General features: G+C 39.5%; 2 protein-coding genes across 3 annotated transcripts; both read left to right on the top strand.

The window, feature by feature from the left end:
* The first annotated feature begins 68,199 nt into the window (after window positions 1–68,199).
* ttc29 (tetratricopeptide repeat domain 29) lies at window positions 68,200–87,001 on the top strand. The gene is made up of 9 exons (XM_081387936.1): window positions 68,200–68,277; window positions 73,607–73,782; window positions 74,375–74,560; window positions 75,222–75,434; window positions 75,667–75,752; window positions 75,836–75,927; window positions 84,922–85,045; window positions 85,258–85,486; window positions 86,910–87,001. Coding segments are annotated over exons 1-9 (1,176 nt in total). The 5' UTR covers window positions 68,200–68,209; the 3' UTR covers window positions 86,912–87,001.
* A 4,828-nt stretch (window positions 87,002–91,829) lies between these two features.
* On the top strand, window positions 91,830–118,812 carry cyp4t8 (cytochrome P450, family 4, subfamily T, polypeptide 8). 2 transcript variants are annotated; one of them, XM_081388556.1, is made up of 12 exons: window positions 91,830–92,061; window positions 94,201–94,345; window positions 94,444–94,488; window positions 97,371–97,498; window positions 98,366–98,490; window positions 98,569–98,723; window positions 100,950–101,056; window positions 101,196–101,386; window positions 108,745–108,878; window positions 112,099–112,163; window positions 113,583–113,665; window positions 117,539–118,812. In XM_081388556.1, exons 1-12 carry the CDS (start codon window positions 91,876–91,878, stop codon window positions 117,714–117,716), a joined length of 1,542 nt encoding a protein of 513 aa, XP_081244682.1. In that variant the 5' UTR covers window positions 91,830–91,875; the 3' UTR covers window positions 117,717–118,812. The 2 variants fall into 2 exon arrangements, with proteins under 2 accessions (XP_081244682.1, XP_081244683.1); XM_081388557.1 differs by lacking the exon at window positions 117,539–118,812 and adding an exon at window positions 113,881–113,931.
* The last annotated feature ends 25,367 nt before the right edge of the window (window positions 118,813–144,179 follow it).

The following is a 144,179-nucleotide window of genomic DNA, read 5'->3' as shown; positions in this document are numbered from 1 at the left end:
AAATGATCTCCCTCAAATATGCTCAGACTGTCAGATTCATCTAAACGCAGATGACACAGTTATGTATACATCTAATCACAATATATCTAAGATTCAAACCTCACTTCAATTTGATTTCAATCTTATTCAAACATGGTTCTCTTCTAATTTGCTTTTATTGAAATGTGTCTTATAGCATGCTTTTTGCAACCAGATCTGCACTCCAAAAGCAAAATAATTTTCTTGAGGTTAAATTTCTGGATGGTACACCTCTAAGTAATGTTGAGGAGTTTAAATATCTTGGCCTTTGGCTTGACTCACGACTTACCTTCAAACCTCATATCGATTCTATTGTAAAAAACAAACCGTAGCTTAAGAATGTTATACCGCTCAATTAATTGTTTTACAAAACAGATTAGATAAAAAAATATTACTCAACTATTATTACCTATAATTGATGATGCTGATGTTGTTTATCAAAACACTGCCATAACCAATCTTAAACCTTTGAATGTTATTTATAATAGTATCTGCAGATTTGTTTTGAGGTGTCCATTTAGAACTCATTACTGTCAAATGTATCAGTCACTGAATCTTCCTTCACTAAATTCTAGACGACAGTATCATTGGTTGCAGTTTGTTCACAAATGTATTTTTTCAAACTTCCCATCCTATCTGAAACAATACTTGATTCCATATCAAACCTCTTACAACCTAAGAGACAACGTCCATCTTTTTTTTTTTGTACCAAATATATCCAAAGAAAGTGGGAGGAAAGCCTTTAAATTTAAAGCCCCTTCTGATTGGAATGGTTTACCTAGGTCTTTTAGATCAATCTCCTCTTTTCACCAGTTTAAAATGTCTCTTCTTAATTATTTGCATACAAGCTGCAACTGTTTTCCTCATGCTTGATATAATTGTCTATATGAATGACCTTAACTGTTTATTGACTAATATCTAGTGGTTTTGGTGTGATGGAGAGCATTTGTCTTTGTTTTGTTAGTATGCATGTATGAACAGTATGTGAAGTATGTTTTCCTGAAGTCCCCTCGAAAACGAGATGTCACATCTCAAGGGGTTTTTTCCTCTTAACAATAAATTCAATATAAGTGTTATATATAATTCAAAACTGTTAAATTACTTTTATTTGTGTACACTCATAATAAAAATAAAATGTTGTGATTTTTGTAAAATAAAGAAAATAAACATGATGCACGTTCTGCCATCTCTCTCAGTGTTTTTAAAAGAAGTAATCAAATCAAAAATAAATATTCTCTGTTTAAGTAATCCGTACGAAACCAATGAGAGGTACAGTTTCTCAAACCTCTGCTCATTATATCTAATGTGACCACGCCCACGTGCGCACAAGCAATTCACATACTAATCATCAACGTAAAGGAACACAAACCTGTAAACGCCCTCATCACCTCAAAACAAAGCATTAAACTTAATCATTCTACTGCTTTTCATCGTGTTTGGAGGACATGCTGTGAGTTTACCAAGGATTTACCTCAGAAGAAGAAGAACACAATTTAAATCCTAACAATCAAAAATCCATTCTTTTCATCTCTCCAGATTCTTTGTTCTAGTTCCCTCACAGTCCCACCTGATAGGGCCATTAGGGGAGGGTCTTTGTCTTCCCAGGTGCTGTTCACATATTGTTGTAGCAGAGTTTGTGCTAAATACAGTGTAATCAGACTTTAGCCATGAAAACGTTACAAGTAACAGAAATAAGCACAAATGTCAGGGCATGTCAGAACACCTCCAGGGCCCAGAAAACACCTCAGACCCCAGAGGGTTAAAAGTGCCTACTATGTCCTACACCTTGGACAGCTATCAAGGAGGCTCACAGAGATCCTAACTACTTGACATCGCTATCTGGGCAGAGCTCTGAGGAGCGGATGCCTCTAAAAAAGCAACGCTCTAAGCGAGAGGAGGCCTGGCGAAGCTCCATAAAAGAGGCAGTAGCCAAGGAGGCTCAGAGGGAGCTTGCTGCTGCCTGATCAAGCTCTGAGGACGAAGGCCTCAGCATAACGGCTCTCTGAAGTGAGAGCAGGCCTAACTACGTTCCTACACCCAGGATAGCTACCAAGGAGATTCACAGAGAGCCTAACGTCTTGGTTGCGTATAGTAACCCTTGTTCCCTGAAGTAGGGAACGGAGACGTACTTCGTGACCGACAATAGGAATCTCGCTAGAGAGCCCAATCTACTTTGAGTGAAACTAAATGAGCCAATGCACAATCATTTGCATCAGCTGTTCAGCCACGCAGCGCGGGTATATAATGAGCCGTAGGTGCGATTGCACTTCAGTTTTTTGCTGAGGAGCCGAGCTGATGAGCTGGCTGCCCCGGTGGGTCGCAGCAGATGTGGCGACGGGACGTACGCCTCCGTTCCCTCCTTCAGGGAATAAGGGTTACCATACGTAACCGAGACGTTCCCTATCAGTCGGTCACTCTCGACGTATGCCGTGACCGACAATAGGAATCCCTACCAAAGTGCCACAGCTACTGCACCCCAGCCAGCGCCCTGTGCAAGCCTCTACCCCTTCTTGCCTGGAAGGACGATAGGAGAGGGCTTAAACAGAGTGTATCTGTCACTGTTGTTCCATGATAACCCATACAGTGAGATTATTGGATAACACTGTGAACCATGCCCTTTCTATGGGAAGGGGAATGCTGCGGAAGCCACATTCTTCAGAGGAGTTATGTGGAAAATACATATGGACTAGCTCGAAGGTTGTACTGCATATGAATACTGGGTGACTTAGCCCAAGGGAAAGACACAGGCTTTGATTAGGAGCAGCCGTGGAAGAATACACATATGGGATCCCCGTAGGGTCACACATATGGATCCCAGCCTAAACCCGGTTCTCAAGAATTCAACGGACAAAGGCCTGGTACCGGATGCTCCGCCATGTCCGGGGCCGAGGGCGTTGGAGGACTCAAAGGTTTTTCACTCTGGAGAAATAAGGAGCACAGTAGGGTGCAGCAAGCTGGCAGAGCTGGGCCTCTCAGTGCTTCTACCTGTTTAGGGTGAGAACACATGAGGAGACCGGCTCTATGCGTAGACTATAAAATCTAGCGAACGTGTTAGGTGTCGCCCAGCCCGCAGCTCTACAGATATCTGTTAGCGAGGAGCCACGTGCCAGCGCCCGCTCTTGGAGTGAGGATGCAACCTGAGCGGGAAGGGCACGCCTTGTGCTTGGTAAGCCAAGGTGATGGCATCCACAATCCAGTGGGCCATCCTCTGCTTGGAGACAGCCTTTCCCTTCTGCTGGCCTCCGTAACAGACAAAGAGCTGGTCTGAGGTCCTGAGACTTTGAGTTCTGTCCACGTACAGATGCAGGGCACAAACGGGACAGAGCAAAGCCAGGACTGGGTCTGCCTCCTCCAGGGGCAGCGCTTACAGGTTCACTACCTGGTCTCTGAAGGGAGTGATAGGAACCTTGGGCACATAGCCAGGCCAGGGTCTCAGTACAACATGGTTCTCATCCGGCCCGAACTCTAGGCACGATTTGTCGACCAAAAATGCTTGCAGGTCCCCTACCCTCTTGATAGAGGCCAGTGCAATCAGCAGCAAAGTCTTCAAAGAGAGACTGCAAAGGCTCAAAGGGAGCATCCTGAAGTGCTCGAAGCACCAGGGAAAGGTCCCAAGAGGGTATGGAGGGGGGTCGAGGAGGGTTTAACCATCTCGTCCCCCTAAGGAACCTGACGACCAGGTCGTTCTTTCCAACAAATTTGCCATCTATGTGGTCGTGATATGCTGAAATAGCAGCAGTATATACTTTGAGGGTGGAGGGAGACAGCCTTCGCTCCAAACCTTGCTGCAAGAAGGAAAGCACGGACCCTATCGAATATCTTCGGGGGTCCTCTCAGCGAGAAGAACACCACTCGACGAACAGGTTCCACTTCAAGGCGTACGTTCGTCTCTTAGACGGAGCTTGTGCAGAAGTGATGGTGTTAAGTACCTCTGGCTGCGTGAGGGCGCCCACTTCTCGCGTTTCCACGGCAGATCTAACCTATCCGCGGCGCACGACATAATTTCAAACAACTGGAGGGCAGGCGGGCTGAGAGCACTCAGAAACAGTTGTTTAACATGCATCGCCACAGATATGGCCCACTGCAGATGAGTAGCTGAGTAATAAATAATAAATAAAATGCCACTCATATCTGTTGCTTAGTTGACATGAACTCCTTTGAATTTGCATATAGTGCGGGACTTGAAGATCGGATTTATATTAATTTTGCAGAGACACATTTATGTGGTCAAGTGTAACTGGATTACCGATTACACGTGAAGTGACCAGGTGTAAACTGGCCCATAGTTGCTGGATAGAGCACAACATAATGGAACATGGTGCAGGGGTCTCAAGCGGCATTTTGAAAGCATTTTTAAAACTTTTAGCATGCAGTGGTTTAAACCGAGCCACTCATGCCAGAAAACCCTGAAAAAAGATGACAACAGTCAAATGTCAGACGTCTGTCTGATGGATTATCATCATCAATGACAACATCCTGCAAAAAGAATACAAGAAATATGGAGGTATTGAAGTATTCATGTATTTTATATATAAAAGCAGCAGTTGGTGTACAGGCACAAGGGGACTAGCTGTAATAAGCATTCTCCATCTTTTGTTGTGCAACTGCTGGATTGCAACAGTACACAATGGTCAAAAAAAGGGAAAAGCTTAGATAAACTAAGACTTGCTTCTGTTTATTGTTTCATCATCCTGTTCCTTTCCTTTTGCAGTCATCCATGCACTTTCTTTTTGTTTCTTTAATGTTCACCCAATGACATTCTACACAAGCACAAACAGTTACTTTCAGGCCAATTCACAAACACAGGGCTAAAAACTCCTGTCACACTTCTGCATTTTGCAGAGTAGAATAGTACATACTCTGTCTTTCATTATAATCAATCAAGTTGATTGGCTTTAGTATAAAGTTTATTCACTGCTTTCAGTCTCTGCGTTTCTTGGCCAAAGTGTGTATTTACATTGGGGAGGAAAAAATATACAAAATAACTAGCCAAATTTGGCCTGAAATGTGATTTATTCAAAAATGTTCATTGAAAAAGCCATTGTAAAGCAATTTTGTTTCGCACTGTAAAAAAAAAAAAATGGCCCAAAGGATTTTCTGTATATTTTTACACAGGTATTTCCCCTGTATTTTGAATTTTGAAACATAGCGTTGTGTTTTAGGGTTAAGGGAAATTAGCAGCATTGGTTGCCAAAATGACAAAAATGGGGTTGTTTTCAACTCAGCATTTTTAAGAGTATATTACAATTGTTCATTATGATTCTAGCAATTCATAATAAACCTCAGGTTAGATGAATTCAAATCAAAATAAGGGCAAACAAAAGACCAACATGTTTGAATATGCAGGGTATGTTACAGTATAACTGCTTTCTCAACAATTTATTGCAGTGATGTAAAAGAGAGCGATAGTTGCATAGATTTGTATACAGGTCAAATTAGGGTTTCAGACCTCCACAATTATTTACTAGGCAGCAGAGGTGTCAAATTCAATCAGGGCTGCAATCAAGCATCAGGTCTCCCTGTCCCGCTTAAACCATTCATTAGTTTGACAATGACGAATATTGATTGTGAAAACCTCCTCAATGTGACAGTTAAGCCGTTCTGTCCCAGCTGGGTCACATCAGCTTTGTCTCTGCCATCAGTCCAAATCAAATCTCACCTCACAGAGCATGTCATTATGGCTGTCTCTCAAATGTGCTTGCCTACAATGCCCTGGATAAAGTCATTACAGTGGAGAAGTGAAAGCATTTTTGTTCTTTTGTCTGTCCACAATGCTGGTATGATATAGAAAACATCTAATTTCATGATGTGCATTGTGCATCTTGATCGTTTGAGGATTCTGTTTGTGTGCTGATGTGTCTGTGTCAGTGGTGGGGGAGGATACATACTAAGATACATCTGGAGAACAGGTGAAAATCATTTTGAAGACAAACCCTTTCCAGAGTAATTGGAGGGAACTGCATCAAAGAACTTGACCTTTATAAAATGCTGGGAATAACTAATAAAGAACCATGAAGAGAATTTGCCAGATGGCATCTATGTGTATATCAGGTCAATTGTAACTCGGTTCAGAGCTAAGGGCATTTTAGGCAATCTAGGCCTAAACCATAAATCATGCAAGACACTATTTGTCTATCTCAAAACCTAGTGTAGTTGTCTTGCTGTCTACTTCCTACATAGGCTGCATCACATTACAACACATTGCATTAGCATGATAATGCAAGGCCATGTTGCAAGGATCTGTACACAATTCCTGGAAGCTGAAAACATCCCAGTTCTTGCATGGCCAGCAAACTCACCGGACATGTCACCCATTGAGCATTGATGCTCTGGTTCGGTGTATACGACAGCGTGTTCCAGGTCCTGCCAATATCCAGCAACTTCGCACAGCCATTGAAGAGGAGTGGACCAACATTCCACAGGCCACAATCAACAACCTTTTTTTTTTTTTTTTTTTGGGGGGGGGTTCCCCCCAATACAGTAAAACTGCACATTTTAGAGTGGCCTTTTATTGTGGCCAGCCTAAGGCACACCTGTGCAATAATCATGCTGTCTAATCAGCATCTTGATATGCCACACCTGTGAGGTGGATGGATTATCTCGGCAAAGGAGAAGTGCTCACTAACACTAGGCGCGTTTCCATTACAGATTTGAGCAAAACTTTATAGATTTTTTCTAAATGTCGACAAAAAACTATTGCGAAATGACGGCGTTTCCATTAACTGATGTTATGCGACCAAAACTACATTTTTCCTCTCGCGATAAGTAAAATCATTCCAAAAACCATGGTTACAGACGTTGGTAGGTTTATGTACTATATCCCAGCCACTGCACTAGCCATTATTATTAATCGAAGGAGATGTGTTTTCCAAGCATTAATGGTAAGGAACGACCCCTTATTATATTTGTGAGTGGCACATATGAGGTGTTTCTGGGTGTTTCTCCCTCATATCTGCTTCAAGTTCTTGATTGTGGCATTTATTTGAGGTTTAGAATCCATTATTCCTGTAATTCTTTTGTCTTATATGAATTTAATAAAGAGCTCTGTCTCGTTATTCTGTCCAAACATACCGCGTCATCTACGTCAGGTGACCTGTTTCCATTGCAGTTTTGCGAAATATTTCTTTTCTGAACTGCCTGAAAACCCACCTCATGTGAGCGTAAAAACGTTTTTGCGATAAATGGGAGTTTTTGCGAAATTGACGTGTTTCCATTGGCTGTATCTTCAATTCGCAATTTCAATTTGCGCAATTTGAAGGGTAATGGAAACGCAGCTACAGATTTAAACAGATTTATGAACAATACTTGAGAGAAATAGGCCTTTTGTGTACATAGAAAAAGTCTTAGATCTTTGAGGTCAGCTCATGAAAAATGGGGGCAAAAACAAAAATGTTGCGTTTATAATTTTGTTCAGTGTAATTCCAATTCTGTCATTTATGACACAAAGCTTCTCCGCCACTGATGAGTTTTCCTGGCAATCTCTGTTTTCACTCTTATACGGTTATATTATATCACTGTTATATAAAAGATCATCTGCATAAACCAGAAGAAGTGCATAGAAGATTGCTAACACACAAGTTAGCTAATGTGATCATCAAACATTCAACAGCATATAAATCAAAACTGCCTTGTGTTACCGAATGAAATGTTGAACCCACAAAAAGGTAATGACTGTGAAGCTTTGAGGATAAAAAGCAAAAATGGGATGTGCTTACCTGTCCTGGAGGACCCCCAACACTGCACGTTTTCTTTGTCTCCCTAATCAAACACACCTGATTCAACTCATCAGCTCATTATTACATGGGTTAATGAGCTGATGAGTTGAATCAGGTGTGTTTGATTAGGGAGGCAAAGAAAATGTGCAGTGTTGGGGGTCCTCCAGGACAGGTTTGAGAACCACTGATATAGAGGGTATGCATTGGCGTCATTTTCCCGCCGGAACACGCCCCCTCAGCTGGACTGAGTGGCAAAAGAGCCTGATGCATGACTGGATTTAAATGGGGAAACTGCGAAAACGTGAGTAAAACAAACGATTATCAGCTTAAACCAAAGGTTGGTCTTGATAGTGTTCCTTACAACTTACCAAAGATCCAGTGATCCATGGATTTTGACATGCAGCCAGGAATCGTGTTTCCTGACATTTATATGTGCCTGATTTTGACGCCAGGGAAATGCATAAAGCAAAATTTCCTGTGAACGCTTTATATAAATACAATATAGGTAGGTCTAAACCCAGGTGATCACTTATATCAATGTTATATATCGTTCAGCCCTGAAATTTGTAGGGCTGTAATCTCCCAGTCGATTTGTCGATTATTTGGTCGATACGTTCTTGCTCGACCAAAATTCTGATTGGTCGATTTTTTGCCGCGTTCATTTCATTAGTTTTGTCGCGTTCATTTAGTTTTGCCGCGTTCATTTCATCAGGTGGAAAGCACTAATTACTAATGGGTGGTGTTTTCAGGTAACACAGGTAACAGTCTGTCTTCAGAACACCCCCCTTGTTTTCACTTCTTTTGGATTAGCCCAACCCACTGGAGAAGAGAGACAGACAGATTGAAGAAAGTAGTCTACTAGAAGGTTTGCTGAATATTATTACTTGATCTGGTTTGTTTAATAAACATATTTTTTTTATTATAGTGGACATGCCTTTTGTGTTTAAGAGTAAAAGCTTTAAGTTAATAGTCTATTCGTGTCTCAGCCGCGAAGCTGAGCTCCTATGTTCAGCCTCGCTCTGTTCGAGCTGCAATGAAATGATAGTGTCTGTCAGTTATTATAATACATATGACAAAAACAAATTATGTTGCATATTCCTCAAAAGTTCTTGTGACGATGATATCACTAGTTGACAACATAGTACTATTTTCGGAAATCATAGGCTATGATATTGCGCGCAGATGCACGTGATGCAACGCTGCAGAGCCGACAGACTCGTGTGCCAGACTCATTTCAGTGCAAGATAATTAGGTCAAAAACGATTTAATATACTGCAAATAGCCTACTAGTTTTTATGTTTATTTATAATTAATTTAGGCGGACAACAAGGCTACCAAGTACTGCGCACAGTGCGCAGCTAATCAATTTAAAGGTTTTTTTTTCCCTAACGTAATTTTTAGTCGATTTTTAGTCGAAAATTTCACGACTTTAGTCGACCAAGATTTTCTTTGGTTGATTACAGCCCTAGAAATTTGTATAGTTTTTGTCACTGTTTATTTAACAACATCCAATGATGCAGAATATACGATGGTAAATATTTAATTGATGAGTTGGCAATACAATATATAGGGTAGGATTTTACCCCAAAATTCAATATATTGACACAAAATGATAACTGCAAATCCACGTTTCGCTGCCTGGAGTCCAGTTGTTTCTATAAATTGCAGTGATCCATTTGCTTCTCTTTTCTATAGCTTTTGACCTATAGCTTTTGTCTGTAAAAATATACCTTAGATTTCTTGTAAAATGTATTTGTACAATCAATCTGAAAGGCATTTACACTGAAAACCAATGCTGTCACTCTTTTTGCCATGCAGTGGGAGTAACTACAGTCAATCTGGTCGACAGTGCTGTCACATGCATACCCTCTATTAAAGAAAGTATGGTGATGGGGAGGGGACATGTTCGATTCACTTAGTTTTGTCGTGGCCACGAGATGTTAATTCGTGGGAACATGATAATACTGTATGTGGTGGCCACAAGATAATTTTGTCAAGGTAATGACATCCTTATGCCGTGGCCATGCGATGTGAAGACCTGGAGTTTATTGCGTAAACAAACCTGCGTGACCATTCACATTCCATGGCCAGAACAAAAGGATGTCTCTACCTCGATCATAGGCGGAGGGTGAACCAACTCCAGGGTAAGGCTAAGGAGATGTGCTTCCCCTTTAACACAGTCATTCATTTCCTTGTAATAGTTTTAATTTGCATGTCGTTACACAACCTACACAGCCCAGCAGATAAGCTCCTCATTCATTTGTTATTAAAGCGTCTATGTTCACCAACCACTTTTAATTTGAACAGAAAATCAAGCATACTGTCTGCAGGATTTGGCATGGCAGAAAGCGCACAAAGTGCTCCCTCTATAATCACTAAAAAGCTGTCACCATCGCAATCTCACAAAGTTCTGTTATAATAAATGAAGATGTCTGCACAATGAATCTAGTTCACATAATGTCTACACTTTTTTGTTTGTTATTATGAGAAGATTTGAGAGAGTGCAGAGCTCAGAATATACTCACCACGCAAAACTAGTAGATTAAACTAAACTTGTCAATAAATTAGTCGATTTGTTTTTTTTTACTTTGAGCTTCGGTTGCACACCTACTGTAAATGGTAAAATACACACAAAAATATGTCAACATACCGGGCTTGGTGAGTATTCACGTAAACTCAATTGGGGTCTTAAGTGAACAATGCTCGCATTAGCTCTTAAAGTGACAGCAGCCTAATATACCTGCTGTTTCCTGTTAATTAAACAACAAAAAGGTAAATCACTCACTGCTCTTAACTGAATGACTTTTGTAGCTTTAATAAAAATCAATGAAAGTTTAATTCTTGCAGTGAAGACTATGCTGCATTTCATTTTACATTTGATTATTCAATTTCTGTAGTAGGCTGTTACCTGAATACTTGTGGACTTGCTTGAAAAACATAAAGCACTGTTTGTTTCACTTGTATCTTTTTTCTATTGTATTTGTCTTATTTCTATTACCAACTATTCACTTATTTTCAATACATTTTTACAATTATTTAGCCTAGTATTCTGCTGTGATATTGAAACTGAAATCAAGAATTGTGAAATTTCACTGGTAAATAAAATTTAGATATCACCACAACTTTATTTCCAACAAATATATACTTGATACTGTATATCGCTATCACTATACTCATATATGGTTTTGGTCATATGGCCCACACGTAATTGTGTTAAATAATCGTGATTACAATATTGACCAAAATAAAAGAGGAGCCTTAGAAGATGCATTTGAAAAGAATATATGCTCTGTTCTCCTCCAAAACCTACTTTGCTGCCCATGTAGCTGAACGATTATCGAATGCCTGCTACAGACTGTGCAATTTCGATCACTACAAATCACACTGTACAACATGGATCTAATAAACTTTGGGTACGACATTTATGTAGACCAGGGGTCGGCAATAGGCGGCCCGCGGGCCAAAACTGGCCAGCCAGCAATATTTTCTGGCCCGAAGATTATTTTTTTACAATAACAGTTTACAAATAGGCCCCGTGTATCATTCGTTCAATCGTTTTTCCATTATTTATTTCCTGAACTAAAATGAAACTTGAGAAAAGCCATTGCCGCACGGCGATTTCACCGCCGCATACTGTGCGAAACGCCCATAAGGAATCATGCAGCGCGGGATTAAAGTATAAAGACGGTAGCGGTCGGAACTCTGGTGTACCTATACTTTGGACGGAGCGGGCGGTCTGACTGACAATAGCCCACTCCCGACTTCATTCTGACCACCTGTACACCTAGCTCTGAGGAGCTGTTTGGTATTGAAACCATTGTCAGTCAACTCAACAACATTATTTTTTTGCAAGGATGTTTGAAATAGTTTGGCAGAAAATAGCCTACTTCATTTGTCAGTAGGGCAATATGGTTTTGGTTTATGTTGCTTAGAAATTTGAGTGATAGGCTTTGTCCTATTTAATTTATGTTATTTATATTTCATTATTTTTTTCTGTGACATTTTTTTCTCTGCTAACAGTATGTTAGACAGTAAGTACTCTGAAAGGAGAGTATAAAAATCGAGTGTCTGTAGACCTCTCACGACTGTTGTAAACACAGCTAATTATTTCCATTCACTCCACCCCCTCCCTTCTGGGCTCCTTCCAAAGCCACGCCCCCAAAACACATAAACGCGCGACGCCAAACGCTCAGGCTCAGCTGGAAGTCGCATTTATTTACCTGAGACGAGTGGACAGGAAGGAGCGCAGTGCATGCAGTGACATCATGTCAGAAACACATGTAATAAAATACCTAACTTTATCACTATAAATATAAACAAATAAGATTTCTTTTAGTACTCACTATCAAGCTAGCATATCGATCAGAGGTGTAAAGTCCAGGTTCAGAAAGTAAAAGTCCTTCTCAGTATTTTGTTCCAATCACCTGGATTTGCTAATTCAGCCAGGAGATAGAACTAATTAGTGAAATCAGCTGGCTGAGTTCATGGGTGGAATAAACATATGGCAGGACTTCTACTTTCTGACCCCTGGACTATACACCTCTGATATCGATACTGGTAAAGTTTAAAATATACTTTGTTTGATTCGGTAACAAGCTATATTTATAGGTAACGAGCTATATTTATAAGGCAAAGCTAAAAACATGTTGCATTGATACACGTTTTTCCATTACCATCAGTTAAACTGTGATGAAGGTGAATTTCGTGTAAGATTCATAACATATACGGTGTTTTGCGAGTTTCCATGATGAAAACATTGTTGACTCTAATGAGGACTAACGTTACACTCCAGAGACAAGTACCGCTTCGTAGGTTCAAGGACAGGTCCGGGGTCGAGGGCGAAGCAGAGGAGGTCGTTCAAGAGTGCGGGCAACCAGGGTCCGAGGAAGTAGTTTTTGCCTTGTTTGCCTTCGCTGACTGAATATGCAGGTGCTTTGAATTTTGAATGCTCTTTCTCTGCCATAATTTTACTCTTCGTAGGTTCCGCGCCTCTCTTGCACTCCTCAAATCAAACGGATGCGCGCGCATATGGGCAGATCTAGCAACAGGGGTGGTAGCCATGGTTGCGAGAGTGAGTGACAGTCGCCCAAACCAATCAATTGTTTCGTACCGAATGGAAATAATGAGCTGTGTTTATTGCAGATTAAAACGTCTACAGTCACTCGATTTTTATACTCCCTTTTTCAGAGCACTTACATTTTAATTATGTATTGGTATATAAAGACAGTTGATATTGTTGAATGTTCGCCGGTTCCCGCCTCCTTCTTCCCGTAACATCTAAACCCCGTTACATTGGTGCCGAAAACCGGGAAGAAGGAGGGACACGCTGTCGGAGAGCCCTCGCTGCTGGGAGGAATCGCGGTGCTGAGGAGGTCGGGCAGCACGAGGGAGCGTCGGCCGCCGATTGCTGCCCGAGGCGATGGTGCTGGATCGAAAGAAGATCAGGTGGGACGGAGAGCTCGCTGCCGTCCTCCTGGGTCGAGGAGGGATGGCTGCCATCCGCGAGGGAGCGGAGGAGTCGCTCCCGTTCGCCGTGGGCCGGAGCCTGTTGCCGTCGGCCATGATGGGGGCGGAGCAGGGGACGGGAGGCTCGCTGCCGGCTGCCCTCGACAGGAGGAGCCATCGCCGTCCGCCAGGAGGCGGAGGAGCGTCGAGCCGCCCCCCAACGGATGTCCAGTACCATCGCATGGCACCGCGAGTGACTCTCAGCTGGTTGAGGACCGAGCGGCAGTGTGTCCGGGAACCGGATCAAGATTTTTTTTTTTTTTTTTTGTTGTTGTTGTTGTTTTTTTTCCTCTCTCCCCTCTCTCGCCTCTGTCGCTCCTCATGCTTCCGTCTCCTGTACTCTCGCCTCGTCTGTCCATATGACGCAGCCGCCATGATCGGTCCCCCCCGGGGAGGGGGGGGGGGGAGTAGGCGCAGCCTCGGTGGTACCCCCCGGCCTGCGAGGGGCGATGGGGGTATGTGGCGAGCAGGACGAGGTCGAGGGCCGTGGGAGGACGGCGCGAGGCCGGTGGCGTGATTATGATGAGACACACCTGTGAGACGCACCGGTCTCGCATCTCTCACGGAGGAGCGGAGGCATAAAGGAGGAGCGACGACAGTGAAGAGCGAGAGAGGACAGGCCTGATTTTTAGTTCATGTTTTGTTTCTGTTTGTGTCGCCAGCAGTCGTCCGTGAGGGGCTGCTGGCTTTTACTTTTATTATTGTATTTGTGTATTTTATTTATTAAATATTGTTGAATGTTCGCCGGTTCCCGCCTCCTTCTTCCCGTAACATCTAAACCCCGTTACAGTATCCATAGGCCTACTCCATGTAGCTGGCCCGCCATCTACTGGCTAAAAAAAATATTGGCCCGTGGCCAAAGTCACTTGCCAACCCCTGATGTAGACTGTATGATGATGACACCTTCTAAATCATAGGCTACGACGCAAGGTAGTATAGAAGAATAAAATGTCATCAGGATGCGCTAGTGGTAAAAAAATAAAGCAAGATGAATCGGCCTTTGGCAATTGTGGTTTTTATGTGCGCAGAAAAAAAGTGGAGGAAGTGAAAGAGGAGAATATGGATGTCACATGGTCATGGCTTGGGAAAAGAGGCCAATCAGCGCCATGTCCCGTCGATCAATACACCATTTCATGTTGCGTTTTTATTGGCTAGCCAGTGGAAGTACTGTAGTTCATAGTTGCAAACACTATGAGATATGCATGCTAGAGTTCTGACACTGTCAGAAAATGATCACTGGCTATCTTTGGTCGCAAGACCGTCTTTGAACCTCTCTCACTGTACAACGTAGGACCAGCGTTTAGGAGCCTCGACCACAGAAATCGCCACAATTTGTAATCTTTCATCTGGGACAGCCCAAAATCATACAATGTGTACCGGGCATAAGAGATAGCATCACATGTATCTAAATGTGACAAGCTCAGTATAAAAAAATAATTTAAAAACTAAATCCAATATGGCCAATGAAATGAGAAATTGATTATAAATAAACTTGTATTCCATTTGGCTCTGAAATGTATAAATTATACTGTTTTATTTTTCTCTTTATTTAAAACTTTTTTTCATTTTAGATGAAAAATACTTAGAGTATTGTGTGGTTCATGGGAATACTTCCTTTTTCCATAATTTTTATGATGCGTTGGACCTGTTCTTAATAACATTTACTCAATAATTGATTTAAAGTGCTTATAAGTGAAATAACTTTTAACTCTAAAGTCAGGCTAATTGTGTTTTTGTTCTCTTCTTGTCAAACCTAATTCCTGCAGATATGAGTTTTCCCAAGGCAAAATTACATCAGTGCAGTTTCGCTACAGTTGTTAACACTGTTGATGGCCTTAACTCGAAGTTGTGGCAAAATGTTCTGGATTGTATTACCACGCTACACTGCCTATCACTCTTCATTTAAAGTGTACAGAGTTCTAGTTTACAGTTCATACTCGACAGAGCATATACAGCAGTTCGAACACCCTAGCGTTGTGTGTTTTACACTTTTCAGAGCTTATTACCACACACATACATTTGGAGCCTTTAGAGAGTATTCATAAGGGAGCATTCCGAGAATACGCTGTTTTACGGCACTGGCTCTTAAAAAAAAACAGAAGTAGAATGATTTAGCAAAATAAATAAGATTTAATAAGATTTAACTTGGATGACTGCATGACATGAGTAATGTTGGAGTCTTTATAATGCACGTTTAATGATCATTATTGTAATTGAGTGGCTATGACGCAAGAGACCGTTGGGCTTTCAGGGCTTATATGCATTAGATTATTTATAAGCTCCCTGACAATACTCACTCACAAAGCAAGTTGTTTTGTCTCTGCCGCTGTGTCAACTAATGGAGGAAGTCCTCTTATAAATGACACTAATCTATAAAAACAAACCAAACCAAAACATGACATTAAGATCCACTTCCCTCTAGGGGTTAAACAAGGAAACTGTATCTTAGACAATAAGACATGTACGCTGTTATTTATTCTAAGCAGTTATTAACTTGACTGCTTAGAATAAAACTTTCTTGACTGCTTTAGAATAAAACTAATTAAACTTTCAGCACAGCTGCAGGATCAGTGGCCCAATGAATTCAAATTATTTTCATTTTCAAATAGCAGTATCTCTCCAGTTTATGGGCTCAAATTTTGCAACTTACCAGTCCAGAGCCTTAAAGGGGGGGTGAATTACTGTTTCATGCATACTGAGTTTTTTACACTGTTAAAGAGTTGGATTCCCATGCTAAACATGGTCAAAGTTTCAAAAGTTAAGTTGTACGTTTGAAGGAGTATTTTTGTTCCAAAAATTGTCCTTCCGGTTTGTCACAAGTTTCGGAAAGTTTTTTTCGAGCATGGCTCTGTCTTACGTAAGAGAGGGCGGAATTTCCTTATATGGGTCCTAAGGGCACTTCTCCGGTAAGATCGCGGGCGCGCGCGCACTCGTAAAACAGAGCAAGAGAGTGAAAGCAGTTCGCCATCAAAGCGCCCTGCCCGGCTTTTGGGAAGTCAATGTCACCAAAGAAGTGTGTTTTTGGTTGCCAGGGCAAGACAACCCTGCACAGATTCCCAAAGAACCCGGCGTTAAGGCACCCGTGGATGGAGTTTGTTTTCCTGAGCATAAACGGAGTTGTGTAAGGCTGTTGTTCCCTGCATTTCGACGATGATTGTTTTATAAACAAAGCCCAGATCGTCTAATGCTTAAGGATCGAGCAGTCACAATGATAAAGGTTTGCGGTCGTGCGTTGGAACGGTGAGTAAAACTGTTGAACAAATGTCTCTGTGTGTTGTTAGCTCGGCGCGTTAGCACAGCTAAGCTTCGCCCACACGGCCCGCCCCCAGCCGCTCGTTTTTTTCCGGAAAGACTCGGTACAGCCAATCTTTCAATTAAAAATATAATAAAACAAAAGACTTTTTGGAGATATGAAGGATGCAATATTACTCTATAGGTACTCAAGATTAACAGGAGATTGAGTGAAAATGAGCATTTCACCCCCCCTTTAACCACTGGGTTAGTATCTGCCAAAATGTAACACTCCCACAGTGCATACTTAAAGTGAAATCGGAGGACGAACTGGTGTAACGTTATTTCGAACAAAATCAGACCAAAGCAAAGTTTGTTTGTATCTGGAGTTTTCTGAAAAGTTTGCTCTGTCTGGTAAGCACCTTTGAACTTCCATTGGTTCGTGGCGATTAAGTAATAGGTAGTTGTGGCTCTGAGGCTCTCCTTTCTTTGATGTGGAAATCTTCTCCGGTTCATTTCTTTTGTTCAGTCTGTCGAGATCAGATGAGAGTAAAAACATGAACACACTGGAGAGCTGCTTTTTAGTAGAAATTTAAGTTGTAATTTTAATTGAAAGCGACATTGACACCATTTTACATGTTTAATACTGTAAAGCCTCTTGCTTTAATCCATTGTATAAAGTGCTATTTAAATAAACCTGACATTACTTTACTGGGGGGCTGAATTCCAGAGCCGGTGCAAACATATCCACATTACTATGATCAGATGCTTTCTTAACTGCTGTTTTCTCACCGCTGTCATTTTTGTTGTGTTTATGGTGTTATTGAGAGGAAAGCGAGCATATTTTTACATATCTAAACAGCACACATAGTGTGAACAGCGCCAGGATGCTTGCTAACAGTATACTGCTGAAAAGGTATTTCAATACATCAGGGCTATAAGAAATGCATCTGATAGTGGTCTGGTCGTTCAGACAACCTTGCTGTCAATTTTGAAACTATGTACCTTGTGTACACTAATGTGTACACTATGTACACATTCCTAGTTTGCCAACACATGACATCAAAAACACTCGTTTTTTACTACCATTAAATAGCTCTAACCAGGGCTGCATTCCCACACAATGATGTAACTCGCTGCTTAACCACCATAGTACAATGCATCAATGGAAAAATAAACTAGCTAGTCATGACTTTTTCCCAAAACTTTTTCATTATCCATCTATGCATATGCACGTTCTTCAAAAATGCAGCTGATTGTTAATGCTCCAAAAATACATATAAATTTTTTACTGTCAGAAGAACATTGTTCTGGTTGTATTTCGGCGCTGCATGACTGTGTGGATGATGGTTATTTTACTGCTCAAAAAACATTCACTGCTAGGCTTAAGAGATATAACCAGTTTAGATGAGAAGGATCTCAAGCTGACTAGCTGAAGACATTTCTGTAGCTTTATCCATTCACGTGTACACCTTCACCAATTGTTATTGTATTATATGTTTGGGGAAGAAATGGAATCAATTTTAGCTGTGGTTGGAAGTAAAAGAAAGGCAAGCAAACAGCCTGTTATTGCTTTTTACCCAAGCCAAATGGAATCTTTGCATATTATCTGTGTAAAATCTGCTGAATTAATTTAAGCATGGTGAAATGAAATTGTTTCATAAATTAGCCAATATATTTAATCAATGAAGATGCAAGAGGGCGAAGTTTGTGTGGAACTTTGTAAGTTCTGCGAGCGTTGATTCTGTGTGGCACAGCTTGATAAACACTAACAAGCGGGTTACAGCATAAGTAATCCAGATTTTTTTTTTTTTATATGTATTTTAAATAAAGCATTTTTAAACTTTATAAAACATAAAACTTTCTGAAGGCCTCTTGGGAAAATCACTAGAGCATATCGCTCCACTACAAGGCTTTAGTGTCTCCAGCACTGGTAAGATGCATCAAGCTGATTTCCAAAGTGCCTGCATGTTTTCCAAGGTTTGTTTTATCTTTCCAAATGTATCAGCATTTTTCCACTAAATAGAGCTTAATTTTGTTTTCATTTTCTTTGTTCACATTGCTTAAACAAATCATTAGTGCAACCGCAGGAGGGAGATGTCTTTTCTTGCAAACCCACCCAATGGGTCATGGTTCACATAGTAACTTGATGTGTGTTAATTCTACCAACAAACACCAGCACGTCCCACAGTTTTTTTTTTTTGTTGTTGTTTATTTATACATCAATGAACCTATGGCCGGGCAAGATGACAGCATATAACGTGTGATGCTAGAAATGTGTCACCTGGTAAATTGTTCAACCCTAGATCTGTACATTACATTTACATTTAATCATTTAGCAGATTATCCAAAGCGACTTACAAATGAGGAGAGCAATAGAAGCAGTTATATACATAAATGTAATCATTTTTCACATCACAACACTCAATTTCTGTATGGTATAGGTGTTTCCATGTAGTGTTTAATGCAGTGTGATATTTAATTAATGTACTTTAATCTAAAACTGTTCTAATGTAAAGTCACAAGTGTATGTATGCCAGACATTATACAGCGGCATTGTAACCTAGCTCATACATGATGCATAATGAAATATTTGGTTTTAGCTTTCACGTAATATGAAGCTATTGTTTTTGCACCAATGCCAAACTTTGTATTTGATAGGATTGACCTCATCTCTTGGTTTACATCCATCAATAAATAAAAGTACAAACAATTGAGTGAGATGATAATTTCAACTTTTCAAATTTCTCTCAGTAAGCAGAGGGCTGTGCAAAATCCAGAATTGAATACTTGTCTCTCTTTCAATTAAATTGACATTTGAAATTAATTGGCCACAACACAAAAGTGGTGGTATTTAAATTTAAATTGGTATAGTATGACAGAAAAAGGAATTTACTAAATTATAATTCACAGAAATTCAGCACAGGTAATGCATGTGTGTTAAATTAAGTGTTCTTCCACTCAGGTACACTAAAGGTAATTAAATATGATAAAAAAAATTAAAATCCAAATTTCTTAAGGTGGGATTTTAAACATCTGTCCCTAAGATCTAAATCTTCAAACTTCAAGGCTTCTTAAGCAGTCTTCAAAATGTTCAAACAACATTGTCATTCCAACATTCAGTCTAGACAAATTTTGCTTTTCTAGTTAAAATTGTAATCATATAAATTTCTTATTTTTAATTCTAATTCAACTTCCTTACATTTGAATTGCAATTCTGTTTAAAAGCCATTTTAGATTCAATACTAAATGGTGCACAACTCTGGTAAGCAGGAAGTCTCTCAACATCCTTATGGACGGCTGTTTGCCCTCTCTACAGAAGCAGCGTGTCTGACTGTGTTTCCTCTGGAGAGCATGGAGAGAGGTTGCGGGCTGTTTTTCCTCTGAGCAGTCTGCTTTTTGATAGCAGGGCTTTGAACCTTATCTTCCCTGCATGAGTGATGCGGGCCGAGTCTTCACCAAACAGTATACTTCTTGCATCACACTTGGCTTGCATAACTTGTCTCTTTGCCCATCTCTGTAGCCTCTTCACCGAGATCAGCCTTACTTTCAGACTCTGCAACATTCTCTGCACTTCTAGCTGTCACAACTTGTTGAGCAAAGTCCCTTGAAAGCTGCTGGAGCTGAGCTCTGAGATCTTGGCCTCTTGAGACTTCTTTTCAATGTTGGGTTTTGCGTACATTTAAAAACATTTTTTAAATATGTCATTTATTCTTGGGATGTCAAATCTGAATTTTCAGCATCATTACTCCAGTCTTCAGTGTCACATGATCCTTCAGAAATCATTCTAATATGCTGATTTGCTGCTCAAGAAACTTTTCTTATTATCAATTTTGAAAACTGCTTCATGTTTTTGCAGCGTATTGTTGAGAAAACGTCTTGGTTACTGTTGTTAGCTTCGTTCACTGGTGGAGGAAACGAGACATTGTGTTGATGTAATGACAATAGGGGTCACACTTGGGAGGCCCAAACACCTCTTATACTTCAGAAAAGGCCATGTGGAATTTGCATGCCATTCCACTGGACATATGGGTATAAAAGGAGGCAGCTTGCTCTACTCATTCAGTGCTGAGGAGCCGAGACAGTGTCCCGGCCATTGTAGTGGGTAGTTCCATTAGGGAATGGAGGTTACATTAGTAACTAAGATTTCCTATCTGCCACTCACTTCGACGCTGTGTCGATGTAGTGACACTAGTGGTCTCTATGGAAAACACCACAACCCGCTGAACCGTGTTACGAGGTTTGGCGCTTCAGATGTTGGCAAGCTGCTGCGTACCTTTTTTCAAATAAAGGATGAAAACTTACAGCTGTGCAGACCAGGAGTTTGTGCTGGGGAAACTTACCTTCTTTCCTATGCAGAAAAAAGGATTCTACGGCGACACACATCCTCCCTGAAGGGAGGTTAGCATGTGGACAATACATCACATGGACTTACCGAATGGGAAGTATCACACATGGAAAGAAATCTCTGTGGTGGATTCTGCCTGAGAAGGGAGAAACTCTACACCAACAGTGACTGGAAAGACACAGGGACACAGTTACCAACATGCAAACTGAACCAAAGCCGAACATATACATCATGTGTTTACCATCAGAGAATCAGCACATATGGAGCACTTAGCCCAAGTACAAGGCCTCACCTGAAAACAGGCATAGCATGAGTAACGGGCCTGGCAGCAAATTCTTCTGCAGAAAAATGCACATCATCACCTCAAGGAGGGGAAAGGCGCAGTATGCAAACGCTACTCCAGGCCAGTTTGTCAAAAATGTACTTGTTCGTACCTGATAACTCTCGGGACAAAACTAGCTAAACCCAGAGATTGTAAAATCTCGCAAAGGTATTGGGTGTAGCCAGCCTGCCTCTCTACAGATGTCTGTTAGAGAGGCACCATTCATTGATGTCCAGGAGGATGCGACACCCCTAAACACCCCTGAAACAGACAGAAAGCTGCTCCTGAGAATCAGTCCAAATAAATGTGCCAGGTGCGTGATGGACACACCAAGGATAAGGCTGGGTCTGCCTCTACATGAGTGAATACATACAAGTTCACCACTTGATCCCTAAAAGGGGTAGTGGGTACTTTGGGCACATAGCTGGGCCGGGGTCTCAGGACAATGTGAGAGTATGCCAGGCTGGACTTGAGGCACGTTTCGTTACCAGCGAGCACTTGTAGGTCTCTTGCCCTATTAATGGAGGTGAGCGTAGTCAGGAGGGCCGTCTTCAAAGAGAGGGCACAAGCTTGACTAACTCCAAGGGCTCAAACAGGGCTCTCTGCAGGGCAAGTGGCACCAAGGAGAGGTCCCAAGAGGGAATTAGGCGTGGCCTCTGAGGATTTAACCTCCTTGAGCCTCTGAGGAGCCTAATGATCTACTGAAGACCTACTCTCCACTACACTGATGTGCTACTATAGCACATTCCTTCATAGTGGAGGGGGATAACCGCCTCTCCAGCCTTTCATGCAGAAAGGAAAGCACCAAGCTGTTTTTTTTTTTTTTTTAAGAAAACCAACTAGCTAAGTCACCACTTCAATCATACTGCCGCCTCGAAGGGAGGGGGGCTCTGGCTTGAGATAATCTACTTAAGTCTTTGCACCTTGGGGCCAGACGTGGATGTTCAAGAGGTCTGAGCTCACATGCCAGATTGTGCTCTGCCTCTGAGAAAGGAAGTCCTTCCTCAGGAGAATTTGACAGGGAAGGACGGTCGCAAGGAGCGAGAGCTCCGCAAACAAAGTCTGGTTGGCCAGACATTTACCCTGATTTTGCTCAGCACCTGTGCAAACAGGCTGACTGGGGGAAACGTATATTTTCGTAGGCCCCAGGCCCAACTGTACAGCTGTGTGCACAGAACCTGTGCAAACAGGCTCACTGGGGGAAACTTATATTTGCATAGGCCCCAGGGCCAGCTGTTTCCAGCTGTGTGCCAGTGCATACATGCAGAGCAGAGCCTCAGTCAGAGAGTAACATAGTAGGCAGTGTGAGGATTCCTGGGAAGCAAACATATCTCCCTGTGCTTTGCCAAATCGACTCCAAATCAGCTGAACTACTTGGGGATGGAGTCTCCACTCTCCTCAAAGCGTCACTCATCACGAGAATGCGTCTGCTACGCCTGGGATGTGAGTGGCTTGTAGTGACTTCAGTCATTGCTGACACCAAAGGAGGAGATGGCAGGCGACTTGTAACATGCAACGTGAGTGTATGCCGCCCTGGCAATTTATATATGCCATTGTCATGGCTTTGTCCATCTGGAGCAACATGTGCTTGCCCTGAAACAGGGGTCAAAACCTCTGCAGGGACAGCAGTACTGCCAACAACTCGAGGCAGTTGATGTGCCAACACGTCCGGGGCCCTGTCCAGGGTCCTGAGACTGCTTGACAGTTGCATACAGTGCCCCAGCTTGTGTTGGATGCATCTAATTTTTTTATAACACGCCTTGACACGTGTTCTAAGGGAACCTCTGCCAATAGAAATGCAAAGTTTGTCCAAAGACTGAAGTGCAGTGACAGATCGGCGTTGTGGTCATGTGATGTGCAAGGTGGTTTTTCAGCCTATAGTCAGTGGCACGTTGAATGCCTCTTTACATTCTCTGTGGAACATTGTTATGGAATTGTATTTTTTTTTTTATTCTGGAGGCGTATGATTTTTTTGTCTGCTTTGATGCCATAGGTGAGGTTGATCCTTGCTGCCACTCGATCTAAAGGCTTCATCACGGGCTTTGAGCAGTGAAAGAACTTTAACATTTAGCCAGGGCCTTTGGTCGGGCCATATAGTGGTAATTTGATCTTCACTATATGACACACATCATCTACAAACTTTACGATGTATCCAGTGACGGATGATGCGTATTCCTCTAGGTCAGTGTGACCGTTGCGTGTAGCATCCTCTTTGAACACGTTCCAGTCAGTACAAAGCAGTCTTCAATAGCTGAGCTCACACCCTCTGTCCATTTTTGATGTTCTTGCTGGATAGTTTCTCATGTTTCTTCAATGGATTGTAAGTGGGGATTAGCACCACAAAATATACTAGTGGTGGTTGAGGACAGATCTCCTGATTTGCTTGTAAAAGCGCTTTGGGTGTAGAGTAGTACATATGAAAGCGCTACATAAATGCCTCATTCATTCATTCATATATGATCTGAATGGTCGAGGTGGGGGTAGTGGATGGTTTTGTAGGCTGCCACTGTACAAACATACAATGAGTACAATTTGCCTATTACACAGAATTTTACGGATGCTCGACGAATTCCGATGCAAAATATACGTTATAAAAGCCTTATTTTTTGTATCTTTATGTTCAGTGAAAAAAATTACTGTGTGAATGCTAAGCGAACGTACTGACCCTTAATTTCCACCAACTGCGGAACGGGTGCAGATCCGCTCCGGAACGGCGGCGGAGTCAATAGGTTTCCATGTCAATAGGTTTCCAAAGTCAATGTGTGTATTTTCACTGACTGCGAAACGGCTGCATTCCCACTCCGGCGAACCGCAGACCTCCGGAGCAGATACGCAGAGCTTCTATTTTTGCCGGGTGCCGGAGAGCTCCGCAGCAAATCAGCACTTATATCGTGGGATCATACGTGAATTCGCGAGATCTCGTGGGTCCTCCAGACTTCAGCTGTTAGTCATGGCCGCAGCCGTTCCGCAACAAATCTGGACCTGGTGGGTATTGAAGGACAGCGGAGCACGGAGTAATGTACTATTTTCTTTTTTTGGTCCAGACCAAAATAACCAAGAGAACCGAACTACAAGTTTGAACACACCCTGAGTATTCGTACACCAACCTGTGTTCACATACACACACAGTCCCTCTCTTGTAATCTTCCCAGGCTCTAAGGTTCTGTCGGTGCGTAAACAAATGAGTCCAATCAGTTGAACAGCAGAGTCGGGAATGTTGTTATTAAGCCACGTCTCAGCCAAAATCAGAGAGCAGCATTTCCTGTTGGGTGTTCAGTCTGAGTCTTTAATAAAACCATTTTATTGTCAAGTGACCTCACGTTGGATAAGAATAGCAATGGGACAGCTGGTTTAGTGGGGTTAGTCTTTAGCCTTGGCTGGGTGCCTCTGTGCTTGCCGCATTTGTTTCCGTGCACACCGTTTTTGCTTTCTTCTCAAGCGGTGTGTCCACTTAGGTGAGGCCGGGGAGATAGGGCTTGCTGGTTGTTGAATGCCATGCTTGTCTGGCTCTTCTAACAGCGCCAATTCCAGATTATGGCGAAGTTCACTGTAGAAGTTCTTCTTGCCGATGTTGTATAGGGTTTTCATGCTGTATGTAGCCATTGTGATGATTGTTTAAAAAACAAAGACAGCCAAAGAAAACAGTAAACAAACAAAAGAAATGTACAGTTTTGCACCATTTTGGTGTCCTGAAGAAGCCACTGTGTCCGTAAGTGTAACTATCTTGGGGCATCAAGAAAGTGTACTTTCTCCACATCTGCACCTTCATCTCTGCAAGTTTGAACCATAGGTAGTGCTCCTGGACCACCAAGGTGTACATCGCCAGACCAAATACCTGCACTGTGACCTTTGATGCCCATAAGGCAAAAATGAGGGCTGGGTCGGGACCAGCCTTTTGCATGTCCATGGAATGCAGGGTGGAGGAAGCCTGTTCAGCAGCACTGCAAGTTCTTGCTGTCATGGACGACGTGAACTTTCATGCTTTGGATGGTGGCTACGTTTTGCAGCACAGTTGCACCGCGATTGCCCGCTCAACATCAGAGTATTGCCTGGCAGCCCAGCTATCAAGGGTACTGAGAGTGGAAGAACCTGCAAAGCATGCTCTGGCAGTAAAAGATGCCTAGCGGCAGAAGGACCAGGATGGGGAGCGACTAAGGTTATTTTCTGCTTTAAAAAGCAGTAAAGTCATGACCGCAAAACTCTCACAATGAGTGCATACACCATCCACAAAATCTGCCTCAGCATGGTTATTGGCCCAAATAACTGACGCAGCGATTGGGGCCTTCTGATGGAGACAAGTGTCAACTGCATTCAGAAATACACAGGAGAAAAGGCATCCTTAAAAAGATGTTTTCACCAGCTCTTTTAGGAAATTTTCTCTTTTACGGAGAGTAGGGTTGGGAATGGTAAGAAATTTTCCGGTTCAGGTTCCGATTCCGGTTCCGCCAAACGATTCCGGTTCCGGTTCCCATTCAATAAAAAAATATTAAAACAGCTAATAAAAAATAGTAGTAAGGGAAAAATCCACAATCCTTTTTGTGTTTATTTCTTATACTTGTCAAATGAGTTTAACAGACTGGTAATGTCAACAAATTCAACATATTGTTAAGCAATTTTTGCAAAAAAAAAAAAAAAAAGTTTTTCTGAAGGAAAATAAAAATTTCTGCATTCTCTAGAATAATTTGGGACCTCTCCTATAGCTTATTGTATAATCTCCAGCATTGGAGAATACCCTCTCAGAAGGGGTAGAATATGCTTGAACACCAATGTAAGATGTGTGTAGAACAGATTATTTTTAAAATCCTTTTGAATGATTGATTCATAAAGACTTTACTTGTTTCGTTACTGGATAAATCAGCGCTTTAGCAGTTAATAAACAGAACTGCATGCGTTTTGCGGAAGAAGCCGGATTGCATTGTTGCCGGAGCTACTTCTCTCTATTTATGTCTATGATGAGTCACGCAGGCACTGGGCTACTCCGCAGCGGCTGCGATCCGCCAGTCTAAAGTATAGTCCGAGTATAAACACTTATTGCAGGCTTTTAACGTAGTAATTCAGGATAAGTTCATGATGCACTCGCTCACTGTATATATTTTGTAAATTCTGAACACAAAAAAAGCTACGGACGTCTTTCTGAATGTTTTGAAGCATCAGATGTAATCGATACACTCGTTATTTGAAGGCAGCGACTTTCAAAAGGTGATTTACTCTATTTTGGTTGCTACCGTAGACATCAGTGTTTATACTCGAATTATAAACTTTTATCTCGGTACTTCTGTGATCATTTGAATATTTGTAACAGAAATACCGATACTGTGATTGTAAAGCTGTTTCATATTGACAACTGCTCTCTCTGGGTCAGCGACAGCGCAGACAGATTTGAATGTTCAGGGGTGAGGTTTTTGTAATTTAGGAATAAGATCGCGTGGGTGTTTGAATCGAGATATTTTAAAGATTAATCGTGGGTCTCTCTCTCTCTCTCTCTCTCTCTGCGTTGATGGACATTGGACTCTTGCACATTTCTAGAAACCAGGAATAAACATTGTGCAATGAATGAACGAACTATCCAGTGTCCACAGATCAGCAACATTCACCATGGCTTTACTGTAGTAACACTAACTGCAACCATGGAAGTTTGGCATTTTCCACTAAGGCCCAGTATGCATCCACCTCCCTGCAAAACTGACTTTCCTCTGCTGTAAACATTGCCTCGCATTTCCCACACAAGCACCTATGGAACAAAAAATGTATCAGGAATAAATATGTCTCTGTCTCTCGATGAGAAACCGCTAAGTTATATCACGTAACGTTAGTCTGGGCGGATATTAATGAGCATGACAAACGCCTGATCAAAGCTTAGTTTCTGTTATTGTAAGTTCCAATATGTTCTGTCTAACATTAATCCTGGCCTGTCCCTGCTCTCTTGGCAGCCTAGCAGGCTCATAATTGTATGGCTGTGGTCCATCAACAATTTCCTCAGCGTCCGAAATGTCATTGCGATCCATTTTTCCCTGTTGTTTGAATCGACCGCTCTCCCTCGTGCTACGTCACGCCCATTTTCAGATGCGGAAGTAAAATTTTCTCCCAAAAACGACTCCAGAAGCCGCTGTAGTGTATTTATAATTTTTTTTTAAAGAAAATCTAGTTCCTACATTATTTTTCTATACATTGACTTGTTGGGTCTTCTAACCTGCAAGATGCTCTTTAATGGTGCGTGTGGGAGAGAGAACCGCTGAAATGGCAGAAGTGAATGGAGAGAGAATCAGACACGTCTTCTCGGCTCCAAAGAACAAATCTGAATGAGTGGAGCAAAACGCCTCCTTTTATACCCGTATACAAATTCCACTCGTCAATTCTCATTGGCCTTTACTGAAGTATCAGGTGTTTGGGACTCTGACACAATGTAGAAGTGAGTAACAGATAGGGAACCATGAAACACTACCATTCAAAAAGTTTGAGGTAAACAAGATTTATTTGTTTTAAAGGGGTCATATAATGGTACATGCACTTTTACAAGTTGATTGTACTGAAATGTGTGTTGGCAGTGCCTGTACACAACCATCATAAAATGATAAAAATCCATCCAGTGTTTTTTTTTTTAATCTTCTTATATGTTTTCCCCTCTCCTGAATCAAGCCGTGCGACCTTGTGACGTCACACGGTCGGACGCCCTTCCCACGATTGTTGATTGACAGCAGAGTTTCAACACAGACCCGCCCTCGCTCGGGAGCGAGCTGTCATCATAGTCCGCGCGAATATTGTTGATACGCTGGAGCAGAATGGCGTCTAAGCGATTGTGGTGTTCTGTTCTTGGGTGTAATAACGAACACAGCAGTCATTTTGATGTTCCTAAATCCGAACCGCTGAAGACGCAGTGGCTGAGTTTTGTTTTGGAAGGGAATATTCCCCACGATCAACGTCAATGCTTTCATGTTTGCGCGAATCATTTCACCAGACTGCTTTATAAACGAGAACATCTTTAATAGCTCCTGTCTGAGTATGTGTTGTTTATGTGCCTAATGACTGTCATAGTCTCACAGACTGGTTATTTTTTAAACAGATCAGTAAAATTTTAGTGCTTCAGCCCTGACAGTTGTACCTAACACTGCATAGATAATGTTACGCATCACTGACAAGCCTACATTTACCGAAAAAAGTTTTTCATGACCATTAGCTGTAACATCAATCTGTCAATGAACTAACGTATACATCAGTAAACACATAGCGTTCGTATCTCACTACTCTACCCTGCCAGTACATACAAAGATAGATCAAAGTGACATTACGTTAACCAACCATTCAGAAACGTCCTGTTTTCCGACTCCGGTACGGTTGCACAGTGTCCTCAGAGACTCCCGCTGCCATTCTTCAAAATATACCCTCAACTGTTGTCAAGGCAACACTCCATGTGTGTTGTTGTGGCAAAACGTCCACAGAACAGAGGGGCGGGGTGAGCAAAGCTCATTATCATTTAAAGACACATGCACTTAAACGGCATGCTGAAAACAGAGCTGTTTTTGACCAGGTAAAATGAGTGTTTTCTTATACTAATGAAAATTTTAAAGTACAGTATATTACAAACGTTTAATTTAGACCCTAAAGAATCATATTAGCTTGTACAAAAATGGCATTATATGACCCCTTGAAAATGAATACTTTTATTCAGCAAGGGCACATTCAATTGATCAAAAGTGATAGAGACATTCATAATGTTACAAAAGATTTCTATTTCAAATAAATGCTGTTCTTTTGAACATCAAAGAATCCTGAAAAAAATGTATCACAAAAATATTAAGCAGTGTAGCAAATAAGCTCAAAAGGGAAATATGAATAATTAATTAGAACTCATAATTAATTATAAATATTTGAATAAGTTAATAGAATTAACTTGATGTAGCAGAATTAATATTACAATCAATTAACCTGTTTGTCTATCAAGTCTAAGAAAGCTTCTTAGCATGTGGCTGTGATTTTTTATTTTTTTCTGATTGCATTTTTTTGTGATTTTCATTTTTTTTTGTGATTGGGATTTACAGAATCAAACCTCACATGAATGTGCACAAAAGTTTAACAACATCACAGGCACAAAACTAACCAAAACAAACACATACACAGAATCACACATGGGTAAAATGGAAAGTGAAAGTGACTGAATGAAGCTGAAACGGAGACGGGAATGAAGCTGTAGAAAAAAAGTCAGATAACCATCGGAACAGAACCATCAGTTTCTTAGTTCAAAGCACCTTGTTAACAAAGGGTATACAGCTTTCTAAACCTCTGTTTAGTTATATAAATGTATTAAATAACTGAAATACTTTCGCCATTGAACATGCGTCCAGATGCAGTCTCAGAAGAAAGTCTTGATGCTTTAGTAGTTCGATGGTGTTGAAGTTGCAGTTCTCCAGGGTTGAGTGAAGATGTACTTAAGCTGTGTTAATTTGACTCAGTTGTGGTTGAGAGAGTCCTCTTTCCAGACCAGGGAAGTTATAACAGGGCTGCCGCCCCGGGCAAAGGCCAGAGATTTGCTTGGATGTCTCCAGTCCTTTTCACACAAACAGCAACCAGAAGGAAGAAAGCATGCTGTGTCTTTGAGCATGCTGTGTTGCATATGTAACTAGATTGGATGTTGTAGGAGAAACTATTAAAGATTTTTGTAATATACATATGTTGTATAGGTATCAACAAATAAAATAAACACATTTGATTTGAAAGCGCACTGTAAATGCTTAAAACTAGTCCCAGACTAAAATGCATGTTTGAGCGGTTTTAACTGAAAGCAATTAGCACTGACATGTCTTAATGTCACTGCCATTGTTTTGTCTCAAGATGCACACCAGAAGAAGAAGAAAAAAAAAACACTAGAAAAAAAAGACCAAGGTGTTTTTCTAGGGCACGTTTATAAATGTCCTTATTGAACTAAGGCCTAATCCTGGGTTAATTTAGGCCTAAGGCCTGTCTGTGAAACCAGGCCTAGATTTAAAACAATTTTTAACTACAACATAACTTATTTTTGGAGCAGATAGTGAAGGAAAAGCAACCAAACTTCAAAATATAGTAGATCTTCAATACTGTTTAAAAGCATCCCAGAATGCACCTAATTAATTTAAATGTCCAGATAAATCTAGTAATGTAGTCAAAAGGTGCTATTTTGAAGAAGCTAAAATATAACAGTTTTATTTAAAATAGTATTTGATTCATCCAAAAGTATTCATTATGGTTACATAAATATATTTAATAAAATATATATATATATATTTTTATTTTTTTAAATGAATGAATTTAGTGTAATACAAAATGTCAATTCAGGCTGGAAGTAGCACTTTCATGATTTTGCAAATCCGCAATAAACACTCACAGCTACTGTCACATTCAGCATCACAAACCACTATGTGATACTTGTGATGAGAGCAGGGACTGTCTGCACAGAACATGCTCTCACTTTCAAAAGCAGCTGGACAGACAGCAACAGAATGAAACAGAACACACATGTCTGTTTTTTTCAAAGCTGAACAACTTAACATGTGCAACTTTTCACGGTACACTGCTTCAGATGCAATTTTTGTTCTACATTTGAATTGTAAAGGTGAAAACATAACCATGACACTTTCAGAGTGCAGCCATGCACAGAGGGCAGGGACATGGGACCGAAACACTGTGAGGTGTTCCTGGCGTGCTGCCCAAGCTCATGCTGTCTCCTCCCCAGGAAAGAACATTACATCTGCTTCCAAGAAGAACAAGCTGACCCCATCTTCATGTGAGCTCTGTGCGGAGAGCGGATAGGTGCGGACACGCACTGCAGGGACTAATCAATTATACACAGTCATTCTTATCAGCTCTGTTGATGAAGGTGGGGGGAGTGGTATATTGCTGATGTCATTGATTTGTAGTGCACTGAGGTATACTTCACCATGTGAATGAAAATATACACCAGGGGTAATAAGCAGTGTTTTTGTAAACCACTTGTACAACCGCTTTGTACAATTAATCTGTATGAATAACAAATGCAGATGTTCTTCTGTGCACACATGATACACTCAAGTTTGCATTTGCTCCTTTTTGCCTGTTAATGATATAAAATGATTTTATATATAATATTAATATATATATATATATATTTTTTTTTTATATATAAAAAACTGTAGTATAGTATATATAAAAAACTCTGTCTGACACATTAGCTCTGTGCGATATGTACAGCAGTGTTTTATAACTGATGAATCTGTTTTTAAACGAAAATTTGAAGTGAATGATTCAATGACTCAAAGTCACTTGCTTTGTTCCTAAAAGAATCAGCCATTTGAACAAATCGGTTGAATCTATGTTTACATGCACCCAAATATTATCCATTTATAATTCGATTGAGCCATCAAACGGCATTTTTATAAACACCTCAATTGATCCGATTGAAATTTCGATCAGATTGAAAGGGCTGGTGTAGACAAAAGATTTCCAGGAAAAAAATAAGCATGTAACTCTTTCAAATTATTATTTTTCAATCCGATTCAAAAAAACCTTGTGCAGTGCAGTGATGCTTTACGATTACATTTTTACGTTTTACATGCTCCTGTTTATAAATGCTGTATGTCTTAACAAGCTGGGCTGCGTCTTAAAAGCATCTTAAGCCTAAGTAGATCATAGAAATGTGTAAAAAAAAAAAAACCCACATCTTTACAATATGACAAGATGTGATTACTGTACAATATGAGCCTCCAGTAACAGGCAGCTTTTTAGTATTCACATGAAAGCCGTGTTATAGCATCAAGCCCTCAGTACATCACCATAACATGAAAGCGCCTTCAAACCTTTAATTACCCCACTGTGTGCAATCATCGAGAGATCAGCCTGTTATTGTTAAAGTCTTTAAAACATCATAGTGATGACAGAGTCTTGGACTGGCCAGAGATGATGACTCAGCACTGGGTGCAGGGAGCGTCTCAGTGGAACTAAAAAGCTGTATGATGGACAGAGTTTCATGAGAACACAGCCTACTGAGCAGTTGCTCAACCTTCATTACGTGTTTATTGTTTCAGTCCAAAACCCATTGTGCAAGCAAACCCCCATCTACTTGTCAGTCACAACAGACAGTCCAATCACCAGTCTCGTGTAGATCACACCCCAGACAAACATTCACAATTTGCTCAATGAGTTATCTGTGCAACTCTGGCAAAAGTCTTGCTTTCTTTCAAAAGGGCTAGTTGATTGCTTTTATTTTATTCTTCTAGCCAGTAGGTGCGTTTCCAAAAGCCATCATTAGCCAACTATGGTCGCAAGATTACCAACATAGTTTGACAATTTGGCATTTCCCCAAAACTATAGCTCCAACGAACATTCGCAAACCGTTTTTTGAACAGTGCGCATGTGCATAAATGCTTATGGGAATTCTGGATTTAGATGTATGAGGGAACTCGGGATGAATTGAACATCAAATAAAACAAAACGACAGGGAGCAAAAACAGTGAAATAAATCTCAAATCGTTACAGCAGCATGTCATTGTGGAGAAAGCTGATGACTGAATGAATTAATTGAATGTATGCCAATTACATAGTGATTTTAAAAATGAACTGCTTTCTTTTGTTTGTGTAAACACTAAGATTTTAGCCGTCTGAGACAAATTTTGCCAATTCTAAAAGATTCCTTGGATCTTAGGCTAAAAGTCTTTCATCGTTGGTTTGAAATGTTCGCCAACAGCTGATTAATGACCACTGCGATCAAATTTTACCTCCCATGATATTCTGGCAGTGTCAGAAGATTTGATGCACAGTCCTGCAGTGCGGCCTCTCCTACGACAACAGACAAATCAAAAACCAATAGGAGCACCGAACCTGATGACACAATTAGTGAGACAACAGCAATCCACCACTTGCTCAACACATCGTCTTTGTTTTTTTCGAAGCCATGATCAAAATTACCGCTAGAGGCGGTTTTTGTTTGCTAGCCACCATTTCTATGCCCCATGTAAATGCAGCTCACGTCACTGATCGTCAGAGATTGATGATTTAAAACTCCGGATGAGTCTTCTTGCACACATCCGTTTTTAACGCGTCTTGACTGCCGTACAGTTTGACATGGCGTACCCAGCTTTAAAATAAGCCCTGTCTGTGAAACTAGACCCAAGTATATTCATATATCTGCATTTTAAGGTGTTTTTTGTGTTGCTATAACACATTTTCCCATCCCAGCATAAAATGTATAGTCAACTATAGGTCAGCTTTTTGTACATTGTAGGGCTCAAAAATAAGTTTTTTTCTTTTCTCTGCTGTTTGGTACTTAACTTTTACACGCCCTTCCACAAAATAATTATTTTTAGCAAAATACTTTTATATTTGCTAGAAATATTTCTGATTAAATTATACTATTTTTGTTTGTTTTTTCACCTTTTTTTTTCTTTAAAATAAATTATACAGCTGCAACGTAATTCAACACACTTTTGTTGGAAAAACAAATATTATGTCACAATACAAAACAATTCATAACATTTTTCTAAATGTCAAACTGTTCAAAACTGAGAGAAACCCCATTTAACAAAATCTATTGTTTTATCATTTAGACAAAAGAACAAACTTCTGTTAGCTACAACAAACTTCTTTCTGGGAAATGTTTTGCTTTGCAATTGTGGTTGTGCTACCTTCTATAAAGTGAAGGTAGACGTATATCCAAGACGTATATTCGAGTGAAACGGCTTCTGCAGATTAAGTGGATGGTTGTGATTTGCTATTGGTTAGGGGTGCAATGGATCCATGATCCATACGAACCAGGACCCACGGTTCCGAACACATGTGATTCACGGATTAATTGCATTTAACCATTAGGGAAAGTTTATTCTTTGCACGTTTGCAAATTTAAAACACTCAAGCATTTTTATACAATTCAAATGCAAGAAGAGGCAAAAGAAATATCGTTTTGCAATCGCGCGCCATTTTCTGTGCGCACACACACTCAAAGCACACACACTCACTGAGGTACCTCTCAGATGGCACGCAAACACATAATTGATCTCTGTTTCACGACTCCTTGAGCTTGAATGGACACATACACTCACAAAATTCTCTCAAAATATCCATCTCGACAAGTATTCTTGTGTACAGTCGGTTATGTCTTTAAGTGACCGTAAAGTTGAGAAAGAAATCGGATGTGTTTCATCATATTGGTTCTGTGCATTCGTGCATTGTTTCCGTGCATTTACTGACTGCAGCCTAAAAATAACTACTTCGTCATTAATTGTCAAACAACAAAACACAACTTTAACAATGATTTATCTATATTTAATTCTTACAGTGAACAATATGCATGCAGACTGCTGTTAAACCGAACTATTTAACCTAGTATTTATCTATGTTTAAAACCTATTTATCTATGTTTTAATTTGTGTTATTATTTGTGTCTGTTCATTTGTCTTTAATAATGTTTGAACTTTATTACCGGTAGTTAGGAGTTTTTGCTGTGCTATCAAAGTACTTAAAGTGTTCATCATGTAATAAAAGGGAAGCAAATTTACATTTGTCTTTTATTTTTTATTTTATTTATTTTATTCTTTTCTTTTTTTTTCTGATCTGAAAAATGATCCAATCCGTGACTCAAAAACCGTAATATGATCTTAACCCTGAGTTTTGTGATCTGTGTTACCACTACTATTGGTGGACCTCATGTGAGTGACCGGTTGCCCTGCCCTCGCACCAGTAAACACCTCATGTTGTTGAAGATGTTGCTGCAAGAAAGGGAGGGGAAGTTATTTTGATTAAAGATTATGAGGGAACCTGAATTAAAAAATAATAGTGATGATGTGCACGGATAAATTTGGTACCTACTGCAAAGACACTCACACATGATTTATATACATGGGTGGGTTAAATGTCCAGGCACTTTTTTGTGTCACTGAATAAATAAATAAAAATATTTGACTTTATCTGATCTGTTATTAGCAGCCCTGGGCTGTACTGGGAAGGGTCAGAGGAGCAGGATTGTGAAACACTAGATCATATTATTCCTTTGTCACTGTCCACAAGAGAGACAATTTCGTTATGTAAAAATATACAAATCACCAATCTAATTAGCTGCAAACCAATTCAATTTGTTTTTAAGAGTCACCTGTAAAAGCTGTTATGACATGCTGACTCAAGTAAAACAGGCTAAAGGCATATTATACAAATGGGGCACTTTGTAGTAAAATCTTACACGTGTGGAAGAGGATGATGCAAGCATTTGTGCTGTAAAATGGTACAGCTGTAGTGAATACAGCTGCCGGATGTGAAACCACAGCAATAGCTGAAAGAAACTGTAAGCTCTTTTCAGTGCTGATTTAAGAACATGACAACTCTAAGTTGTCTCTCTTGCATGTAATCAAATACAGACCTCTTTAAGGTGCAGTAAAGTTTTTGTGGGATCCACTGTAAACTACAATTATAAAACTAAATTTTTAAAATATCAATATACAGTATAAAAAGGTAAAGTATGGCTTTACAGTGTAAAGTGGTATAAAACGCATACATTTACTGTACATACAAAGTACTGTAAAAGTTAGGGTTAAAAGCTTAAAATGACTATACCATCTTTCTTACATCTAACAGGCTAACGTCTCCCCCTAATGGTTTACAACATCTATTAAGGCAATAAAGCACATCCAGTGTTCAAAGTTCTGAAAGGAAAAGTATAAATGAAATTGCATAGTTAATTCTATTTTGGTTGTTTATTTAAGTATATGCTGGAACATATCATTGGTTCATATTCTTTTTTTGTGGCACAAAGTTAGGTTAAGTGCTTGAAAAAGCTTTGAGATTAAAAGTTTAAAGTTACCACATAGTACAAGACCGGTCATTGTTAAATAAAATAATAGCAATACATGATTTAGATAACTATGATCACTGTGCACTTTAAATCTCATACATGCTATATCAAGGTGAACGTGATTTCACCAAGTATATACAACAAAATCCTGAATCAACATCTTTTTTGGTCCTGGAACAACATTCCAATCAACCAATCAGATCTGAGGGACAAGTGTACAGTTAATGTCAGGTTTAGGCTTACAACAGGGATAGGTGCTTCTACATCAATGTTATTCATCATTATAATATTTAGGGATAAGTTAAATTTAGGGATAGGACTAAATTTGTTGTTCCAGGATCAACAAAACATGTTGATCTAGGAACATGTCGTTCTTGGCAAAATCACGGTGACCACTATATATATATATATATATATATATATATATATATTTTTTTTTTTTTATTTTTTTTTTTTTTTACTTGTTCCAGTGTAGTTTAAATTTGGCAGGGATGTATCCAAACAAACTTGAGTCTGCAATTTACCAAAAGATGCATACACACACATATACACAGTTGGTACTCAACCAGAATAATACTTGTATATACAGTCTTACTACTGTTTTATTTTGCATCAAAATATTGTTTTTATGAACAATTTAGCATTAATATTTTTTTTCTGATAATCAAATTTATAAATCAAACTTCATTAAGCCTAATTTTATTTGTTGTCTTTTCTTTTTTTTAATAATCTGTAAGCGAACCCTCTGTATGTCCAGTGAACCCTCGTCCAGTGCTTGCTCTGTCCCGTCTCCTCTCCACGGCCTCATAAATCCTGCTTTGTATTAGGCCCCATGCTCATGGGTCAGCTGCCTATGGAAATCTACCCAGTCTTTTTGGCACACACTGGAACCCCTGAACAAAAAGGGCACCCAGAATCACCTGGACTCTGAAACAAAGACGAGGTCAGCCCAAAACATTGAACTAATATGCCTTTGTACATGCTGTAATACATTAGTAATGAGGCGCTGAGATTTCGCGGGAGATCAGACACAAATTCTTCACAGAGAGAACGGTTAATGAGAATACAGGGACAAAAAAATAAGGATGGCCCAGGTCAGTGTGAGAGAGTTTACAGAGAGTTGATGGTACTGCCACTCATCGGTCCTGTTACTACATATTTATTTTGTTGATCATGTTTTTATGCCTTACAAATGCTTTATAACATTGTTTTTCTGTGGTGTATCCAATATTGTTGTTGCTAATTATGCTGATTTAACTAAAATCACCAAGGTACTGTTATATAGCTGTCGAACATGATTAAGGTTGTCGATATTTTCTTGGGTGGGAAAAAAAACGTAATGTGTTTAAGAAGTTTATGTCATGGAGTTATACTATAGTTGTATAATTTCCTGCTAATATAAATTGTTTGTTGTTTTTTTGCCATAGAATGCCCTAAAATATAAATAATTTTTATAAAAAAAATTCTTGGCTTGCTCATTCCACAATTGTGCAGGATTTACTTTGAAACTGTTTTCACCCAGAAATTACTTCACAAATAAAGAAACACATTAAATTTAACGTGAACGTTTTTCTTGTAAAGGGTAATCCAATATTTTATTTACAAAAAAAAAAAAAAATTCTTTACAGTATTTACCCTTTGCCTTAAAATAAAGACCTTTCACATACATTGTAGTCAGGGATGCTCATCTCTGCAAGCATGCCTTTACATACATTTTACAACCAAAACGGAGCACATTCAGCAATGATAATCCTCTTTTCCACCACATTATTCAGCCATCAGACCACTGAATGGCTGCACAGCTCACACACTGAAAGACCTTCTAGGGTGGCATGATGGGTGGAGCTTGTGAAAGTGGTCACATAGTGGGTTCACTAATGCACAGCCAATCCACGGCTAGTCTTTATTTTCTCACCCTGGGGCATTCTCCACAGGTGACCAAAGGGGTGAAATCATAGCCCTCTTTGCCTTCAACCCACCCTCACACTCGAACACACATACCAAACTGCATAAATCACATGGTTAGGAATTAAACCTGAATGACAAAAAAGGGAAGTGATGCTTTCAGATTTCTTTTTTTTTTTCTCCCAGGGTGACAAGGGTGGAGAGCCAGCTAAGTTTAAATTATCCACTAATTAAACTAAATGTGACAATTCAGCTTGTAATATAATCCATAAAAAATAATTAGGGCGATGATAAAAACTGACTTTGACTAAACAGGGATTAAATAATCTTGTGATTGAAAAAGTTTTTTATGCTGCCTAGCTCTCAATAATTTAATCTGTGAAATTCTGTGAAGTGGCAGTGCATATATTTGCAGGGAATAATTAAGTCTCTAAGCTTAATTGGAACACTTGAAATCCACAGAATAAAGGCTATCATTGGAGCATATATATAATATTATGAGTTGAGAATTATGGTGCAACTTTATATTAGTTATCGTTTACTACTATGTACTTGCATTAAAAAAAGTCAAATAAATTGTTTTTTATTGTGTTCATGTTGAATTGCGAAAAACTTTTGCTTTTACGGAGGGATACAGTTAAGTTTAGGGACTGGTTTTGTGGTTGTCAAAGACAGTAAATATGTGTGGGAAGCTCGATAATTCCTTTAAGTCCCAAGTTTACGAGATGGGGGCGTGTCAGTAAGAAACATGGCGGAATACCACACTAGTACTTATAGGTAGGGATGTCAAAAGTACCGGTACTTCGGTACCAAGACAATACTTAAATTAGAGCTGCACGATTAATTGTTAAAAGATCACAGTCTCGATTCAAACACTCACACGATCTTGTTCCTAAATGACAATGATTCTCCTGTCTATTTAGGGTACATTTTACACGAAAACAATGTTTATTTCTTTGTACAGATGACAATGTTTTCAAAATGATCCCCATTGACACAGATCCTCGAAAACGACTTCCAGGTCAGTAGTTGGCAACATCACTTTGTAAAGAAAGACTATGCGCCTGCGCATAAATGCATTCTTTTACAGAGCGCTATGATTCAATTCGATTAACCCTCTGGGGTCGACAAACGCGCCTGCGCGTTTTGCTGGATTTTCGTCACATTGTAGCACAATAAACTTAAAATACTCCGTCATTTATGGTCATACAGAAAAAAGAAATATAAAAAAAGAATCTGTGATATTTCTACTTTTGTATGTGTCCACTTACAATCAAATCAAAACATTGTGCTTTTGTCAAATAAAGAAAATAAACAGGGTGTGCTTTCTGTCTCCCCATCGCGGTGAACTTTTTTTTCTTGAGCACGTCTATAAACTGAAACCAAACTCAGCGAATACTTGTCACACATTTATGAGCCATATACCTTTATAAACATTTAAGTGTGTACTTTTAAATGATCGGATTAAAACTGAAAACAAATATTCTCTGTTTAAGTAATTTGTATAAAACCAACAAGATGTCCAGCTTCTCAAACGCTTCCTCATTATTTTTAATTTGACCACGCCCACACGCGCAAAAGAGATTCACATGCAAATCTCCACATGGAACGCGAACGCGCTTGTTACCTCAAAATCAAAGCACGAAAAAACTTCACAAGTCTCTGCTTTTCGTCGAGTTTGAAAGACGTACCGTGAGCTTACATTGGATTTACCTCAGAAGAAAAAGAACGCGATTTGAAGACAAGAAAGATGTAAGGTAAGAAATTCTTACATATTAGTTTGTTATTGTTGCATAAATTTCACATTGCAGTTGAACTGTTGCTAGATATATGGTGAATATTTTAATATTTAGACCCGTGTTTACTGTTACTGTGTTTGTGGATATCTGCTCAAACATAGATATGTATATGGTAACCATAATGTTTTATATTTGAGCGCGGTCGCGTTTGAATGTATCATATTTGATACATTCGAAAAGCAAAACGCACCAAACGGCTTCATGTTTTTACTATTATCTCATTTCATATCATCATAACGAATGGAAACATTTGAAGTAACATATGATAATCAATATATTTTTCTCTAGCTTAGTTGTTACTGAAATCTTTTGGAAGATTTACAGGCTGCTATAGGTTATTGTTATTTTATGCAGCACTGCGCATAGCCTATGCCTATGCGCATAGCCTATGCCTATTTCTGGGTGAAAAGCCTATGTGTTCATTATATTATATATTGTTGGAAACATTTGTGTGTGTGTGTGTGTGTGTGTGTGTGTGTGTATTCTGTGAATTTAAAAAAAAGCCATTTTAACCAGAAAAATCTAAGATTTATTCCCAAAATCGTGCAGGCCTTTCTCTTGATATCAGTATGTTCACTTTTTTTTTCTTTCAGGGCCCAGATGCCACTGAGTCCTGCTGACTTCAACATTCTGTACAGAGTCTCTGTACATGAACATGGTAAAGTGAAAATCAAACACCTTGGAAATGAAAGGTATGTACAATGTTTTTAGGAATGGCACAAAGGTCTCTGTCTTTGGATCATTGTTTTCAATAAGTGCTTTTTTGGCATTTGTTGTGTATCTTTGGATTATGTTGTGTTGTAAATAAATCCAAACAATCAAAAAGCCATTCTTTTTTAAATCTCCTCATTCTTTGTGCAAGGTTGCTCAGAATGATAGGGCCTGATGGCTCCTAATAGGGTCGTTAGGGGAGGGTCTTTGTCTTTCTCAGGTGTGAAAAGCTTACATATTAATGACGTGATCACACCTCCCGCATAGAGCTTTCTCACACAAAACACGTTGCACAAATTTTAAATCAATATACTTATCTGAATGAGCAGTCAGGGTGATTTTCACATAGTTTTGGAGCAAATATTCTAGGCTACGTGATGCAATTTTCAAAAGTCTTGTGAAGAAATAATCAGTATGGGTTTCATGGCCTTATTTCAGTGAGAATTTTTTTTTGCATTTTCACAAACCACGCATAAATGTCATTATCTCAAAACTACAAACTTTTACATACATGCTGCTTATATATTATTGTAGCAGAGTTTGTGCTGAATACAGTGTAATCAGACTTTAGCCATGAAAATGTCACAAGTAACAGAAATAAGCACAAATGTCAGAGCATGTCAGAACACCTCCAGGGCCCAGAAAACAGCTCAGACCCCAGAGGGTTAATGTAGTTTACACTATATTACACTATATCGTTTCCAATAACGATATCAGTTTCAGAAACTTGCGTTTTGAAACCAGTTTTCAAAAGTTTGCATTTCCAGGCACCCAAAATGCCATTGTGATGTAAATGAACAGCCAGTTTTTTTTTTTGTTTTTTTGTTTTTTAAACAGTGTAGTGTAAATGGCCCCTTAAGGGGGTCGCACACCGGACGCGCAGCTCAGCGCCGCGCCGCGCAGCGCCAGGTCTTTTAAATTCGAACACATTATTCTCTATGAGAGTACACACACCGGCGGCGCCCTTCGGCGTCTGTCCGCGGCTCCCAGCCACGGCTCAGGACCGTGTTCAAAATCCTTCCGCGCCACAGAGCACCATTTACATAGTTTTATATTAAATTTACATTTATGTGTCTCAAATCGTAGTTAATGTATATACGGACTTCACCCTGTGCTGCAATATACATTTAGTTTTATATTTATTTACAGAAATCAAAAAATTGCTGATGCTAACGGATTTTCAGATGAGAGTTGTCCTAGACGTGGCGCGGCGCGTCCGGTGTGCGACCCACTTTAGTCTCGCGTAGCCAGACCTTCAAACTGACGGCAGAAGGTATGGACTCCATCGCAATCTCATTGTCCAAGGACCACCCAGAGGCCATCTGACTGACATGTAAAGTAACCAATCCCAGTTAATTTTGTTCTGTGTTATGTTTAGGGGCGTGAAAACGTAAAGTCGATGTCGCTATGATAACAGATCGGCATCCATCTAATAAATGATTAATTCAAGAAAGTTGTGCTAGTTTACCGCAACAATTGAGCCACATTTAACATACTTTTGAAAATCCAGTGTTTAGTTAATCCTGACAAACATTTATTGTCACAGTTGTAAACACGGCTTACATCTTCTATGGGGGAGGGGGGTTTGGTGTCACACCGATTTTGTTTCCAGGCAGAGCATTAAAGAACGCGAAAAACATATGTCTCCTGGAAATCTTGTAGAATTCAACTAATCAGATGAAGACTTCGGAACTCCTGTAATGTTTACAATTTTATCTGCGTTATGCATCAGTCCATGGGCATTAGTGATGTGCGGGTCGGCTTTTTTTCCAACACGCGGGTCCCGCTTTTATGAAATTATTTGGCCCGCCCCAGCCCGCCCCAGCCCGCCGTATCTATTTTTACAACCCGCCCCGCACCGCACCCGCGACCATTAAATAGACATACTAGGCATTGTAATGTAAATGAAAACAGCCTTTATTTCCGCCTGAAAGTGCTTGGAAACATCGCCCTGTAAACTGGCAATAACAGACGATTCTGAATATGAACCATAAATCCGGTCATATTAATAAGATAATGATTTAAACATTTTCAATATTTACAAATAGTTGGGGGCCTTAAAGGTAGGTTAGGTAGGAATTGTCTAAAAAACTTCTTTTCCAAATTTGTTTAAACTTTATTTATATATCAATACATAATTAAAATGTAAGTACTCTGAAAAAGAAAGTATAAAAATCGAGTGTCTGTAGACCTCTCACGACTGTTTTAAAGACAGCTCATTATTTCCATTCACTCCACCCCCTCCCTTCTGGGCTCCTTCCAAAGCCACGCCCCCAAAACACATGAACGCGCGACTCCGACCGCTGAGCTGGAAGACGCATTATTTACCTGAGACGAGCGGAGAGGAAGGAGCACAGTGCATGTAGTGACATCATGTCAGAATCACATGTAATAAAAAAAATTAACTTTATCATTATGAATATAAACAAATAAGATGTATTTTAGTACTCACTATCAAGCTAGCATATTGATATTGGTAAAGTTTAAAATATATATATATTTTTTTTAAATATATGTTATTCGCTAACGAGCTAGATATATCTATAAGGCAAAGCTAAAAACAGGTTGTATTGATACACGTTTTTCCATTACCATCAGTTACACTGTGATGAAGATGAATTTCGTATAAGATTCATAACATATATGGTGTTCTGCATGTAAGAGTTTCCATGATGAAAGCATTGTTGACTCTGATGAGGACTACACTCCAGAGACAAGTACCGCATCGTCAGCTCGAGGACAGGTCCGGGGTCGAGGGCGAAGCAGAGGAGGTCGTGCAAGAGGCCGTGCAACTAGGGTCCGAGGATATTGACACGCGTTTTATTTCTTTGTTTATCCAAAGACTTTTTTTTCCATTACCTTTTCCAGTACTGTCTTCCTTTTTTTTGCCTTGTTTGCCTTCGCTAACTGCATATGCCGGTAATGTGAATTTTGATTGCTCTTTCTCTGCCATTGTTTTGCTATTCCTAGGTTCCGTGCCTCTTGAATTCCTCAAATCAAACGGGTTCGCGCAAGTGGGCAGATCCTGTGGCAAAAGGGTGGTTGCCATGGTTGCGAGAGAGTGACAGTCGCCTAAGCCTATCCTTTGTTTCGTCACGAATGGAAATAATGAGCTGTGTTTAATGCAGATTAAACGGTCTAGAGTCACTCGATTTTTATACTCTTTTTTTCATAGTACTTACATTTTAATTATGTATTGATATATATAGAAAGTTTAATTCATCTAAAAGCGCCAAATTTGGCACAGATGTAGCTCAGGTCATACCGAAATGATTTAGATAGGGTGCCGGAGCCAGCGACCCTCGGGGCCAAGATGGCGGCCAAATCCAATATGGCCGCTGCCCGAAAAGGGTTCCGGCTTTAACTTTTGAACCACATGAGTTACAAATACAAACTTGATATGTTTTTCAGCTTAATTGATCATGAGAAACACATAGGAATGTTTATATTTATGACCCAGTATATCTGGACCCCTTGATCCTCCAATTCCAATATGGCTGCTGTCCAAAAAAGCAGTTTGGGCTGTAGTATAGGGCCTTACACCCCATTGTTCGCGCAAATTCATCTACAAGCACCAAATTTGGCACAGATGTAGCTGAGGGGATACTGAAATGATTTAGCCAGGGCGCCCGAGCCAATGGTCCCTGAGACCAAGATGTCAGCCAAATCCAATATGGCCGCTGCCTGAAAGGGATTCGGCTCTAGCTTTTGAGCCAGATGAGATACAAATACAAACTTGATGTCTATTTTACCTTCTTTGACCATGGGAAACCCATAGGAATACTTACATTTATGATTGGGTATATCAGGACCCCCCAAATTCCCTAAATTCAATATGGCCGCTCTCTGAAAAATGGTTAACGGGTTTGTGAGGTCACACATGAGCTATGAATCTGTCACGCGATTGGATATTGTGTTTGATACTTATCCAGAGAAGAACCTCAGAACACAAACTCACCAACGCAGAGGAACCGGATCAAGAACTAAAGTAGATGGGAGAACTCCAATTCCAAAACGTAACTGGAACAGTGACTTCCTGAAAAATGAGGACAACAAGGATGAACTATTTGGATATATCAGTGAAGAGATAACCAAGCATGGCATGTCAGGTAAACTCCTCCTTTCCACCAAGAAAGATGCTGTACTCTCCAACAGACCAGGGTATGACCTGTCTGCCCTTTAGCCTTGTAATCATCCAGAAGCAGATACAAGAATAATCCTGCATCTTGCACATGCTGAGGCCAATGGCCATAAAAAGGCATTTGTCCGGACTGTCGACAGCGATGTTGTCATCCTTGCCATCCGCTTCTTCAACACACTCGGCCTCACAGAGCTCTGGATCGGCTTTGCAGGTGGAAAAAACTATAGGGGCATTCTTGCTCATGAAATCAGCAAGGATCTTGGTCCCCAGAAGTCACTAGCCTTACCACTCTTCCACGCTTTAACAGGATGTGACACAACCTCAGCCTTCCTGGGCCATGGGAAAAAGAGTGCATGGGCATCTTGGGAGGCAACACCAGCTCTCACAGAATCCCTGGTTACCCTCACCTTGGAGCCTGAACAGATCAACAATGACGTCCATGTCCAAAGACTGGAGCGTATGGTCGTCATCATGTACAGCAAGACCTGTGGTTCCAGCCGTGTAGATGAAGCTAGACATCACCTTTTCTCAAATAGTACCAAGTCTCTCAAGAACCTGCCACCCACCCAAGCTGCACTGATTCGGCACATCAAAAGAGCTCTGCTGCAGGCCAACTTCTACTGGAATCAGGCAACCGCTGTCCAGCAAGATATCCCAGAGTTCAATGCATGGGGATGGTATCGAGACTCTACGAGCAAGACTTGAGAACCTTATGCCGAGTTCAGACTGCACGATTTTCAAAGTAGTCGGGTCACTGTTCTTTTCACACTGCATGACTATCCAGGGTAACATTCAGTTGTTGGTGTGTTCACACTGCACGATGCATCGGCGACAGGAGGTTTCACACTGCATGACTTTCAGGAGGAAGAATCGCCGACAACTCCTGTCTGGCCCGCAAACTACGTTTCGCAACCAAACACACGCAAGAAGTGATAAGGAAATAACGCAAAATCCCGCGTGCGTAAGACCGCAGTTCTCGCGCGAGTTTGAAATTGTTATTAAAAATGATAGCCTGCAAGAAGCTTGCGATCCAAATTGTCTGTGCACTGATTTGCAGCGAAAAGGAGAAAAAGAAAAACATTATGCGTGAGGAAATGGCTGGGAAGACAAGGGGAGCAAGGACTGTGTATTCTGCAAAGAGAGTTTGGGGTAAATAAATAATATTGCAATGTGCTGCTGTTGCTGCTGGTCAAGCAAATGTTTGTGCTTTGTTTCTGTTTGATATAATTGTAAATATATCTATTAAAATACTGATATTGTGGTCTATAACTCCTCCCCGAACTCCCCGCTGCTCTGTATCTTGCTCTCTCATTGGCTGTCGGTCATCGCCGATGTAGTTTTCAGTCAGAACACTTTCACACAGCAGGATTTTGAATCGCCGACAGGTCCAGATATTTAGCATGCCTAATATCTCACGGGCGTCGGCGACTCGTCTGTGATTCTCTCAGATCGCGTCTTTGCTCATTCACACTGCGTGATTGTCACTCGCGTGAACGAGCACCGATTTGCCTGTGATTTCAGGCATTTGTCGGCGATTTCTCAAAACCTGTCCACGAGCCAAAATTGGGGCTAAAATCATGCAGTCTGAACTCGCCATTACTGGACTAATCTCAGAGACACCAGTAAAGCCTGCACCATTCTCCTCCACTGTGGCTGCAAGACAGCATGTAGAGGGCACTGTAAGTGCTGTAAAGCCGGAGTTCGTTGCACTTATACAAACCTTCTCCAGATCCTTCAGGTTTCGGGGATGTCGCTGGGCAATACGGACTTTCAGCTCCCTCCAAAGATTTTCTATTGGGTTCAGGTCTGGAGACTGGCTAGGCCACTCCAGGACCTTGAGATACTTCTTAAGGAGCCACTCCTTAGTTGCCCTGGCTAAGTGTTTTGGGTCATTGTCATGCTGGAAGACCCAGCCACGACCCATCTTCGATGCTCTTACTGAGGGAAGGAGGTTGTTGGCTAAGATCTCGCGATACATGGCCCCATCCATCCTCCCCTCAATACGGTGCAGTCGTCCTGTCCCCTTTGCAGAAAAGCATCCCCAAAGAATGATGTTTCCACCTCCATGGTTCACGGTTGGGATGGTGTTCTTGGGGTTGTACTCATCCTTCTTCCTCCAAACACAGCGAGTGGAGTTTAGACCAAAAAGCTCTATTTTTGTCTCATCAGACAACATGACCTTCTCCCATTCCTCCTCTGGATCATCCAGATGGTCATTAGCAAACTTCCTTGAGCAGGGGGACCTTACGTGCGCTGCAGGATTTTAATCCATGACGGCGTAGTGTGTTACTAATGGTTTTCTTTGAGACTGTGGTCCCAGCTCTCTTCAGGTCATTGACCAGGTCCTGCTGTGTAGTTCTGGGCTGATCCCTCACCTCATGATCATTGATGCCCCACAAGGTGAGATCTTGCATGGTGCCCCAGACCGAGGGAGATTGACCGTCATCTTGAACTTCTTCCATTCTCTAATAATTGCGCCAACAGTTGTTGCCTTCTCACCAAGCTGCTTGCCTATTGTCCTGTAGCCCATCCCAGCCTTGTGCAGGTCTACAATTTTATCCCTGATGTCCTTACACAGCTCTCTGGTCTTGGCCATTGTGGAGAGGTTGGAGTCTGTTTGATTGAGTGTGTGGACAGGTGTCTTTTATACAGGTAACAAGTTGAGAACAGGAGGGATTCTTAAAGAAAAACTAACAGGTCTGTGAGAGCCGGAATTCTTACTGGTTGGTAGGTGATCAAATACTTATGTCATGCAATAAAATGCTAATTAATTATAAAAAAATCATGCAATGTGATTTTCTGGATTTTTGTTTTAGATTCTGTCTCTCACAGTTTTACCTATGATAAAAAATGAAGGACCTCTACATGCTTTGTAAGTAGGAAAACCTGCAAAATCGGCAGTGTATCAAATACTTGTTCTCCGCACTGTATATGTGCATGTGAGGGTGCTTGTACAAACAATGATGGTGGAGACAATGAGAGATCCGGTGATTGTGAGTGATAATGATCATTCAATTCATGTGAGAGACCATGAGAATTCACTGTTGTTTTTTTTATGTTATTGCTGTTTTTTGTGTGTTTTTTTTTTGCTAAACAAACCTTTAAGAGTTTTGGAAAAAAATTGACTGTATGATTATTTTAACAATTTGACATAATATAAATATTGCCTTGCAATAATAATTGTCTTATTATTTCTTATATGATTACACTTTGAAATGTATTCACCTGTGGTACACTGAAAACCATTTCACTTTTATAAGGAAATTAATCAACATTGAGAATAACCTTCAAAGTTGTGGTAAAAAAAAAAAAAGGATTTTCAGTCTTGAAAAGAATACAGGTTTCAGACTTACACAAGCATAAATATAAATATGCCAATGGACTTCCTGTGGTTAATAAACATAAAATAGACACCACATCCTCATTTGTAGCGCATTTGGTTCAAAATCTGTAGCCAAAACCGTTTTCTGGACAGCGGCCATATTGAATTTAGGGAATTTGGGGGGTCCTGATATACCCAATCATAAATGTAAGTATTCCTATGGGTTTCCCATGGTCAAAGAAGGTAAAATAGACATCAAGTTTGTATTTGTATCTCATCTGGCTCAAAAGCTATAGGCGAATCCCTTTCAGGCGGCGGCCATATTGGATTTGGTCGCCATCTTAGTCTCAGGGACCACTGGCTCGGGCGCCCTGGCTAAATCATTTCAGTATCCCCTCAGCTACATCTGTGCCAGATTTGGCGCTTGTAGATGAATTTGCGCGAACAATGGGGTGTAAGGCCCCATACTACAGCCCAAACTGCCTTTTTGGACAGCGGCCATATTGGAATTGGAGGATCAAGGGGTCCAAATATACTGGGTCATAAATATAAACATTCCTATGTGTTTCTCATGATCAATTAAGCTGAAAAACATATCAAGTTTGTATTTGTAATTCATGTGGTTCAAAAGATAAAGCCGGAACCCTTTTCGGGCAGCGGCCATATTGGATTTGGCCGCCATCTTGGCCCCAAGGGTTGCTGGCTCCGGCGCCCTAGCTAAATCATTTCGGTATGACCTGAGCTACATCTGTGCCAAATTTGGCGCTTTTAGATGAATTTGCGCGAAAATGTGCTTAAAAGTGTAAATTGCAGGTTAAATTTTTCACGAAGATAATGCAATGTGTTTATTAAACATAAAGATAAGAACCGCCCACCATTGTTTTTTATACCAAAATGCTGAATATAATATGAAAAGTTGGCACTTTTAACAGTGGTTTTAACCGCTCCCGCTCCCTTCCACTAGATGGGGCGTGACGTCATAAGAGGAACTCACTAGTAGAGTTACCGGCATAGTCATAGCTATAGATGCCTTGCATAACTACAGAAAAGTTGGTTGTATGTTTTATTTGATAAAAAAAATTATGGATAAAATAACTCAACTGTAAACATACTCGTGTGTGCTGACTTCAAAGGGACCGTGATCCTGCCTGAAATGAGAATAAGCTATTCGCAAAACAAACGGGTTCAGGCACATCAGATCAGCCGGTCGCAGGTTGAGCTGTTCCACTAAACAAAACGCTTTCACCTCACGGCAGCACTTACTCTCCACTGCTGATAGCCCACACAAACACAGTGATGGGGACATCGATCTCTCTTTTTCTTTTCTGACAATAAACATCGCTAATTAAATCGTGAGCCATTTTTTTACAGTCTATGGAAATAGCGTGGATTGAGGAAGTGTATAACATGACGTTTGAGGCGTCGATGAGACTAGCGATTGATGCCTGTGCAGTGTGTGCATCTCTACAGCTCTGATTTGGACTGACACCATGTAAGTAAATAATGTCTTCAGTCGTTGTCCCTCCTTGCTATTCTACATGACGGCAAACTTTTGAAAAGACTGGGTTGTTCCCTTATAGCCTAGACTAGCTCTAACGTAGCTAACTTTACTCGCCGACACCTGGCCAACCCACCACTCATTCTCCTCACACCAAGCATTAATAACTCTTTGAGTGCCATGGGTCCTGGCAATTTCCTCCCCTCTCTCACGTCTGACCGGTTAAAAATTCTAGGGCTGTGGTCCATAAAGAATTTGATGGTTTCCCACTTCCTCAGTCGTTCTCCAAATAGCCATAATACAGTAGGAATCTAGCAGACTATGGGTTGCGTGTTCCTCTTATGACGTCATCACCAGTTACTGAAAAAACACGCTACCTTTGAAGAAACCCCAATAAATGTTATTTTAACGCATTTTAAGACAGAAATAATTAAATATATACATATAGAGCACTTTAATTTACACATTAATTGGTTGTGGTGGTTAACCTGCAACTTACACTTTAAGGCCCCCAACTAAAAGCAGCGTTTGTATTCATCTAATTCATCATTCACCTTTTTTTCTTTTAATTATGTAAAATCCCGACCTCAATTTCTCCCGCACCTCATCTTCCATCTTCACTTTTATTTCTCAGTCTTTGTTGTGGCGGCGGGAGCTACTTGGCGCGAGCTGCTTTGTGCGAGCTGTGTCACGTGACGCCAAAGGTTTGGGGAAATCACGCAAGTTGCATTGCTACGGCCTTATCAAAGAACCTACTAAAATATGATTAGATTGATATTCCCAAATATTTAATATAGGCTGGACATTGCATGCAACATATGGATTTTTATTTTATTTTGTTTTTAATGACCCGCCCCAACCCGCCCCGCAAATAAAGTGACAATTTCTTTACCCGCCCCAATTTCTTTATGAGACGACCCGCGCATCACTAATGGGCATGACAGCTGAGGATGAGCCTAGAGGTCTGCAAAGAGGACCCGGGACCCGAACGGGTTCAGATCTATATTTTAAATGGCAAGCCAGGTCCGGGTCAGGTCCCAATCTATTACTTCGGGTCCCGGGTCTGTGTAATAGCCTACCCGAGTCGATCGGAGAATACCCAGCCATGATCAGAGTCAGTCAGTGCTGTGCATGTGTTTTGTAACTTGCAATTTGTAAAATTAGGATGAGAAAACGTCTCGGTTACACATGTAGCCCTGGTTCCCTGAAGAGGGAATGAGATGCTGCGTCGAAACACTGTGGGAACGCCTCTGCGTGATTGTGTTGTGAAGCACGTATGAAATCAGTCCAATGGCATGACGGAACGTCATGTGACGTCATCGACCAGGAAACTATAAAGCACACCTGAACCAAACAGCGTCAGCTTCTGATAGGCTGAAGCAAGACAATCACGGGCATGCCGGGAGTACAGCAGGGTAAAGTATGTAGCCAGGGTTACATACGTAACAGAGACGTTCCCGTTCAAGGGAACTCGAGCTGCGTCGAAACGCTGTGGGAACGCTAATACCCACGGCGCCATAAGAGCAAGTGTCCATTTGTGTGAAATCAACGCGCACATCTAGACGAAAGCACCTGCGCCCCTGGATTGGAGCCGAGGTCAAGGTAGTAAAGCCTCACAAATGTATGAGGTTGAGGACTAGCCTGCTGCATCACAAACATCTTGGAGGGAAACTCCTGACAGTAATGCTTTGGAAGCAGCCATACTCCTAGTGGGGTGAGCCCGTACAGCCAAAGGTGAAGGCTGACTGGCCGACTCGTAAGCAAGTGAGATGGCCTCGACCACCCACTTGCTCATCCTCTGCTTAGATGCCAGGCACCCCTTTCTGGGTACCCCAAAGTAAAGAACAGTGTTCAGACTTTCTCCACAGTTCTGTGGATGTAAGCATCTAAAGCCCTAACTGGGCAGAGCAGATAAGTTTCTCTTGGTCTGACGTCCGGAGGAGGACAGAAGGCCTGCAGTACTATAGGTCTTATAGTGTTAGTAGGAACCTTAGGAACGTAACCTGGTCTTAGGGTGAAGAAAAACCTTTACCATTCCAGGAGCAAATTACAGGCACGAGGGAGATACTGAAAGTGCTTGAATGTCTCCAATTCGCTTGAGAGATGAAATAGCAAGAAGAAAAATAGTTTGAGTAAAGTATTTCTCAGAAACTTCTTCAATGGGCTCGAACAGAGCTAGGGAAAGGCCTTCTAGTACAATGGCCAAGTCTCAAGTCAGCACTCTCGTGCAGACTGCTGGCCTCAAAATGCCATGAGGGAAACGGGTTATTAATGGGTGTCTCTCCCCAAAGATACTCCACTCAAAGGGACGTGGTAAGCAGCTAAGGCCGCCACGTACACCTTTAGTGTGGAGGGCAATAACTTCTGTTTCACGTAGATCTGAGCTCCTTATACACATTATAAGCATGAGCACAGACATTATGGACGCCACCATTCCTATGCACGCATCTATTTCAACTGTCCTTGTACCTGCAAGACTTGGAGGACACTTTTGAGCCACTTGTCAAGAAGTCATCAGCCCTCCTCACAAACTGAACTGACCACATTTAAATGTCTCTTATGCAATTGTAATCAACGTTCCACTTTGAAAGACTATTTTCAACATATAGCACAGCATCTTAAAAAACAGTGAAACAGTTGATTGTGTGTTTCAGGGGTGTTCACACAAAACAAATGTGACCCCGCCTGTGAAACCCCGGCTTAAGTCGCAGAATCGAATTATGAGTTAACGAGCGTCAAAGTAGTCATAGCCATAAAAATGACAAAAATAGTCCATGTGTGTTTATTGCTGTAAATGATAGATTATACCATTGGTTTTGAAATGCAATACTTACATTTTCATTTATAACATGATAAATACTGAAATAAATGATTTTATTGACACTACGTTATACTTTTGCGCAAAAAAAAAAAAAAACGGACGTGGGCTTCCTTAACATTGATTTCAGTCGTCTCTGGGTTTATTTCGCGCAACAACACTGCTGATTTGTATATCAATCGGTTCAGGAACTTCTTTTCTGTGTATTTTCTATTAGAAAGAGTAAAAACAGACTTTAATATCAATCCGCGAGCGCCGGTAACCAGGTCAACACAATGCAAAAAGAGAGAGAGATGTCAGCCGCGTTTAGATGTCTGTGGTGATTTTTTCTTGTCATAGCCAATTATTTAAGAACTGCTTATTTGTTTTGTATCTTAGTATTCTGCCAATAATATTAAACTAATTTTAAGGACATTTTTGGCCTGCTACGTGTTATTTGCTGGATGATGGTAACGTAATGCGTTGTTTTGACATCTGACATGGCCATGGCTTCGCCGGCGACACCAAAGTATGAGCAGGAACGGAAAATAGCTGCTTGCTTAAACAGCTAGCTTGATATTAATCTCGGTGGAATTGAACCCAAATTATGATTTAACCGGTTTTATTGCGGATTATTTTCTGGAGGATGATTGTGATGATGAACAGGACACTTCTTTGACGAAACTGACGAGGAATTTGACGGTAAGTTTTTGTTATTATTGTTTTATACTATATGTAAATGTATACTGTCAGTGTCCAGCCAGTGTAATGCTAACACATATCTGTGATGCAAAAATAGTGGATTTAAATGTTTATTACATTTGTTGATTGGGATTTAGTCAGTTTAAATTAATTACGTTTATGGCATGATGTTTATTTGTTTCATTACACTCTGAATTGAAGTCTGCTTGTTCCTATGCCCTCCCCTCAATTAATCAGATCCAGTCTGACTAAACTGAAAAAATATTTTCTGATATTTTCATATTAATGCTTCATTATCCATTTTAAATGTGAAATTAAACCCACTTCCCATTCTTGCATGTTACACAATCATGTTTTTAGGTATCTTGCTTTGAATTGAAAAAAAAAATGATCTTTGCTTTTTCAGGCAATGACCAACATGATGAGGAGGACAAGCCAGTTCTGGTGATTGAACCCCACTATTTGTCTGGCGAACATGAAGAGGGAACACCAGCAAGAAGAATTTGCTTCGAATGCTGGAAGTCCAGATGTGAAACTGAAAATCAGTTTCTCTTGCCACTGCAAGTATTTCAATGGGGAAAAGTGTTCTTTATTTTTCAAGGAGGGAGAGTTGCTGTCACTCAGGATTTTATTTTGCATCTAGACAATTTTAGAATGTGTACAAAGTTTGAGACTGACCTGTTAAAGGGATAGTTCACCCAAAAATGATTTACTCATACTCATACTCACCCTCATGTTATTCCAATCCTGTATAAGTTTATTGCTTCTGTTTAACAAAAATAAGATATTTTAAAGAATGTTGGTAACCAGACAGTTGGCGGCACCTATGGAAGTCAATGGGTGCTGTCAACTGTCTGGTTACAAACATTCTTTAAAATATCTTATTTTTTGCTCAGCAGAAGAAAGAAACTCATACAGGTTTGGAACAACATCAGGGTGAGTAAATGATGACAGAATTGTAGTTTTTGGGAGAACTATCCCTTGAAATTTTATTTGTTTATTTATTTTTTACTCTAGATTTACTCAATGTTACACCGTGGGCCAGTAAGAGAATGATAATTTCAGAGAATGAGAAATGGTATGTTATTTAATTGATATATTATTGACATTTCACTGATATTTCATTTTACTAATAAAGTTATACAAATCATTCCACTGAATTGACATGGTAATTGTTGCTACGACAAAGCTCTTGTGGTACCCCCATTCATTTCAATGTTTTTATGCTTTTAGCTTTTTGGACATGCACATCATAATAAATAGATCTGTTTTACAAAACTTTAAGAATTTTTCCACTGATGTGTCATATATCACTAAAAAGGGGAGAATCTCAGCTTTAATGTGTTATAAGTCACATATGCAGGATAACTATGGATCAAATGTGTTGCAGTTTTAAAAAATAACTTATCTTTAAATTGGAATTTCTCAAAAATATGATTTTCTGAGGCCGAATTTGAGCAAATCTTTGACATGGCCTTACTCAGTCAATTTTAAAGATATCAAGGTTATATTTTCACAGAATGTTCTTTACATTGTGTAGGATGATTTTATGTAAAAAACACTGAATCACAAAAAAATGACTTTAGCTGGGTTTTCACAGGCAGGGTCACAAATATTTAGAGACCCCAGACAAATTGAAAAATGAGAGATCGTCACTTTTAAGTGAAGTAAAGAAGCGAAACAACCGTGCAGTGGTAAAGGCCAAAATAGACAAGACTTTTTCACTGCGAAGACAGGACATTGTGGCAAAGGAATCAGAAGTGGAAGAGTTGAAAGAGAGATGGCCTGCATTGTTTACAATGGATGAGGCAAGTTAATTTTTTAATTAATGGCAATAGGTCAGTGATGATCTGTAAAGTAAATTATTATCCCCTATCATAAGAAACTGAAAATTGAGCCAAAACACACATTTTGGCACCTGTAGTCAAAATCAAGAACTCACACACCGCACAGTTGTATTTATATTTACTATTCTTTCTTTTTTGTGATCAATTCTGAAGGATCAATGCTGAATTTATAAGAACAACAACTGTTCCACTTCAAACGTGATTCCTGGCTTCCTTGAACAAGCACCACAGCAAGCTGATAGAGATCCGTGATTCCTGGTTTCCTTGAACAAGCACCACAGCAAGCTGATAGAGATCAGAAACAAAGGTGGAGTTGTCAGAGAGAAGACTAGGAATCTACTGAATGTTCTTGATCAGGTCTGTACTTGCTCAATACATCAAAATGTATTATATCACATAAATAGTAACATTGTACGTAGAAGAAATTGTGTTCATTTTGTCAAGTTTGATTGCAGAGTTTGATTACATTTATTTTCAAAGCATTTTTCAAAGCAAAATGTAAAATTGGACTGCATAATATATAACTTGCATATTTGATCATATTTGAAGTCTCCATTTCCATCTTTTTTTAAAAGATTCCACTCAGAGGACATACAAAAATCTAACCCAATCCTAATGTAGCATGGACCCATACACATACATGCAACAGTCTGAAAATAAATGCAAAAAATGTTCACATAATTTTTTGACTGGTAATGAAACTCTTTATTTTCTTAAATAGAAATCTTGGGCCAATGCATTTTCTATCAGTCTACAAATAAAAAACCTTGTCAATCTCCTAGTGGCTGTAAGTACTGAATTTTGACCTTAATTATTTGCAGGCTACACATACTGTAGTCATCACTTCATTAGCTATACCGCTGACAATTTAATGCTATTCAATACAACAGCTCTGCCGTAAGACTCTTAATGAGTCTAAGTGTTCAGGTTTTGATACCCATTGATTCCTAGAATATACATTTTAGTTATTTCCTTAATTTGTATAGAAGTTTTTTAAACTTGTTTTTTTCCTTGTTTTGTAGAGATGTGAATGTGGATCTGCACAGACTGCGATATATCAGTGGGAATTAGTAGGCACAAGTTACTAACACATATCAGATTAATTAATGGGCATTATGGGCGGAAATATAGATCTCCTTGTGCATGCACAGACTGCCCATGTACTTTCACATCATGGAAGAGTCTTTTGAGCCATACTTAAAGCCCATGAAAAAAAAAAAAAAAAAAGCCTGGGTAACTTTAATGATGTCTTTACTACCTTTCTGGGCCTTGAAAGTGGTAGTGGTAGTCAATGGATGGACAGAAAGCTCTGATTTCATTTACAATATCTTATATATCGACATGAGGGCGAGTAAATTATGACAGAATTTTAATTTTTGGGTAAACTAACCATTTAAAGCAGGGATGTCCAAACCTGCTCCTGCCAATGTCCTGCAGAGTGTAGCTCCAACCTACCCTGCAAGTTTATAGTAATCTTGATTATCTGGTTCAGATATGTTTAATTTAAGTTAAAGCAGCACAGTGACCCATAAAGCAGGATTGGACACCCCTAGTTTAAACCTACTTGCTCTAGACCTGTGGCCGGTTGCATAAACATAGCCATAATGGTAAGACAGTTTTTTAAGTTCTAGTATGACCTACTAGCAGTTAGTCAGGGGCAGTCAGTCTTAGTTTTCGTTATCAAAGTAGGCTTATCTACGTTTTTATGTAACTGATTTAAAAAAGCTATGAACCATCTTAAAGAAAATAAATTGATGTCTAACTTGTAAGACTAGTCTTAGAGGTTTATGCAACCGGCCCCTGGTCTTGTGTTGTCTGTTTTTTTTTTTATAATATTAACTTTTGATTAATGATTTCACATTATAAAACTATCTACCACTACAAAGTTACAACTTGAATTTTAAACTAAAATAAATTTTTCACAGGAAACTGAAGATGGGACAAAAGGGGTCTCTATTGGCATTCTCTATGTGTTGGAAGATAACACCCAAACAACCACACCAAAGATCCAGAACATTGCTGTTGTTTCGAAGGAGGTTGTTCTGGATAGTCTCCCTGATCCCTCTAATGCTCTAGCATACCTGTTTGGCCTTCTCCATGCTCTCAACTTTTCCTATCCTAAAAACCTTAAAGCCCATGTTGCTGTTTTGTTTTGTTTTTTTATTAATATAACCTTGTATGAAAATACCATATGAAAAGTAAATGCAGGATTAAAAATTGTTTTGCAAGACATAAGGGCACAAATTTAATAGAAAACGTGACAGTTTCCTTGACCGTGTTGAAAAAACGCTTTTTTTTCACCATTGTGTCATATGACATCACCTGAGGGAGTCGTTTGCCGGCTCTGCGTTCGCTCAGTGCGGAGTAGGTTGGTATTTAGTTGTAGCGGTCATGATTCAGTGTGTTTTCGGTGCTTATTGTATTTCAATTTATCATCGTCGTGGTAAATGATTGTGAATTATTCCACAGGTTTCCGAATAAGAAAAAGGATGGTGCGATCTTCCGTGCCTGTGTGCGTTTTGTGCAGGGTAAGAAACGGGACTTCACTTCTGCTTCTGCTTTGAAAAACGCGGTAGTGTGTAGCATTCACTATAGACCGAATGATTATAATCCCGGCGATATGTGCACACTGTCCCGGCTCATTCATCGGGTCGCCCGGTGACGGTCCGCCGTCAGCATGTGGTTCGGCCGCCAGCGGGAAACATGACGCTCACGGATCCGTCAGAGATCACTTATTGTACATCTGTTTTACAAAATGTGCCTTGTCTTAACTTAACTTCATTTAATTTAACATAAAAGAGAGAGAAAAACTGAAGAGGAAGAGCGGAAAAAAAACAAATGTGTAGGTTATCCGAGTGGGACACACACTACCTGAAGGCAGTTGTTGCTGGAGTCTGTGTATGCGCTGACTAGGAGCGATCATCCAGTGACAGAGGAATTGAGCTCTGCATGGTTCGCCTGCCTGGTGCAACATAATCCAGCCTGTTTCGCCTGCCTCAGGTATTAGTCTTGATGTCCATCATCTTTTAACCCCACGCCAAGTCTCCAAACTCTTTCCCCGGCATTAAATTTGCTGTGGTGTGGGCCGCTACACAGACTGCTTCACGCAGTCAACACATAAACACTCATTACATGCACACACGCCAAACGCTTGTTTGATTATTTATTTTAATAATCGCCCGAACAATTTAAATTAAATTTACATTTATTAATTAACCAAATTTGATTTGGGGCAGCCACCGTTACAAACTCAAAAGTCTTACTGCATCAAGTTGCCTAATATTTTTACGTTTACTATTTATTTTTTACAGTGTATTCCAAAGTCATCTGATTTATCTAATTTCCAGTGTCAGCTTTGTAAATGTAAGGAATTTTCAACAGAAAGAGAATATTTCCTTCATATCCGTGCTCATGTGAAGCGACATGAGACTGTGCCTTGTGCATTTGTAGGATGTACATTTCAAACTAATGTGTGCGGCACTTATAATTCACACAGAAACAGGAAACACAGCAGTTACACCTTAAAAGACTTTAAAGCTGAAGTTATTAGGTTTACTGTTATTACGTTTACTGCCAGAGCCCTCAGAAAGTTGTGCTACTAATAAGGGTTAGAAAATTTAGGCTATGATACACTTTCAGATACAGCAAATTGTAGTGAAATTGTTGAGGTCCTGCCCAAATTAATAGAGCTCTGAGTTGCTTCCATCTTAAGACTTGAGAATATTCTGTGGCTGTTGATGAAGTTTTGGTTGAAATTAGCTACTTGCTGAGCTCTGCATCTGTACCTGTGACCAAAGGTATTATTACTGGTGTATTCTCTAAATTTGCAGATTGATGATGTGATTATTAGTGAGCTTGCTGCTTATGTGTGTGAATTAAATCCATTAGGTAAAGCTATAGGAAAAAAAGGTCCCCTCCTTGCTACAGCCTTTAAGTGAAAGCTATATTACAAAGAACATTTCCGTGTTGTGGAGCCTGTTGAGTTTATTCTGGATGCAAAAAAAAAAAAAAAAAAAAAGGAACTTCCAGTATGTTCCTTTACTCCAGTCCTTGCAGCAGATTTTGTCTAACACTTGCAAACATTGTAAAAGGACAAAAAAAAAAAAGAGCAAGAGGGATATCTCACAAACCATCAACAGCAGTACAAGCATTAGGGATGGTCAGTACTTTAAAGAAAATAGTTTTCTTTGTAGTGATGAAGTGTGAATTTCAATTACACTTTATGTGGATGATTTTGAGATTTGTAACCCTCTTGGAACATCAAGCAAAAAATAAACTGTGTGGCGTCTTCTTGATTCTGAATGATTTGTTGGCAGGTTCAAATTCTGCAGTGTCTTCCATTTATCTAGCTATTTTTTGCAAGGCAGATGATATTAAGATATATGGATACGAAAGAACTTTGGAGCCTCTTCTAAAAGACATGCTACATTGGAACACATTAGTGTTTTCATCTTCCAGCTCGGTGACTCTTTCAAAGGCACAGTCCAGTCTGTGGTAGCAGACAATCCTGGAGCCCATGGCTTAGCTGGGCTTAACAATTTCTGCCAATTGTTTTTTCTTAAAAAAAAAAAAAAAACAATTGGCAGAAATGCTCATGAAAATTCGAACCTGCTGAGACTAATTCCATTTATGGTTGGTTTGTTCGTACCAGAGGATGAGCTTGCGTGGCAAGTCATTTTAGACCTAAAAAACATTGTCGAGTCAGTAGTTGCTCTTGTCCACACTGAGGAGACACTTGCATTTTTAAATTGCAAAATCCCTAAGCACTGACAAAAATACCTTGAACTGTTTCCTGGATGCGTCTTACCAAAACATCACTACCTAGAGCACTACCCTCAGATGATTCGTTGCTTTGCCCCCCTGGTAAAATTATGGACTATGCGTTTTGAGTCAAAACACAGATCCTTTAAACAGATTGCTCAACACACAAATTGGTTTAAAAACATCGCACTGTCACTTGCAGCAAGACATCAACTGATAATTGCATATTACATGCATTCTTCAAGCGTCACTAAACCTATACTAGAGGTCACAAAAGTCTCTGAAAGTCCTGTTGATGTCCTTAACGAGGATGTATTTTCAGCCCTCAAGGAGAAATTCCCAAATGTCACAAAAGTGCATTTAGCTAAAAATGTGACAAGCAGTGGAATGAATCATCGAAATTGAATGCTACTTGCACATGGGTCCACTGGAGGGCTTCCAGATTTTGTTGAAATAATTCAGATGTGCATTGTACAAACCAAGCTGCATTTTATTGTGTAGGAGTGGTGTGCATGGTATAGAGAGCATTTCAAAACATTTGAATTGAAAGCATCACCCACTAAAGAGATTTCCATTGTTGAACTTAGAGAGTTGCCTGATGTGTCTCCATTTGAAGATGGTTGGACCAGTCACTCTCTCTCTTTCTGTGGTACTGTAATTGTACAGAGAACCGTGAAATTTAACTGGTATTTGTACCGATAACTGAAATTTGGGTACCGTGACGACACTAGTCACATCAATTATACACAAAATATTCCTACAAAGACAACGTAGTGTCTTTTATCATCTTCAAAATATGATTTAACAAATTCTTTTTTTTAATTCCTAAACTCTAGAACTCTCTGGCTGAGTTTGGCTTGAATGAATTTATTTTTCTTTGTGCCATGATTAATCTAGAAATATAAATGGGCTATAGGCTAGGGTTGTGCCGATAGATGATAATATCACATATCGACGATAGTAAGAGATATCACTGATGGCAGATGCCTTTGACGATATCAATGCGATAATTGGCACGTTTAACCATTAATGTATTAAATTATTATTATTATAAAGCTAGTATTGTTATTAAATTAATATTAGGAACTACAATTGAGTTGAATGATTGCATGTACGTGGGTCAGGTGACAGAGGTAATTTATTTTGCGTTTAGTTGAATGACGTATTTCAGTGCGTTTCTATTTAAAGTTGTTGTTCTTCTTATAAGTATTAGCCAATTTGTTGTTACAAATAAAATTGTATTTATTTATTTTTGGAACAATATCCTTAAATCATCATGACGACCCATTTTTGAAGTCTCGCGACCCAGGGTTTGAAAACCTGTGATGTACATGACAGGGAGTCAGCTGCCTTCACAAAGTGTTCTGTTTGGTATTGTAATACCTATTCTGAACTTCTTACATCTTGCCCCTGAAAAATACCCCCTAATTCTGCCCTAGCCCTCAGTGTTTCTCTTTGTGATGCAATGCTTGGTGGGATGTTTTGACCATCACACACACACACACAATGTTTGTGTTTCTTGTGCTCTGTAACTTCAAGGACTGTGAGCAGGCTGAGAAAGCAAAATAGGAGAGGGTCCTTGGGATCTGTGTGGTCCAACCACCAAAAGAAGTGACCATTGTAATTGAGGGAGTAGAGGTAGACTGTGCTGTGTGCAATCACTTTGCTTATGGGCGTAATTTATTCTCTGGATTTGAGGTACCCATCCAACCTGCAGCATACTTTCGAGGTCTTTCAAAAACTGTTTCTGAATCTGGAAGTACAAAGGCTTGACCAAAAGCTGAAGCTGTCCAAAAGCTGAAGCTGAAGATGTTTGAGTTGTTTTTTTGTCTGCATTTCTGTTATAACTGTTTCTGTTACAGCATTTGGCTGACATATATGCTGATATATCTGCATTAAGCTTATATCGGCTAATATTTTGTTCCAGTTGTTCAGTTGCAGATTATAATTGTTATTAACCTAAAATGAAATATGAATGGTTCATGGTTCATATTCATAACCATGACATGTGAGGCAACAACAACTTGTAGAATTTTAATGTTTATTTAGTTTTAAAGAGGTCATATAATGCCATTTTTGTACAAGCTAATATGATTATTTAGGGTGTAAATTAAAAGTTTGTAATATACTTTAATTAAAAATTCTCATTAGTATTGTAAGAAAACACTAATTTTACCTGGTCAAAAACAGCTCTGTTTTCAGCACGCCGTTTCAGTGCATGTGTCTTTAAATGATAATGAGCTTTGCTCACCCCGCCCCTCTGTTCTGTGCGTACACCGTTTTTAACACAATAACCACGTGTTGTTCATTATAAACGTGGGGTTATGAATTATATTGAGAATGTCGTACATAGAAAACAAGCCGTAATGTACCCTGAGTGTAAACCTTAGACGCATTCATCGTGAAGCCTGCAGCAAGGTTTGCAAATTTCGCAAAGATTAATATAAATACTAATATAAAGGTTAATAAAACATTACACTCACATCTTCTGGAGGTTCAGCAGGAACACGTTGGTACCGATCCGTTTTTTCTCGTTTGTAAAGCTGTCTGGTGTGAAATGATTCGCGCAAACATGAAAGCACAGAGGATCGTGGGGAATCCCCGTGAGGGAATCCCCGCGTCAATCCTTTGGGCATATCGCTTCAAAAACAAAACTCAGCCACTGCATCTTCAACGGCTCGGATTTAGGAACATCCAAATGACTGCTGTGTTCCTTATTACATCTAAGAACTGAAAACCACAATTGCTTAGACGCCATTCTGCTCCAGCATATCAACAATGGCGGACTACTATGACGACAGCTGTCACAGCTCGCTCAGGGCGGGTCTTGTGTTGAAACACGGCTGTCAATCACAATCGCGGGAGGGGCGTTGGATATTATGACGTCACAATATCGAACGGCTTGATTTCAGAGAGGGTCAAACATATAAGGAGATTAAAACAAAACCACTGGATGGATTTTTATCATGATAGGATGGTTGTGTACAGGCACTGCCAACAGACATTTCAGTGCAATCAACTTGTAAAAGTGCATGTACCATTATATGACCCCTTTAAAAGTTGTAAATGTAGGGGTCTGGGTGATCCATTCTTAGCTGAACATATCAGAAAGTTTGGGTGGAAGGGAAAGGGCACTCTGTCCCATTTATCATTGACGACGTGTGAGGAGTTTGTTCAGCTAATAGGGGAGAAAATCAAGCAAACCACCGCTAAGGAAATTCAAAACGCAAAATACTTTTCTGTAATTGTGGATTCCACCCCAGACCTCTCTCATGTTGATCATTTGACTTATTTTTCGTTTTGTTCATCCTGATGGGCATGTGGTGGAGCGTATTTTGGCACCTTTGAGCCTATAGAAAGTTACACCGGTGAGAGCTTGGCCGACTGCCTTTTGGCTATGGTTGACAGTCTTGGGCTTGACCTATCCAACTGTAGGGGGCAGTCATACGACAATGCAAGTAACATGTCGGGGAAGTTTAAAGGGGTTCAAGCACACCTTAAAATGGAGAAATCCCTTAATCCATTTTGTGCCATGTGCAGCCCATTCATTAAATTTGGTTGGCACCAACGCTGTTGATAGTTGCAAAGTAGCTGGTAGTAAAAAAAAAAAGTTCAGTCAATTAGTTCAGTCAATTCATTCAGGCATGAATGCGTTTCTCAGTGTACAAAGCACAAAGCGATGGCAGACGAAAGTGCAGAAGCAGATGTGCTGCATGATGCAAGGAATACATTTAGAGTAGAGACTGAGACATTCAATGTCATCATTGACATACTCACATCCTGTCTTCAACATCGTTTGGAGGCTTACAAACACATGACTGTGCTGTTTGGTGTTCTTTTCGTGCCCGGAAACTTTGACATTACGGCAAGTGCCGACTCGCTCTCAGGTCGTACCTGCTAGGATACGAGCCTAGCAGAAAAACTGGCCCATTTCAGATCATTCATGCAAAATAAACAAAAAATTATCTTTTCCCAAATGAGTACACTGAGTTAAGCCTTTTTCTAACACTGCCAGTTACAGTTCGCAAGGGAGAGCACTCATTTTCTAAAATATCTTGAGTTAAAAAACAAACTATGAACAAGAAGGTGCCAAGAACGTCTCAACTCTATCGCTTATGGCCATTGAGTCCGAACTCTTAAAAGAGCTCAGTTTCAATGAAGTGGTGGATGACTTCACGAAAAGAAAGACAAGATGGTTTTGGTAACCATATGCTGGATTGTATAATTGTCAGGGCCTGCAACAATTGTGCTTGTAATTGTGTGTTTTCTTAAAATTGCATTTTCCTGCTTGATGATCTGATGTTTACAGGCATGTGATGTTTGTCAGAGTGGTTTTATGGTGACAAATCTTTCTTTGATTCATGTGATGCATTAAAGGTAGGGTAGGCAATTTTCAGAGCGGCTAGCAACAGCAAGCTAGCTTTGAAAGCATGAGATCCCACCCTCCCTTCAAAACGACTCAAAAGCCACGCCTCCTTCAAAACACCTGACACACAGCAGAGTCTGCAAAGCGGCACGAGATGACAGCTGACGGCGTTAAACTACCTCATGTCTCAAAGTACATAACATTACAATAATAATGAACATAAAGAACTAAAAGAGCACTAACCTGTACCATCTGACTGCTGCAGATTCATTTCGGCGTTGATAGTGTTGCCATTGAAACGCATAAATTCGAGTCATGAACCGCTTCGAGTATAACGTCACAGGTTTCCATCTCTTTCAAATTACAGTATGTCGTGAACACAGCATAAGCTCAGTGTTTTGGTTCAGGAGGAACTGTAAAAGGTGGCTGCTGTTTCTGTTGCGGTGCTCGGTGACAGAATGCAATGATTGGACGAACATTTTATGGTCCTATGCCTTCCACAGACGATACATTTAGACCATTTAACTAAGTGATTGTCAGGATAACTATCAGGATGTGAAGAGACTTTCAACCCCCCCAAAAAATAAAAAATCAACCAATTTAAAAAAAATAATAATAATCACCTACCCTGCCTTTAAATTTTACAGTTAGGGTGAATGCAGGTAAAGTGGGCCAAAATTAAAACTAAATAGCCCTTAAGTAATATGTTATTTATCTTATTTCCACGATGGCATGTCTTTTCTGTCTGTGTTTGCGCGTTTACAATTATCCCAATGAGTGCGCACGTGCGCACACTCACACACAAACAAACACTTGCGTCAAATACAGAGCACTAGCGGACAGAGAGCGCGCGGCGGGAAATATGTCGCTGAACTGAAGATGGCAACAATCACTCTACTGCGAGTAGCAGCTGGAGTAGCTCTCCGGCTCCAAGTCTAACGCCCGTTTCACACATATTTCGTTTGCAGTGTGTATGCGGTGAGTTTTGTTTTCCGTACCCATGTTAACAGTGCTTTCACACTGCACGCGGATGCAGTCCGTCGATGATCGATCCGTTCCAGTTGCGGTGCGTATACACGGGCTCTGGTATACAACAGTGCAGCGATCGTTTCCACACCGAGTCTATTTTTGCCGTTTTTAATATACTGTCTATGATTTTTGCTGTGCTGCAAACGCTGAATTAAAGTGACAGCGCATGTTTCGTGGTCAAAATGAACACAGATTGACCTGAAAATGTAGTCATTTCACCATAAGTGCGATTAATTAAATAAAATGTATGTATTTATACCATACATTTATTTAATTAGATACTACTTTTTTCATTTTAAGACCGGGGTAAAGCAAGGAAAACTACAATTTACCTCAACAAGGCGACATAATGACATTCGTGGAGGTGGAAAAACAAGTTCTTTGTGACATGCAAGATTTATTGTATTAAAATTGAAATGCAAAAGATTTTAATATAAATACATGGTTAAATATTTTACCACTTGCTTGAGCAACTTAATATATAATTTTATAGAAGTAATGCATTGAATAATTATAATACATTGTTTAAATTGTGTTTAAACGTGAACGCGCGTTCACAGCAGTGCTGCGTCTGACAGGATTATTCTCTCCAATAAATGCATCATAGAAATAAAAGCTTCTCACAAAAAAAGCCCATTTAAAATTTGTTTGTCATATAAATGTATTAACTAACATTAACGAACAATGAATGAGCAATATATTTGTTAGTATTTATAAATCTTTTTTTAGTTGTTAGTTAAAAAATAAAACTATTTAAGCTCTGGTCCATTAATATTAACAAATACTTCTATAAATTTAACAAAGGTTATTTGCAAAAGTCAATTTTAAAAAGATTTAAATATGTTTTTTTTTAAAGAGATATCTTGTTAACTTTTTTTTAAACATTTGTGTTTTATGTTAACTTTTACAAAGCATTACCCTCCCAGACAACCAATTAATGTGACAGATAGATAGATAGATAGATAGATAGATAGATAGATAGATAGATAGATAGATAGTGTCTGTCAATTTCCCCCAAAGAACCAACCAACCCCCCCCCCCCCCTCCTGACATGTATAATCTACTTTTTTAGGAAACAGAAATGAGTGTGTCATTAGGAAATTCAAGTCAGAGATGAAAGAAAGAAAAGAAAGAGCAGAAAATAAGATGTGGCATTAAGTTCAATCTTTACAGTGAAGAAAGGATAAGAGGAGCAAAATGTAGATGCAGAATATCTAACGCTTTAAAATATGGACACAATTTAAGTTCATTTAAAGAGTTTAGAGAAAACAGACAGAAAAAAGTTTTACAATATGGTTACCATTTTAAATGTTCCTCTTATTGAATTTCTGTTAGCCTATTTGTAGTTGCATGTGTTGTAGTCCCCTTTTAATATGCTGTAGAGTTCATTTTCATCCATAGTCTGATTTCTAAATATTCTGATACTCAGATTTCATCAAATTTGATGTCAAAAAAACATGTTCTATCAGATGTTTTGAATTTTACACATGCATTGAGTGAACGGATTAATTTTACTCATGCTTTTGGGTTTGTTAAATGTGTTGTGGAAAATGTTTGTTAATATGTGTTAATAAATCATGTGTTTTTAATTATGATACAGAATAATTTTTGATAAATCAGGGATGGCCCACTTTACCAGACCAGATGGCTCACTTTACCTGAAAAGAAATTGGTCTGGATTACAAATCCAGACAAATGTAAAAAAAAAAACTGGATCAGAAAATTTTAACTTATTCATTGAAAAAGTCGTTTCGATTCCTAGGAATTAAACAAACTTACCAAGTCTTATGTTTTTCAGAAACGCTGAAACATGTCGGTGTCCTGTCCAGCTGTGATACAAAACATAACTGTAATTAATGACTTTAGAAGATTAATAAAGATACATTAAAATCACTATATTGTGTTGCTTAGTGTTGTTGTTGTAGGCAATTGTAGTTAAAATCACTGCCATACAGGTATTGCTTGGTTTCACATCGACATAAAAACATCTCTAATACAATTTGAATATTTAATAACACCACGTTTTAGGTGGCAACACCTTAAGAACAAGAATTGTTAGTCTTGTTGACTCAAAAATTAGCAAGCCAATTAGCCTGTTAATGGCACCATAATAAAAAAAAAACGTATAACGTTATATGTATGTAGGCTAGTAATTTAAACATATATGATGACACTATTAACTATTAATCATTCATATGTGTGTTTGTGTACTTCCTCTACCTGAATAAGCAGAAATAAACATGAGGTCAATTCTGAGGTAAATATTCCAGTCAGTCTCCTGGCTGCGCGCCACAAGAGTAAAGACATCCGGTACGAGTGCGGATATAGTTATATATAATTACTATGGCATGCTAATTAATATAATTATACATTATAACTATTAATGATATATTACTGAGACATACAGTAACAACGACGAATATATATATATATATATATATATATATATTTTTATTATTATTATTAAAAGTTGAATAAACATACACGCATTACTGAGTATACAGCGACCCCGTGTGGTAACCAGGGGCAAGTTCCAAAATTGTTAATGTGGCTCATGAAAATGTGGATGCACTTCTATAATAAGAGAAGTTTAAAGATTTATGGATACAAAGTTGAGCCCGGTTATGGTTATGAAATAATATACTGTAGCCTATACATTTCTGTGTTTACGCTTACATTTAACGACCACAAATCATTCCATCTTTTGTAAACATTTATTTAGTGCTTTTCTGAAAATGTTTAGAACTATAGGCAGATAGGCTATATTATTTCACATTTAGTTATTATTTAAGTGTATTATGTAATTTTAATTAGAAGAATAAATTATTATTTTCAGGATTCTAATGCTCATGAGGAACCTGGAAATCAATGTCAGGGAATTATAAAGTACATTGTGGTTTCAATAAATTGTTCTAATTATGCTTAGTCCTAAATTTTTCCTCACAAAATAAAAATGAGAGACAGACAGTTGAGCGGAAGTATTCAGTTTGGTCGCCATGGCAATGGAACTCCTTTCTGTTCACGTTAACAAGTTACAGAAGTCACAAATCTGACAGAGGTAAATCGCAGCTAACTTTTCGTAGTGAACTTACTCGTGTCTGTTTTAAATAATTTGTTATCACAGAATTGTTGTTAACTGCCATTAGCGGAATGTAAGTAACTTAATTAGAACTTGTTTTCACATATGTAATAGATAGTAAACCGCAGCATGTCTTCAGCAGTGGCTCGCGGCTCGAGGACTCCTCTCCTCCCAGACATTCATAATCCACATAAACACAGGAAAACACCAACATCCAAGTAACGTTAAGCTCTGATTATAAACTCAGAAACTTCACTGACTTGACACGTTTTGACTTCCAACGAGATGCAGACTTTTTTTTTTTATTAAGTTTAGGTCCTTCCGGGAATGGATGAAGGAGAATCCCATCGATCCTGCTGAAGAGAAAACACAGATCCTCACCGAGCACGAGATTGCACAGTAATGCTTTAATTTATTTATTTTTTTATTCAAGCAACATACATTTTGTACAAATACAAGTATTAAACCTTATGCATACAATACAAAATATAATAAAGAAAAGGGTGCCATTGGATAATAATATAAACATCAGAATAAAGCTGCATTCGGGTATACAAATCTAAAATAAATATTTTGTAAAGCTCACAGATTTTTAAAGTCTGGACAGCTTTCTTATTCAGATACTCTCTAATACTGTTTACATACAGCCTTACTTCAATCAACAAACTCATAAAATTGGGTTTCTGATTGGTAAACTTGCATTTATCAATATATGTATAATTTGGTCAAAAGTATAAGTTAATTAATGAAATAAAAGCATTTTTCATCTTCTTCAGGATAATCTGTGAAACCAAAGAGTGCATTTTCCCATAAGAGAGAGACAGGTTTTGAACACTGAATATATTAATAAAGTTCTGTACCTTACCCCACAGTATAACAGAAAAAGTACAATGCCAAAATAAATGCAAGGTGGTTCTGTGATAATTATTTCAGAAAGTACAGTTTAAATTTATATCTTTAAAAAAAAAGTTGTAAATGATTAGCTGGATAAAATCGGTGAATGAGTTTAAAAGATATTTCTTTACCTTATTTCTAATATGAAGTAAGAAGTCATGTGTGTTATAGAAGCCCATTTCCGCCACATGAAAAATAAATAAAAATAATTTAGTAAATCGAAATTAGATCATCGAAATTATGACATACTAAGTTATATTTATGAGACGAAAAGTCGAAATTATGAGAATTAACAATTTCACAATTAAAGGAACACTCCGCCGTTTTTTGAAATAGGGTTTATTCACATTCTTTCCTACATTTAGATAGGTGGGCAAATGCATTTTTGTCTCAGTGCATGCATTGTTTTAGTTTGACAGTGTCGGCGCTAGCTTAGCTTAGCACAATGAATGGAATCCTTTGTTGCCAGCTAGCATGTCCTGAGTAAAAGTGATCAAAAAAACAAACAAAAAAAAAACACGTAATTACTTCTTGCGACCTGCGTATTCACAACGAGTACAAATAGCGATGCAGATTAACACTAGGTGATTTCCTAGGCAGATATTGACTATATTAGGGGGAAGCACAGGCGAAGCACTGCTACTTAGGCGAAGCACTGCTACTTAGGCGAAGCACTGCTACTTGGGCGCAGAGATATCACGCAACACATGAAATCCCATGACTTCCATCAACATACTGGCGTGAATAGTAGCTGCCTGGCTATTTTGGCTATTAGGGAAATATGCCGACTGAAATAGAGTGTCCGTGATAAAGTGAACTGGAAAAAACGCCCCACGCCGAATGGACCAAATGGACAGCTGTCCACAGAGTATGTGATTATTTTAAACATGACACATGTATAGTAAACTGCTTGTAGCCTTCTCCTCTCTAGTAGTTATACTAAAACTCCTGAGTCAAAAGAACCAGGCTAACTCGGTGAGAGAAATATAGCTAAATTAGCCCTCAGTCATTTAATTTTACAGGTAACGATAACAGCGATTTTTATTTTAGTTTGGTTGTCCATGCTAAACAGGTTGAATTCAACAAGAGGTTATACTAGAGGAGGCTAACGTTATTTGAACCATAGTCTATATACAGCTTCTCAGCATCTATCTTACAACCGAATAAAGACACAGATTAACATAAGGAAGAGTAATAAAAGACAACTTACATGTGCACTTTGTTCTGCCTGTGCTTTGAAAATAGATGAGATGGGATGGCCGTATGTTTCAGACATAGTACCGTCTTTCTGGACCCATATTCCATTTTTTCAAAGTAACTTAGTCCTCCGGTGCAAAATGCTCTTCGCAAACACGATACTGTTTGATTTTGTAGAGAGGCGTTGAAGTACAGATCTCCAGATCAGCTAACTTAGCCATTTATTTCTCAGTTCCACATTCGATGGAATTCTGTGAAACATTACATTCGTGTATGTCCTTTGTTTGTTCTCACAACCTTTTGCTATGCAAGTAATTACCATGTTTGCTGTAACTGTTGCTGTAACTTCTCAAAATAAACAATCCAAAAGTGAAGACACTCGGTGCAGATCACGCTTGTTGTTCTTCTTCTTCTGTGTTTTGACTCGTTGCACGCCGGTATGTTGACGGAAGTCGTGTGATTTCATGTGTTGCGTAATATCTCTGCGCCCAAGTAGCAGTGCTTCGCCTAAGTAGCTGTGCTTCGCCTGTGCTTCCTCCTAATATAGTCCCAAGTCAATATCTGCCTAGGAAATCACCTAGTGTTAATCTGCATTGCTATTTGTACTCGTGAAAACGCAGGCCACAAGAAGTAATTAGGTGTTTTTTTTGTTTTGTTTTTATCACTTTTACTCAGGACATGCTAGCTGGCAACAAAGGATTCCATTCATTGTGCTAAGCTAAGCTAGCGCCGACCCTGTCAAACTAAAACAATGCATGCACTGAGACAAAAATGCATTTACCCACCTATCTAGGAAAGAATGTGAATAAACCCTATTTAAAAAAATGGTGGAGTGTTCCTTTAAGACGTATTCACAATTAAGACATTCACAATTAAGACGTATTCACAATTAAGACATTCACAATTAAGACATAAAAAAGTACTGAAAATGTAATAAATGTCGGAACCTGACAAAGTCTTATGACATAAAAAGTCAGAAGACATAGAAAGTCATAATGTTGACTTTTTAATCTCATAATTATGACTCATTATTAGGCTATGACTTTTTGTCATAATTTTGACTTTTATTTCATAGTCATAATCATGGCTATTTATCACGTCATAATTGTATGTTCTCTCTCTCTCGCTCGCTCTCTCTCTCTCTCTCTCTCTCTCTCTCTCTCTCTCTCTCTCTCTCTCTCTCTAATTTTATATTCATAGAAAGATAACAATCGTAATTGTTAACACCAACCAAACTTTTACATTTTGCACCAAACAACCCTTCACTCTATATTCACATATCCCAATGCAATCAGTATTATTATGACCGCCGCTAGCGTAGCTAGCGAAAGCGGTCATATAGGGATTGTCAAAGTTTTTTTTTTTTTTTTTTTCGTCACCTTACTGAATTTTTCGTCAACGATACCAGGGACACCGAAGCACTAGGGAACATGAAATTTGGTGGGCATGTAGCCCCACTAGACTTCTAAGGAAAAATTTCGTTTGGTCCCCGGGGGCCACTCCCCCCCCCGCGCTGGGCCCCCCCAAACCCAAAAAAATGCAGTTTTTCCTAAATAACTACCTGAACCGTGGCACCGAGGATGAAGAAATTTTTATGGTATGTTGGTCTAATAGACTTTTACGGAAAAATTTCGTTTGGTCCCTGGGGGCCACTCCCCCCCCGCGCTGGGGCCCCCGTAAATTTTTCGGCAACGATACCAGGGACACCGAAGCACCGGGGAACATGAAATTTGGTGGGCATGTAGCCCCACTAGACTTCTAAGGAAAAATTTCGTTTGGTCCCCGGGGGCCACTCCCCCCCCGCGCTGGGCCCCCCCAAACCCCAAAAAATGCAGTTTTTCCTAAATAACTAACTGAACCGTGGCACCGAGGATGAAGAAATTTTTATGGTATGTTGGTCTACTAGACTTTTACGGAAAAATTTCGTTTGGTCCCCGGGGGCCACTTCCCCCCCTGCGCTGGGGCCCCCGTAAATTTTTCGACAACGATACCAGGGACACCGAAAGCACCGAGGAACATGAAATTTGGTGGGCATGTAGCCCCACTAGACTTCTAAGGAAAATTTTCGTTTGGTCTCCGGGGGCCACTCCCCCCCCCCGCGCTGGGCCCCCCCAAACCCAAAAAAATGCAGTTTTTCCTAAATAACTACCTGAACCGTGGCTACGAGGATGTAGAAATTTTTATGGTATGTTGGTCTATTAGACTTTTACGGAAAAATTTTGTTTGGTCCCCGAGGGCCACTTTCCCCCCCGCGCTGGGGCCCCCGTAAATTTTTCGTCAACGATACCAGGGACACCGAAACACCGGGGAACATGAAATTTGGTGGGCATGTAGCCCCACTACACTTCTACGGAAAAATTTCGTTTGGTCCCCGGGGGCCACTCCCCCCCCGCGCTGGGCCCCCCCAAACCCAAAAAAATGCAGTTTTTCCTAAATAACTACCTGAACCGTGGCACCGAGGATGAAGACATTTTTATGGTATGTTGGTCTACTAGACATTTACGGAAAAAATTCGTTTGGTCCCCGGGGGCCACTTCCCCCCCTGCGCTGGGGCCCCCGTAAATTTTTCGTCAACGATACCAGGGACACCGAAACACCGGGGAACATGAAATTTGGTGGGCATGTAGCCCCACTAGACTTCTAAGGAAAAATTCCCCCCCCCCCCCCCAAACCCAAAAATGCAGTTTTTCCTAAATAACTACCTGAACCGTGGCACTGAGGATGAAGAAATTGTTATGGTATGTTGCTCTTAAGGGCCCACATCAACCTAGCCCATAATCACTCATTTGTGATTTGCGCCCCTCCCATAAAAAATGAAAATGCAATATTATTCTGCTTTAATCGCCCCTATCTTCAGTGGAGATGTTCAGAACTGCACCATATTTCATGTGTATGATTAACTTGACATCCTCTGGGGGTATCCTCTGCTAAGTTTCGTAGAATTTCATCCATGGGGGGGTATAAAATAAATTCATTTATGTGCACATTTAGTGACTGTACACTCATCGGCCTGTAGATGGTGCTGTTGAGCGAAGGGTTGCTGGTTTAGGATGATACTGTCACACACACACATGCAGGAATACAAACAAACACAAGCATGCACACACACTGACATCCACACGCACAGACACACACACACCCATACACACACATACAAATCCACATGCACAGACACACACACACAAACACACACGCGCACACATGTACGCACACATACATACACGCACAGACACACACATACAAAGACACACACATACACAAACACACACACATACACACACACACACACACACACACACACACACACAGACAGACATGCACATACTACTACTTTTTTTAGGTATATACATAAACATGCAATACAGCCAAATTACTCAACGTCATTTATTTTTGTGGAAAGCCAGTGCAGGCCTGAGCGGCGGTCATATTTTGTACCGCGATGCGGTACATCTAGTTATAACCCACACTCACAATTGAACAAACAGTTGTTCTTATTTTAAGCTTTTTAAAGTTTAATTCTTCTCTCAAGCTATACCTACCCTGCAACCTTTCAAGTTTCAATAAACATTTTTTTGTAAATTTCCCTCATTTTCTGTAAACATTCATTCATGATTTCACGTTTGCCATATCTCTTGAGATTCAGGAAGCCTTTGCGTCAGAATGTGTGTGTGGTGGTGTTGCGCGAGGGCTTTCACCGCTCGTTTGCGGAGCTGTTTGCGCTTCTGCAGCGCTGGAAGGATGCGGAGGAACATCCACACAAACTACAGACAATACAACACCACCTCACCCGGGCTGAGACCGCAGAAAGAGCCGGTAATTACGGATCATTAGGTTGAGTTGTTACTGTTTTGTAATATAGATTTCTAAATTTAATAATAAAAAATCATCTTTGCAAACATCTGGAACATCTTTGCAAACATAACCTATATTTGAGTGGTCATTCTGAATGTTTATATATATATATATATATATATATATAGCCAGTATTTTGAAATGTAGCCTGTTTCTTTGATTATGTAATTTGATTGTTCAGTCACTGTTATTCATTTAATGTACAAATTAATGTGATGCATAATTTTAAAGAGGCATTTGATTTAGGGGTATTAAATGACATTAAAGGCTTATTCAATCAGATGTAGGCCTACTTTATATAGGCCTATTCTAAAAAAAAATAAAAAATTCTGATGACAGCTGGGAGTTTACTCAATCTTCTTAACTTTACAACAGTAGTTACAACTAAACAGTATGTAACAGTTGTTACTTTTGCTAAAATACCATATTAGATATCATCTTGAGCATGCTTATGTCTAAATATATATAATCAGTAAATGTACATTGGCTCTCTTCCCCTATAAAAGATGGATATTTTATAAAATCATCTGCATCTCTGTCTTTCCTGCTCTAGGACAGTATGCAGAGGCGTACGAGGACCACTTGTTTTTGGCCCGGTTTTTCACTGAGCCGGAGGACGAATGGCTGAAGCATCATTTCTTTCAGCTGGCCCTCCATTCAGCTCGCAAATTCAAAATGGACTCTGGCAAAAGAGAGGCTGAGGCCAACTTACACATGGGCCAAGTGTATTTAGAGAAGGGTAACACACAACAGTCCTTCAATATATGGCAGTCAAGTCACCTTTATTTATATAGCGCTTTTTACAATGCAGATTGTTTACAGTGATAACACAGTGAAGCAGCTTTACAGTGATAACAGGAAATGAATGCAACAAAGATTGTTTTGGCTGTACAGCAGCTCTAGAAGAAAGTGATTGTCCAAAAATCATTACTTGTTAATTTAGGGGCCGTTTTTTTAACTGAAAACAGAAAACTTTTAGTGCTTTCTGGCTGTTCATTTACACGACAAAGGCGTTTTTAAGGCCTTAGAATGCAAACTTTAAAAAATGTTTCAAAGTGCAAGTTCTATCTATTTATCTATCTATCTATACATCTGTCTGTCTGTCTGTCTGTCTGTCTGTCTGTCCGTCTGTCCATAAGGACTAAAATAAGCAAGTTTTATTTTTGGTTCCCGAATTCCCAAAATTGTTATGAACATAATATTACAAGTCACACTGCAAACAAATCTTTCTGATCCTAAGATAGACTAAATATAGTTTCTTATGTCTTACTTTTGATTGTGGAGAGAAAAATTCACCCAAACAGAAGAAAAAGAGAGGAAATGTTAGGCATAAAAAATTACTGACGATTCTCAAATGGTTTACTGATTAACTGTAGCAGTGCTGTGCATGTGTGTTGCAGGTCAGCTTGAGCCGGCACGAGAGCATTATGAGGCCTTTTACCACCTGACCATGGGCCGGGCATGGCAGGACACCAGCGGGCGCATGCATCACTCAAGCTCATGTGAGGAGCTCCAGAGGGTCTATACACTGCTGGCACAGACACTGCTTCGGGACCAACACTATGCAGACGCGATTAAGATGTTCAGCAAGGCCTATGAGATGGCTAAAGAGTGTATGCACACCCACTTCACTCCTCCTTCTGAATTTTCATAAAATTAGAATGACGTGTTTTATATCAAAAGTTTGGCCAGTTGTGCAGTCCAGAATAATGTTGGGACAGCAGCACTAATTTCCACTTCAACCAACAATACAGCCACTTCAGACCTCCAGCAATAAAAGCACATGTCCCTTAAAGTACAGTTGACTCACTCACACCCTTTGTTTCGATTCCTGCTGACTTCTAGCGGGAGACCGAGGATCAGAAGGAGAGGCAGCCTATCGACTGGGCCTGGCCTATCAGAGCACAGGAGACCAGAAGACTGCTAAACAGGTCCGTATAGACTACAGCACTCACAAACTCTGTCTTTTCACTCTGAATTATTTGATCTTTGAGGTTTTTGTTGCTTGTGTCAGCTTTTTAGTGTGTGTATTGAGATCTCCACAGCACTTGAAAATACAGACAGCCTGGGAAGAGCATTTGAAGCCATTGCCAAATCTCTGGAGAGGTAGATGCACACACTTTCATATGTAGTCATATATACACAATCACACAATGCAAGTACTGTATACATATCCTGGTAATCCAGAGTTCTCGCGAGAGCACAAGTTGAATTTGCTCAGCGAGTTACTCTGGTGTCGAGTAATGATGCTCATTAAACATGCCCTTGTATCCGAGCTGCACCAATCACATCGGGTTATCTGATATAGGCGGGCCAGAGGCGAGCTAAACAGAAGACGACAGCGCTGCGACGTCGAAGTCATTAGTAAACATTGCAAGATGGCTATGGATGAACACCAGTTGTTTGAAACGGCTTTGGCCGCTACAATGAACAAGTTAGACTTGGCTTTTTATCTAAAGCAGGAACAGAAGATGCCGCTCGAATCATTCCTTTGCTAGAAGGACGTTTTTGCTGTTTTGCCGACCGGATACGGTAAGAGTCTAATCCAGTTAGCTCCGCTGGTAGCTGGGGTTTATTGTTGTGATTGGTCGTCGTGTTATCCAGTTGCGTACAGTGAGATTTTCAAATGCACGCTTGGTGCCGCCCATCGAGCTGGGCGATTTTCATTAGTCAATGCCAGACCATTAATCTTTTAGATTTAGGTCTGGATTTCCATGCTACTGTATACATAGAATGGGATTAAATTTGCAGTGGATAAAAGTCGAATGCAGAAATGTAAATGGTATAATGTGAAACTTCCTAAATGAGGAATGTGACAAAGCAGACAATTAGATATGTGGACTTTAGTGATTATATTTCATGACCAGGCCTCATTTACACTGCAGGTCTTGATGCCCAATTCCGATTAGTTGACTAACCAGCTTACATCTTCTTTTAAAAGTAACTCAACTCTGATATCTGCATTTACACTATACAACAACCCAAGGTAGATGCACCGATCCGGAAAAGCTTAGGCTGAAAAGGAAGTAAAAATGTTGTGATTTGCAATGGATGTAGATAAAATGATAATACAAGTTTTTGCTTTCCGCACCATCTTTAAAGCTCAGCAAAACATTGGGTTGAGACTTTGTCCTCCATTGTGTTTTTCGCCACTGTCGCTTTTTCAATGACATACGACTCACATTGACAGAGGAATATCCGAGCTTATGCTGGGTACACACCAAAAGATTTTTTTACATCTTATAAGATTTTCAAAATGTGATAGACCACAAACATGAGGACAAAAAATCCTAGATTTAAGCGTTTTGCTCCTATAGTGTGTGGTGTGCCATGATGTGACAAATACAGCACACCACACACAAACAGATTTTCAACCAGAGTCTCGACTGTGAACATAGGAAATCTCGCAAAATCCCGCGAGACTTCAGAATAAGCATGGCGGACGATATGCAGGAAGAGATTGCGATGATAGTGTTTGGAATGATTTTCACAAAAAATTCACGTGAAAAAAAACATTGTTCCCACCATTATATATAACCTTTTATACAGAAAATTCTTTATTGGATTTATTGTCTCTTTAGAAAAAGTTGTGTGCAAGTGTGTGTGTGTGTGTGTGTGTGTGTGTGTGTGTGTGTGTATGTGTGTGTGAGTGAGAGAATGACCGTGTCTTCCATCATCTCGCTTTCTGATTGGATATTGTTTTGTTTCACGTGAAAATCTCCAGAACGTGCCTGCGTTTGTCCTCGGGGTTCCCCCCACACATCAGGATTTCTGATCGTAAATATTAAACATGTTGACAGACAAGTGTATTCTGACAACGATTGTTTCAGTAACTCAGTATGTATTTTTAATAGTGTTAAAATTATGTAATATTCATGAATTTGATTATGTACTTCTCCATTTTGTTAAGAGTGCCGCATCCAGATTCACTGGTGCATGCTCCAGTCAACATATCTGTCTTATCCAAAATAATGTCCATCATATTATATTTAAATAAATAAATATTATTAACTACAATTTTTTTTTTTGCCTGATTTAAACTTTGAGATCAATACCCCTGGCCAGTGAATTGTTCTGGTAGTGCTCTGTTTTTTAAATCATTTTTTCAAAACAGTCTTAACATTCTCTAAACCAGTGGTTTTCAAACTGTGGGTCGCGACCCACTTGTGGGTCACACAGTGAGAAAAGGTGGGTCGCACAAAGGCACTTAGCTGCAGCTAAATTTAAGTTACGATGAGTGAAACAAAACCAGTCCGATTAATGACCAAACGACTCTTAAGTGAGTTTTAGCGCCCGCCAAAGTCCTATTTGATCGGTGAGTAATGTAGATGAACTGCTGCGCTTGTGACAGAGTCACAGTGCATGTTTAACTGAAAGAACGATCAGAGAGAGAGAGACTCGGTGGCGCGCGCGCTCTCTCTCTCTCTTCGGAGCCAGGCGAAAGTGTAAACAAGACTTCACCGTCTCCAAACTAAGCGCTGTCTTGCTCTCTCTCCCTCGCACATATTAATCAAAATAAATCGACACGGTGGTAAAAGGTCAGAAGACCAAAGTTTCATGTGGAGCATTCAGAGATTTTTTTTTCCTTAATTACCGCTGGGTGTGAATTGTGCTAAATAAGTTGTTGCCTTATCTTCTCTGAAAAGCGTCCCAGACATTCAGCTGACATAAAACAACACTTTTATTAAACGAAAAAAACTATCCAGTGATGAAATGTTTTCTGTGTTGACACAAATCTTGGATGTCCATGTCCTAACTGCTGGGATAATCACAAAACGCGCACGACACGTCCAATTCGCGAACTAATGACTCCTTTGAACGATTAATTTTAATGAATGGTTAAAACAACTGATCTTTCCAACAGTGAACTCAGGAGACGTCTGAATCGGTGTATAACTAATCAGTAACACTTTACAATAAGGTTCTATTTATTACATAAATTACATAAAAAGTACAGTTTGCTTACTCAAGCTTAAGCTTTAAAATAAATAAAACCCCTTGTTTTTTTGAAAAGCATATGACTACATTTTTCCACACAGTGCTATCAAGAATCGATAAGAGAATCGTTTAAGAATCGGATCGATAATCAGAATCATCAGTGGCATTATTATTATTATTGATACAATCTTATTTCCCATGCCTATGTGAAGACGGTAAAATTATAATCAAACATTAAAGAACATACATGTTTTTTTAAGTTTTTTTTTTTAACTGAGAAAGTTGGTAGCACCAGTGGATCTTGAGATTGATTATACTTGCCTAGGTGGGTCTTAGAATGAAAAAGTTTGGGAACCCCTGCTCTAAACTATAAGTGCAATTGTCACAACTATTTGCTTGAACATCAGAACGTAGTATTGAATGTAGTAACTCACCCAAAACATTTAATTCATGCTTCAAAACCTATTTATTGTGTCAATAAATTGGCCAATGGCACCAAAATAAAAAGTGTTTTTGTCATCGCCTGAGCCACACTGGTCAGAATGTTTAGATGTTTTCCCACCATGGAAATATTTGTTATGCAAATTTCATGGGGTTTTTTCCTACTTTTTTGTTGACACTAACTGCTTTCTATACAATACAAGAATGTTTTGTCTGAGCATTTTAAATACAGATTCAGACAGTAGGTAAAAATTGATTGAGAAAAGTCAATACTGTTGTACACAAAAAGAAATTGAACATTTGTATTTATACAGTACATTTATTTTTGCATCAATGTGTTACATGTAAACTGAAGATTCTCAGTTGCTTGTTCATTTTTACATGCACTTTTGGTTATTTATCTAACACATACAGTACTCCAGTATCTTCTTACACATTATCCTAATGTTCTTCCTTGACAATAATTTTCAGTGTACATGTAACACATTTCTACAAAAATAAATGTACTGTAAAAATACAAATGTGTTTGTATCTAAAATGTAAATGTATCTGCTGCTGTTCAGAGTTGTGATGTCCCTCCTTGTTCAAAAATGGTGTTGATTGTGCTGTCAGCAAAATCCATGTATATATGCGACTTACGAATGAGGAGAGCAATAGAAGCAATCAAACGAACAATAGAGCAGTAATATGCATGTGCTCGCGGAGTAATATGCATGTGCTCAGTCCCAGTTAGTCTAACACAGGACACGTAGCAAGGTGTTTTTTTATTGATTTTTTTTATAAATAGACATTGGATTGCAGTTCCTGAAATGCCCTTTGTCTTGAGGATTGATGGGAGGATCTGGTGGTTAACTGTGTCAAACGCAGCAGACAGATCCAGCAGGATGAGAACTGAGGATTTAGAAGCTGCTCTTCCCAGTCTCAGAGCTTCAGTAACCGAGAGCAGGGCAGTCTCAGTTGAGTGACCGCTTTTGAAACCAGACTGGTTGTTGTTCAGGAGGTTGTTCTGTGTGAGAAAGATAGAGACTTGGTTGAAGACAACTCGTTCAAGTGTTTTAGCTATGAATGGAAGAAGGGATACCGGTCTGTAATTTTCTAGACTAGTGCAAAATGCCCGTGCAAAATCAGTTTTTGTGTGTTTTTAGTAATTGTTGGTTTGGTGTGTTTGAGTGCTCATTGTTACAATTACACAGCAAAAGTTCAGTGACATTTTTATTTGTGCATGGTAGAAAGCACACGGTGAACTCCGAGAAAACGCTACGCTTGAGCAAACAGTTTGTGAATAGGCTACTACAAATGATGCCCGTGAAAGAGACTGTGAACGCATTGAATAGGATATGTTTAGTTGGTGAATAGCATAGGCTACTATTACACAGTAGCGATAACGTTAAGCGCACCAGAATGAAATATAATATTCAGAAGTAAACAGCATAGCTGACTAACATATTCAGTTAACATCCACAAATGAATAAGCGTGTCGATTCAGGGAGCAGTGCAAAGTGCCCGTGCAAAATCAGTTTTTGTGTGTGTTTTTAGTAATTGTTGGTTTGGTGTGTTTGAGTGCTTATTGTTACAATTACACAGCAAAAGTTCAGGGACATTTTTATTTGTGCATGGTAGAAAGCAAATACTGATACTGACATAATGACATACAATAAATGTGGAAAATTGAACTACACGATTCAGGGAGCAGGAGACACAGTGAACTCCGAGAAAACGCTACTTAAGCTCCACTGCTTTCTTCGACCCTCTCTGTCTCTGGTCCTGGGCTGTGCTCACTCAGTGTGTGTGTGAGAGGGGGAGTGGCCAGCTGTGCTCACTCAGTGTGTGTGTGAGAGGGGGAGTGGCCAGCTGTGCTCACTCAGTGTGTGTGTGTAAGAGGGGGAGTGGCCAGCTGTGCTCACTCAGTGTGTGTGTGAGAGGGGGAGTGGCCAGCTGTGCTCACTCAGTGTGTGTGTGAGAGGGGGAGTGGCCAGCTGTGCTCACTCAGTGTGTGTGTGTGAGAGGGGGAGTGGCCAGCTGTGCTCACTCAGTGTGTGTGTGAGAGGGGGAGTGGCCAGCTGTGCTCACTCAGTGTGTGTGTGTAAGAGGGGGAGTGGCCAGCTGTGCTCACTCAGTGTGTGTGTAAGAGGGGGAGTGGCCAGCTGTGCTCACTCAGTGTGTGTGTGTGTGAGAGGGGGAGTGGCCAGCTGTGCTCACTCAGTGTGTGTGTGAGAGGGGGAGTGGCCAGCTGTGCTCACTCAGTGTGTGTGTGTGTGAGAGGGGGAGTGGCCAGCTGTGCTCACTCAGTGTGTGTGTGAGAGGGGGAGTGGCCAGATGTGCTCACTCAGTGTGTGTGTGTGTGAGAGGGGGAGTGGCCAGCTGTGCTCACTCAGTGTGTGTGTGAGAGGGGGAGTGGCCAGCGGCTAGAGCGGCAAAAGCCAGTGTGTGCATCTTTTACCGATATATATTTAACTATATATTTTGCATTTCTAATCCAAACAACGTCAAACTTGGCACTGCACTTACTTGTGCCCGTAGCAAGACACCTGTCAATTTTGAAATCCATCGGACTAACGGTTTGAGTGATATGCGAATAACACACACACACACACACACACACACACACACAGAAAGACGTTCCCGTAATTTATATATATATATATATACATTACCAGTCAAAAGTTTGGAAACGTTACTATTTTTAATGTTTTTGAAAGAAGTCTCTTATGCTCATCAAGCCTGCAGTTAAAAAAAAAAACAGTAATATTATTAAATATTATTACAATTTAAAATAATGGTTCTCTTTTTTAATATACTTTAAAATGTAATTTATTTTTGTGATGCAAAGCTGAATTTTCATCAGCAAGTACTCCAGTCTTTGGTGTCTTATGATCCTTCAGAAATCATTCTAATATGCTGATTTATGATCAATGTTGGAAACAGTTGTGCTGCTTAATATTTTTTTTATAACCTGAGATACTTTTTTCAGGATTATTTGATGAATAAAAAGTTAAAAAGAACTGTATTTATTTAGAATAGAAATATTTTGTAACAATATACACTACCGTTCAAAAGTTTGGGAACAATAACTATTTTTTTTTTTTAAGAAATTAGTACTTTAATTCAACAAGGATGCGTTAAATTGATAAAAGGTGATGGTAACGATTTATATTGTTAGAAATGTTTTTATTTTGAATAAATGCTGTTTTTATGAATAAATGCTGTTAAAGTTTTACTCATCAATGAATCCTGAAAAAAGTATTCCAAAAAAATATATTAAACAGCACAACTGTTTCCATCATTGATAATAACTGATCATAAATCATCATATTAGAATGATTTCTGAAGGATCATAAGACACCAAAGACTGGAGTACTTGCTGATGAAAATTCAGCTTTGCATCACAAAAATAAATTACATTTTAAAATATATTAAAAAGAGAACCATTATTTTAAATTGTAATAATATTTCATAATATTACTGTTTTTGTTTTTTTTTTGTTTTGTTTTTTAACTGCAGGCTTGATGAGCATAAGAGACTTCTTTCAAAAACATTAAAAATAGTAATGTTTCCAAACTTTTGACTGGTACTGTAATATACAGAAGCAGGGCCGGCGCTCCGCACACGCACATCACGCGCTGCGCGTAGGGCACCAAGTGCTTGGGGGGGCACCAAAAAATCTGGGTCGTGAAAAAAAGAAGCGTTTTTTTTTTTTTTGGTGATTTTCGTTTTTTTTGCAGAATCTGTTAGTTGAGATCACGAAGAAGCCTCTGCATGTTTGAGATAGCAGTATTGGTATATTTAAAAGCGTACATTTTGATTTTGAAATCGGCTTGTTTTTCGGAGATTCTAGCACGCAGTAGGGGCCTGTCATTGTCGGTGTGTATTTCCACTGAATAAGCCGGCATGGCTACTTATTATGCAGCGCTCTGGCCGGCTCTATCTGATTTCAAAATTCAATGACGATGGACGCAAATAACATTACGATGTCCAGCAATCGATTTAAATAGTAGGTTACATGGGGTTTAATTTGACGTTTAATGAGATGTAGCCTAATACATGTTGTCAGTCCCAATATATATATCCGCCAACTAAATTAACGTGTATCTCAATGGTCCAGTGGTAGAGCTTTCGCCAGCCGTGTCAGATGGTGTGGGTTCGAATCCGACTATTTTTTTTTTCTCGTATAGTTTTTTTTCTCTCATCAAAACGATTATGTTCATCAGTGGTTGTAGCAGGGACAAGCAAACGTTTGCATTATGTTTTGTGATTTCAACAGAATGAATAGAGAGTATTCGCAAGTTGTTTTCACTCGACGCGCGCTTCAATCCGTTGCGTTGCGATTGAAGCGCACGTCGAGTGAAAACAGTGCGGTGTGTGCGCAAGCCACGCGAGAAAACTCTGTATCCGTAGTGCCACTGATCGCGGCGGCAACGAGCACTTGATTTAAAAAAACACATTTCAGCGCTAGTATCTTATTTAAAAAACGAACGAAATGAATGCTCTGCCAGTTAACTGGAGATTTATTTATTTGTAGAATTGGTCCATTCGTGTCGCGAGGGGGGAGGGGGGAGGGGGAGGGTACCACCAAGCATTTGTACCTAGGGCACCCAAATGGCTAGCACCGGCCCTGTACAGAAGTAAACAGCATAGCTGACCTACAGATTCAGTTAACATCCACAAGTGAATAAGAGTGACGATTCAGGGAGCAGGCTACACAATGAACTCCGGAAAAATGCTACGCTTGAGCAAACAGTTTGAATAATATTCAGAAGTAAACAGTGTAGCTGACAGAGTGTTTATGTCACAATGTTTATTTTTAAACCACAACCTTCTTGGGGCTGAGATATGCGAATAACAGACATACAGACACACTGACTGACAGACAGGCAGACGTTTCTGTAATTTATAGATAGATGTGCTGGATTTAGATTGGGTTTCTTAAGCAGTGGGGTTATCCGATCCTGCTGAAATGCTGTGGGAAAAGTACCAGTGTGAAGAGAGGTGTTGATGAAGTGAACGAGTGCAGGTACAACTGAAGAAGAAATGGCTTGAAGGAGATGAGTGGGGATAGGATCAAGCGGATGATTAAAAAAGGATGAGTTTTGAGACTTCTGCTTCCGAGAGCGGAGAGAAGGAGGGGAGAATGTGTGTGTTTACTGTTAAGATGCGTGAGTCAAATTGTGGCGTGAAAGAATTGGCCACTGATGGTGGTTTTATTTATGAAGAATGTGGCAAAGTCGTCAGCTGTTAGGGTTGATGGAGGAGGAGGAGGAGGAGGGTTAAGAAGAGAGGAGAAGGTTTTGAAAAGCATGCGAGAATCAGAGGAATTGTTCATTTTGTTGTGGTAGTAAGTCATTTTAGCAGTAGAGACATTAGCAGAGAAGGAACAGAGGAGGGACTGAAAGCAGAATTTAGAATGAGAAAGTGCCTATGCTTTTGACTGCTAGTATATATAAGGAATGGACTTTAGCCAGAAGGTGGCAGTATAACAGTGATAAACAGTGATAAACCTGTATGTAACTGCATGGTGAATGTACTGTAAATATGTGGGATTAATTGATTGACTTGTTAGTCACTGGTATTTAGTCAATTAAAAACGGCTAATGGTACTTGGACCCTAATAATTGCTGCTTGCAGCTATATGTTCTTGCTTGCTGAATGTGTATATCTACAAATCTACAATGACTAATCGGCCCCCTTTTCTTTCTATGACTTAAGTGTGTTTGTATGTTCCAGTGAAGGCAAACTTACAGAAGCAACAGAATATTTGGAGAAGTTTGCAGAGATTTCTCTAAACAGCAAACAGGACAGAAACCTCGAGAAAGCCTGCATGTGTCTAGGAACTATCCTCAACTCTAGAGTAAGACAGAAACTTGGCTTGATAACTTCAACTAAGAATTTTGCAATTGCTTAAATCTACATATGAGTTAAGAAGTCACTGCTCTAAAACCTAGTGAGCTGCCTATCTAGACAGATGTACAGGGCCTTTGTGCACATTAGAAGTGTTTGTAGTGTGTCGAGATCTCAGTATTCTTATAACAAGTGTGTGTCTGTGCTTATTTGTTTACATAGAAGCAATATGATGGAGCTTGTGTACATTTTGAACGTGCATATGAGATTGCATGTAATCTGGCATCAGTGCCCAAGCTGCAGAAGGCTCAGGTGTGTGTGGGCACTGCCCGTGCACTCGGCATGATGCAGACGTATCACATGATCATAGAGAATCCTGGACGCCAGAACATCCAGAAAATCATCAGCTGGAAGGAGAGAAGAGAGGATAATTTCAGTGCTGCTTCATCATGTGAGTGGACGGCATACCTGTCAACATTCCCGTTTCCCCGGGAGTCTCCCATATTTCACACCCATCTCCCGCCCCCCTCCTGTTTTGTTATTTCTCCCGTGAAACTCCCGTTATTTGTATGGCCCAAACGTCGTTATATGAATGATCACATCAATATATTATTCCATGGTTGTCCAGTTGCCAGATCTTGTATGAAACCCATCCTACTCGCGCACTCAACACATCATACAAATTTCAACCCATTTGTGAGCTCAACCTGGCAACCTACAACCCAGTTGTGCCGTCGATATCTGCGCAGGTAACGTTAGTAGACGCGGGAAGTTGAATAAGCATTACTGGTAGAAATGGGAAAAGACTCCATGTTTAGTAAATATTTAACGCAATTAACGCAGCATCCGTTTTTGTCTGTCATCCTTTGGCTGCATGGCGTTACATTATATGATGCGCTTTTATTCTTGCTAATGCTTTTAAACCATTCAAGCCATATAGGCTTATTTTCTAAAACTTTAAAAGCGGAAAGCGCATCACTCATTCCTGGGAATACATTTGACATCTCAGTCTGACCTTGACGGAAATAAATATCCTACACCAAAAGTAGGCTACCAGAGAAAAAGTCTCAGCTGTGCTCTGATTTGTAAACCGTGCAGTTGCTTTGGTTTTTCAATCCGTACCTGTTTCGCCCTGTACGTGGCTCAAAAGGGACACAACAAAAATAGGGACACCCGAGAAAGCCAAAATAGAATGCAAAATGTATTAACAAAATAGAACTAGGCCTATACAGAAAAAAAAAAACTACATACAACGGTAACAGTGAACAAATTCATAATCCGTGCACGCTTTCGCAATCGTTGTTTTGTAAAGCGTTCTTTCGCAATAAAATTGTGAAATACTGTTTGATAATACTGTACTGAAAAAATAGGTGAAGTTACACAACAATATGCTGATTGATTACGTAACAATATTTGGATGTAATATTCAGTTCCATTGAAAATCTGTTCCAGTTAATGGAGTAGGCTAGTGATGTGTAATATTCAGTACCAGTAAACTCCACCCGCTGGAGCAGTTTCTTACAGTAACTGAATTTTACACAACATCACCAGTTCAGTTTAGAAAACTGTAGCCTACTCACAGACCTTATTTTAGAAATCTGTTTTTCTGTAGCCTATATTGATTTGTTGTGTATTGTTAAGATGAAAACTGTCTTAACTGATTTTTTCTATGATTTGGCGATGGTGTGTGTAACGTATAGATGACATGAAACCGCATGTGGTTGAACTGAACCCCCCAAATGTACCCAAATGTTGACAGGTATGGTGGACGGTCAACTGAACGGTTCAGCTGAATTCTCTGCCATATTGGAGGTTTCTAAATTGCTTTCGTGTGTCAGATAATGCACAAACTCACACTCTTCTTTTCTTAACAGAGAGCAAGAAATGACGACGGTGAGCAGTGGACAGACAAGATGGAGGGGAAATGTTTATTTGAAGGCTGAATAAAGAATTGTTATTTGTTTTCAATCTGTCTTTTAAAGAAGTACACTTCAAGAGACTTTTAAAAAGAGTAATTATTACTGAAAAAATATAATTATAATCATAATTTCTTCTATTGTTTTTGGGTAAAGTGTACTGACATTTGTCACTGACGACAATCATTTATGGTAAGCTAAAATATACTTTAATGTCATTTCTGTTGAATCGTGTATGTGTCACACTTGCTGTGTATATAATCTAAAAGACTAAAGGAAATGAAAGCAAAGAATTTTTATGAACAAGGGAACAGAGTAACACACCAGCATATCAATATCAGTATCAATGCAAGACAAAGGACTGAAGAAACTGAGGGCTTAAATACACACTGATGGCAATCAACAGAACAACAGACAGGTGAGGACTAATCAGGAACCATAATAACAAACAAGATGCGGGAAAACTGATAAAAAAGGAAACTAGGTCAAACCAAAACACAGGGACAAGAACTCAAGTCAGTCAGAAAATACATGAGACATTATGTGATGTACTCATATTTGTAATAACACATTTGTTAAGATGAAGTTGCAATGTAGCACATTTAAAATGTATTAACTTTAAATGTAATAACATAATTTTAATAATATTGTAAAGACCACCCACTGGCCCAAAGACGGAGTCCAACGGTCTTTTCACCGCTCCAGTGAAGTTCACTTAATTTATTATAATTTAATTTCAGTATTACTTTAGCTCTACTATGCTTAATCTGACTCCAATTTCAAATGATAATCAAATTTAGATCATGTTTCTTATTAGAAAATAATCATAAATATTGATTATGATTTAATTTAGATCTTTGATTAGTCTGGCCTGATTATCCCATATTTTCAATTATTCATTCGTTATGGACCCGGTATCGCTTTGAGACGTCACGTCGCGAATGTGCGCTCACGATCACAAACCTAGCCAGTTCTGAAATGATGCAGTGTGTAGTGGAAATTTTAAACTGTATATTAAACTAACCATGTTTCTAACATCTAACCTTATCTAACATCTAACATTTGAACATGATGTACTGTACGAAACCAATGGAAAACTTGTGCGTGAAAGTAGACAGTCTGTTAGAATCTTGTGATTAACAAATGAAGTCATCATTACAACAAAGTTTGCTTTACCTAGAAACAGAGGGGTTTGCATATGAAGAACCAATCAAATAGTGGGGAAATTATGTAATGCAGCATGACATAATTGCCATACCTCTATACTATAAAAACTGTTGTATTCTTGTGTACTGTGGGATTTTCTCATTGGAATTTGTCTGAGATCCTCTTGGGACGGAAGACGCAGAGAGCTAGAGTATAAAGGTTATTAAGTGTCGATTGGAAGACGCTATGGGTGTTGATTTGAAGACGCCAGATTTTATTAAGAGACTCGGCCAGTTGTCGGGAAGACGCAGAGAGCCAGAGTATCAGGTTTAGGGAAAAATCCACTACAAGTGCAAACTAGTTTACCCATAAGTGGTCGCCCTATGCTTACTCATAACAAAAGGTGTATTTTAATAGTCGCAAGATGCAACGTGATTAAGTCAGTGATAGTCAGAAATCGGAAGGTCTCCTTAATGACGTGTTCCATGCTCCATTCATTAGTGCCTTCGGTTTGATCTATCCTGGACTGGTTTTGCGGAAACACCAGACTACACATTAATCTACTACGAATAATGATTTCAGAATTCAAATATAACATTTTATTTGTCATGTAAAAATGTATCATGCCAATTACACAGGTAAATGATTAAAAGCCAATTCAGAAATAATAAATACATGACATCAATTACTCAAAGATGACTCTAAGAGTAAGCAATGCATTCCTGACAGAGACATGCAGTGTTGTGTGAGTGTGTTCCAAGTGTAAGACTTGGGGAAAACACTGACACCGCAGTGTGTGGGGGTTTTCCTGGTTACAGGTTCCCCCAGTCTGCTATGTCACCTACCCTTAAATACCCAGACCTATGGAAGCTGAATAAAACATTTTAAAAGATAATTGCGACTTTTTATCTCACAATTGCGGGTTTACATCTCGCAATTCTGACTTTATTTCTCAGAATTGCGAGATATAAAGTCAGAATTGCGTGAAATAAAGTCAGAATTCTGAGATATAAAGTCAGAATTGCGCGATATAAAGTCAGAATTGCGTGAAATAAAGTCAGAATTCTGAGATATAAAGTCAGAATTGCGCGATATAAAGTCAGAATTGCGTGAAATAAAGTCAGAATTCTGAGATATAAAGTCAGAATTGCGCGATATAAAGTCAGAATTGCGTGAAATAAAGTCACAATTGCGTCTTATAAAGTCAGAATTCTGACTTTTTTTCTCGCAATTGCGACTTTATATCACGCAATTCTGACTTTATATCTCAGAATTCTGACTTTATATCACACAATTGCGACTTTATATCATGCAATTCTGACTTTATATCTCCCAATCGCGTGATATAAAGTCAGAATTCTGAGATATAAAGTCAGAATTGCGTGATATAAAGTCGCAACTGCGAGAAAAAAAGTCAGAATTCTGACTTTATAACACGCAATTGTGACTTTATTTCACGCAATTCTGACTTTATATCTCGCAATTCTGACTTTAAAACACGCAATTGCGACTTTATTTCACGCAATTCTGACTTTATATCTCGCAATTCTGAGAAATAAAGTCAGAATTGCGAGATGTAAATTCGCAATTGTGAGATAAAAAGTCGCAATTATTTATTTATTTTTTTTTTTTTTGTGGCGGAAACAAGCTTCCATACAGACCAGAACAAAAGGGTTGTAGGCTACAAATATTTGAGAGTTATTTTGGGTCAATTCATGTACCACCTGAAAACACCTGGTTTCGGGGGAAAGGAGAGAATTATCAGATATCTTGAAGAGACACCACCCAAAGAGGAGGACAGAATTCCCCCAAGTTTTCAATCTTTCTCATAATACCAATGACTGCAATGAAAGTAAGACCATTTTACCAATCGCACTGAGACATTTAAAATGATACCAAACATGAAAAGGAAAAACAATAGATTGACAAGATACATCATATATGTGATATATAGACAATCTCAGAGAACTTTTAGTGACTTGAGGAGGGAGAGGGGATGCAGAGATAAGGAAGGAGACAAGTTTGGACGAGACAATGTCCTGTGCTCTTTCTTTGCGATCTTCTGGTGAGTTTTATCTCAGCTTTTGTCTTAGCAGGAAAATCAATTCTTACAATATCAATATTATTAAAATTATAATCAAGTACTTTAAATGTGCTTTAGTATGTTAGTCAACACATCAAAATAAAATAAGTGTCATTTGTAAAACATGACAAAAGATTATTAAAACATAATGACTTAAAATTTACTTTAAAGTTTAGCATGTGTTCGATGATGAGGCATCAGCCAATGTGTTATTTTAGGTAATAAATGGACTGATTTAGTTGTTATAGCACAAAATGCTAAATATTAAAAGAGGGCCCAATTTATTTCATTAATATTATATTATCTGCAAGTAATTTTTTTTTTTAAATATACTTTTAACATTTTAATTACAAATGCACATTGTCGTTTAAAACATGACATTCTCTTATAGACCACAAAATGAGATGTTCGGGTACTCATATTTGTGTATAAAACCTGTGCACAAAAGTTTTCATGCATAAATGATGATTTATAAGGTATTTAAAATATTACACATTTACAGAAAATGTTGAACCTGCTGAAACCACACCACAGACTCCTAGTGGCCTTTTATAAGCCGAAATATTTAATATCATTTTACTCTTTGCACCGCTGTTAAACTTTTTATCTTGATCTTCTGTCCACTGGATGAACTAAACAACCTGCCAATTCATTCTGATAACACTTTGCCTTTTTAATCAGTAGTATTAACAAACGTTATAAAATTGTACAATGTGTAACACCCAGATAAAATATCATTCAATTTGATTATATAAGAAGGTCTGATCTGAGAAGCGTTAGGCTATATACTAATCGTTAATCTGGTGCTGCTTACATGGCTATCAAAAATGACAGATTTTTTAATTTTATTTTTTTATTTCAATGAAATTAATGTAGCCTAATATATTTTAGTTAAATTTTTATTTCATATTTTTCATTTTTAGATTTTAGATTTTTTGTGATTAAATTACATTTATGGACTAGTTATGATTCATTTATTATTATTAATCACTTTTTGAGCATATATAGACCTGAAAATGAAATTTCCAACTTAAACTGTCATAAATCTTGAATGCTTTGGAGCACAGACTTAAGTTTGGTCTCTTTTAAAAAAAACAACACTTGGCAGATTGCCATAAAGTTGAATTTTATTATTGTGAAAAATGCACAAAAATACTATTTGTGTATGAAATATATATTTTCTTAATTTTTTTATTCTAAAACTGTGACAAAATCAAAGCCTTAAATCTAAACAAGCTGTGTTCCAAATTTGAGCATGATATCTCAATGAGCTTTCAGTGAGATTTTGTTTCGGCGCAGTACCAAAAGTTTCCACTAGATAAAATTCGCTTCCCTTTCGTTTCCAATGCGCACATTCTTTACCGCAAACAGTAAAACGGTGTGTTTTTCAGGACCATTTAACCTTTTCAGATCATGAACCGTTTAACTGTTACAACACTAACACACTTTTTTGTTTGTATGTTTGGGTGTTTTTGTTTTTTTTGTTTTTTTTTTGCCTGATTTTTTTCCACAGTGTAACAACACCTAGCTATCAGAAAACCTGATGAAATTGTTGATTTGTTGTATAAAAGGTTGTTTGTTGTGTCCTGTAGCAGAAAGTCCGTCCCTCTCTCCTCATCACTTCCTCTTTCCCACATCAAGTTCAATGACCACAGAAGAGCCGCTCAGAGAGCGAGACTGACTGACAGCTCAGTCATGCAGCTCTACTGGATTTTCCCGTTGAATTTGGAAGCTCTCTCAATGAATCATGTCTTTGCACTCGCATTGCTTGTGTGTTTGGTGATAGTGGTTAGATTATTGTTAATGAGGAGAAGGGGGATGCGAACTATGGAGCATTTTCCAGGACCACCTGCACACTGGCTCTTCGGGCACGTCAAGGAGGTAAACAACTGATAACTACATCTCATCAAATACCCAGCTAAAAAAAAATATTTTCTAAGGTTTTTCTAAGATATGAAATCTTGGGAACTCTTTAGAATATTGTTCCGTCATTAATGAATACACAGGAAAAAATGAGTAACGCAATTAACACTCTAGTAACAACTATTAACTCTGATTAACGAATTGTAGTGTTTAGTCGAATGAGGTAACGTTGGTTCACTATTAGCTAATCAATAACTATTTTTTCATACCTGCCAGAGGACTACTAGCACTACAGGTTAATTATTAATGTGAATAAAGCACAATGTGTAATTAATTCTAATGTGAAGATAGTAACCTATTAGTAGCCTATAGACTTAAGTTAGTATTACCAAATTCTTTAGAAGGAATAACTAATGATTTGGAACGGTATTCTAAAGTGATAAGCTTTTGAGTAAAGTGTGTAAAATAAACTTAAATAAACTTTAAAATATATTTAAAATTAAATTACCTACATACGTGTTTCACTTTCTTTTTGTGACAAGAAAACATCCCTACAAGTGAATATCAGTGTTTTATTGTAGTAAAGAAGTGTTATTTTAACATAAGTGTAAACCACAGGGTTTAGGGTTTCAGATTATCCTACATTAGGTTTATTTAACAACAAAAACTGAATAATCAAATGTAAAAATAAAACACCGCTTAGGCTAGTTTTCACTGTATGAATTAAATAAAGACTGATTCTTATTAAAGCTACAAAAGTTATTCAGCCAAGAGCAGCCAGTGAGTGATTTTCTCTTTCTGTCTTTTGTTCATGACCGCAGTTATTGCAAGCTCTTGTGATATGCATATCGCGATATACATTTGCGATAATTTCGATATAGCCTACTGTGCTGCCCTACTTTTAAGGTTTTTGTAATGTTTTGGATAGTTATTCCTTCTGATGGATTTGGTAAGGCTTGAGTCATTAGGCTTGAGTCTTTATAAGGATGTAGGAACACCTCAAGAGTCATTACTATCCAAAACCTTACAAAAACCTCTAAAGCTTACAATGATTTCAGTCAATATTAGGGATTTATCATGCTTTTCACTTTAGAATACTGATCCAAATCATTAATAATTCCTTCTTGAGTCATTACTAGTGGGTTTCCATGATCTTTAATTTAGAATTAATTATGCATTATTCACATTAATTATGAACCTGTATAGTTCTTAGTAGTCGTCTGGCAGGTATAAAAAAATAGCAGTTATTGATTAGCTAATAGTAAACGGCCTCATTCAACTGAGTGCTATTACTTACTAATTCGTTAATCAGAGTGTCTTGATAGTTAATGTTGGAATATTAATAGTGTGTTGCTGATTTGTTCCTGTGAAGTTATTAAAGACGGACTAATGTTACTGAAAACTTTATTTCTGATCGTCCTCTGAGCGTTCAAAAAACGTCCAGTTTATTAATAGTTTTAAAAACAGTTTTTTTTCTTGGTTATACGAAAGTTAAGGGATTTTTATAATTTTGCAAACTTTACGAGAACGTTACTATTGAATGAAAAAGTTAAACGATTGTCCAATTCAAACAGTTGCTGACGTGTTGAGAAAATTAATAAAGACTGGATAACTTTGAACGAACATTCTGGTAATGTTATGTTTGCTCATAACTTTGAGAGAATCTTGCTAGAACGTTGTGAGGACCTTCCCTGTAAGCTGGGTATAAGCTAAGCTTCAAGTCCAGTCATGCTTTTTTGCGAGAAGTGATTTTTATGTTGGTTTCAAATACCTGTTGAGTAACTTTTGTGAGTTTTATTCTCCTAAAAATCATAGTATTTTAAATAACATTATATTTTAATATCCGTTGGATATAATTGTGAAGCTGGTGCAAGTTTTCACATGTTTTTTTTTGTTGCAAATTCATGAATATTACAAAATGTATGAATAAAAAGTCCTCTGTAATTGAGCTCCTTATCTTCCGAGGATGGTAACCTCATGCCTGAGCCGTTGTCTATTCACTGCAACTAAACAATTACATTGTTATATTGTAAGGCAAAAAAACAGAAGAGCCTTGTGTTGCACTCACATTCTTCAGCAGGAATTGGAAGAATTCACGTGAAATTAATAACTTTAAAGAGTAATGTTGATAACAGTTTTATGAACTTTTTTTTATAGTTTCACCAGGATGGACATGATTTGGAAAAGATTTTGAAGTGGAGTAAACAGTATCCATTTGCTTTTCCACTGTGGTTTGGCCCATCACTGTCCATTTTGAATATCCACCACCCATCATATGCGAAGACCATTCTCACCACAACAGGTGCTGATCTTTGATTGATTGTTTGAATGATACATTTCAGATTTAATTAATAACCAAAACAAGCATTTTTATATGACTTGATTTTGCTTTTTTGACAGAACCCAAAGATGACTATGCATATAAGTTTTTCATCCCTTGGTTGGGTAAGATTACACAAAAGATAATTTACATAAAAGACCATTGTTCAATAGTTTATTATTTGGTGTTTCTTCAATTATGGGACCCTTGGATCTTACTAGTTTACTTTATTGACTAACAATGTCCAACAGTCTATATACAGACACCATGTTAGAATTCTGTTTTTGTCAATTTTTCTGTCGTAAACAAATATAATTTTCACCATCTCAAGTGCATATGGTATAGGATAGGCCTACTATTTGCTCATTAGTGTATTGTAGTATATTATAAAACAGTATGCAGTAATAACAACATATTCAGTGTATATGATTATATTTATTAAAATCATAAACAGACTTATTGGGACATTACTGTCCCTAAAGCTACCCCTAACCCTACCCGTTAAACACTTTAATCACACTATTAAATACCCATTTGGCTCTTTATGTCCACTTTTTGAATATTTTAACGCCTCTCAAATAAACGCCTCTCGGAGCTGATATGCGATAGGAAAATCCAAGAGAGAAGAAAGAGTTCGGAAAAAGGCAGATTCAAAGTCGGGTCGATCGAGTCAAAAGCCAACGCCACCCAATCCTGCTATCAACGGGATGTCTTTTGTCATTTTGTCTGGCTTAATCAGACAATGGTGGATGGAGTTACAGTAGTGTAAATAGCCTCTGCCAACAAGGCTGACTATTTGCATTTGATGTGAGTAGAAACTCTGTTTTAGTTTTAGAATAAAATGGCAGTCTCATTAAATAATTTTTTTGTATTTTAACCATTTTATGGATCTTAAATTTACACAATTAAATAATATGTTCATGCTTATTGTCAAATGTGAAAAAAATAAATAAAATTAAACTACAATATCAAGCACTTGACTGACAATGTTGTCCCCTTGGCAAACAAATAAACAAACTTTATTAGGAAAAAATCTTACTTTTTCAAAAAATTCTGCAAAAATTCTGCGACATCTGTAGGACAGTTGTAATTCAACTAAAAAACGGATTATTTTTCTCATTTTGTCTCTGGGTTTTATGGAAGCTTGTTTCCGCCCCAAAATAAAACATTTTAAAAGATAATTGCGACTTTTTATCTCACAATTGCGAGTTTACATCTCGCAATTCTGACTTTATTTCTCAGAATTGCGAGATATAAAGTCAGAATCGTGTGAAATAATGTCGCAATTGCGTGTTATAAAGTCAGAATTGCGAGATATAAAGTCAGAATTGTGAGATATAAAGTCAGAATTGTGTGAAATAAAGTCGCAATTGCGTGTTATAAAGTCGCAATTGCGTGTTATAAAGTCAGAATTGCGAGATATAAAGTCAGAATTGTGTGAAATAAAGTCGCAATTGACCATTCGCAAAACCCCGCCCTCGAACGGTCCTCGTCCAATCCTAGCTCAGCAACTGTAACTAAGGAGAAGGACCTCCGTCAAACATTGCGATTTCAGCAACAAGGTGAAACGATGCGCCAATGGCACCTGCAAGTCTGACACCAGGTATCCCAAAAGTTTAGAGGGAGGGATCGTTTTTTTTTTGCCTTTCCAAAACCCAAGACCCAAGCGGAAAGATGCCGACAATGGATTTAAGCAGTGTGGGAGACCTCAGCTAAATGCCTCGAAGATTAATAAGCATACTTTTGTCTGCTGTAAGTAAAGATAGCGAGCTAACTTAGCATATCAATTATCAATAAGTAGTTTAAGTAAGTTACTCTTACAACACTTTGCAGTTTTAATGATGTCCTGTATGAATAAAATGACGGAGTAACTTAATTATTTTTATGTTTCCACTGTTCAATCGCGCCCGTGCCTCTCTCTCTCTCTCTCTCTCTCTCTCTCTGACACACACACACACACACACACACACACACACACACACACATTCCAGCATTGCAATCTTGACATCGGAGCCTGTTCATTATGCTGCGTTCACACCATAGACTGGTTCACACCAAACGCGAATAGAACGTCAAATTCGCGTGTATCGCGTCTAGTTCGACGCTTGAACATTTTGAATCCATTCGCGCGTCCAAAGCGAATAGGACGCGAGCGATCGCGCATCCAAAGCGAATAGGACGCGAGCGAGCGAGTGCAGTATGAAATGTTTAAAGACACGTAGAACATATGCGATGATGAAAGGTTAAACTTGAGAGGTGGGGAAACTGTAGGCTAACGTTACTTGTTTAGGCTGGTCGTCATCCTTAGCTTAGCTAGCATAGCTAACCTGTCATACCTCTGATAGAACAGGTAGAAACTGATTCTTTGTAACCTAAACTAGACTTTGTAAACTAAACCAAAACTGCAGCCCTTTCTGTCGTGCCCTGGAGGATATGTCTGCTGCATTACTCCAAAACCAATCACTTATACCAATGGGTATGTAGCTCAACCCAGCCATGGCTATGTGTCTGGTTCTCAATTGTTTGACGGGCGTAGTAACAATAACTAGGGGGCGTGGCTTTTGCGAACGGTCAATTGCGTCTTATAAAGTTAGAATTCTGACTTTTTTTCTCACAATTGCGACTTTATTTCTCACAATTCTGACTTCATATCTCGCAATCCTGACTTCATATCTCGCAATTCTGACTTCATAATTCGCAATTCTGACTTTATATCAGTCACTTTAAAAAAGTCACAGTTCTGACTTGATATATCGCAATTGTGAGAAAAAAAGTCAGAATTGTGAGATAAAAAAGTCGCAATTATTATTATTATTTATTTATTATTCAGTGGCGGAAACAAGCTTCCATAGGGTTTGGAACAAAGGTAAAACAATGAAATCTATACATAAACAGCTTTTGAAAAGTAGTGTAAAAACAGTTTTAATAAGAATCTACCCATGGGACATAAAAGTGTCTGTAGTTAAAGAAACACCCTGTTATCACTTACTCTTCACTGTCTCCTCAGGCGATGGCTTGCTTGTGTCTGCTGGACAGAAATGGTTTCGGCATAGACGACTCCTCACTCCTGGTTTCCATTATGATGTTTTGAAGCCTTACGTGAAACTTATTTCTGATTCAACCAAAGTCATGCTTGTACGTTTAAGACACTTGTTGAGTGTGTATTTTTCTATGTTAAAAGACTTTGGGACAGATTTACTAACAGCTCCTGCACAAACCTTCTTTTGCTGTTAAAAAAACTACTTTTAGGATTTACTAAAAAGGCTGGAAAGGGTTATTTTTACGGCTGACCTTATTACACGTGCATATGTAGGAGTTTTCCTTTCAGATGCAAGATTTATAGGAGGAGAGTATTTAAATGAATCACGCAAGGTGATTTACTAAGGTTTTTTCCCAGCTGACAGGGAATGTTCTCAGAACTTTGGCTAACGTTCTTCGAGTAATGTTACTTGATTGTGTGTTTAAAGTTCACAAGTTGATCTTTTTACTTCATGAGCTCATGGTTTCTGCCTTAAATTAATACATTGTTGGATAAATCTGCGTGATTTGTATATGTACATTTCTGAAATACATAACTTGGACAGTCACCTCTGATAACAGATCACTCTAAATTGTAATGTGACACATTACATGAATTTTCTGTAAAGCTTCTTTGAAACGATACGTATTGTGAAAAGCACAATAAAAAAAGTGAATTGAATTGAATTAATATTGCTCTCAGAACATTAGTATTTATACATTGTACATGGAACATCTTGTCCTTCAACGTTTTAGTTGGATGTTCAACGTATTTTTTAAATGTTACTACTTGTTCGAAAACATTCAAAAGTAGCATTGCCATAATGTTGGACATTTTAAACATTCAGAGAACATTCAGAAATAACATTTTCATAACTTGATGGTTCTTGGAACATAACAGTCATTAGTTTTGTAATTCCTTATTGTTTGGTGATACTAGTGACATAGAATGATACACTTTAAATGAATTTTTCTGTTTTTTAGGATAAGTTTGAAGGTTATGCCAAATCAGAAGAGTCATTTGAACTGTTTAAGCATGTAAGTCTCATGACCCTGGACAGCATCATGAAATGTGCGTTCAGCTGTAACAGCAACTGTCAGACAGACAGGTGAGTAAATACTCGTTTACCTCGTCCGTTTGTACGTATCCAGTTCCTTTTAGTAAAATCTCCCTGATCTCATTGCAGTGGAACCAACCCGTACACTAAGGCAGTGTTTGACCTCTGCCACCTGGTGAACCTCAGGTTCAGAGTTTTTCCATACCACAGCAAGGCCATATTTCATCTCAGTCCACATGGATACAAATTCAGGAAGGCAGCTGGCATAGCACACAATCATACAGGTGTTGTTTCTTTGACAAGCCACAGTCATGTCCATCATGAGCAGGCCCGCAGAAACCCCACAGCAGATGTAATGTAATATTCACATTTTAATCTGAAACCATTAGATCAACTGTTCCTCTGAATTTTATGAGGCTCTGGAAATTTTATAATATGGCTTTGCATTACTGTCTAAAAAAAAGAAAAACATTATGCATTTTCTCTCTGACCCAAATGAACTATTGGGGGCTCAACATTTAGTGCTACACCCTTCCTTCAAAACTTGCTTGTTGATTTGAGCAGTCTTGCCAGTCCATCTGAGACTGGGAAACAAGTTCAGGAAACCTGTTTGAAACAGATCCATTTCTCAGAATTGTGCAGATTTTGTGAAAGATTATATTTGGGCCTGCTCATGGGCTATTATTTTATCCGTACCTGCTATATATCTTAGATAAACCAAAATATACACTACAGGCCTCGATATACTCACAACGAAGTTCTTTTTCGTTCTTTGCTTTGTGGTAAAAAGAAGTTCGAACTTCACCTGTTTGATCTTTGATTTCGTATACTAAGTATATCGGGGCCCTACCGTTCAAACAAAAGTTGTTGTTGTTGTTGTCGTTGTTGTTTTAAAGAAATTAATACTTTTATGCTGCAAGGATGCATTAAATTGGTCAAAAGTGACAGAAAAGACATTTATAATGTTAAAAAAAGATTTTATTTCAAATAAATGCTGTTCTTTCAAACTTTCTGTTGTCAAAGAATTCTGAAAAAAGTACCACAGTTTCCACATTTTTTTAAGGCAGCACAACTGTTTTTAACATTGATAATAATCAGGGCCCGGTTTCCCGATAACGCTCACTCTTAGCGCGCTAAGAGAGCTCGAAAGATATATCTTACCAAAGGTGTTTATGTTCCTAAGTGTGTTCCTCGAACCATACCTTAGGAAGCTGCTTTAAATATACCTTCTTACGTGCGACGTTACCCGGTGCTGTCCGTGGCGATGGTGCTGAATTGGTTGAAATCGATGGCTCGACAATCAATTATTCTCTCGTGCAGGGGCTGTTTATGTGAGAAAGCGGTGATCTTTATAAATGAAGCACTTCAGAAATAGTTGAAATTGCAATTTATTATGATTATTGGATATTATAAAAAATAATCCAAACTATAATAGCCTAGCCTACATATTTTAAAATTGTAACGTATATTGCTGCCACAGTAACCTTTTCAAAAATGTACGTGCCTTCTTCTCTTTCCCATTTTTGTTCGCTGAGGTGGAGCTGCGATGAAATATTGTTCTTGTAAATACTTTCCAGCATTTCAGTAATAAAAGTTTACATCTTGTGTACGGTGCTCGGCAGTGATCAAAAAGGATTTAAACCGTGAATTTTGAATCTCTTGTAAACTCAGAGATGTGGGTTCAGACGGCAATTAAATTACCACACGACCTGTTTGTCAAAAAACAGAAGGTACTAATTTGGCCAGGGATTTTTACGCGGGTTGGGTGAGAAAAACACTGATATTATGGATTCGGATGGCACTAAAATCACCGACTTACCCCTGTAAATGTTTAAAATACCGGACGAGCCCATGAGAAACAATATTAGTGTCCGAATAGGACTTAACTGACAGTAGCCTATGCTTTCACTGGCCTTTAAAAGAGCGTTTTAATTAAATTAATAATATTGTATAATAATATAATTAAAAATCTAACAACAATCAGTGTAATGACAATTTTATTCTTTGCATGAAAACACTTGAATTAGCCTAATTTAATACTGTCTGGGTGTATTAAAACTTCAGAATTATATTCATATAGACCTGCAACAGTGATAAGGTAAAGCTAAGAGTGGTCCAGACCAACCTTATGAAAGTGTGACTTACAAAAGATATACTTAGCATACGAACGTTTCGGGAACCGTCCCATAAGGTTAAGAGAGAGGTTAAGGAATAGGTTAAGAACTACTTAGAGATAAGAACGCTTATCGGGCCCAGAAATGTATCTTAAGCAGCAAACCATCATATTAGAATGATTTCTGAAAGATTATGTGACACTAAAAGCTGGAGTAACGATGCTGAAAATTCAAATATATTCAAATTAAAAACAGTTATTTTAAATTGTAAAAATATTTCACAATATTACTGTATTTTTGATCAAATAAATGCAGCCTTAAACTTTTGAAAGGAACTGTAGACTTTAACAAGCAAAACTCTAATGTCTTTTCAATTTCTTACCATTTTTTTTTTAGCGGAAGTTATCAGAAAGAGGAAGGAAGTCTTGAAGATTGAGAAGGAACAGGGCATTGTTAAAAACAAACGATATTTGGACTTTTTGGATATTCTTCTGTCTGCCCGAGTATGATATTCCCAAGCACTTACACAATTCTTATATTCTGACTTAATGAAAATCCTTCATGGCTGATATGTTGTTACCTATTGCATAGTACCATTGTATTATTAATGTCACAGATTGTGATTTTGTGTGTCGGTCTCAGGACGAGTATCAGCAGGGCTTGTCAGATGAGGATATCAGGGCTGAAGTGGACACATTTATGTTTGAAGGCCATGACACTACAGCCAGTGGAATATCTTGGATCTTCTACAATCTGGCATGTAACCCTGAGCACCAGGAGAAATGCCGGGAGGAGATCTTACAAGCTCTGGATGGAAAAGACACGCTGGATTGGTACTGTCATCACACGACTCATGTTGAGTCAAGTATAGGAAGAGTTGGATCCTGGTTTGTTAATAGTGGTATGCTTGGAAATGTAGGTCTGTCAAAGTAACAAAAAGGGCTGCTCCATTTTGGCAAAAATCTGGACTTTTGCAAGAAAACGCCTCGGTAACGACTGTAACCTCGGTTCCCTGAAGAGGGAACGAGCGTTGCGTCGAGAATGACGCTATGGGGAACGCTTTGCGTGATGACGTCTTGAAGCACATGTCAAATCAGTCCAATGGTGTGGCGGAACGTCAGAGGCGGGTGACGTCACGTACCAGGAAGCTATAAAAGCCGGCCCGAAACAGAAAACGAAAGCTTCGTAAAGTCTGAAGTCGTGCTGACAGGCATGAAGGAGATATGGCAAGGCGACGCAACGCTCGTTCCATCTTCAGGGAACCGAGGTTACAGTTGTAACCGAGGCGTTCCCTTTCAAGGGAACTCGCGTTGCGTCGAGAATGACGCTATGGGGAACGTCTATACCAACGCCTCCATAGCTACAAATGTCTGTCCTGTGTGAAATCTTGTAGAGCAGCACTAGGATGACAAAACATGAGACCCTGGAGCAGAGTCTAGATCCAAAGAGTAGAACCTGACGAAAGTGTGCGGTGAGGACCACCCTGCCGCATCACAAACGTCCTGTAAAGACACTCCTGAAATAAGGGCCTTAGAGGCCGCCATACTCCTCGTAGAGTGCGACCGGACAGCCAAAGGAGAAGGCTGCCCAGCCGCCTCATAAGCAAGTGAGATAGCCTCAACCACCCACTTGCTCATTCTTTGCTTAGACACTGGGCCTCCCTTGTTAGGGGACCCAAAGCACACAAATAATTGATCACTTTTACGCCACAGGGCAGCTCTGTGGACATAAGCATCTAACGCCCGAACTGGGCAAAGCAAATTATTAGCCTCCTGGTCCGCATTCTGAAAGGGAGGAGGACAAAAGGCCTGCAGAACAATAGGTCTGACCACATTAGTGGGGACCTTGGGGATATAACCCGGTCTTGGATGAAGAAAGGCTTTAACCATACCCAGAGCAAACTCTAAGCATGACGGAGCAACCGACAATGCTTGCAGATCCCCTATTCTCTTAAGAGAAGAAATAGCCAGAAGGAAAAGAGCTTTCAGAGTTAGAAACTTCTCAGGAACCTCCTCAATGGGCTCAAAGGGGGCCAGGGCAGGCCTTGTAGAGCAATGGACAAGTCCCATGGTGGCACCCTAGAGCGAACTGCAGGCCTCAGCCTCCAAGTGCCACGAAGGAAACGAGATATTAAAGGGTCTTTCCCCACAGACATTCCACCCAAAGGAATGTGGTAAGCACCTATGGCCGCCACATAAACCTTTAAAGTGGACGGGGTCAGACCTGACGTGAACCGGTCCTGCAGGAACTCCAGCACTGTACCAATTGGGCAGTTAACTGGGTCCAACCGACGGTCACTACACCAAGAAGTGAAGACTCTCCACTTCAGGGCATAAAGTTTCCTCGTGGAGGGAGCTCTGGACTGTAGAATGGTCTCAACAACCTCAGTTGAGAGACCTGACTCTATGAGCTGGGCCCCCTCAGAGGCCAAGCCCACTGGTTCCACAGTTCTGGGCGGGGGTGGAATATTGAACCCCCTGCTTGGGACAGAAGGTCCCTCCTGACAGGAAGCTCCAGAGGATGCCCGTCGAGGAGGGACACAAGATCGGGAAACCATACTCTGCCCGGCCACCGCGGGGCTATAAGAAGCAGGCGAACCCGGTCCCTGCGAACTCTCTCCAGAACTCCCGGGAGCAGAGCAACTGGGGGAAAGGCGTACAGGCGTAGCCTCGGCCATGCCTGTACCATAGCATCCAATCCGAGAGGAGCTGGATGCGTGAGGGAGAACCAAAGTGGACAGTGAGACGTCTCTCGAGACGCAAACAGATCCACTTGTGCTTGGCCAAACTCCCTCCATATCAACTCCACCACCTCGGGGTGGAGCCTCCATTCCCCGGGCCTCGGCCCCTGTCTCGACAGAGTGTCTGCTCCTATATTCTGGACCCCGGGGATGTAGGCTGCCCTGAGTGACAGCAACTTCCCCTGGGACCACAAGAGGATATGGCGTGCCAGATTTGATAACGGGCGCGAGCGCAAACCCCCTTGGTGGTTGATATAGGCGACTACCGACGTGTTGTCTGTATGCACTAACACATGGTGCCCCCTGAGGTCTGTGATGAAGCTCCTCAGAGCCCGGAAGACAGCTAACATCTCTAGGCGATTGATATGCCAGGAACGATGATGGTCTTCCCACAGACCTTGAGATGAGCGACCCTCCAGGATCGCTCCCCAACCCGTGAGGGAAGCATCCGTCGTTAGCAGTTTGCGACGACAAGGAGCTCCCAACACTGGGCCCTGGGACAGGAACCACGGTTTCTTCCACATAACCAAGGCCCGTAGGCATCGCCGCGTGACCTTGATTGTGCGAAAAGGGTTGCCCCTCGGGGAAAACCCCCTGGTCCTGAGCCACCACTGCAGGGGCCTCATGTGCAGTAATCCAAAAGGTATCACGTTGGAAGCTGCTGCCATGAGACCCAACAGTCTCTGAAACTGTTTGACAGTGAGTAGCTGGCCTAACTTTACACTTTTCACAGCAGCAAGAATGGACTCTACACGTGGCGGTGACAGGCGCGCCTGCATCGACACTGAATCCCACACCACGCCTAAAAAAGTGGTCCTCTGTAGTGGAGAAAGCACACTCTTCTTGGCGTTCAGCCGTAACCCCAGCTCTTTCATATGGGCGAGAACAACATCTCGATGTTGAACCACCATCTGCTGCGACTGAGCTAAAATCAACCAATCGTCGATGTAGTTCATAATGCGAATGCCCTGGAGGCGCAGCGGCGCCAGAGCTGCATCCACGCATTTCGTGAAAGTGCGGGGTGATAAAGCTAGACCGAATGGAAGAACTCGATATTGGTATGCTTTGCCCCCGAAAGCAAACCTCAGGAACTTCCAATGACACGGACGGATGGAAATATGGAAATACGCGTCCTTGAGATCTATCGTGACAAACCAGTCCTCGGACCTGATCTGTGGCACGATTTGTCTCAACGTCAACATTTTGAACATGAGTTGCATGACTGACTCGTTCAGAACTTGAAGATCTAAAATGGGACGCAATCCCCCGTCCTTTTTTGGAACAATGAAATATCGACTGTAAAACCCGGTTTCCCTGTTGGAGGGAGGTACATATTCTATGGCCCCTTTCTCTAACAGAGTGTTTACTTCCTGTTCCATAACCAGAACCTGCTCGGGGGCCACCACTGTGGGTAGGACCCCCATAAACCGAGGTGGGCGTTTCTTGAATTGTATCTGATACCCTTTTTCCACGGTCTGCAGGACCCAACGAGAAACATTTGACAGTAGCTTCCACGCTGTCAAAGATTCTACTAGAGGTACCAGCCTCTCGAGACTGGTTTCTGGATTTTGTTGTTGTTGAGTAGTCAGTTCGTCGCCCTGTAACGGCGCACCGGCAGGGAACAACCGAACAGACTGCTCTAACACCCTCCTCGGAGGGGGCGGGCATCCCGAGGCCACTACGTTTCCGGGTGGTCCTTGAGATATGTGCTCGCCGGAGACCGCTGCGCCCTGTAACACCGGAGGCGGCAGGGTTGGCAGAACGGCCCCCTGAGGGTACCGAAGAGAGACGGGCACCGTAAAAAGAGGTGTTGAACGCTCTGCTTCGGGGGGGGCTACCCTCATTTGTCCTGAGCCCTCGGACGTCAGGACTTTTTCCCAGCAGCCTTCTTGGCAATAATAACGGTCCGCAGATCCGTCTTACCCCTCGAAGACTGCTGGGTTTGAGAGCGCCCTCCGTGTCCCCGTGATTTTTGTGGGGGAGCACGGGAGGACACGCTCTGTTTTTGAGTGGCACGATGTTCAGCGCTCTTTCTAGATGAGTGAGGCTGCTCCCGCTCAGCAGCCTCATGGAAAGAACGGCGGGGGAGAAGTTTTTGAAGTGCAGCTGCCTGCTTAGAAGCCTCTTGCGATTTAACAACAGCACTATTTACAGCATCACCAAATAAACCTGATGTGGAAATAGGAGCATCCAACAGAAGATGTTTTTCTTTGTCCTTAATTTCGCTCAGATTGAGCCACAGATGCCTCTCAGTGGCCACCAGGGCTGCCATAGAGCGGCCGATGGATTTAGCCGTCTCCTTGGTGGCCCTGAGAGACAAATCTGTGGCCCTATGCAATTCGGAAACTGTATCAGCAGCAATTCCCCCGCCCTCATCTAAATCACCCAATAATTCTGCCTGGTAAGCTTGCATAAGAGACATTGTGTGAAGACACGCTGCAGCTTGACCAGCGGCTGAATAAGCTTTATTAATCAGTGAAGATGTGAATCTGACTGGCTTGGTGGGTAATACAGGAGCCTTCAGGGAAGATGCCGTTGCTGGAGAGAGATAGCTCGCAAGCGTCTCCTCCACCTTCGGCATCTCCCCATAACCATGTTCTTTATATTGGGAAATAGTGGAGTAGTGTGATGTTTGTGCACTGTAAACTCTATATGACACGGGCTTCCCCCACGATCTCGACACCTCGGTGTGGAGATCGGGAAAGAACGGAAGGCTTCTGCGCTGAGGCTGTGCGCGAGATGGCAGGAAGCGTTCGTCGAGTTTACTTATCGAGCGAACGTCCTGCCTATCTTCTGGCCACTCAATACATAATCTTTCCACAGCTCTAGTTACAACATCGAGTAATTCCTCGAACGCATGAGACTGAGGTGGCGAATCCTCAGACTCAGCATCAACACTAACAACGTCCAACTCCTCGGAGCTGGACAATTGCAGTATTGGTGCCTCCACCGGGGGGTAAGAAACCGCAACGCGTGCTTCCACACCCTGATGAGAGGCACTGGATCTGTCAGAAAGAGGCTGAGATAAGGCAGAGCCCGTCTCAACATCCACTGACAGATCCATTTGCGAACCCCAGGTCTGAGATCGCCGCCGAGCCTCAGCCGCGGCGGGACCCGAGCCCTGGGGAACGTGTTCGGGATTGAACCGAGCCAAGCGGGATCGGAGCGTACGCAATGGAAGCGCACAGCAATGCACACAGTCACCACCCTCGAGTGATGACCGGGCATGCTCCTCTCCCAAACAAACAACACAAAGAGTGCGAGTATCACCTCCCGTTAAATAACGCGGGCAGGGATGGACACACACTCTAAACTGCTGCTTGCTCGCCATACTGAATATAATATATATAGACAGACAACACCAAATAACAAGGACAGATTCAACACAGAGCGCAACTGAAGACTCAGAAAGCTTTCGTTTTCTGTTTCGGGCCGGCTTTTATAGCTTCCTGGTACGTGACGTCACCCGCCTCTGACGTTCCGCCACACCATTGGACTGATTTGACATGTGCTTCAAGACGTCATCACGCAAAGCGTTCCCCATAGCGTCATTCTCGACGCAACGCGAGTTCCCTTGAAAGGGAACTGATTTGTTATCTACAACATCGAGTAACATCTGTGAATGTTATCTCATACACGTTAGTGTTACGATCTCTTCTGAGTCGCAACAAAAATAAGGGAGTCACCACACACCACAGCTAATTGATCAATGAATTTATTCATTCGTGTAAGACAACACAACATTAAGGATCAGTATAAATGACAATCAGTGTGTCAGTAGTTGTGTGCAAATGTATATCACTCATGAAAAGTAACAGTCCAACCATCCCACGGGAGATGGAGCCAAAGGCGGCGGTGATATCCCATATCCCTCACATCTCTTCAGTTCTTCAAACCGACAAGAGTTCCAATACAGCACAAACGAAACCTGCACGAAATCAGGCCAAGCTCAGCCCGCCGCGCGCTCTCCTCTCTGTCCCAGTCTTTAATAGAGCGTCATAATTACGTTCAGGTGTACAACCATACACTTCAGCCAATCATCTGCAATTCAGAGATAACAGGTTAATCACTGAAACCGTCACATTAGTTATCAGGCAACCAGTAGCAGGACGCTCACAAGCAACCTAAACAAAAATTTATATATCACAGCAGAAACTAATACTAGGCCAACTAATCTAGGTAAAAAAAGTCCAACATTATTGAAGACAAATGAAAAGTCAGTCATAACAATAAAAAACAAAGAAGAAAATTACACACAATATGACAAACACAATAGAAAAAAGATACAAATGAAATAAGCAACGCTTTAAGTTTTTCATGTAAGCCTATCTAATGGTATAGTGTTTAACTGCAACAGAAATTACATAAAGTAATGAAATGTTAAAATGTGTTTTCATAATTATTGGAAGTTAAAATAAAAAATTCACTCAATTAAACAGTCATGGGGCCCTATTTTAGCGATCTAAGCGCATGGTCTAAAGCGCACAGCGAAAGTGCACTAAAGGCGTATCTGAATCCACTAGTTTAACGACGGGGAAAATGGTCGGCGCACCCGGCGCATGGTCTTAAAGGGTTGTCCCTATTCTCTTAATGAGTAATGGGTGTGTTTTGGGCGTAACGTGAAATAAACCAATCAAAGTCTCATCTCTCATTCCCTTTAAAAGCGAGTTGAGCTCGCGCCATGGCGGATTCACTATTTACATGACGGAATTTGCAAGCGGAAAGGCTGAACACTTAAACTGATCTACTCATGTGCAAGGTTAAAGCGCAAGCAGATCTACGGGACAAGCCGGATCCCACCATATACACAATATTAATCTTTTACATTGTAATCCTTTTTTTTTCTTTTTTTTTTTTTATGTTTGTATGTTGTTGCGCATCCCTGTGTGTGTAATAAGCAAAGTGTATGCAAGCATTACTAACGCGCTTTTTAAATAACCCACAAAAAAAATGCGTTTAACCTTTAGACCAGGTTTTTGTTGGTCAATGGCTCAGTCTATTTCAGTTGCCTCAAAATAGCAACACGATAACAATGCGCCTGAACACACCTCGTTTTCAGACCAGCAGCCCATGGGCGCATAAATAGGCGCAAATGCATTTGCTATTTAAACAACGTGGCGCAGGACGTGAAAATGATATATGCTTCGGGCTTAAACAAGTTACGTATTTCAAACACACTTGCGTCGTGCTTGGCGCTGCATTGTGCCGGGTGTATGATATGATTCAAGTGTAGCAGATGTGGGCCGGATCTGGGCCGACACTGTGTTTGCTGTCTGGGGAATTTTGCTAGTATTTTTACAGTACAAATACGATATTAGCAGCTTTAGCTCAGCTATGCTATTTTCATTGCAAATCAACTCAATGCATTTCCTTATTATGACTTAATTTCTTTGGAAATGCATTATACACCATCTGTTTCTCTGAGAATGCGTCTCTCTCCTTCTGTTTCAGGGAAGACCTCAATAAAATTCCTTATACCACAATGTGTATTAAAGAATCTCTGCGGCTTTGCCCTCCTGTGCCGGGAATTTCACGAAAGTTGACTAAACCCATGACTTTCTTTGATGGACGGACTGTACCTGAAGGTAATTCTGTGATCACCCAGTGACTGTCAAACTCCAAATACCATAAAAGTATCTTCATAGTAGTCCATATGACTTGTGTGCCTGATTCTAAGTTTTTTAAAGCCATAACAGCTCTCCTAGTGTGTTCATAATACAAATCTCATTCACCTCCACAGATCTAAACCTGGTATGTACACAATGCACACGAAAGGCAATGTCTTTAGCCAGGCCCGGTTCTACGGGGGTGCTTGAGGGTGCTAAGCACCCTCAAATAAAAGTGAAAGCACCCTCAGATGAAAAATTATTAATAGCACACATAAACGAGATTTTGCCGAAAATAAAACACAGACGGATTTCACACTCTTGCCTATAATAGGATAGCCTACACAAAATAAATTAATTAATAAAATTAAACAAATATATATATATATATATATATATATATATATATATATATATATATATATATATATATATATATATATATTAAATAAATTATTTCGTTATGCTTTCATGTTTAATGCATTGTAGTAGTTGTCCTTTCGTGATCGCGATACGCAAAAGGTGAAGCTGTCTCTTTAATTGCCCACTTTGCTTGCGTGCGTGCTTCCCGCTCAGAAATTTTGTTAGCTGACTTTCTGAGACGGGGCTTTAGGTAACGTAAAAATAAGTGTCGATCCATTTTTAATCATCATGGACATAAGAAAATGGCTCAAGCAAGCCGTTTGAAGGAAGGTTACAGTACTGAATATATTTGGATTAGCTTCTCCTCCGAATCACAACCTGTAAGTAATATTATTAATAATTGTAGCATGCTCAATAAGTATTTTGTGTAACGTTATGTGTGTTGTGTAACGTTAAGCTAGCGCAGCTTCTTGGTCTTTTGCTGTCAATTGTTTTGAACTGCTTGTCGTTGTTATTGGAGTTGTCATAAAGAATATAGCAGCAATACCTTGGTGTAATAACGTTACTGCAGAAGTGCTTTATCAATATGTTTATGCATAACGCTAACAATGAATGACTGATTGGGTGTTGATGTGTTGTCATGGTTGTCATTGTACAGACCCGGCAGTCAGCGCTAGTGCATTATGGGTAATTGTTTGTTGGGAGTTGATTTATGCGTTATTACAGCAATATGGTTGGGGTTTGTGTTAGTAAAGTTACGTGTGTTTATGTTCAAGTTAGATTGGATGTTCTTGGTACATTTTCTGCCTGGTTATGTAAAAATGTGTCTCTCACCGTCATGGAGAGAGACGTGTGTAAGGCAGTGACTTCAATAAGTGTTCAATCAGGGCCGTTTCTAGCCTTTTTGGCACCCTAGGCAAGATTCATATTGAGTAATAAGGAACCCCCCCCCCCCCCAATTAAAATTTGGCATTAACAGTTTTACTCACTTAAAAGGACTTTGTTGCACTATGCTGGAGTAAAGTTAATAAATGATCGTTCTCTCCCATAGGATTTTGTGAAACTATGTTGGGTGGACCTCTGTCCCTCTAGGGGGTTTCGGGGGCATGCTCCCCCGCAAGAAAATTTTGTACATTTTAAGGTTAAATTAATGCATCAATCTGATGCACTTTGAGAGCTAAAAATTAAGAGCAAATATATAAGTATTCCTATGACGTAAAATCCATATAGCCAATAATATGTACTGTATAAATTAAAATGAATATTTCAAAAGTATATTTTACATTACACTATAGTATAGGAAAATTACAATACTTTTGTCCTAATTTCTTCACTTGCAAGAAATAAACCCTTTAGCTTTTATTTTGGAGAAAACACCAGATCACCATTCTGATCGCGTGAGCAAAGTGCGCACTTTTCTTTAAATCACGCAGCATAAACAGAATGCCTATAGGCTACTTAATTAAAGTATTGTGCTGTTTTATAAAGGCACAAAGCCATATCACGATTTCGATTTTAGTTCGTTGGCAAAATATAACGCTAGAGACCTTTATGTTAGGCTATAAATTTTACATCTCATGTGTTTGGAAAAGGGAGAAGAAGAGCGAGTTCGGCAAAAGGCGGATTCGAACTTCGGTCGAACGCATCAAAAGCTACTTTCAAGCACTTCACGCCCTACGACCTATGGCCACTGTAGATTTTTAGAGATGGGCGTCTTTTTGCCAAAAAGACAGGCACTTAGTGCAAATATATGCTCCATTATCGGAAATGTAAAAAAAGAAGGATTTTTCTTCCACTCGCTTGGACGAGAAAAAAATCTCTTGGTGTGGTGGGGGCTCTCACTGGCGCCCCCCAGCTGTTTGCGCCCTAGGCGACCGCCTAGTTTGCCTATGCCTAGAAACGGCCCTGTGTTCAATTGTCGTTGAAGTTGGTTACAACAAAGGTATTACCACAGTGTAGGTAGACTATGTGTTAATGTTTTGCAAAGTGAAGATTGCTGCTTGTTTACATGCTATTCTATAATTTACTGCCAGATCGTATATTGTTTAACTTAACAGCAATTACAGCAGTATTGTTGTATACTACATCCCCAATTTTGAGTTACTATGTTTCAGACTGATGACTGAGCTATTTCCTACGATTATGTAAACAGCACCCTCACTATATTCAGAAGCACCCTCAGTGATTTGGTTCTAGAACCGGGCCTGTCTTTAGCACTTCTCATTCTTTCTGGCAGTGTGCAAGTACTGTGATTTTTAATGAATAATGGCCAATGTTTCAGTCTGTTCCTCACACAATGGCTTTCAGAGGACTAAAGAAGGCAAGTGCACAAGTCATAATCTACTTTTATAATACTTTTATGGCATTTTATGGTACTTTTTTGTCCTTTTAAAGCATGTCAGTCACTTGGTCACCACCCAGTTTTATTGCAAGAAGATATTTGGTTTTTACTTTTTTTTTTACAAAAGATATTTACATTTTTGGTTGAACAATTTTATTAATGGTCCAAAAAGAGGCCAAATACAGTAGTTATGCCAAAGCAACAGACACAAAACTGCAGCACTGTATGTGAAGAAAGAACAGCCAACATGGCTTGTTTTGGCCACCAGTAGGTATGAAGGCTGGAAAATTGCCTACTGCTTTAAACCTAGTTCACTTGTAAACAGACACAATGACCTCTAACTCAGAGAACATCTGTTCAAACATTAATCTAGCTGCTTGTTGTTCAGGTACTTGGTATATGCAGCATGACACTGAACATTATCAGCTCATCACAAAACTGGCTAAATACATACAGTAACTGCAGGCCTTAAAACACTTTTTTACTCTTCCATAGGTTGTACCATTGGAGTTAGCATTTATGGGATCCATTTGAATGCCACGGTTTGGGAGAATCCATATGTATGAGTGTTTTCTTTACATCTGAAATATGCAATGTATCACTCACTACAAAACATAACATATTGAGTGAAAAATTAAATGGGGTCCAAATGCTTGAGATAAATCGTGAAGTGCTCTATTTGCATTTTTATTTTTAAATACATTTTTCAATGCAAATTATTTTACCAGCATAATCTGATTTGTTGAAAAAGAATAAGAATTTCATTGAGAATGTCTCTAGTGTGCCTGTCTTTTGCTTTTAAGTCCCCCTGTGGTGAAAATGTTTAATGTTGTCTAGACATATGTGGTGTTTTAATATGTTTTAAGGCAAACCATGTGCCAATTCATAAGTCGACACCATTGCTGAGTATTTTCTCCTTACAACTGCAGTGAACCAAAGAGAGTCTCAAAAACACAGTTTGAAATCGCTGGTGTTTCTGACCTCACAAATTACCTTGTAACCAATCAGATCAACGTGTGATCATCAGCAAGTGGATCTCTGAGCTGAGTGAGTGAGTGGAGGCGGGGCTCATTTGGATATTCATAGAACCGCGTATACTAAATGAGGCAAGGGTGTCGAGTTACATTCAAGATATTTTAAGGGTACGTTTACACGACAACGATATGCTTAAAACTGAGAAGTTTTTGCTTTGAGTTTTCCACATACAGACGACACCATTGTCAAAACGATCCTCATTCACACGGATCCGCGAAAACAAATAAAACCCGTGTATTCTGCTGCCAGGCCATTAGATGGCTATGAAACACTATAGACTAAACATGTAATATGCATGTGCATGACGTCATCGTCTTCAGAGATTTGCATTTTTGTTGTTTACACAGAGACTGTTCTCAAAAACTTGCACTTTGAAAGCCGTTTTCAAAACTTTGCGTTTTCGGGCACCCAAAACGCCATTGTCGTGTAAACGAATGGCCAAAACGCATAAAAACGCTTACGTTTTTAGTTGAAAACAGTGTCGTGTTAACAACTCCTAAGGCATGAAGACATTTTTACATTTTTATTTTGGTGATCAAAGATGAGTTTTAAGGGATACAATTATTGACTACAGGGGGACTTTAATGAAAGCAGCGCTGGAGCTACATGAACAAAACCTGTTCTCCTGATCATGTTCTCCAGCATGATTTAAGATGCATCTTGTGTACAAACAGTCACATGATCAATGACAGGCTTTTTAGATTTACATCACAGTTTCTGGTCTCATACTATCGGACCCCACTTTAATATAATCAAAACACTCACAATCAGAACACAGCCATATTTTAACCTTAATCATTTTATGTTTGTAATATTTACTTCATTCAAAGAAAACATAAATATAAGAGAACAAAACAAGTACATTTCATGTGTTTTTAAAGTCTGTATATATAACTATACTTTAGAATTATGTACATGTATTTAAAATGTTATGTTGTCCACAGGTATTTGATCCATTGAGATTTCTGCCAGAGAACTCTGCTAAGAGATCACCTCATGCGTTTGTGCCCTTCTCTGCTGGACCCAGGTTTGTAAGCCAGCGAGTGTTGAAGAGACATGAGCAGTTTAGCAAGTGGGTCACTCACTCACATTTCACTCGCACAGAATAGAGCTGGAGTTTGGTTCTCTGACCCCATTTCAACCTGCATGAGAACAAATAGCAATGAGATTCTTAGTAAAGCTGAAAAAAAATAAATAATAATGTACGTTCAAAACCTGTGCGCTGTTTTTCCTATCCAACAGAAAAGGAAGATTCTTCAAGGAGCTCTTTCCTGTTCAATGACAGTTCATAGTAACAAACAAAAACATTTAAAAAAATTAAAAAATTACCTTACAAGTAGCCTATATTTACTATGTCACAATACTATATTTCAAGATTTCTGAACTCATATAGTAGAGCTGCACAATTCTGGATAAACTGATTTATTTGTTTAAAATAGAGATCAAGATTCTCAATAGAAAACTAAACAAAATAACATGGAATTTACTAGAGGATCAGACAAAATGTGAAATGCTGTAGTCTATTTAAAAAACTATTTCATTAATTTGAATTATTTTTTTTTTTTATTGTTTTGACTGAATGCTTCAATGATTTGCGCATAAAGACTTCACTTGTTTCATTACTGGATGAATCTGCACTTTTGAAGAAATCACGAATGAATAATCCAATGACAAATACATTGTTGTAGCAGTCATTTGTCGCCACTTTCTGGTGTAATGATGTAATCAATACAATCGTTATTTGAAGCATAAATCAAGTTTGCTACCGACCATAGACATCAGTGTATCCAAACTTTAATCCCAGTACTTCTGTGATCATATGAATTATTGTAACAGAAGTATTAATAATGTGTGGTTGAAAATACTGCTGATGAAGCTGTTTCACACCGATACATGGCAACTGCTCAGAATCATTGTCATTTAGAAATAAGATCACGTGGGTGTTTGAATCAAGATCACGAACTTTTAACAAGTAATTGTGCAGCTCTATCATATAGTAGACAAACAATCTGAAATTTAAGTCATTATTCACTAAAAATCTTTAAATATCATTCTCCATTCTGCATATTTAAACAATTGCAAAAAGCAATAGCGTTTTGCAATCAGTGTTGTCCTGTGAAAAAGCAACCTGTCTTAGCACGCTGTTTTAGAATCTGAGCGCAGATGCAATTGGAAGTTGGCAAGATTATCAGTGAATAAAAGTTTTTGCTATGTTCCCTACTGAAACCTTATCATATTGGAATTGGAATGTAGCGCACAGCTCATGTGGACTACATATGTGAGTTTGTGTCCTAACAGCTTGACACTATGAACTGCTGTTGTTTGGAAAAGAATTACATAAAGAACTGAACTTTCCCTCAACTGACCTCAGTTCAACCCTGATGAGAGCAGAGCAAACAACAATAAAGCAACTGATAATGCAGGTCGTTTGACATTGCTTTTGTTTGAAAAGATTTACTAAGTTGGCTTAGCTACTTTTGAATAATAATTGTACTGAATGTGCACTTGTACTTCAAATCTCAAAAGTATACATTTAAAAAAAAAAGCAATTGGAGATAATATAATATTAATGAAATAAAAAGTGTACTTAAAGAGTAAACTTTCATGTCTATGTTAAAAACATGACACGTTTTACAAATGACATGAAGTATGTCATTAAGAAATGATATTTCTTAGTATATATTTCAAAGTATATTTTTAGTTTACAATAATTTCTTGTCAGTGCATTTATTTCAAATACAAAAGTAGTAATTATGAAATTACATATAGGACCTTTAGTATTAAAGTGGGTCAAAAAGCACTGTAATATAATAATATGATATAGAGTTATAATACATTTTAATTGAATTGCAAGTAACATGCAATTAAGGGCCAGATTTACTAAACAGGGCAAATTACAGAGACCGCAATCCCATAAAAGTGCAGATGGGAGAGGGTCTGCTGACGGCGCACACATGAACACAGACACAGCAGCTCATTTCCATTATGACCAACACAGTCTAGCAAGAGAAACACAAATGAGCGCAGGGTTGCAAACAAGCAGAGCCGATGATAATCAGGTGTGGGTAATCTACAATAAATAATGGAGCAAATACCAGTAAATTGACTTCCTCAAAACTTAGTAAATCACGTTGCATGATTCATAAATGTATTGAAAATTCTCTTCCTTTCTAATCGCACTCTGTTTGTTCTCTGCGGTTTCTCCTCCTATCAGCAACTATCACAGCATGTCAAGCGCAAAAATGGGTTAAGACATGCTTTTATGCTGCGTTAAATGGCACAAATGCCAGTAAATTACTGCAAACCTTAGTAAATCACGTTGAAGGATTTATTTAAACATTTTGCATTTGAAAGGGAATCTCTTAAAAATGCATATGTTGTAAGGTCCAGGTTACTCCCTTAAAAAGTAACTAATTGTGTTACTTGTCATGGAAAGTAATGCGTTATGCTACTTTTGCGGTACTTTTTCTCACCTGGGCTGGGCTTGCTTGTTTGTTTTTAATAACACACACAAAAAAAACAAAAGTTCTATTTTTGACAAATATAAAGGCCCTTTCACACCAAATTTGAAATTAATAAAGCCTCAGACTGAAGGACATGCAAATTCACATCTGTACAGTAGAGGGCGCTGCTCAAACAAACCTTTAACCCTCTGATGGTCCTCGTCATTTCTGACCGAATAATTTTCTGTTTTGAATTTCTAAAAATCACAGCTTCATCGGAAGGTTATGATACTTGGTGACTTTTATGGCATTAGTTGGATGGAGGAAGTTTCATTTTTAGGTGTCTGGTCACTTCTGACCGGGAAGGCCAAGAACGTGACCCCTAAACGAAGACCATCAGAGGGTTAAACAAATGCAGCTGAAGAAAGTTGAACACTTCAGCAATTAACCTGTTAACTGCCATGCCCATTTTTGAGTGTAGACCTGCAAAGGAAATTCAAATGAATGTAATTCTGGAACGCGTTAGAATACAAACCTCATTCTGGTCTTGTTTTAAAGACACTTTGAAGTTTCTTGCACAGGAATACTGAATCTGGTGTTGTGCAAGTGAGATAAGTAAATGCTCTGTCTAGAACTACAATAAGCATCATGTTCACACAGGTCACACGACTCTTCTGCACTTACTCACGATTCCTCTCTACATGGGGACAGGAGAGCTGTCAGCCAATACATGGGAAAACAAAGCAATCTGCATTACTTATTGAAAAATTCATCTAAATTTAAAAGTAATGCATTATTTTACTAGTTACTTGAAAAAGAAAAAAAATCTGATTACATAACTCTTATAATGCTTATAATGCATTACTGGTAAAGTCAACCACAAAAATAACTGTGTCCACGTCTTTTCATCGCCAACTCTTCACTGCTTGTCTTTATTGTTTTTGTTAACTTCAAAAGAGGGTTTGCGCTGGCACAAGCTGTTAATAAATCTGGCCCAACGTGTCTGAAAAACATTACATTTCAAAATATTTGATATTTCCCTAATAAGTTCTCATTTTAAAAGTATGCTAAAGTGTATACTTTTTTTGTTTTTACAATGATCTTGGCACTGGCACAAAATGTTTGTTCAATGGTGGAATTTTATTTCTTCAGTAAGCATGTTAGATACCTAATTTTTAGATAACTAATCTCAGGTTTCTCTGGGATGACTGTCCCTGCTGTTTCATATTATATGAATTACAATGATTTCTAAACTCCTGTGACTGTGATTGAAAAAACTACTGTAAAACCGCCCAGTAGATTGTTCTACTATATCCAAAATAGTGTTGTCTGATTTGTAAACAAATTGTTGTGAATTTATACATTTCCGTACCAATGCAATTGCTTCAGATAGAAAAAGATATGGTGTGGTTATAAATAAACAGCTAATAAAGCTTCTGATGTATATCTGATTACAGAAACTGCATTGGACAGAACTTTGCCATGAATGAGATGAAAGTAGCAGTGGCGCTGACACTGAGGAAATATCGCCTCATTAAAGACCCCAAACACACCCCGAAGATGATCCCTCTAGTAGTGCTCAGATCACTCAATGGAATTCACATCAAGATCAAATTAGTGGAAAATGATTCATGAAAAGATAGTGTGTTCATTGAGCCTGTTGGCGTGCTGGAGGCCTATTTGCTCTGAGAAGAATGACAATGACTTAATTTAAATATTCACTGCACTCTGTGCACTGCCTTATTCAGCACATTTGGTGCCTGGAAACTGGATGGTTATTGAATAAGATGATTTTTGCAATGAATTCCACACAATAAAGTGGTAAAACTGCTTAGCGAATTCACTCCCTCAACACAATTTTTTTTTTTTTTTTTTTTTTTTTTTCTGTACAGATGAAAACGTTTTCAAAATCTGTATTATGCATGCCAGACAAGTAATTGGCAATGTCAGTTTGTAAAGACAGACTACGTGCCCTCGCACATACGCATTCTAACCGCACATGCCTATAGACTAAACATAACACGAATGTGCATGCCGTCAACGTTTTCAAAGATTCACGTTTTTGAAGTTTACATGGAGATGATGACGGTATCGCTTTCAAAATCCGTTTTCAAAAACTTGCACTTTGAAACTTATTTCAAAGTTTGCATTCTCAGGCCACCAAACACTGTTGCCGTGTAAATGAACGGCCAGAATGCATTAAAGGTTTTCTGTTTTTAGTTTAAACAGTGTCGTGTAAGCGCCCCCTAAGTAAATAACTAATGATTTTTACAACTGAAATGAATCAATTAAAAACTTAAGCCAGACAATGACTTTCTTCTAGAGCTGCTGTACAGCCAAAACAATCTTTGTTGCATTATTTTCCTATTATCTCTTTAAAGCTGCTTTGAAACAATCTGTATTGTAAAAAGCGCTATATAAATAAAGGTGACTTGACTTGCGCCACATTCAAGGCATTTAATAGAAATCTAGGAAATATTTTCAAGTAATATGAATTAACATGATACTGAATGAATATTTTGCCTCAGCTACATTACTACACTCATTCTGAAATTAGAAATCTCTAGTATGGAATAAATACCAATAAACTCTTGTGATTTTTAACTAGTGAAAAGATGAAAATGTTTATTAATTTTTTCACTTTTTGATGCATGATGCATTGTAGTGGTCATTGTGAATAGTTTCCTCTCATTAGCTCTGCACGGTTTAAATAAAAAATCAGTTTTACATCATTTGAAATTGTGGTGATTCTTAGAAGTATAAAACCCAAAAATTAGAATTATTTTATTTACTCTCCAAAGCTGTAAAGAAGATATTTTACAACATTTGCAATTTTGTAATGGTCAATAAACACCCTTTGATTGACACTTTGACAGCCTAAGGGTCCTTCAAAAAGGACTGTTATTGAGGGATATAAGCACTTACTGGCCGTGTGTTTGAAATGAAAAATTTATGAAATATAAGTGTGGAATAAGTGCATGGCACAATAAAATCTCTAGGCTAGACGAATGTATAAAGTACAAGCAAACATTATGTATAATATTTCAGCTAGTGAAAGGATGAAGTTAACTATTAAATGGACTGTTAAGGCCCCAATATACTTCAAGCAAAATTGAAGAACAAATTAATGTGACATCATTTAAAACAAAATCAGGCCAAAATAAACTTTGTTTGGAGATAGAAACAGCTTGTCTGGGGGGGTCCGAAAACCAGTCAGTATCTGGTGTGACCACCATTTGCCTCATGCAGTGCAACACATCTCCTTTGCATAGAGTTGATCAGGTTGTTGATTGTGGCCTGTGGAATGTTGGTCCACTCCTCTTCAATGGCTGTACGAAGTTACTGGATATTGGCAGGACCTGGAACACGCTGTCGTATACGCCGATCCAGAGCATCAATGCTCAATGGGTGACATGTCCGGTGAGTATGCTGGCCATGCAAGAACTGGGATGTTTTCAGCTTCCAGGAATCGTGTATATATCCTTGCAAGATGGGGCCGTACATTATCATGCTGCAACATGAGGTGATGGTCGTGGATGAATGGCACAACAATGGGCCTCAGGATCTCGTCACGGTATCTCTGTGCATTGAAAAAATGCCATCAATAAAATGCACCTGTGTTCGTTGTCCATAACATACGCCCATACCATAACCCCACCGCCACCATGGGCCACTCGATCCACAACGTTGACATCAGCAAACCGCTCACCCACACGACGCCTTACACACTGTCTGCCATCTGCCCTGTACAGTGAACACCGGTATTCATCCGTGAAGAGAACACCTCTCCAAAGTGCCAGACGCCATCGAATGTGAGCATTTGCCCACTCAAGTCGGTTACGACGACGAACTGCAGTCAGGTCGAGACCCCAATGAGGACGACGAGCATGCAGATGAGCTTCCCTGAGGCGGTTTCTGAAAGTTTGTGCAGAAATTCTTTGGTTATGCAAACCGATTGTTGCAGCAGCTGTCCGGGTGGCTGGTCTCAGACGATCTTGGAGGTGAAGATGCTGAATGTGGAGGTCCTGGGCTGGCGTGGTTACATGTGGTCTTATGGTAGAGAAATGAACATGCAATTCACAGGCAACAGCTCTGGTGGACATTCCTGCAGTCAGCATGCCAATAGGGGTTATGCGGAGTGCCCAGCGTTCGAACCGGACCGAGCACACCCGGCCACACCGAGACCTCGGACGGGAACGGGAAGGGATGCCGCAGGTCAATAATACATAATTGAAGGTTGACCAGCATAAACACACAGGACATCGTAGTAATTATACTGTTGGTACTATAACCCCATCGCTAAAATGCAGTCTTCATTTGATTGTTTTAATCGTCTGCGAGCAAAAACAAAAGTCTAAACTAACTGTTTACTGATAGTTACCTAAAGCTATATCAGGTGCCATTAGCAAAAGGTACATATACTACATGGCCTACCTTCATAATTATGAATAAATGAGGAGACGTAAAACTTAAATCCCTTGCCTAGCAGAGTACTCTGGGCTCTGGAACGTCCGTTTGACAATACGGTGTCCATCGGAAATTGATATCAGGGGCAGCTCCTGTAAACACCGGCTTTAGAAGGTCGCCATTACTACGCTGTGTTTACCTCAGTAGCTGATGGCCGGAAGTAGTTAAGCCCGTAGAACCCGGAAGAATGTTGCCTATTGCACGCTCCCTCAAAACGTGCAACATCTGTGGCATTGTGCTGTGTGATAAAACTGCACATTTTAGAGTGGCCTTTTATTGTGGCCAGCCTAAGGCACACCTGTGCAATAATCATGCTGTCTAATCAACATCTTGATATGCCATACCTGTGAGGTGGATGGATTATCTTGGCAAAGGAGAAGTGCTCACTAACACAGATTTAGACAGATTTGTGAACAATATTTGAGAGAAATAGGCCTTTTGTGTACATAAAAAAAATCTTAGATCTTTGAGTTCAGCTCATGAAAAATGGGGCAAAAACAAAAGTGTTGCGTTTATAATTTTGTTCAGTGTAACTTTCTGATGACCATTAAAACGCATCATCACAGTCTGTGAAAAGGGTCTGGACCTTTATAAGAAAACAGCCAAGCGACCGAACCGACATAAAAGTTATAATAGATAAATCAAATGTACTATTTGTTACATGATTCCCAATTATTTCCATTATTTCATGATTTCTATATAGTATTTGTACAGACTTTACATTTTTATTTCAATGTTGTAATTAGCAATTTGTTTAATTTTACATGACACCATAATTAGTTTCTTAAGGGCCAAGAACATTTTTTTTAATGGCACAGCAGACAGCATTTAAAAAAAAAAAAAAAGTTATCTCCATCTCCTGCGCTGCTTCAAGCCGTAATAGCTGCAAATAAATGAACAGCTTAAACTAACTTAGGCTTAGACTGTGACTGTGTGTAAGACTCCCAATAAAATGAGTAGGTAATTATTCTATATAGAATAAATCTCTCAATGACTAAAACTGACAGTGCCTATATTATGATAGACTACACAAAATTATAATTTTATTTTCAACTTTATTTTTAAATCATTATTATTATATTATTAACTGTCCCTGGTTCATTAGCTACTCTTGTAAGAAAGTAGAAAACAATCCTGGATCCCAAGGTGTAAATGCCCTCCGAAACGGGATCTGATTGGTTGAATGGAATGTTGTTCCAGGATCAACAAAGATGTTGATCCAGGAACATGTTGAAATCATGTTCAGTAGATTAGTATCTCTTCAAGTCCGTGTAAGGCAATATTAGGTGTACTTTATTTTAAAACGTGATGGAGCATTGGAGCGAAATGTGTACGAGGCATAGTATTTTGCGTTTGCAAAAATTTTGCCACAGTTACGTTTTTCGAATGAGCCTGGGCTGGAAAAAATGTGTTATTAACCACCCAGCCAACTGCCAAGTAAATAAAATAAGTCATTGTTAAGCTAAATTTGAAATTGAAAAAATAAAAAAGATATATATTCATCATTGTTAAATGGAAGAAAAAAGGAAGCTGATTGGCCATTGAAACTGCACATGGCACATAGAACCAGGTGTGTGAGATTACCAGCATGCAGAGAGATCTTTGTTAGCAGTGGATGTGCTTCTTCTACCCAAGTTGGTGTTTTTGATGGTTATAAAACCAAAGGAGAAAGACTGTTAACCTGCACGGTTGTGACGATGGAGTAAACTACATGCTGAGTTTGTTCAAATACTGCAGGGAAAAGCCACAATGTGTTCATCAAATTTGAGATGCTACTGGTAGGACAAAGACTCGTTTTCTTTAGTGACTACAGATGTTTTGCATGTTTGGAAGTTGTTTGTTGATGCTAGCAGTTTTAGCATATAACATGCTAACTGGCCATGTGCACTAAGAACGTTTGATTTTACATTGCTGTTAAGTTGCTATGTAAACTGTGAGTATTTTAACAATGTTGTTTGTACTTTAAATATCCTTGAATGTACATTGATCTCAAATCTGTGTGTAGTGACTCATATTTGTATATTTTTCCTGTATAGGTTATTAAGCTAACCATCTGAAATAATCATTGAAAACAAGTACAAGAAGATCAAGTCATTGCTTAAAGATTTTCAATAAATTGCTAAGATGATAAAGAATCAGATGTTTTGAGTTATTCCATGCACCCTCTGAAGTGGATTGAAGCCTTTTTTCAAGTTTGGGCAGACACAGGGAAAGAAACCCTGATAACTTCACAGTCATCAAAATCTTAAAAATAAAAAATAAGCAGTATTCTCTGATCTAAAACACTGAGGGCATGTCCGCTATCGCACGAAAGCTGCCACCTCACTCAATCGTCATATACCGCTACAACAAGTCTGTTACCGCTCATATCATATACCGCTCTTCCAGCATCAGGACTCTGGTTCAGCTCTTCCAGCATCAGGACTCTGGTTCAGCTCCTCTAGCATCAGGATACTGGTTTAGCTCCTTCAGCATCAGGACTCTGGTTTCAGCTCCTCCAGCATCAGGACTCGGGTTTCAGCTCCTCCAGCAGAGTCCTGGTTACAATCCTGCTCAGCCTATGTGAATAATTAAAACCAATTGTCTACATTTATCCTGATAGTAAAATGCAATGAACAAAGAGTCATTCAGAGAGGTGTGTTGGGATTGGCCACCTGTGCAGTGTAATCAGGGATGATGCTCAATGTCCTATAAGCTGGGACGGTCATCCGCTGCTCTAAGACACCATCTAATCAACTGACGGCAGTCTGTTACATAGAACACAGTACTTGACTTCAATAACACAATAACTTCTCGCTCTGGCCACGATTTCTGTCTCCTCTTTGTGAACAACTGAACGTTTGCTATCTCTTGCCTGCAGACAGGTGACTAGAGAAGCGCAGTCTGCGAACCCTCCATGTGCTTCTGAAAGGTAAAGAACCGCACAGGAGGTTATAGAGCGTCACACCCAGAGACCAAACAGTAGCTGGTCCCCCACGATAACTGTTGGAATGAAACCACTCAGGAGGGGTGTATGAAAGAGTGCCTGAGAGACCCAAGAAGAGGACGAAATCAGCTGAAAAGGTTCCGGTCAAAAACAAAGACCACTATATGTTTATCACAGACATATACGCGTATAAGAACATCCACTTGAAAACGATTTGTACTTCGAGTCCTTCAGCAGGGGTGCTTCTCAATATCCCTCCTCGTTTCAGCTCCTATGACCCGGAAACCGATTGAGCTCAGCCATCTTGAAGGACATCTCAATTCTCGAATTGCACCGCGAGGAGACAAGGATCGAGGAGTGAGGAGGCTTCCAGAGGAGTCATGAGCGAGGAAGCACAGGTGTATCCTATGCGGAAGTGTTTTATCGACTAAACGTGATGCACGTATAAATTCTCCTCCCCCTTCACATCGGTCACAATCATTTTAATTTATACCTTACCTTTGCTGTTTATATAAACCACACATATCACATTTTTCAACAGGGTATCTTGCTTTATTATCATTTATTATGAATTTCTTAAATAACCAAACTTCAACAACATAGGGGCAGATCCTTTGAGCGCTGCTGATGACGCTATGAAGTGACGCTTGAGTGATTAGTATTCCAATATATAAAAACTGCTTTCATTCACTTCCTCCGTCCTCATTTTTTTTCCTTGTAGCCTTCCCTTGCATCCTACAGAGGGAGGAGCAGAGACGCGAGGAAAGGAAGCGAGGAAAGGTAACGAGGATGCACAAAGAAGCACCCCACCCTGTGTGTCTACAGCCAAAGTCCAGCAGCTTGATATTGTGTGAATCGGTGCAAATGAGCAGGTTTCGTGGCTTGACGTCCTGGTGGAAAACCCCGCGGCTCTCGCAGTGTTTGAGAGCGTTGATGAGCTGCACCAGCATTTTCTTGGCCTGGCTCTCATCCAAACTGCCATTCCCCTCACAGAATCTGTGCAGATCTGGGCCTTCCAGGATCATGACGTAGCGGCCGGGATAGTCAAACCAGTCCACGAGCTGCAGGACATTGGGGCAGGCAGGAGCTGAATTGACCCAGGTCATCAATGACACCTCCCTGACCATCCTGCAGTGGCAGAAGAGGACATAATATTCTTTAATTATCATTGGAGGGCTAAATGCGGATGCAAACCAATAAGACCTCAAACAGCCACAACAAATTCAAGAAAACTTACAACTTCCATCTCCTCGTGCTCCTCGTCTTTAGAGACATACTTGATAGCAACCTGCAGTCAGATAAACAACAGTAAATGACACCTGCTAATTTTGACAATAACCTCATGTCCTGTATAGATTACGGGCTATGCCACAGTGTCATGAATAAGGGCTGTTGAATAAATGTATTACTGGCAATCCATCAGAGCTGTGGGTGCCAGCATACACCAAGCCAAATCCCCCTTGACTCAGCAATGGGCCCTGTACTCTTCTGCAACATATGATAAGAAATGTCTTCAAGTGAAAACATGTTACTAAAATTCTAAAAGAATGTTACTTTAGATCAATCAGTGAATTTACATTTTCATTTGGAAAACATGTTTTAAGAATAAGCCTGACCTTCACGAGAGCGTTTGGCAGGTCTCTCGTATGAAGTACTGGGATCTTTATCTTCCGAGCTGGGCCGCTTTCTGCTTTCTTCTGAGTCGACGCAGAAGGCTGAGGAGCGATATAGCCAGACACCTTTTGACTCCATGGATGGGTTGGTTGTGATAGTGTTTTCTGAATTTGATCACCAAAGCCCAACCTCAAAAACTCCAGACCAGCCATCTGGGTTGAAGCAGCACTGGATCCGGAGCAGCCTGAGGCTGAAAGACAATTTATTTCACACAGTTTTACATTGTTCTTGTTATTTTTTAACACCATTATTATAACACAGGAATGTTGAGTGCTTGATTCTGATTGGGCATTTTAAAGGTCCCGTTCTTCGTGATCCCATGTTTCAAACTTTAGTTAGTGTGTAATGTTGCTGTTAGAGTATAAATAATATCTGTAAAATTATAAAGCTCAAAGTTCAATGCCAAGCGAGATATTTTATTTAACAGAAGTCGCCTACATCGAATGGCCCGTTTGGACTACATCCCTCTACTTCCTTCTTTAATGATGTCAGTAGAACAGTTTTTTGACTAACCTCCGCCCACAGGAATGCTCCCTCAACTCTACCGAAAATCGTTTATGTACTTGCGCACTTCTTATAACTTACTGTGTTTACTCAGCTCTTAAGGTGATTTTCTGAGGTAAAACTCACGCTTCATCTTTTGTGTGATGTTCAATAAACTTTAATAAACTCATCAGTATATGTTTGATCATCATTCACACAGCAGACTTGTAGGCTATTAATAAATAATGGATACATACGAGCAGATGACAAATACATTATAATAACCGTAATTAAACTACTAAACTATACCTGTTTCATCTCTATACAGCACTCTGACTCAGTAGGCATTTTTGTCCGACTCGAAATGAACACCGTTACTGAGAGTTTCTGATATTGTCATCATTCCGTGAGATGAAATTGTCCTGACAAACTGAGCACGAGCTCATGAAGCTCCGCCCCCTGGGTCGTCCAGCAGCAGCTTATTTGCATTTAAAGGGCACACACTAAAACAGCGCGTTTTTCTGAGACCCAAAAAATGACAATTTAAACATGCTGTAAAAAATGATCTATTGGGTATTTTGAGCTGAAACTTCACATACACACTCTGGGGACATCAGAGACTTAATTTACATCTTGTGAAAAGGGGCATAATACGGGACCTTTAAGATAGTTCCAGGTCTGTCAACCGCAATACAGTTCCCTATCATTTCGCCAAATTATTTCAGTTATTTCAAAGGTCCTTACAGCCTACAACCAAGAAAACAATTATGACAAACAATAGTATAAAAAAAACAAACAATTTGCATGTTCTTCCAATGAAATTACATTTTATCATATTTGGGAAGCTGTCACACTCTTTCTCGTACAAAGATGGAAACGTACACAATTGTAAAGCTACATGACAATGACATTTCTCAGTAGCAAAATGATAACGTTGCTGTTCTTGAAGCAGTTAAACTTAAAGCTTCGATATAGGCAGAGAGGCAGCTGTTGAACACTGTTGAGACGCACAGACTCAATCCATATTTCACTTTATAATGATTTTTTTTTTAAAGAAAAGGCATGCAGTTTTTTCATATCCAATGAGTAGCCTACAATGTTTGTTTAGCAGGGAAAATCTGAGATTAAGTCAAGTCGTCAAGTCATCTTCATTTATACAGCGCTTTTAACAATGTAGATTGTTTCAAAGCAGCTTTACAGAGATAAACGTATAATTTATGGTAACAGAGATTGTTTTAGCTTTATAGCGGTTCTTTAATAAAGTTATTTTCCAGCTAAGGTTAGTTATGATTGATTCGCTTCCGTCGCAACAATCATTTGTTATTAAATTAAGGGCCGCTAAGACGACACAATTCTCTCTACATAGACTTTAAACGCGAACCTGTGAGAAACGCTGATGGCGTTCACATGCGCATTAAGAATTGGTTCTATAGTTATGTGCGTTTGAATATATGTGTGCAGGTTTGTAATTCCCTAAAAACCAAGCCTAAACAAAGTACTGGTGTTTCCTTATAATTTTTGATACAGAATTTTATTTTATTTTATCAATTCGGGGAAGGTACGCGAATTGAGTTTCCCGACAACGCTTTATCTGTAGAGTGGTAAAGGGATCCTCCATAGGGAGAGACTAGTTGGCACTTCAGCACTGCGTTGTCATCGAGTCAAATTGGTTAACTTGCACACATTTGTTTGTTAGTTTAAATCAAACATTCTAACATCATACCATGACATCAATTGTGTATGTATGTATACGTATGTATGTATGTCTCTTCCGGAGCCGTGTGTGTTTGTGTATGTATGTATGTCTCTTCCTGAGCCGTGCGTGTTTGTGTATGTATGTATGTATGTATGTATGTATGCCGTGTGTGTGTGTGTGTGTGTGTGTGTGTGTGTGTATGTCTCTTCCTGAGCTGTGTGTGTGTATGAATCCCAAGCTGTTGAGATGAATAAACACCATGTCTGCGTCTCTGATCGCTTGCTCTTTCAACGAGGCGCATATCAGATAATCGTCTATGTACGAGAATATTCTTATCCCTTTGTTTCTCAACGGAAAAAGTGCTGCTTCTACACATTTGCTGAAAACTCTTGGCGCTAAAGACAGACCAAATGGCATGGTTTGAAACTCGTAAGCAGTGCCTCGGAATGCAAACCTGAGATATTTCCTGTGAGACGGGTACACATCTATGTGAAAATACGCGTCTGACGGATTGATCGACAAAGTGTCTTGTGTGCAGAGCATATGAGCGGAGTGGAGCGGTGAGAATCTCAGCTCATCGCTCACAAACTGTTCACCCCTCCACTCCCCCGCTCAAAGCTACATCAGGCCGCTCCGCTCATTACCTCTCAGTGCTCAACGCAGTTTGCTTCGCGCTCCACTCAAATCGCCCCCCGCTCGCTCCAAAAAAGGAAAACAATCTACATGTATATCACTTTTAGTTTACACCACAGCCTTACCTCCTAAAGAACTAATGATCAACAACAACAACATTTTTCAAATAGAAATGTTTTATTTCAAATTACAAATTAAGCCTATGTAAGAAGGAATATAGCCTACACAAAAAGTCCTGTAAAATTAAACGAATAAATGGGCCTAATAATATAAAGAAAAATTATATAAACAAAAATATAAAAAAATATACATAAACGTTTTAAAAGTAAATGAACTATTAGGCCAAAATTCTTTTAGCCTAACTGAACTTTTGCGCAGCGCGCAGGATTAAAATTAAAATTGGCTTGTTTGAATATTTCGCTATATTTAATTTACACTTTGTTACAAGTTACCGTATTCAATTTGCTAACCTTTTGCTTTCTTCCCTAGCGTGTTCACGTAGCATACTTTCATGTTTTCGAGAGATGTGTCTTTTTAGATTCCAAAATGAATCTTTACTGACTGAAATGATGTCTCCACATTCGTTTTCTTGTACCACATTATCATTGTTAGTTAGTTTTATATTAATAGTACACCTGTATTTACCTGACTTCTCATTTTCCTTTTTGAAGTAGCCTACTTTCTGAACTCCATTATTGAGCCGAGTTTTTACTGAAAATAGTCTACTGTTGCTCACTGTGCTAGACGGATTCTGGGTCAGGCTTGACTGAGCATGCTTCAGACTCGTGGTGTGAGCGGAGCAAAATTGGAGCGGGAAACCAACGCTCCGTCCTTTTAAAAATGCTCTGCTCTGCGCTCTGGCCAAGATCCGCCTGCTCCCGCTCCACTCCGCTCACATGCTCTGCTTGTGTGTCAACATTTTGAATGAACACTTCCGTAGGTGCTTGTTTAACACACGGAGATCTAAAATTGGGCTCAGAGATGTGCTCCCTTTCTTTGGAATCACAAAGTAATGAGAGTAAAAACCCTGACAGCTCACTTCCTTTGGCACCACTCTGATGGCTCGTTTGTCTAAAAGAGTGTCTATCTCGGCCGTCAGGACGCGAGCTGATTCTCCCTCGGCCACTGAGACTATCATACCATTGAATCTGGGTGGTTTCATGGCAAACTGAAGTCTGTACCCCCGTAAAATTGTGTTTACAACCCACGGATGAGCTGCGCACAGAGCCGTTGCAATGGGGTAGGCAAGGTAGGCAGCTGCCTAGGGCCCCCAGCTGAAGGGGGCCCCCGATGGCCGCATGGTCGTTTAGGTTGTGTATCTGCCCTCGTCAAACAGTATCAACCATTGTAAACAAACCACCACAGTGAGACAGCGCTATCACTCTCCAGTACTACCAGAGAATGTCTAATAGGAAGAGAATTGGCACTCTCTGCTTACTTCCGGTTTCTGGACTGGCTGCAGTAACACGTCTCTGTCCATGCGGGGGCGCTCGCAGGCGAGTGCAGAATGAATGGAGGTCTATGGCGAAAAACCCTCAAAATCCACTTTTCTCAGGATATAATTTTTTCTCTAGTAATTTGAATGTTGTATTCGAAAGGAGATGCAAAGAAATTACACATTGCTGGGTGTTAGATTTTTTAGAGTCACTTATTTGTTTAAAAAGTCTTTTAAAATGTCAATGACGTCAGCAGAATGCTAGCGTGTTATGGGCAACAACAACTCAACCTGTAAGAAATCGAAAAGAAATAAGTACTCGTTCATTCAACTTGCGACCTATAACCTATGTTGAACTTGCAAAACCTACAATAAAATCTGAGATGTCTCAACGGCAATCGGGTGAAAGAGACACATTTAGCCGTCTAGCCCCATAGACTCCCATTCAGTCTGCACTCGCTCGCGATCACCCCCAGTGGAATTCTAATGGAACTGCAACCAAGATCGATACAATGGGGCTAATAGGAAGTGCCAAGGCTCTCCGTAGACGGGCTCTGGTACTACTCCGTGAGAGGGGCCCCCCAAACTAGAGGGATTCCCCCTATGCAACGACAAACACTATGAGTGCCCTAATCACTGTAATGTTGAAGTGACATCCACCGTCGCACCCCTACCATCCGGTCCCCCACTAGCTGTTAGTGGAAGAGAAACTGTCGTTCCCACACTCAGCGCTACGCGGGCATTTAAATTTAAAAATGTCATCATGAAGCGCTCATACCCTTCAGGATTTTCCAAAAGACAGAGAAAGAAAGAAGAAGAGGAAAAACGCCAAAGACACAGCGGTAAGTAAACCATTATTATCTCCAAATACAACTGTCTGACGTGTTTTCACATCTCTGCGAACATAAACCTTGACATCAGTGACCAAACACAACGGTAGATGTGAGCGTTGTTAGAGGGTGAAAAAGTTCAACTTATAGTCATACACAACTTTGTTCTGTTTGCAGAATTTAAGCATAAAATACACACTAGACAACTTCTCGCCCCTTCACTGTTGTAGCTACAGCGTTCGAAAACTAAATCCTCTTGATGCACGAGCCCAGATTACGATCGCATGAGATTTTTTGCCATGTATAAAGGCAAAAGCTAGAGAAATGTTGTCACTTACTCTTGACGGCTGTCTGCCCTTCGGCTGCGGTCACGGTAAAAACTTTGTCAATTCCAAACAAAATGAGGTGGTCCAATGACTCCCATGCAGTTAGGTCCAAACAAAATAATCCACCAAGTCCGGTTAGATTTTAGGTGTACGCAGGCTTTCAATTTCCGTTGGTGATGTTTCTATTCCATCTGGAGAAAAATGCCCTTTTTCCTTCGCGTTTGTCCTTCTATTCTTCTTCATCAACACATCTCAACACTTTGAACCGTCCGCAACAGGTAGTTTTGTGTATGACGTTACTGTCTGTGGCATTATGGGAAGTGAAGTTCTTTTCCTGTAAAGTAAATATCGAATCCTCCACACCTCACTTTCATGATATGCTATGAGAATAACAATAAATGTATGGTTATTCACCAAATGTTTTTTTTTTTTTTTTTTTTTGCTTTGCTTAAATTTCTGTCTGTGCCAATTGATAATGCCACCTCTTCACAAGCTGAAGGTATGTGTTACATCTAAAATAATTATTTTTAATTACTTATATTAAAATTAGTATAATAATAATAACACAGTAATAATAATAATAAATTATTATTATTATTATTACTATTAAAAATCTGTATTTAACTATTTCTTTTAGGCTGTGATGGAACTTCAGATGCCAACTCTAGAGAGCCAGCCAGGAGCAGTCAATCATCATCTCAGTTTGAGACTGACTGCGCCCCATTGCTTCTTACTACCTCCACCTCCACCACTCCAGCCGAAAAAAGCTCCTCTACTTCTCCAGCAAAAGATACATCTACTCCTCCTGAATCTGAAGAGGCTGCACTTACTGCAACCCTCAGTGTTGGTCCTGGGTTGTGGCCAGACGTAATAAATGATGAAACTCGTTGTCAAATTGTTAGAAATGGACCAGTTCAAACTGTGGACTTTGATTTTCCTAAAAACGCTTAGGAGAAGCGTTCACACCGAGAAGGTTCACAAAAGACAACTATAAGATAACGATGAAAAATGGGGAAAAAAATCCAGAGGTCATGGCTTCTGTATTCTGTGAGCACTGATGCTGTATTTTGTTTTACCTGTTTACTGTTTAGTAAAAGAGACAACGCTCTAAGCACCCATGGTTATTGTGCATGGAAGAACCTTGCACATCACCTTAAAGAACATGAATACACAAAAGCACACTCAGAGTCAATTAAAAAGTCGCATGATCTACAAAAAAGATTGCTAACTCAAACTGCCATCGACCAAACCTACCAAAATCTCATGCAACTTGAAATTGAACACCGGAAAGCAGTTATACACGGAGTCATAGCCATTATCTGTCACCTGGCTGAACAAAACCAAGCCCTCAGGGGTATATCTAATGTACCATTTGATGATCGCAATGGGAATTTTCTGTCACTGGTTGAACTCATGGGTCAGTTTGATTCTGTGCTCAATGAACATTTGAAAAGAATTAAAAACAAAGAGATGAAAGTACACTATCTAAGTCCAACTATTCAAAATGAGATTATAAATTTGGTAGGAGAGAAAATCATTGAGGAAATAATGCGAAGAGTTAAACTGGCCAAGTACTACTCTGTCATAATGGACTGCACACCAGACCTGTCACACAAGGAACAGCTGTCATTGGTGCTTAGAATAGTAAACTGTGAAACATCTGTTGGAGCAGCTATATCGGAGCATTTTGTTGGCTTTTTTTATGTTAAGGACACAACCGGAAGAGGGCTAACAGAGACTCTATAGGCTTCCTTCAGCAATATGGGCTCAACATTTCTGACTGTCGCGGCCAATCATATGACAATGGTAGCAATATGATGGGCCACAAACAAGGTGTGCGCAGGCCAGAATTTTGCAAATAAACAGCAAAGCTCTGTGTGTGCCCTGCAGCAGACACACACTAAATCTTGTTGCTTCAGATGCAGCAAAGTCATCTGTTATGTCTATGTCCTTTTTTGGTTTGCTCCAACGACTCTACAATCTGTTCAGCTCTTCAGTGCAACGGTGGGCTGTTCTCGAGCAACATGTCACGCAGTTGACTTTAAAAATGTTGTCAACAACCAGGTGGGAAGCTTGAATAGACAGTGTTATAGTGTTGCGTTACCACCTACAGGAGGTTTTGGAAGCACTGTCTGCACTTCAGACTTTTGTTGTTGAAAAGAGGGATGCTGAAACATTGTCCACTGCCAAAAGTTTGCACAGTGAAATGAACACATGGCGTTTCCTTTTATGCACCATTATCTGGTACAATATTTTGTACCAGATAAACCACGAGTAAACTTCTGCAGAGTCCAAATTCTTCTCTGGAAACACTCAGAAGAGAAACAGAAGGTGTGAGAGGTTATCTTATGCAGTTTAGAGTAAGTGGGTTGTCTTGCTGTAAATCAGATGCCATGGACATTGCAGAGGAACTGAAGATTGAAAAAAATACTTCCTGCAAAGAGACAGAAAAGAACACCAAAGCATTTTGACTGTGACTCAGCAGCAGAAGACACTCTACACAGTCCAGAAGAGGCATTCAGAATGGAATTCTTTCTCCCTTTAGTAGACACTGCACTTAGAAGTCTCAACGACCGCTTCTCAAAAATGTTAGATGTGTATGCACTGTACAGTTTTCTATTTTCCAAAGACAACATGAGGCAAGCTGTAAAAGAGAATAAACTGCAAGTGAAATGCAAAACCTTAGAGAAGATGCTTCATGACATTGAGGCAGAGGATTTAGTTTTGGAGGTCAGATCAGCCATCCATACCTTTCCTGATCATGTCTCTACGTGCCAACAAGACATGCTGAATTACATTTACAGTGAGGACATGCTGGATTTGTACAGCAATCTCAGCATAGCACTACGTCTCCTTCTGACACTTCCTGTCACTGTAGCTTCTGGAGAGAGAAGCTTTTTAGCTTTGAAACTGATAAAGTCTTACCTCAGATCATCCATGAGCCAAGAAAGACTGAGAGGACTGGCACTTATATCAATAGAGCGCAACATAAGGAGGTCATTGAACATGGAAGATTTGGTCACTGCTTTTGTGCGAGCTAATGTCCGCAAGCGTTGCTAAACCTCTTAATTTTGGATGGTTATTCTTTGACAAAAACATCCTTGTTGTACAATGTTGTTAAAATAGTTTGTGTTATACACCATTTTAATACCTTTCTTTTAATTCAACATAAATTGTATAGCTCAAGATTAAAACACTGCTCTCCATAAAGAGAAGACTTTGCATCTTAAGAATGATAATAATAATATGAATAATTATACTTGTTTTTACCTTGTTTTTTCCTTGTTGACAAAAATAAAAAAATTTCCGCGAGCAATGTTTGAGCATGCTTAGCGCCCATACAAACGATGCACAAGGGATGGGGGTCCCTGCCCGAGACGGTTGCTCCGCATGACGCTGGACACGGACGGGATGCAGGCTCCCTGCTTTTCGACTCATTCCCTTTGGCGGGGGTAATGACTGTCGACATAGCAGCTGAAGAGAGAAAGAGTGATTCAATGACTCGTCACAACATGTTAGTCTGAAGGTTCACTCTCCTTAACGCGTAAACAAAGAACTCTTCAAGCTCAGGGCTAAGGGTAATCAAAGGGAGGACAACAAGAATCAGGTGTGGCTGATAAATCCAACAATAAATAATCATAGAAACTAATGCAAATGTGAAAACCAAGGAAACAAAGGGAAAAATCAGGCCACAATGACAAACCAACTAAAGCCTCGTTCAGACTGTCAGTCCAAATCCGATTTTGTGCATATCCGATTGAAATCCGAGCAGATTTAGCAAGTGTGAACGGCAACAATAAAAAAATCATGTGAAATACAAATCCATTTAGAGCTACATTAATATGTGGTTTTAAATTCTATTCAAATCACATTTCTGGAAATACGTTTCAGTCTCAGCGCTATGATTGGATTTTGCATGGTTTATGTGACTTTCTAATGCCACATTAAACAGACACGTCAGACATTGTTATAGGAAGCACTGAATGTCGCTACAGAAACAAGATTGTGTTGTTGCAAAGTGCCGGATGAGCAGAAAATGACAATATAAATGAGACAAGCCTCCTAAGGTTCATGCCGCTGCCTCAGAAGACACAGTAGTCCAGCGCAGAGGCTACACAATTGCATGTTATAAATAAGACAACATCTCTATTGCAAACCCCTCCATGTTGCGGTATGCACATATTCTGGTAAACAAAAGAGCGGCACGGGACACACAAAAACAGATCTGAACAGTTGCGATACACTGTGTTGACAGTCAATAATTTTAGATCAAATTCCAATCGGATACACAAATAATCGGATTTGGATTGACAGAGTGAACGTAAGCTAAGAGTCCAACTCAAACTAAACTAAAAACTCAGACATAACATGACAGCAATTAGACTACAGTTACTTTTTAACATGTCACAATGGCTGTAAATTAGTCATAATTCATTGATAAATTGCCATTCTAGAAAGCATTTATGAGTTATCAATATTCTAGATGATGCAGTATTTTTCAGTTTTGTGCAATGGAAAGTTTCCATGGCTGTTACAGGATCTTCAGGGAACCTTTATTTTGAAGAGTGTAGAGCAGAGGTACATGTTGAATGTGTAATTACAGGCCTGTGAGTTCGAATGTTTGCTAAATTTGGAATAAAATAGACTACATTGAATATCACCAACAGTCTAAAAGGATGTTTCAGCAGTGAAAAAGATCTGTTAAACTGACCCTATCAATGCTTTTAAAATGTAAATGCAGCAAAACACAACACACCCACACTCACACGCAGTGTGTTCATATTATAGTCGGCTCATCTGGCCCTCTGCTGGAGGCTGACGGGACTGTGGCTTTGTTGGCTAAACTGAAAGGGTTAGTTCACCCAAAAATGACAATTCTGTCAGTAATTACTCTCCCTCATGTTGTTCCAACCCCGTAAGACCTTCGTTCATCTTCGGAACACAAATTAAGATATTTTTGATTAAATAGCTGGATCACTTCTCCATAGGCTTCTAAGGGTTTGAAACTTGCTGGCCCAGAAAAGTTATTAAAGACATTGTTAATATAGTCCAAGTGACTACAGTGGCTCAATCTTAAGTTTATCAAGCGACGAGAATACGTTTTGTGTGCCAAAAAAAAACAAAAAAAAGTTAGTTCACGTAGTGTAACAGCGCAGCGCTTCTGTGTTGTACGTCACACGTAGGCTCACTATTGGCCGACGCTGGTCATGTGTGTGATGCGTGTGACGTACAACACAGAAGCGCTGCGCTGTTTTACTATGTGAACTAACTTTTTTTTTTCTTTTTTTCCGCACAAAAGGTATTCTCGTCGCTTTATAAACTTAAGATTGAGCCACTGTGGTCACTTGGACTATATTAACGATGTATTTAATAACTTTTCTGGGCCAGCAAGTTATAATGCCTTAGAAGCCTATGGAGGAGTGATCCAGCTCTCAGATTTAATCAAAAATATCTTAATTTGTGTTCCGAAGATGAACGAAGGTCTTACGGGGTTGGAACAACATAAGGGTGAGGAATTACTGACAGAATTTTCATTTTTGGGTGAACTAACCCTTTAAACACAAAAACCTGGAGTTTTTAAACTCAGGTCCATGATGTTGAAGAACTGATCATGACCATTTCTCCCTCTCTCCCTCTTTTCAGAGGACCGGAAGCTGTTTGTGGGGATGTTGGGAAGGCAACAGTCTGATCTGGACGTGAAGAAGATGTTTGAACCGTTCGGCAGCATCGATGAGTGCACAGTGCTGAGAGGACCTGACGGCACCAGCAAAGGTCTGTTAACAAACACGTACACATGCGTGGGAGACTGTGTGTTAACAAACACAGACTCAATCTGATGTTTATGTTGTTTTCTCAGGTTGTGCGTTTGTGAAGTACCAGAGTCACTCTGAGGCCCAGTCTGCCATTAACAGTGTTCACGGGAGCCGGACTCTGCCTGTGAGTGTCTCTCCTCTCATTCCCTGCGTCTCAGTGTCCATACTATCCATCCTAAACAGTATGTGAGATTAAAATAAGTGTGTCCCAAAGCATAGTATGTTGAAAAGAGTATGCCAGAAGTCCCCGGATGGTCTACTATTTCCAGCAGATTTTCAAAGTGTGGATCCTTGCTCACTATAACAGCTAATATTGTTCCAGATCCAGTTCAGAACTACAAAATGTATGTATGTATGTCTCTTCCTGAGCCGTGTGTGTGTGTGTGTGTGTGTGTGTGTGTGTGTGTGTGTGTATGTATAAATGTCTCTTCCTGAGCCGTGTGTGTGTGTGTGTGTGTGTGTGTGTGCATCTTTTGGGCTGTGCGAAGTTTTAACAAAGTGTTGACTGATTGTTTTGAACATCAGGACCACCTCTGTGAGTGAGAGAAAGCTTCAGCACAACCAGATCTAGCCTAGTTTTCCTGCAGATTAAGGTCTGACATTTCTGACATTAAACATCATGATCTTTAATGTAGTTGACCAGGGGCGTCATGCAAGCCAAAATTCTGGGGGGCACAATCTGAGACGTTGCAATTGTTTTCTGACGGGTGATATGGATCATGTTAGGAGGGGTCAGGGGGTTTCTCCTCCTGAACATTTTTAAATTCTGGCTGCTAAACATACCATTTCAATGCAGTTTGGGAGGGACAGAAATACATTAACGGAGCTAGCAGCAACCCTCCTCTGAGGACTAAGTTAAAGTATCTATTTTGTAAGTTTATGTAAAAGACAGGTTGATGAAAGAACTGTAAGCTCAAATTCAAAAGCTTTTGAAGTCTACTTCATTAAAGCATGTTTACACACACACTTACTGTACACTTAGGCCTACTACACATGATTTTAAAAACAGTACCATTGCAGTTTTTATGTTATGATTTTAAATTGGTTTGTGACCTAAGAACGATCTTACATTAAAGGTACATAAAGGTGCTGAGGTCTGACTTTGTGGTGCTCTGAAATGAAGTTATTTTAATAATAATATGTGATGAAGGACTTTGAAAGAAGTTTGACAGATTTCAGTGCTGAATAAGGTTAACACTACCCCGTTTATTTGAAAATGGTTAATATTTGACAGAAATGTAAAAAAGTAATCAAATCAAATGTAATATGTAACATTACTTTAGTAAAATCATTGAAATACTGTAGTTACACTGCTCATTATTATATTTTAAATAAGGAACTTGTAAAGAGTAATTTATGAGCTAACAGAAAAGCTAGTAACTTGAAACTTGTACATTTAACCTATGAACCAGACAGAAGGGCTGTAGCTAGCCATGATGCGTAGCTAGCCATGAACCATATAGCGATGCCTTGATAACGTTAGGTTGGATTTTGCAGTTAGCCTACAACAAATTTAACACCCTCGTTTCTATGAAACTGAAAACAATTGAACCAGCTGGAGACTTTGACACAAGACAAAACAGAACAGATGTTTCAAAACCGATCAGATAACGTTACTATGGCTTTGTATGGCAGTAACGTTAGCCAACTAGTTTACGGTTAGACTAGACTAGCTATCGATAACGTTACACTGACACAACTTAAGTTAATGCTCTGAATTCGCAGCTAATATCAAATCCATAACTTTTTGATCAAGTTAAAATTTCCAGGTCAACCACAAATAATCATCCCACTACCTTTTAATATCATCCGATAACTAATTCAATGCCGATTTGTTGCTTTGCCCACTTACCACTTCAAGACCATATGTAAAACATTGCCAGCTCAATGTGCGAGACGAGTGAGTTGCTTGAACATACACAGCAAAGATTCTAGAGCGCTCTAGATTTGATAGACACAGACACCATATTAGGAAAAAGGGGCGGGCTGACGCTGACCGATTTATTACACATCCAGAAGAATACATTTGAGTCGTTATAGGCTCTGGTATATTATGGAGCATAATAGGAATAAAGTTGTGACAAAAAAATTATCAGGGAGGAAAAATCTGAGGGGGCACGTGCCCCCTTACGTTGAATGGGCATGACGCCACTGACTATGGTAAGCTTATAGCAACGGGGTTTTTGTACATTTTAATGTAAAAGACAGATTATACTTAATTGGTTTTCAGTCTTTATTCAGGAAATTTGTCAGTAAATATAGATTTTGTAACTGACTAAATAGACTCTTTAGACTGGATGTCACTTTAAGTCTATAAGGGTGTCTTGATGCTCTTAACGGTTCTACAGAGGTGAAGTGAACTGTACATTTTCATTTTTTAAGATGACATTTTTTGAAGCTAGATTTTGCCAGTAGCACCTCACTGCAATACACGAGATCCAGGGGGCAGAGTTGGATCCAGATCTAAGTTGTGGAGATTGGTAGGTTTAGGGATGGGTTTAGGGATCAGGGGGTGGAGATGGGTAGGTTTGGGTATATGTAAGGTGGGAGGAGTTGGATCTAGATCCAACTCCTCCCCCTGGATTTCGTGTTCTGCAGTGAGGACCATCTCGATTTTGCATGAAGAGAGTTTGTATCTAAACAAATCGGTAGTGTTTAAGCACATTTCAATTGAGTACATTTTAAAGTTAATTTTGTATTTGTATGTCAACATGTGTATGTCAAGCATCTGTTGACTGAACTATTCCATGCTGAGAAAAAAAAACCTTAATATGTTTTTTCGTGTGCTTTAAATGCAAATAATTGTATGCATCTTTTGGCAGTTAAGTATTTTATGTTAGCAGCGTCAGTATACAATTGCTTAGTAACTAATTCCACAACTTTTCCTATTATCATATAACAAATAAAATGATAAACAAACTTTTTTTGTAATTTGTAATTGACAGAATCTTCACACTAGATTTCTAAATGTTGGACTAAATAAAACATCTCAGTTTGAATGAACTATGAAACTAGTTCAGCAAACATATTTTAAAATTGAAGTCAATGGGCCAACTAAAAAATATGTATTCTTTTTGATAACATTCAGTGTTGGAATTGATGATTATGAATGAATACAAACCAATAATATTTTATATTAACTACTAACAAATTATCTTTTTATTTGTGCATAATTTGACAAAAATCGCATCATAGATAAAAACAGCAGAAACAGAGAAATTTACCTGGTTTTTATGTATAGGCTACTGTTCACCTCATTTCATTTTGTTGGCTCTTTGGTAACTGGAAACAATAACTTTTGAAGAAATCATTTTCACTTGATAAATAGGCTATTAAAATGTTATATGTTTATTTATTTTCGGTTTATCATAGTTTTACAATGAATTTTCATAGTTTTAGATTGAAAGTCTAGAGCTGGCAGGGTAAATCAAAATCTATATAAAAGTAATTTAAAACATTCACGAGTGATAAAAAAGAAAAGAAAAAGGTTCATCTAATTGTTTGAAGCAACAAGAACATAAATTCGCGACTTTAAATAATAACCATTTCCATCCTCGGGAGTTCTGGTTGTGACGTCATAAGCACTCAGTCAAAAGTTCGGTGAGTGAATGCAGTGTCGAGAAGTGAATCTGCTGCATCGCGCGACATCAGAGGTAGGAACAACTATATTTACAGTATTTCACCATTAGATGGCGGCAAAGACTGTCTTTAAGAGACAGTCTGTCAATAGTGAACACGGAGAAGCAAGACGCAAATGACTAGCGTGTCAGGGCACGGGAAAACCCCTCTACGGTTAAAATTTCAAGATATCGCAGCGGACACTCAAACTGATTTTTATTATGAATATATGACTATATCTACTGTAAATGCAGGTAGTCTCGCCAGTGGCGGATTTAGCAAATTGGGGGCCCAAGGCGAAAGTATGTATGGGGGCCCCCCCATCCGATTTTTAAAAGATAACGAAAAAAAATACAGACTGAATGATGGATAGCCAGGTAAAGCTAATCTATGGGGAAGTAAAGGTTGAAGAGGAGAAAAAAAAACAACTTTCCCTTTAAACCCTGCATACATTTCTTTACTCCAAAATGAAGATGGAAAGCAGAGAACACACAAAGTGTAGCACTACACAAACTAATAGTCACGATGGAACCCAACAGAGAATAAGGTTTCAGATAACACCTGAAAAATCTTGCATCACAATAAGTGTATTGTGATTGTCAAAACATTTAGTAACTAAACAGAAACATGTTACAATGTTTACATGGTACAATTTCTGGTAAGCTACGGTTTTTTATTGCTTGACAAATTTCACGATTTCAATTCAATTCTTGTGATTTGATTCAATATTGACTCATTTGGATAAATATTAGGTACACAAGATAGGGTTAATTTTTCTCAAGAAAAAAAAACAGCTTTCCTGAGTTCCTAAATTGTATGTGACATAATTGTTCTCCAGCTGTTTTATTGACCCTTTCCGCTGTTGAAAAAACACTGATTGATCGGTATTATGTATGAGGAGGAATATACATTTTGGTAAGTTGAACTGTATCTTTCAATAGTCATTCGTGTTTATTCACTATTAGCTAGTTACGTTAGAGATGATCAGTTCACGTGCGCTAGGGATCTTTCACGTCACATTTACAAGCGCCAAAACAGTATAGTAAGTAATTGAGAGGGGGGTAAGAGGGGCGCACTGGGGAGAGGTGATGTTGCATTTGGCTCTAAGCAAATCCACCTATATCCATGTGAGTGTGTTAACGTTATCCTCACCTAGCGCCACTTCACAGCTAGCAGCTGCTGCTGTAGCGGCATGTTCAACACTTTGGACGTTGTTGTTCCTGTCTGAATCCCCAACAGTAGATGTAAAAAAGTTTGTCATCTTTGGCAGCGTTGACAAATACTTATCAACGTCTTTTTTCTTTTATTTAAACCGCTTGGGTAACTTGGTTTCATTTTCTCGTTTAGACTCATCTTGCTTCGTCTCTGTTTTTGTGTACTTCCCAGTCCTCCTGCCACTGCGTGTTTATCTTTCGCGCCGCGGCCGCGCACAGTTATGGACTAGTCCATCTCATTGTGAAAGTCGGGGGTGTTTAGAAACGGATAACCATGAACTGGACATTTTAACTACTACTTTGAAACGTATTTCTTAAGAATATTAATACAATTTACTATTCTTTTGAAGCGTTCATGATGATAAGGGGCTTTTTTTTCTTTTCTTTTTTCTTTTTTTGAGGTTGGTTGGGGCCCCCCCTACTACGGGGGCCCCAAGCAGCCGCCTACCTATGCCTCTATGTTAAGACCGCCACTGAGTCTCGCTTACTCAATCTCTCACAATACTCTACTCTTTAAGCTTCAATGAACAATATCAATGATGTATGTTTTACGTTGCTAAGGGACCATTCGGTTATGGAAGGGGCCACCGGAGGAAAATAGGGGAGGGTGATGTCTTTTTTTTCTTTGTTGAGGGGAGGGTCATCCAACTTTTTTTAGTCTAGGGGGAGGGTCACCCAACTTTTTATATTCATTAAAACAGCAACATTTCAAAGTGGCTTGTTTGGTGCTATTTTTTTCCATTTAGCTCCATGTTGATCTCGCGTTATCAGCCCCCTTCGATATCAGATGGGTCTGACCCAACAAAAATCCAGTTTGGCGCCGTTTGACAGTGTGCGCTTCAGTTCGCGCTTAGAAAAAGTGCATCATGTCAGAACAGAATGCCAAAGAAATGTTTACCCGGCAATGCTTTAAAGCACGAGCAAATAATGAACTTTTGTTAAGTGCACAGTGTCCTGTGAGTGTAACTCTACCGCTGCATTAACATGTGATGTGAACGTACGTCGAGTTTAACAGTATTGGGACTGAGGCGCCAGAACTGCTGATGTGCGCTGTAGGGCGATACTACCATATTTTAGTTTCCATTCTTATTTTGTTTTTCTTACGATGTGTAAGATGTAGGGCTACCACCAGCCGCGGCGCTACCATTGGGCCCGGGTGGGCATTTAGGTCCGGGCCCACCCATTTTCTATAGCCTATGGTTTTGTACGTTTCTTCATTCGGATCTATTTGCGATGATCGATCCAAATTCTAAACAAACAGTTTACATGCTTCGTCCTTGTTACATTATTCATTAAGATAATAATTAATAAATAATAATGTTATTTTTTCATCTATCTTGATTATGAAAAGTGAACCGCACACACGAGTATACGCAATATCGAGAGACATGGAGCGGGTCAGACATGATTTTGACCACTTAATTAAGTTTTGTTTTGCAGAAAACGATTTTTTAAATTGAATTTCGTTTTGTATAAATTGTATCTTAATTTTAATTTTTTTTTAATCAACCAATTGCCAAATACCAAATATAGCAGACAACACAATCATAGAGGCGCCCGCGTGGTCACTTGCACTGCTCGTAAACAGGAGCGCATCTCATCCTAACTTAACGAAACTCAGCATATGCCTCACATACATGAAATATATCTTAAAGGGTCATGAAACCCCCCTCTTTCAGCTCAAGTCTAGCTCAAAATCTTTTTGAAAAATGCTACTTAAATGGGCGTGGTGGCTGTGAGAAGAAGGGAGGGGGAGTTGGTGTGGTCAAAGCCAGTGGCCAATGCATATCGACCGTCACTGTCAGTGGTAAAACGTGAGGAAATGCTAGATTTTAGGCTTGTTCGACTTCATGCAGCTCTGCGCAGACCGATCGGCGGCTGACTTAAAGCAGTGCATGCCGGTTAGAAATTTTGTCCGACTTGATACAGCGCCGACGCCACGTGACTGTGACGTATGCCATCAAAGTACCACGAGAGCAATTCGAGAGTAGCCGGAGAACTCAGCCAGCGCAGCTTCTCAAGAGCGGCTGCACTGGGCTGCACGAGGGCTGATGACGACACAGCTGTTCCACGATTGAACGGATTCACCGCATGACAACGATCACGTGTGTTTCGTGTTTATTCGAACACCTTTAGTTCCTCTAAAGCTCACATATCAGTTTATTATAACAGTAAACACTCTTTTATGTCGTTGTCATGTTATATCGTGTCATGTTTATCAAATTAAAACTGCTTAAAAAACGTAGGCTGCGTTCGAAACCGCATACTTCCCTACTATTTAGTATGGGAAAAAGAGTAGGCGAGCGAAAAAGTATGTACGAATCCAAAAGAGTAGGCGAGAATTACCTGGGTGACGTACTAATTATCGCGAGATTCGGACTTAAGTGCGTTCGAATATGCCTACTTTCCTACTATATAGTAGGCGAAAACAGTACGTGAAGGAAGCAGTACGTTAGAAACATCAGTATTCATAAAAGAGTAGGCGAGAAGTTCCCGGATGGCTTACTCGCTTCCGCCCAGATTTTTGAGTGTTCAACGATGGATACTCTTCTATCCCAGGAGGCCACGCGAGAGGATACGTCATAAAAAAGAAGAAGAAGGATAGGTCATACTCGAACGTGACGGAAAGGATGACGGACGAGACTCAAATGTGAGTATTACAAATCAAATGATCGCATGTGTTGAACTACTGTACAGTAAACTGTTGCATTGTTGAAGATGTAAAGACGCTATATATTTGTGATTTTGCTGTAAATCACATTTTATTATGTATAGCTAACTGAGAAGCTCCAGTAAGGACACATACGTCTCCAAAGTGGATTTGCATACATTTTAAACCGTATACATCTTAAATACAATTACTAAATGTCTATTTAATATCTGGCAAGAAACTCTTCTATAAGAATTGCAGATTAAATATGAAATAGGCATCTGAGTGATGTATGTGTGCTATTATGTAGAACAAATCTATAAAGTAACTAAA

This window comes from Scardinius erythrophthalmus, assembly GCF_964197995.2.
Source record: "Scardinius erythrophthalmus genome assembly, chromosome: 16".
In the NCBI taxonomy this organism is placed as follows: Eukaryota; Metazoa; Chordata; class Actinopteri; order Cypriniformes; family Leuciscidae; genus Scardinius; species Scardinius erythrophthalmus.
The sequence above is the reverse complement of the archived record's forward strand: the minus strand, read 5'-3'. Positions and strand labels throughout refer to the sequence as shown.

Excerpts from the sequence above, each read along its gene's own strand:
- cyp4t8 (XM_081388556.1), top strand. The coding sequence starts at position 91,876 with ATGCAGCTCTACTGGATTTTCCCGTTGAATTTGGAAGCTCTCTCAATG. Across the intron at positions 97,499-98,365 it reads ATTCAACCAAAGTCATGCTT|GATAAGTTTGAAGGTTATGC; the intron begins GTACGTTTAAGA and ends TCTGTTTTTTAG. Across the intron at positions 98,724-100,949 it reads CATAGCACACAATCATACAG|CGGAAGTTATCAGAAAGAGG; the intron begins GTGTTGTTTCTT and ends TTTTTTTTTTAG.
- ttc29 (XM_081387936.1), top strand. The coding sequence starts at position 68,210 with ATGAAGGAGAATCCCATCGATCCTGCTGAAGAGAAAACACAGATCCTC. Across the intron at positions 74,561-75,221 it reads CCAAGTGTATTTAGAGAAGG|GTCAGCTTGAGCCGGCACGA; the intron begins GTAACACACAAC and ends TGTGTGTTGCAG. Across the intron at positions 75,753-75,835 it reads ACCAGAAGACTGCTAAACAG|CTTTTTAGTGTGTGTATTGA; the intron begins GTCCGTATAGAC and ends TGCTTGTGTCAG.